We start from the raw sequence: 123,115 nt of genomic DNA, 5'->3' as shown, positions 1-123,115 counted from the left end.
ATCTGTATTGAATTGAGGTGTATACATATATGTGCTGTGCTGAAGTAGTTATTATATTTTAACACGGAACAACATCCATTTTGTCTTTTTTCTCTTTATTAACAAGTAACCGTTTGACATGTTAAACACGTTTAGCTTCAAAAGGAATCAACCTTGGGTAAACAAACATCATATCTAACTCAATGAAATTTTCGGTTAATATCAAATTTACTTATTTATGAAATTAATATTTGTGTTGTAAATAGAAAATCGACTTGTCAATACCAAACTTTATTTGCTTTATGTTCTCCTTTGAAGTTTTTAAAGAAATTAAAAGCACGTATTCTCTTCAAAAAGCTCCGTTTATGTTTTATGCACATACCTTATGCTATAAACAATTGTCCCGTTCGGGAAAATCCAATAAACCTGTCTGACCACGTGGTAGGCATGTGAATCATTAGATATATCAGGATATGCTAGTCTCTCGTCTGTCCATATTTGATATGTATAAAATGTGAAATCCGCCTTTTTCTGAAATAAATCCATATATATTATTTGTCCTTTGTAATACGCATAAAAAATCGATTTTTTTTCGATATATTTCATTATTCAATCTTCTTTCCCTAAATGCATACTTCCGTAATTTCATCCATCGTCTTTATTAGATTTAGTCGATTAACACAATGCATCATATACAGTAACGCAGTTCACCTGAAGGTTCTAGATTTAAATTATCTCTCGTAATTATACCCGAGTTTGATGTGCGCCGTGTTGATATTTTCTTATTATATTTGTACAATTCGATCCTATTACTTTCATCACGTGATTAGACAATTTACCATCATGGTCATATCCCAGAATTTTCAGTTTTCTTTCAGAACATTTTCCAAATGATCATAATGGAGACGTCGTGGTGATTTAATGGTAAGGCAGTTTTGGAATTTCTTGACTAGGAAATTTGGTGCCGTAGACCGTGAGTTCGAGGCCAGGCCAGGATAGAGCACGAATCGAAAATTGTGTTCCTTTATCAATTGTGTTACGATGGCCAAATATATATATATTGTTGAAACTTATATACTTTGAAATCAATAAAATTCGCGAGGTTTCTTTTGATGTTCGTTCATTTTGTGGGTATTGTCAATCCACATATTTATATCTTCACTGTTGAACTTGGTACAATAAGATTTATTGTGCTATTGTTATCTACGAAATAATGTTGCCACGAAAAAAGTTTTTGTAAGACCACAAAAATGTATGATTTTATGGTGCAGTAATTTACATACATTTTAACGGTGGTATATGTAGTGCTTTACGATTGTTGTATATAAATAAGAGTGGGCCATTTTGCAATTTTCTTCCATACCTCATCTGTAAACTGTACATTTGTCATTATTATGTGCATCTGGACTTCTGTCAAATTTCCTGAAAGAAAAAAGAAGAAACGTTTTGTATGAAAATGATCATTTGAAGTTTTTTCGTGAATTACCTAAGCTCATGAAACAATCAATGACGTCATTGTTCGTCAACAGGCATGCTTGTTACATTGCAATCAGGATCAATTCAATTTACATACATTGGGTTTTGGAATAACTTTCTTAATTTTACAATTTATTCCTTATTGAGTAAAAGAAATAATGACAGAATGGTCTATATTAAACATTACGAACATGTCAAGAGAACATAAACACCAACACGAAACAGTTGAGAAGAGTGAAATACCATGAACACGAGAAACCATGATCGATTGTGATCATTAATGTTATGTGCCTTGTCGTCTTCGGTATTTACCTGTATGATAAAAAGGAGGCGTTGACATATCACGCGACAGTCTAGCATCTATGTCTTTTCTCCTGATTGAAAATGAAAATAGGAAACGTGCATATATATATCATTTCTTTATCCTTCTTTAAAATATATATTCATCTAAGGCTGGTATATGCGTATAAGAAATCAGCACTTCATTCCACATGAAGTAACTTTATAGAATATATAACAGCATTTACACTTTTCAGAAGTTATTTCGAATAGAAAAGATAATTATCATAAATCGATTATGCTACTTATTCTGTTTTTAAAAACAACAACTGCATTAGGTCATATAGGGCATTTATTATATGATATTCTTTGAGCGAAATTTATTTTCTACCAGCATCTATACACTTTATTATATTACCCTATCTTGGTCTGCCACTAATTTGGAGCTAAGGATGAACAGTGTTTGGAGAGTTGCGTAGCAAAAATATATAGCTGGTCAACTCTCAATGAACTAATATTACTGACATTATTTTTCTTTCTTATTGTTTTTTCTTTTTTTTTACATCCTACTAACAGTCAGAGTCAGTAAAGTTTAGTTGGTGGAGGAAAGCGGAAGTTCCTGGAGAAAAACCACCGACCTGTGGCCAGTATTTGGCGGTTGCCCCACGTAGGTCTTAAACCCGCGTACCTGAGGTGGGGACTAATGATACAGACGATCAGAGGCCTTAACCTATTGGACACTGCTTGTTATAAGAGCTTTCTTTTCTCATAAAGGGCTCACGGCGTTATAGATAGATTGTTGTAAATTATACTGAAGCATATATCATAGAAAAAAACTTCAGAATCAAAGAAGAAATATAAGGAGTACGACTCATTTTCCATTGTCACAATTTTCCTTAATAACCTTCCTCTCGGGTTGAGATTCCGCTAAATTACCCCCAAATAGGCGAAATGTTCTTCTTATGTTAGACATGTCCATTGAAAGTACTTTGTATGATATTTGATATCAACCAAACATCAATATTCAAATCAACACATATGGGTGATTACACTTACACTCAATCTTAAATTATAATAAATATTCTACATTGGTAACTTACTGTTGTGGGGAAAGGATGCACAGCCCAAACTCAGTAGCAAGGAACATGACTAATGCAGCTATACAAGTTCCTGTACAAGTGAGTGTCATATTGACTGTAAAACATGAAAAAAACAAATCATGTGTTTACATGACACACATAGCATATCATTACATATTTCAAATTACAAATAAATCATGTGTTGTTCTTTGGTAAACTTTTGGCCACATGTATCGTAATGATAGACCATTATAGAATATATTTTCATGTTGTTTTTACTTGTCTTCATTGAAATAATTTCATATACAAAAAAGGTTAACTTATAACTTACCGTCCCCTGCATGTACGAGTTATTTACGTGTCTGAGGATATGGTCTCCGGTCTACTGACTGACCATTGGCCACTACCACACCGTACATTTGTTTGTTCAACAATAACAAAGGACTTTGAGCTGTCGACTCAGTGAAGCTCCACCTGATTTTACCTTTGAACTCTGTATTCTGTATGCAAACTTTCAGAGCTATTGTCAAGTATTTTTCATAACAATGGCCATGACCCTGAGAGCGATGACCGGGACTTCATGGCTTTAAAGAGGCTTCTGACGTCAATAAAATCCTGTTTTATCAATATTTATCGCATTTTGATTTCTTATTAACATTTTGAAAAATAACACAAAGTAGATCATGCAGATATAGAATTAGCTGATTTTCAACCAATTTATCACAATTACAATATTTAGAATTTTAAAAAATGCATTTAGTGGCATATCAAGTCATTATTAAGATTTCTATTTCTCACAGCGACATTTGTTCACGTACTCAATGTATTTGTTTATCACACAACTGTCGTGTTATTCTGTAAATATAGCAATGTATAACATTTGCGCATGAGCCTATATTATAAAAATCATTATGACGCCATTAGATCATGAAATGTTATCACACGCACGCACGCACACGCACGCACGCACGCACGCACGCACGCACACACACACACACAGACAGACACACACACACAAACACGCACACATACACCTTATGTAGACATATGGAACCAAAACGAATTTACTTTGAAATGAAGAAAAGAAAAAACTATTTTCGTTTCATGATTTTATATCATATTCTATATATGGTATAGCATAAAAATTAACTGACAATTCAACCTTGAACTCGCGATTTTTAAGCTGCTAATGTGACATTTCTAAAAACTTTGCTCTACAAATTAAAGTTGAATTAGTCTTGTCTTCTATACTGTAGAAGCCATTGTATGGATTCTGTTGTAAAATAATTCACAGTTCTATTCAATTACTTCTGGACAACATTCGGCGGTCCTCCTGCCAGGTGAGATTAGCAACAACCAATAAAGAGACATTGCTCAGCTTAATCGTGATTATTTACAATGCGATAAACAATCATTTGAAACTACAGTTTTCCAATTCTAAATTGGATCACGATGATATAACAATTGAACTACTCTTTTCAATACAAATAGTGGGGCAGCTCGATACTGACCTTATACACATCGTTATAGCAGCGACAGAATCGTACCGGAAGCGATAGATGGCGCCATTTAGACAGCATAGTCAAAGAGAACAGCAACAAGCAGATGATAAAAAAATATGTTTTATTTACTTTTAGCAAACATACAAATCATGCAACATTACATCAAGATATTTCAATAGTCTTTTCATATTTTTCTTTTATATTTAAACTAAGAAAACCTTGCGCACTTTCAACCGGATCCATGCATAAGAAGACCGTATGCTCTAGCACGTGCACCATTGCAATACGGTAACAGGTACTGGGGATGATGATGCTTTTACAATTTAGGTCTGGATGCAGAAATTTGGATACTTCATGATTACCGCAGAGTTCTCAAGGCTAAACCTTCAGCATATATCAGGATAAATTTCCTTGCCAAGCGCTTTCAAAATGAAGTGACTGGTTTTAATAAAAACCACACTTTAAGCTTGTGTATATATATCTAAGTATGAAAAATTATCACTTCTCTTACCTGCACTGTCATGCGCGGCACAGACAGTGAATCGCCACTGCTTTGTGTCGACTGAAATCTCCTGAGCACTCCTGGTGAACACCACTGGCCTTTCAGAACACCATTTCAGCACAACAAGATCTTGTGAATAGGAATCTATCAAATACCGACAAATACTAAATATGTTCAGATTTTCTCTGCGTCTGATTGGATAAGAGATCGCCTCTTCCAGTTAGATATATAAGATATGGACTTCCTTATCCTAAATGTAGAAGAGCTGGACCATATTGGCATCAATCTATTGTAATTTGTTTTAGAGGATAATTTGTGATAATGTGAATTCATTAGTTATCGTTATTAGTGGTTACTCTAAATCCACGAATTTAAATATCCTTGTGACGGTAACCAAATAAAAATCGACATGTATGATAGAACTAGTGGATTTATTAAGTCAGATCTATACCCGAAATAAAGTGCCAACGAATATATTTTGAAGAACAACGAAATTCGAGAGCACCATGAAAATATATTGTAGTATTGTAGATAAAGTAATTAGTAAGCGTCTTCTGCTTCATCAGTGAACTACAACTGTCGAATCTAACCATCAGTGCAACATTAAGCTGGGAAAAATAATGAATCAACGTAACTATTGTTTTCAACATCCATTACCAGAATTTAAAATAAATTGTTTGTCTATATCTGCCCGTTCGAGTGACTTTATATATTGATATGAGACAAATTTTCTCTTTTTCTTTCATTTCTACGTCATGCTCTTATCTTTATGACGTCACAGAATAATTACTGTTCGTGTTCTTTGTTATTTTACATCGAATAAGGTAACTGACAAAAGACAGAATTTTGACACGAGTCAACAAGAATTGTAATATCCGATCTACGATATGTCAAGAACGCGATACCAGGCATCATTTAATCAAGTCTCTGTTGTTATTGTAAACTCTTACTATCCTGTTTGTGCTGTGTTAGTATGACTTACATGTAAGTGAGTAATCCAGAGTTCTATAAACTACAAGAGAACCATTGGATAGTGTTGATCTGAGGTGTGAAAAAAACAACATAAAATTTGAAATTGCAAATTTTGCATAAAAGGTATAAAATGAGTTAAAATATGCCATTAAGAAATGAAACCTTTTTACAGACGGACAGTGCTCCGTTTTAATCAGAACTCTTTGATCAACTAATTGCTAATGGCTTATATCTCTCAATATATTTGTTTGCTAAACAAAGGCGAAAAATGTTAAGTTGTGGACGAAATAGATTCCAGCAAAATTTGCACTTGACCATTATGTACTGAATACGCATCGTAAGAAACACTAATACGGGTATAACAATATCCGTGGTCACGAGGACAGAAGCTAAGACAAGAAACCGTTTAATACTACTGTTTAAATTGGTAACTGTGAAGGCATTTTGATGAAATGATTTAACGACACTATGATTGTATTTGGTTACTTACATATAAGCAGGATGACAAAATAAAAAAGACAAATACAATTATTTTTAAGAAACTGTTAGGCAGGGCACTACGGAATTGACAAAAAAGAATAGCTTACGTAACACTGACTGCCTCGTACGCACGATTTAGTACATATGTCTCAAACGTTAGACTTGCTATCTCTTACGTACCACTAAGTATCTCGAAAGTAAAGCCTACTTTCTCGTACGCAACACTTAGTATCTCGAACGTTAGGCCTACTATCTCGTACGTACCACTAAGTATCTCGAACGTAAAGCCTACTGTCTCGTACACAGCCCTTATTATCTCGAGGGTTTCGCCTTTGTCTCGTACGCAACACTTAGTATCTCGAACGTTAGGCCTACTGTCACGTACGCAACACTTAGTATCTCGAACGTTAGGCCTACTGGCCCGTACGCAACACTTAGCATCTCGAACGTTAGGCCTACTGTCACGTACGCAACACTTAGTATTTCGAACACATTTTATCTCGAACGTTTATCTAAATATCTGGTCCGCACCACATAGTATATGAAACGTTAGGGCTACTATCTCGGACATACCACATAGTAGTATATTAATCAATAGACCTACTATCTCGTATACATTACGTATAATCTCGAACGTTAGTGCTACTGTCTCATGCAAATCACTGAGTATCTTGAACGTTAGTCCTACTGTATGTACGCACTCCTTAGTTTATCGAACGTTTATCCTATAATTATTCTCTCGTAAATACCCCATTTTATCTCTAACGCTAGGTCTATTGTCTCTTACGCAACATATAGAATTTCGAACGGTAGTCCTACTATCTTTCTCACTACATAATATCTCGATCGTGATGCCTACTGTCTCGTACGTATCCCATAGTTTCTCGAACGTTAGGTCTACAGTCTCGTCCGCACTACATAATATCTCGATCGTTAGGCCTACTGTCTCGTATGCACCTCTTAGTATCTCGAGCGTTAATCCTATTATCTCGTGCGCACCTCAACGTATTTCGAACGTTAGGTCTACTGTCTCGTACCCACCACTTAGTATCTCGACCGTTAGTCCTATTAAAATTAATCGGTGTTGAAAAATAACAGGGAAGATTCCAAATCTAATTGAAATTTCTGTCTTGTGATTAATGTGGCCTCGGATGGTGATGACTGCTACTAATGTATTCCGAGGTGTTTCTAAGTTAAGGGCAAAGTAAACAGGAAAGTGGGGTCATATTTACAAACATTAATGGACGATATAGATATGATAATGAGAGTGTAGTATGTGTTTAAACTCATTTGAATTATCGTACGACAAGGTACAAGAAATAATTCAATGTCCAATATATATCTACCATAAATATTACAGGTTTATGTATTTCAGTGACAGATGTTACTAAGCTTGGGACATTGCTTATGACTACTTGTAAAATATTTTGATCATGGACAGTTATTTGTGTTCAGTTTCATTCAAACAAAATTGCCTCGAAAAACAACAAGAAAATACCAACATGTCAACATAATCAGAAACCAAACCCCGACACCCCCCTACCCCATATAACGAATTGTATCAGTTCGGCTAGACGCCGGATACGCTGCTAAGTAACGACTTTTCTAAAAACACAAAATTTGTTCGTCATATTGAACGAATGCTTCATGATACATAATAATTTCAGTAAAATTTGATATTACGCAAGACGTTTATCAGTTTTCTTAATCTTTATTTGAATCCTGTAAAGAAAATGATTTTTCTTATATTGAATAAGTGATTTTACACGAGTTAAACTATTAACCATTTGATCAATATATAAATAATAACACGCGATATAATGTTGTTTCGGTTTTCATTTTGTTTGTTATCTAAGATTTATCCAAAATCGATGTTAAGAGACATGTTTGTATCTGTACGAAAACGTGGACGAATTACGAGAGTACTATGTGTATACACATGAAGACGGTAGCCTTGTACACGTGTCCCGTTTCACCGATATCAGCGTTACAGTTTGTGACCCCGTAATGTTTTAATGTTACTGGTATGCGGACAGCCGAACGATAGATCAGATCGATTGGTTGGAATACTGTTGTGGACCGTTTCTCAAATAAGATTTCAAAAATGTAAGTATACTTCCTACTAACCCACTTGTAATGGAGTAGACACAGCGATCGTATTTACATATCTGTATATATATATACTGTTGAATTGGTCACTCGTAATCAGCTATTTATAGCCATTCTTTATGATGTTTACAAATACCGGTTATATCGACATTACCATAAAATTACTATAATTACCGTAGATTTGGCTTATATATATTGGTATATACCTTAAACTCTTTAGATATATGACAATTTTTTTAATTTAGGATGTAGTGTATGTGTTTATCGGAAGATTAAAGGAAATGACCTATTTGTACTCTGAGGATAGGTCACTACACTAAGCCAATACACTAATCATGTGGTATTCGACGTACAGCTGACCGCGAGGTGAAAGATAGGATTACCCTTAGAAAGGGGAGATGGAACTAATAAAAAAACCCACATACACACAGATATAAATAACCTTTAATGTGTCAACAAAGATTCAGTGTTTAAATACATAATGGATAAACAAAATGTTATCGTTCTCAAGCTGACCCAGTTATGATACAGATCGATGGTCATATATCCGTTTGTGTATAAGTTAAATATCCATGCAGATGTTTTTATCCGATGTATTTACTATATAAAGATTTTATGTTTATGTATAACGTATGCCTTTAGTATTTTAGCATTTTTAGAATTATTTACATTGCAAGAACATATCCCCATGTTTATCTGACCCAAGCTCACATTCTTCGTTTGATCAATTAAGCCAAGTATGCGTTTCGTTGACTACATGAATATCTTACTATCCCAGATCCTCGTTTTCGCTATAACACAGAAAAGTTCTGTAGTTGAGACCTTTACTGAGGTAAAGGTGTACTCTGGTTCCCAGAAATAAAACATCACTATTTTACTTAGAAATTGTAGACATGAAAGCTACATAAATATATGATTCAGCATTAAGTTTGCACCACGCCAAACAGGTGTTCGTGTATTGACAACTGGTTTGATAACTGTTTATCCAATTTGATAACAGCTATTTTTTATTTGCAGAATTTTCTTATCGTAATGAAATTAAGTCACATTTTTAAACTAGATAAAAGTACTGTGTTGGGATTTTTGCGGAACCGGCTGATTATTTTCAGTTATTATTGTTAAAATAATGCTTTACTGATATTAGCAGAGTTGAAGAATGACTGAGAATTTTGAGGAAAAAGTCAAGCGGTACAAGGATATGAGAAAGACAGCTTTTGTCATCGGCTACACTGGGGAGTGTGGGGAAGACATTTTGTCATGTCTTTGTGGCGGTTTTTTTTTGTTAACCCCACATTGGCTGTTTATTATAATTACTAACAAATAATCTTTTGTTCGTTTTACGGTTTTTGTAACTGTAAGATATGTTTTTAATTTCATAAATAAATACAAAGTCACCCTCTCTGTAAGGATGGCCTTTTTCATTCATACTCATTGTTGTGTCGTTTCTTGTCGTAGTGTGCAGATACATAAAAGGCAGCAAAGGCATTAGCTTAATTTATGTATCGGAAACACTATACAAGATATTTTTATTGTCAAATTTTTTGTTCAATAGATATACGAGTTATTTCCCTTGATTTTTTTTCAAAAAAATAACTAAGAGTTATGTCCCTTGAATTAGAGGGTCATCGGCCATCTGATTGGTCAGTTACTTTCGCGCGGATGCTGAGACCCCTCTCATAACGCAGCCATCTTTAATTGTATCAATACGTAGTTCAATTAGTGGAGTGGACTTGCATTTTTTTATGCAAAATTTACCCACCCACTTCCACCCTATCATCTGTTCTATAGTAACGTTATTTATTATCAGCAATTGTGGCGGTTTTTTTTGTTAACCCCACATTGGCTGTTTATTATAATTACTAAAAAATAATCTTTTGTTCGTTTTACGGTTTATGTAACTGTAAGATATGTTTTTTAATTTCATAAATAAATACAAAGTCACCCTCTCTGTAAGGGTGGCCTTTTTCATTCATACTCATTGTTGTGTCGTTTCTTGTCGTAGTGTGCAGATACATAAAATAATGCTTTACTGATATTAGCAGAGTAGAAGAATGACTGAGAATTTTGAGGAAAAAGTCAAGCGGTACAAGGATATGGGAAAGACGGCTTTTGTCATCGGCTACACTGGGGAGTGTGGGAAGGAGCTCGTCAAAGCCTTGTCAAAGAATAAGATATTCAGCAAAGTGGTCCTCGTCGGTCGCAGGAAAGTGGACCTCAGTCCTGATCCTGGACCAGAGTTTGTATGTTTTTTTAAACTGTTCGTTTTTATATCATTGAATTAATTTCTTAAAATCACTCTCCTTTTCCTGAAATTCGAATAAATAATCTAATTTTAATATTGGTGTGTAATTCATTTCTATAACATGTTGACAGACTTGTTTACATTTAAACAGCACGCAGGAAATTATGACGTCATATACCTAAACTGCATCGTACACACTTTATACGTCGTGATTGACCTTAAGTACCAAAACTTCCTATGTTACTCATTTCTTTAATAAGCTATATCGATATTTACCATAGTCACTGATCATTATATTTATATATGATAACTGTGGGGCTCGACTACCGTGGTTCCTTTATGTCATTTCGTGGACATGTGATTTCTTGGATGCAATACAGTTCTATAAATTTATTTATACCAATTTCAACAGTTCTTGAATATGTGTGAATGCGTGGATTAAAAGTACCAAGGAAATCAATGAAAAACACACGAAAGTTAATGAATTTACTGTACAACACAGTTATCGGAATAAGAATCGGGTCCTATCCCTTGTTATTACCCATTGGATCCAACAGAAATAAAATAAATACTTTATAATCTTTCTCAGCAAGAACTAGATAAGCATGGCTAAATAAATATATAAGTATTTTGAATATATAAGTATATGTCCCTTTGTTGAATCGTTAAAAGGGCAAGACAAACGCACAAATACATCGTTTACGAAAAGTCAAAATATTATTTCATAATAATCATAAAATCAAATAATTAAATTATATGAATTACGAAATTAATTTTTCATATTCTTATTCTGGTAGATTTTTTTCTGATATTCTAACTGTTCGGAGGGAGAGTGATGGGAAAGGTTTGTGATTTTAGATATTTATATTTCGCTATCATTTTGATGCTTGTAACGAATAACAATTTAATGTTTACCAACAGGAACAAAGAATTGTTGATTATGATAAGCTGGAGGACCACACAGAAGCTTTCCAAGGAGCCCATGTAGGCTACTGTTGTTTGGGTACAACAAAAGGAAAAGCAGGAAAGGTAATGCCGTAGTGCTAAGAAAGTGGAATTCATGTGTCCATGAACGACATCTGTTTATATGTTTTTCATAAAAATGCGGTCATTGTGAGCGAATATGGAATCGTATTTATGTTTATCACATAGGGAACCTGCAGTAATATGATTCTTTTACTGATAGCGTATTACACTTGTAATAATACTATTGTTATGTCACCTGTATATGACGTCACACGATTGTTTCGATGTTGACAAACATATAAAATGTGTTTAAACTGAAGTTTACGCTGGTCGTTGGTCAGGATTTAGAAACACCTTTTGTAAAATACGCAAAAATAAATATATCAGAAATGTGTTTATCTGATATTTGACAGACATGAAAAAATAAATCTATGATGATAAATTGGAACTAAGCGAATAATCTCTTTATTCGTCAATTTTGACAAAAAATAAATAATAAAAAAAAAACCATGCAATTGAGTCACTGTCAATAGCAAAAAGCAAAAGGAAAGAATGAATGGGAAGCGAAAAACTACGGGTTAACAGATATCATTGACGTGAGCTTCAGATTATGTTCAATAATTGAATATTATTGGCCGATGTCAAATTGTACATATCCATTGAAGTTAGCTCTATTCCTAGTTTATGGGTTCCATGCAGGATGTTGGTACTTCAGAGAGATTAAGTTAACATCATTTTCACTGGGAAATCGTTTTACCCTTTTCAGAGCCTGCCCTTTTTTTCCCTCGCGAAGCCATAAGTGACCACTACAGACATTTCTGCATATCAAATATTGTACAAAATTGAACTTAGATTATGATGATGTTGATATGTATTTTCATTTTCCATTCTGTTTACCTTTGTTATAAGTGACCATTACATGATAGCCACTGGGCACTAACAGCTCTACCGTTGTATCACGAGGTTAAAATCTATACTTATTTTGAACTGTTTTTTTTTTTTTTTTTTTTTAAATATTTCGGTATTTTCTTTATTTCTATCACTGACAACAACACGGAAGTCTTCGCCAAAATATTTTGCTAACTTTAAATGTTTGTTTTACTTTTTACAGGAAGGTTTTATAAAGGTAGATAGGGATTACGTAATTAAAAGTGCAGAAATAGCAAAGTCAAATGGCTGTCAACATTTTAGCGTGATAACAGCTTCAACCGCAAATAAGAACAGTATGTTTCTCTACGTAAAGACCAAGGTTTGTAAATAAATAAAAGTATACAAAAGACACACATGCTAAAGACCTAAATTTTGAAGCATAGCAGGCGACTGAGGAAAACTGAAAGTGTAGGACAGAAAAGTCAAATATAGACATACAATGAATTTTCCATGTAATATATTCATGTATTTTTTCCTTTTTAAATGAAAAAAAAAATCCTCAGAAATTAAAATAGATACAGAAATTGTCCACTTCTAATAACTGTTTTTCGTATCTGAAGATCATATATCTAATGTCATACATTGTGCATTAATTAGGTATTATTTTGCTCTGTGTTACAGGGAGAAGTAGAAGATGCACTGAAAAATATGGCGTTTGACAAATTAACTATCTTTAAACCAGCGTAAGTATTAATCGCATTCGAACAAATACATATTTGATGTCTTCTGTTTGTTTGTATGTATGTACGTTTATGTTTAGAGAATACGACTAGCTTATCCCGAAATGCTTTCGACAAGGTTTGGATTCGGCGCATTTCACATTTGATATCACGGAATTATCATTAAAAAATCGTTTGATTTCCACAAATTCCGTATACTTCGTTAAGGTTTGAACACTCTCCCTATTTGCAATGCTTTCATTACTTTTCTGCTCTCTTAGTATTTTTAGTTCGCTTTTGACCATGCCATGGTCTGCCCTAAGATTTTACATGGTATTTTCCTTTTTTAAATTTTAACAATATTATGAGACAAGGACACGACCACACCTGGTTACGACTTTTTAATATACTTGTCCACCTTCTACTCGGTAACCCTGTAATTTTATGATTTGTCCACTGTGACGTGGACATTTCCCTGGAAATTTAACCCTGTGTCAAATTTCCTCGTGAAATAAAGCCACTTATCCAACCCTCCCCAGCTTTCTTAAGTACAAATGTATTTCATTCTATATATTCAGAGTCCTGTTATGTGATCGTGCAGAAACACGCATAGGAGAACGAATTGCAACGACTATTATGAAACCCTGGACAATGATGTTTCCCACCACTGGGTCAGTACCTACAGCGTATGTGGGTAGAGCGATGGTTATAGACACAGTGACACCGGGTGATGAAAAACTCAGGATCTACAACAATGGCGAGATACATGGATTGGTCAAACAAGACGGAAAGAAATGACGAGGCCTTGAAAAGCAAAAAGTGCATATCTATTCTCAAAATCATTGGCTGATTTTCGCTATCCTCTGTCGATGTTTGGGAAAATTATAAATTTTTGCACAGCAGGGAAATTCGGAATCTCGACATCGTCATTAGTATCGCTTCCATATTTTACACTTAATTTGCTTATTGTGAAGTAGCAGTTACTATTGATGCTGATTTCGGGGTTTCACCCGATCTAAATATATTTATCAAACAACCATGAGCTGATGAAAAGTTTAATATTTTCTAATAAGAATAAAAATAAATCGGGTTTTAGAGCCTTCCGAAGGTATGAAGTTTTAAACATAACGTTAGATATACATTGTATATGAATTATATAGACGTACGACGTATTGTGATAGAACTGGACCTTTCTGTGAATGGTTCAGTTGAACACATTTCCATTCGTTAAGCACATGAACTAGTTATTTTTATCAAATACATCCATTTTTCAAAGAACAAAACACACTGTATAAGTCAAAAATGTGTGCTTATGCACGACAACCATGTCAAGGATTTGAAATCGATGTAATGAGAAAAACATTTATATGAATTATGTTGGTCAAGATATTTTTAATCCAATAATCGGGTCGGCTGTTCTCATTACATGCTGTGATAAGTGTATTGTGGGTAATGAAGTTCGAACGACACTTCCTGGTAAGGCAGATTATATGTGCAGCATGAGAGCTTTTATTTACCATGAGACACTCGCTGAGTTAGCCTTTAAAGCATAAGATATAATATTTGATTCAGCAATTTTGTTGTTTTTGCTGCTGCTTTCGGGCATGCAATATTGCAGTTCTAGTCTTAATATACTTAGATCTGCAATGTGATCTACCTTATATTTACAAACACATAGAACTATATGAAACATTTTTCATTTTTGTCTCAAGACATCTATATATGTTTTTCATTAAAATGATTAACTCTTTTCAGTTCCCAAATGACAGATTGGATTACTGATAAGCCTTGGTCGTTTGCATTAGTCATTGTTATCAGTGGTGTAGTACCTATCGCAACACCGGGTCTTTTTTGTTTTTATACTTTCCTAAGTGTCTTCTTGCATATTCTTTTATATTTTGCCTTCGTCAAATAAATTTTGTTTTCCGGTTCTGTTGACATGTCTATATTTCCATTTCCCCCTCTTTTTATTGTTTTTGTTATTAATGCTTTTGTTTAAATTAAATACCTTTGGTTGTCAGAACACATCAACTACTAGACTTTTGAGTGCTAAAACCAGCAGTGTAATAAAGAATTATGGATAAATTGATCCACGCCGTATGTGTATTTGGTGACATCTTGATAGTAATTAACTTTTCTATCGTTTTTATTATGACGCTGTATACCGGTGTACATAGTACAAGGTTATTTTCGCTCTTGTACCATTAATCACGAATTTACCTCATGTTTATTCCGCCCTGTGCGAAATATATAAAAAGATTATATGAGTAAAACAAATTTTCGACCCCATCTTAAAATCGATCTTCTTGTTCATGGCAGAAAGGTGCAAAATTAAACATAAACGAACATTTCCCTGTATGCATTATTCAATTAATATTGATAGTCTAGATATGTAGACATGTATTTTTAGTAAGTTATTATTTCATAATGCTAATGATCAATGGAATATCATACTTCGTATTGTCTTTACAGCTCACATATTAAATAAATAATGTTTTTAATAAAATTCGGACGCAATCTTGTCTTTTCCTATCATGGATGATTTTTCATGAAACTAGACACACAGACGCTGAGGAATAAATTTAATAGGCCGTCAGCAGCAGAAAGATATTTTAAGTAATGAATGAAAATCCATGTACAGTAAGTAATAATAAAAAGGGCCGTTTAAATCGATTAAATCTTTGAATACAATTCCTAATGTGAGCAAATTGTCTTATCGGCATTCGAAAGTTTCAAATTCTCCTTGTTATTCGCTGTGACCGTTTGCTCAAAAGGTTAACAAAAGCTACTTTGTTTTCAAGTATATTTTACGGATTAATTTTGTCAATCGTCTATTTCGTATTTATATTCGTAAACACAATGTCACTGTTAATAAAGAATACAGGGAGTTTGATGTAAATAAACAATTTAATTATGACGAAATTAGTGTTAAATGAAAGCATGTGACTGTCTTGTCATGGGATTTATAGTCGTTATAAATGCCATTTAAAATAAATCCAGCTGCTGAGAAGCACTTTCTGAGGGAAAAATACTGATTTTGTAAAACAAAAGTCGGGTCAATGCAGCAAAAGGTATATCCGATTTATATTACAATTCCTGATGCGCTAAGTTTAGCCCACCCAAATGTACAACCTCATAACATGTTTCATAATATATACATATCTATGTATATTAAGTTTTATTATTTTTGCTATTTTATGAACCATTTTCGCTCATATAGATAATTTTATTGGTAGATAGCCAAATAGACTTCTACAAGGGGACACCGCCTTACATTAAGCATGACTATTCATTGAGTGATAAACTTAACAAACAAAAATTGCCTAAAATAATCCATCTCTTATCCATAATAAATAATCATATTGATATCAATTTAGTCTATAACTACTTGTAGCCGGAGTAGTCGTGCAGGCGTTGTTTTTACTATTATTAGCACTCTTTACGGAATGCCTATACATAGGGCTCCGGGTAGTGTACTAGCCTTCCTGATAAGACGGTGAAGTATTTATGCTACCTAACGATTTTACATAAAGTGACGAACAGGTTGGTCAACGAGTAGCATATGTTGTTCAGATAGCTTTAAGTGGAATCTAATCATAAACCGATCATGTAAGTATATATCATATTCTGTACAATTTTACAACACAGTATGCTAATACGATTATTCATTTAAGCATACTTGCTAACGACGCAGGAAATACTGGTAATTTGGCTATTCATGACAACTCAGCATAGATTTACTAATCCGCCATATTTGTGTTACTTAAGATCCTGGTAGTTTAATTATATAGCTGTAGTACTGTAGTACACAACATATTAAAATTTTCAGTAGCGTGATCGTGTGCTCATTCATGAAGATTAAACACATATTCGATTACATATGTATGTGTACAGTAACCTTTAAACTCGGTGAGTGACCTGTGGTATACCCGTTGATAATAAGGACTTACAAACGAACCGTATTCTTATGTCAAATATTTACGCTATCTTGTGTCGAAATCGATTGTTACAAACAGGTAAGCAGCAAATTCATCGACAAGTTTAAAATGATGATTTTTTATGATAATAATAACAAATAATAACAAAGGGATCAAACATGGTGAACTGGGTTTTTTTTTATATAAAAACTTGACAATATTACCTGTGTCCAGACCGATTGGTACAATAAGAAAACGTAAGCAGCACATTCATTGATAAATTAAAAATCATGAAATGTTTACGTTTGTATATCATTGATAAATCAAAAATCATGAAATGTTTACGTTTGTATATCCATTGATAAATTAAAAATCATGAAATGTTTACGTTTGTATATCCATTGATAAATTAAAAATCATGAAATGTTTACGTTTGTATATCAGAATACAGAACAAGTGACTCTCAGCTGAGCATCACTAATGAGTTCCAATGCGACGAAACAGCTGCATGATACAGATTAATTTATTATTTGTTTATTCTATGTTCAATTCTGAATTTCTATTGCAAGTTCTACTAACATGTATCTTGTTTGTGCAATAATGAATGAATCCGATTCTCTTAAGTAAGGAAAAGTAATTCATTAAATTATTCTTTCAATAAAACGTACAACTAAAAATCATAAAAAATACCAACATAACCACACTCGACTTCAATACAATTAGGGCAAAATATAAACAACGAAAAGATTTACACGGAGAATCCTGATAAAGTACAAGGAGAAAAAAGCCAAGGTGTTCCGGAAGAGCAATTGGTTTCTTCTACATCGATGGAACCCGCCATGTCTCTCAAAATTGTTGTTTAACTTAAATAGTTTGGAAAATGCCATCTTTACATTAACAGCAAAATCATATGACAAAGTCATAAAAGGTTCTAAAAATAATTTTACTTACAATATTTTTTTCTCTGTTGTTATCAAATTTCCCTTAATTTACACACTTGTTCGGAATGGAAGTTTTAGAAATTACTTAAAGCGATATTGAAAATGTATTGTGTTTTTTCATGGTCTTTGATTTGAATAGGGCTTTTTTATTTGCATAATTAGTTGGCGGATGTTTAAAATGTCAGAAGATTTCGAAGAAAAAGTTAAGCTGTATAAGGATATGGGAAAGACAGCTTTTGTCATCGGCTACACTGGGGAGTGTGGGAAGGAGCTCGTCAAAGCCTTGTCGAAGAATAAGATATTCAACAAAGTAGTCCTCATCGGTCGCAGGAAAGTGGACCTCAGTCCTGATCCTGGACCAGAGTTTGTAAATATAACCATACTCCCTTAATTACAGCATAACTCTTTTTTACTTAAATTACAACATTGTTTTAATAGCTGAAATGTATATTTACCTACTACTGAATCCTTTCTGTATCTTTGTATGATATATGCACGTTTTTATCTGGAAAATTGTCTGTTGTTTTATTATCATTATCATCATCATTTTAACTTCAACGCACAATATTTGATAATATTCTCTGCACGATCGAATATTTTTATCACTTGATTTAGGGTATTAATATAACAGCAATGGTTACGAAACACATCAGAAGAAGTGTTGTCACACAGCATTCAAGATAAAAAGTGCTCTTCGACACATCTTTTTTTCAATACCAGAAATGACCATTAACTGTTGTATTTAAACACTTTGTCATTCCGTCATTTTTTTTACAAATTAATTTATTGGAATCATATATTTCATAAACGCTTATTCTCAAAATACAAATGTACATCATTGATCGCGATACGTGTAACATTCTTACATTCTTCATGGTTTTATTAAATGTTACTTACTATAAGGTTTTCATTTCCTCTTAAATACATGTGTGTAAGATCTTACAAATTGCTTTAACAGGAACAAAAAGTTGTCGATTATGATAAGCTGGACGAACACACAGAGACGTTCCAAGGAGCACATGTTGGCTACTGTTGTTTAGGTACTACCAAAGGCAAGGCAGGAAAGGTAATGACTTAGTATGTGTAAGCTGAATATTCTGCATATAGCCATAACATCGAGCATTGTGTGGTCAGGTGTCGCACTATTAACAAATTCGTCTTTCACTTCGGCGTTCGGGATTCGATTCACTGAACCGACATGAGACTGTATGGGGGCCCCTGGATACACTGAATTTCCTCTCAGAGTAAGACCAGACCCCTCGCCTGCTTCCATTCGGGCCAGCAGGAGCGATCGATATATTTTGAATTAGTTTGTTTTGGAATTGTTGTAAAATAAGTTTAGTTTTGTTTTAATGTCTGAGTAGATACAGTCATAAAGTTATGTTTCCTTTGAAAAAGATTTAGTGATTTTAAAGCGAAATGTTTTATCGCAGTCTACATGGCGGTTTAACACCAAAATTCGCAAAATATGTTGTCAAACCATTACCATGGATACTGTAACCGCTGCTATGTGTCCTAAAACAACAAAAATATACCAACATGTCAATATAAACAGTGCAAAATAAGTATTATCAAAAGAATACTTAACGCGGAGACCATAGGTTCTGAAAAAGTAAATGTCTCGTGCTCATCGACAACAACCGCCATGTAACAAAGTAATGCCAGGACACAAATATGAACAAGGTAAACAACAACGTAAACAAAAGGTATACTAACGAGCATCGATCGAAAACAATGTCATATCGCACAAGGATATCGAAATTTCCCAATAAAATCATTATAACGACCGTAAATTTTCCCCACCATTTTTTCTTCAAAATGCTTCTATCGAAACCCTCTGTTGTAACTGTTTATACAGGATTGACAATATTTTAAAGAACTTAATTGATCATAACTGTTTATTTGTTGATTTGTTTACTTGTTTATTAATTTGTTTCGATTTAATATCATCGATCATTACTTTTATTTGAAGATATTTATTTCAATATCTTATTGATTTCGTTTGTTGTTTTCCATTTACAGGAAGGATTTATCAAGGTTGATCGGGATTATGTGCTAAAAAGTGCCGAGATTGCCAAATCTAACGGCTGTCAACATTTTAGTGTCGTGACGGCTTCATCAGCGAATAAAAACAGCACATTTCTTTACATAAAGACCAAAGTATGTGAGAATGGGTTGGATTGTTCATAACGTCTCTCCGTTTCGCTCTCCTATTCAATGTATTGAATGCTTTATATTTTCGAGAGCGATTCGTTTTCATTAATTCCGCGGGTACTTTTAATCAACGATTCCATATATCAGCAACCGTTAAAAACATTAATTGTCTTTTTCGTCGTTTCTTTCTTTTCATAAATCCACCAAAATTGAGCTCCACAAAAAGAAATGATTTTACTGTGAGTCAAATACCTTTTATAAATCTCTTATTCAGGGAGAAGTGGAAGATGCTCTTACAAAAATGGCGTTTGATAAGTTGTCTATCTTTAAGCCAGGGTAAGTGTTGTGTTACAATGATGGTCGTGCAAAATGTTGTTACTTTATCATGCTAACCGCCGGACACGAAACTAGTGGCAAACATTTGACTGATTTCAAGTATTAGTCTTGGTTTTTGTAAACATGTAGCGAGATAATAACGACATAATAAATACAGATATGTCAGATCCTGAAAGATTACCTTGAAAATACGACCAGGTGTTCTGAAAGAGTGTGCATCTTCATCGACAACATTCGCCGTTTACGTCTTGCTCATATATCATTGATTATAGCAGGATTTTACTTGAGACACACAAATGAAAATATGTTTTCCAAAACACGGTGTTCTTAACTACATGTGTGTGCCATCATCTCAATTCAGATTGCTGTTGTGTGATCGCGTAGAGAGTCGCATAGGAGAACGAATTGCCATGATTTGTATGAAACCCTGGACAATGATGTTTCCCACAATTGGGTCAGTACCTACAGCGTTCGTGGGTAGAGCGATGGTTATAGACACAGTGACACCGGGTGATGAAAAACTCAGGATCTACAACAATGGCGAAATACATAGATTGGTCAAACAAGATGAGAAGCAGTAATGATTGTTGCGGAATTGTTGGAGAAATGTTTGACATGGTCAAGCAAGATGAGAAACTGAAATATCTCCAGGATGTTCAGAAATTGTGAGGTATTTGACATATAACATTGGATGAGAAATAGAAATGAGACAGTGAACGAACGCGAAAATTTTCCGTATATCTGTTATCAAAGTGTTTGAATGAACCCATCTCATCTATATATATGATATGTATAAAACAAGCATTTAAACAAAATATGTACCATTATCCATGAATTTCTAATGTATAATACCGATATTTAATTAGTATATATTAAGAATATATGCTATCTTTTCTTGATAACTCTTCAACTAATTATTATTATGTATCGATATTGACGTCAAGTGAGTGAAACGTATTTCTCCTTAATACATATATATTTTTTCATAAATTATCCTGAAACTCTCACTGTCATTGTCGAAATATACCTGCAACATATATTTTCGCGGTATTTGTATTGACGGAAAACAGCTGTATTTTAGCATTCATAAGTTGGAAATACTTTCACCACTAACACCCCGCCAAAATAATGATGAAGTCTTCGAAGGCACGAAATGTATTTGATGACAAACTGCATCTCATGATTTCATAGACGCAGACAAAACGAAAGCGTCCGATGGATTTTTATTCTTAGGCATATAATGTCATATTTATGTAATTCATCGACATATCCATGAACATATATTGATATAAACAAATACATTTACAATGTAAACAGTGGTTTGAAATTTTCATAATCAGTTAAATGTGATGTTTGGTTTAAAAGTAATTTCATATGGTTTTACTTTTACCTAGATATTTTGATTTCTTTCTGTTTGTTTTTTTTATTAATAAATATTGGCTTATATACTTCCCATAAATCTTTATGTTGTTACTTCCGATAGTGACGAAATAAAATTCAAAATACTATTGAAAATGTCTTACTTTTTAGTATACAATATTTAAAAGACAGAGATGTCTTATTTATTGTTTGATAATATTGATGTAAATATAAACTCTTTGTGATCATCGAGAAATTCGCATTAACAACTGATCATCAAGATAAAAGGGGTTTACAACACACCGAGACTCCGCCAACACACATTTGCTACATATATCACATGATCAACACAAAATACAAAAGGATACCATCAGAATTTAAATCTTGATGTAGATGGAAGCATATGATGTCTTGCGAAATAGATGTGTTTATGACTATATGAGACCCTGATATAACAAATCTCGACAAATCAAAGAGAGTGCATCGCTAGCCGTCTGATTTTATAAACAATGCATTTTCATTCGATGTAAACCACCGATATAGACTTGGAATGTATTGCCAACTTTATAACAATGCTTTGCGAAGCATACATATGTGGAATAGCGCGACCGTGTGTCTTAAACAAACAGGTTGTGCTTCTTTATCTTGGTTGATATACTAGTGTCGGTGATTCGGGTTCGATTCCTGTGAGGGTACTCGGCTCGGATGAGTATTTTTGCCTGTTCTAAACATCGGCGCCCAACAAAATCCAATGGTATATAGTATTAAGCGTCTCGGGTGATATTTCTAAAATCTCACACCACCAAGCTGTATGATAAGCGTAATGATTTCAATTTTCTTATTGTGAATTTTCCATTTCTGAATAGCAACAACCCTGAATCCCCATTCTACGTTTACATGTAGCAGTTGATTCTCTATTCAAGGGCATGTTCCCTTCATTACGATTTCCGAGCAAGATGTCGTCAACTGATTGGCAAACTCAGAACATAGGGTTTCAAAATACGTAGGTTGATAAAAATTATAGGGCAGTTTAACGGTCGTCTTAGTGATATTATAGAAAAATATTCTATTTCTTTGTGTGATATGAAGCTGAATGTGTTTGATTGTCATAAGCTTGCTTGTTGGTTCCGTTGTTGTATATGTTGGTCTCATTTTCGAACGTGACATTACTGACTTGGATTGACAAAGATTTACATGGTGAATGCCGTCGATGAATCAGAGCATGTTCACGCTTCCGGAAGACTTCAAGTCTCATTCTCCTTGTACTTATTTCAGAAGTGTCCGTGTTAAACTTTCTTTTCTTCATGTTATGACCTAGTTTCATTGAATTTGAGTTAGGATTGTTATTATTTGATACTTTGGCATTTTCTTCTTGTTTTGTACTAAATACGTCCCTATTTTTCAATCGACCAACCATGCATCTTTGGCCCAGATGGCGGAGTTGTGAGTTATCAATAACATCCAAAGAAATATTAATCTTTTTAAGTCTAAGATTTTGTCACTCATCATACGTTACTGCGACTGTCTAAAAAGATAATTTATTTTACTTCTAATGTTGTGTAATCGAGGACTGCACACACGGCTTCGCTTAGTACACGTGCAATGGTTAGCTGAAGCTGGTGAACGAATTGGTAACCCAATTGTTATGCAGTGAGTATGATGTTTTAGTAGGAATTTTCGAAAACCAGATAACGTAACGTTAGTGTACATTCTATACATCTTTTTTCATTCAGCACGTTGGCATTTTCTTTGTTTTTTTGTTTTTTATGTGTTTTTTTTTCATACAAACAGAACCCGCTGTGACTCATGTACATGAAATAAGTCACATTTCAATGTACTATTCACTACCTTTTATATGAGCTGAATACCTGAAGATGATCCCAGCACCAAAGGTAAAATTTAAGTATATCTGTAAATTGATTATCAATGTCATACGTTTAAACTGCTAATAAATCAGTAAATAGTGTTATTAAACCCCATCATAAAATACAATGATATACAAAACACCGCTGATATGTAATTAACTATTTCATAGTGTATATTTCGACTCAGATGCTTCGTTTTCCATGTAAAAAAATCAGGCAAAATTAGATTTTGAAGTCATTATCTTGTCATTACATCTTATTTAACGTTTTGAAACTTTTAAACGAGAAAAACCTAATAAATTTTGATACTTATTAACTACAGGGATTTGTGGAGTGTTTTGTTGATTTTCGTTGTAATATGTTATACATTTACCTTTATCATATTTTCTCAGTTCTTAAAGTTATTATCATTTTGCGTTTTGATTCGATATTAATTTCAAATAAAAAAATTATATCTAATAATTGATTAATTGAAACAATTAAGTGACGAAAACTGAATGTGATCGAACGAAAAGTGTAAATCTTAATGGGGAGGTACACAAGTCTCAAGTACATTTAAGAAAAGAGAGAAAAGGCGATTATACGTAATACTGTAATTACAGAAAACATTTATTTATATGATTCATTTTATTTCGTTTGCACTTTATCTTTCCCTACATATTTCATAACACACACACTATTTGACGTTCCAAACCTTCGGCCAGCTATCACTATCATTTTCACTATTATGCTTTTACATCAAAATATTCAATCATATCTTTTCCAAAAACACATCCTATACCCCGTCTCACAGCAATGCTAGTTGTTATGTAATATTAACTATTGATGTTTCATACTCATCGTGAAGTATTAACAGTTTCGCACAAACAATACAATGGTTAATATGGTTCATGAAGTGTTCTAAATAAAAGCGTGAGTGTTTGGGTTCCTGGGATGTGGGGAAAGCAACAGAATTGTCGCCTGCTTGGTAAATGAAGTTTGACAATATAATTACATCCAATTTCAAAACGATTGATATAAACCTGTAACATTGATATTGAATTAATTTCAACGACAAAAATACATAAAAAAGGTAAAATATATATTTTGTATTATTTTAATGAAGGACTTTTCTTTACTGATTATATATATAATAAAATATTCATTCAATATTGCACAGTATCATTTATATAAGACATTAAATACTGATGTGTCTTTATTTGCTTAATTGCACTTATAGTGTCACACTCGCATACACCAAACTACAACAGTCATATTTCAAGGGTCAATACTAATGTCACGAAAATTCGTTAATAAAAACATTCTCGTTGTCATGAAAATTAATTAATAAAACATGCTCGTTGATGGGCTTCAGTTTCAAATATTTAAACAGAGACAGAATGAGTACAGATATTATTAAAAGATAATGTTACTAAAGTACTGTAAAGATATTTGGCGAAAAAATAGAGCTGCTATCAAAGGTTTTTAAATATCTGCATAAATTATGATTTTAATTCACATACTCATAAACATAAGATATCGAGGTCTGTCTGTCTGCCTGTCTGTCTTGGAACAAACGATCGTGTAGTAAGATATTAAATGTTCTGGTTCTTGTCTGCCACACACTCTGAGAGGTACCGTAGTAGGGGTTTTGGAAGTGGAAGTTTCTCAATATCCTCGGCTAAAACGGAGTCAACAATCACGTCCCTACAAATGCGCTTCAAAGATTTCGTCCCTAGGAAATATGGATGCATGTCTTCTAAATTGTATATTTTACCACCACAACATGCATATCTTCCACTAGTGGATATCATTGGCATATACTGAATGAATAAAGTTGGAGAAATGTACCAAAATGATCCTAACTTGTCGTAACAGTCAGGGTTGAACCAGTATGCTGTCACTATCTGCATACGACAGATGGAAGCAACGGATTGAGGATGTACGGCTGTACCAATGACACTAAGAACTAAAGCCGAACCATCATTCATGAACTGCAGATTCTGAAATTTTCCTGGAAGTGCTGGACAGTCTGTTCTGAATTGTATAATTTTAAATAAAACGTAATCTTTATAGGGTTTATATAGACTGATGACTCCACGATCTGACGAGTTGCTTGTGAACACAACCAAATCGTTGTTGGTCCTTGGATCAAATACCACAGATACCTTGTGACACGCAAGTTTCAGCTGCTCGTTCAGATTGTCACATGTCCTTTCCGTACATTCTGATCGTTCCCAGTTTATATTAACCATGGACACGTGTTCCACGCTACTTCCGGGAGCATACATAGTAGCGTACATCTGGTTCTGAATTATCAATAAAAAGTTTTCATCTGGACTAATATGGCATTCGTAAAGCTGGGGTTTGTTTTCTGGGCAGTACTTGCGATCATACACAACCTTACACGATGCATCATTTAAACTACATATAAAAAACTTGATGGTGTCTTGACAAAGCACCTGGACAACTACGAGATCCTTTCGAATTCCTGCGACATTACATAGTTGTAGACCCGTGTTTTGTAACAAACGTGAAGATAGAACATTAAGCTCCCTGTCCTCATAAAGAATAATCTTTACCGTCTTGTCATGAGTTATATCAATAAGACATAAAGATGATACGCGTCCGAATTTCTGAACCTGAGCGTGGATGTGGCGGTTATCTGTGGTATAGGGTTGTAAGTTATACGACAAACAACACATATAGTCGCCTGTTTGACCTGCCGCTCCACCGGGAGATGACACCAAGAACGGCAAACATGCACTAGTATTTGTAACCAGGCTACCGTTCGATAGGTGCCGTTGTCGGTGAGTGCTGTTAGCTGAGGCGCCCATGCCTACTTGTTAGATATCTAGAATCCACAAGACTTTACAAGTTCACGTATTTCTCATTTAGAATGTCCATGCTTTCTTGCGTATGAGAACCTGTTAGATATGGACAGGTATAAAAAGCAGTACACATAGAACACCTCATGCATATCACACGTACATACCCACATTTAAAAGCCATTAGATCAATACGTCACATCCTATAGCAAACTTTCAACACGAGGACATACTGAGCGTGTCTTTACTCATTATTACTTTGTAGAATAATGGCATTCTCTTCACATTTCACACACTAGGTCTACAGCTCTCCGCCATTATTGTTTATATACCGCCTGTTGTCAGGCCTCTACTTGTTCCGGTTCAAATGTCAGTTGTCGATCAATATCTTCCACAGGTAAACACACGCAACCCATTGCGTTAAACGCCACACACATATACATGTGTTACGCCTAGTGGTTTCAGATTACCCGGTATTTAAAACCAAGCTGGCGTTTCTGTTAAAACATACGTGTATACTGATTCTATTATCCTTCCAAAGTCATTCAGCCTTGGTAGTTTTTATTTGTGGCCATGATCGTACGAAAAACTAAGCTTTCAAACATCCTTTTCTTGTTTACAGTTCTTTGTGTCTCTTACAGAGTTGAGCTTTCAATGCAGTCACCTCCACGACGCTTTGTATTTACATTTAATTTGTACATGTTAATACTGCAGTTCTGCATTCAAATATTCCAACAAGCATGACTTGACATTTCTAAACAACTGCAAATGGAAATTCCGCTTATATTATTTGTACAATTTTATCAAGCTTGATATAACGGGATTCAAAGCAAATAGATCTGACAATACTTTCTGAAGTAGACATTTGTTAAATTGTCTTTATAATACTTTACATGTATTTAATAATGTTGCTTGTATCAACAGTTCCACAAAACAATTTAACACAAGGAGGGATATTCATTGTATCTAGATGGTAATTTTGGGAACTTATTATATAGCCAAGTCTGTAGAGTTGATCGTTTAATACAGTATTAAACGTCCCTGAGCTGGTTGACTACAGGTTATCATTATTTCAATTCAGCTTACCTTACTAGTGTTAGAAACTATTTTAAGTAGTATGCTAACTACCGATTTATATTACACGAATTTTACAAAAATGAAAACAAAGCACAATGTACATTTAACGAAATAATACCCTTATTTACCATTTATTGCAAAGAACAGTTTATCATCTCAATAATACATACTGCAACATCGTTCAATACATACATGTAGAGTGAGTGTCCTTGTATATGTCCTTAGTTAAAGTAAAGTGCTCAGATGTAGATGAGGATGTCACCTTTAAAGCATTACCCTCAATGTCAGATATTTGGTTCTTGTGTTCAAACCTTTTTAATTCTGGTGTTATGTTGTCATGCTAACCCAATGTTTATCAACTAATATCCAATGTTTTTTTCAGAGAAGAAATGGCATCAAATGCAATTTTATTTCAAAACGTTCAATTAGCGGCGCTTCAAGGATAAAACAAGAATCAAATAAATGATCTTAAAAATACATATAAATCTTCGAGTATTTGATTTTTATCTCATACCCTGTCCTTTTATTGCAAAAACTACTATACCAATATATGTAACTTTTTTTTAAATAAAAAAGGAAAAATGTATTTTAATCCAATCAATGCATGCTCATCTGTCATCTCCAGAAATAAAACATACATTTAAAAATAAAAATAATATATCTTTGTTCATGGATGAAAATACCTTCGTCGTAAATAAGTTGTGAGACATTAAGGTGACATGTCTGTTTAATACACAAAATTTATGTCAAAGCATTTTTCGAGTAAACAAAGCCGCAATCTCTAATTGATGACATTTAATTTCCTTCCAATATCTACGAAAGAGTCCACTGCCCTGTCTATTTCTTGTTCTGTGTGTGCAGCCGATAGTTGAACACGGATACGGGCCTTTCCTGTATAAAAAAAACCGTCAAATTTGTTACTTCAATGATGATAACATCAACACTAAAATAGATTTAAGCAATTTCGATTTCTTTCACATATTCATTTGCGAATGCATGTTTAATTTACAGTGTTTTTCAGCTGTATTTTCATTGCAATGGACACATAATCACTTGTGCTTGACAGAAGGCTACCAAAGAATCTGGTACAAGTACTAAAGATTGTAAAACTCTTCACAGACATTCAAAAATTGTTCTTACAAGACAATCTGCTTGAATAATCAACATGAAAGTGTATTAAACTTCATCATAAAACTGTTTTCCTTCTAAGACTTGTAAGTGAGAGATGCTAATGGACTAAATTTTGAAACATAGAAGGCAAATGAGAAAAAATTAAGTTGATCGAAAGACTATTTTAGGAACATAACATCATTTTAAAGTTGAAACCAACCTTACAAAACAAAATAAAGCTATTTAGCAATAAAAGCAAGAAAAACAGAGATCAAGTACAGTAACATAACCATTCAGGTATAGACAATATCTTGATAAATATATCGATAAGTCATTGGACTTGGAAAAGAAATTCTAAATACATTATTGAAACAATGATACATGTCAAATTACTTTAAATATGTATTAGTCTAAGTATGTATAGCTGAAACATGCTTGAAAATTGTAATTTACCTTTTGGCACCACAGGAAAACTGAATCCTATAACATATATTCCTCTCGCTGGAAACAAAGTTGTTGAAATAGCATTAGCAACGGAATGAGAGTTCCATTTGTTTCATACTAAGCTTTAAAAGTTTGTTCTTCATCTATTTTTATTATTATAATGTCTGCTTGGACACAAAAATTCGTGGATAAAGAGTGTACGATCACATCGAAAAAAAAACTAAATATATATATAGTATTAGCAGAACTCAAATGTAGACCTAGAAATAAAAACGTTTCCCTGTGCCAATATTTCAAATTTAATATTTTAGGACGAAATACACATTTTAAGTGTTCAAATATTTAAAACTTTATCATGCGTTAATGACAGGTAATGTTCATCTGTTTATAAAGTACAATGAAATTATTATCCTGAATATATATTTGTCTCATAGTAACATGATTTGCTGAATTGGATCATGATGATGAACACAATATTAAATTAGCGAAATGTTTGTATTTACAAAATATTTGTTTATCCATATTATTTTGTCCGTGTTAGACCTCAGTATTCAAGTACCATTTACGTACCCAACATCTGATCAGCGAAGGCACTAGCTAATCTGGCGTCACCAAGCATGACAGGGCAGATAGGATGTACTGGGTCTCCCTGAAAAGATGAATGTTAAAAATGCATTAAGTAAGAGTGATAAAGCAGAAAAAGATTTCTCTTCCCATGCATTTTGTCTAAATCTCCCAATGTAGACAGCTTCTTGGGGTGTTGTCTGCCTCATGTTATAGTTTTTCGAATTAGAACTACGCCTTTTGTTGAACTATTATTGAATATTTATTAATCAATGGTATTACACACTGTTTACCAATGGTTTTATACACTGTATATCAAAAATAATAAAACTAAAATATTCGGAACATGTGCAGATGTTCATACATGTTCATAATGTACATCAAAATAAAGATGAAATGATGAAGTAATCTATATAGCGAATTCAAACGAACGTGAATGGTGGTAGATACAGTGCATTCTGGGTGATATTTACATTTTACATATATCAACAGTGATTAAAGCGCACTACTTACCCCGACAGTGAAACCAGCGTCCTGCATCCTTGTTCTAAATCGTTTGGTGTTTGATTGTACCCTCTTGTTAAGGTCCTCGTTTGCCATTATCAGATCAAGAGCCTAATTATAATGAAAGACGAACAAATATTTTAGGAACGTATATTGTATATATGTGATTTGAATCAGGTATGACTATCGAAATGATTTTACAAGAATTTGTTTTAATGCAGGGTCAAAGCGCCATATTTGGTGTAATGTAGACTTAATGATGTTTTCCACATGAGTGTGGATGTAATTTTTACATATATCAACAGTAAAAAAAATCAATTAAAAAATTAAATGTCGACATCAATTTTTTCTTAATTGCACAATATTGTAAAATATTTGTTTTCGTTGGGATTTCGTTTTCGTCGATTTCTTGTATACCCTTTATTCGCGTATTGTTCAAATCAGATTAAGTAGTAAAACACGGATAAGTCGAAGTCGACGGAACCAAATGAAATATTCGACTTATCCGATTGTTCGACTTAGCCGTGTTTCTATGAACAGGGTTATTGTGCATCGAGGATTGATCCTATTTCAATCGGTTGTTTTCCAGATACTTGTCTCATAGCATGGCGTGACAGTAATGAATAAGTTGTACATAAATAAAAACATTTTGTTATTGTATACACTAACGATATCTTTTACTTCAATAACGGATATAGGTATGAATACATTAAACAAAAAATGTAATGTGAAACGCGTGGATACGCACACACTCTCATACACGTAACGTAAATCGATACCTAAAAGTAATACAAATATTGTATGCACATTTACATCTTTAAGAGTAACAAGTATCATCAGCAATATCTTAAAATAAAACTCCATAATACGTAATACGTAACATCGATACCACTGAGGTGGATTGAGAAAAGGTGAAGGCCGCAGCAACATCATTTAAGTATAACATACAGCACCGTAAGAACGTAACCGCAAAATAGAAATAAAAAATAGAACAAAATAAGACTTTGTATATGTACATATATATCCAGAAAATGTATTTCAATTCATAAACTATGTCAATGACAAACTAGTATTTTATTAATGTGCATCGGTGCTGTAGTTATCACTTGTTTTTTCCTTTTGACTTCGGCAGCCATGCGCATAAGAAAGTAAACAAAACAGTGTATTTTGTTTTAAATTTCGTCGTCTAATTCTGTTTAAATTCTAACCATCACCTATACACCTGCAGTGGACCTCTTTAACATGTTCTTCATTTTATTGCCATCCTGCTTATACCAACATATATAGTAACGTGACATTACCTACTTGGATTGACCAAGATTTATATGGCAGTTGTCGTCGATGAGGCAGAAGTTGTTTACTCTTCCTGAACACCTAGTCTTATTCTTCCTTTTTAGTGTTCCCTGTGTAAATCTATTATGCTATAGTTTCGTTGAATTTGAATTTAGATTAAGATTTTGTTGGCATGTCGGTATTTTCGTTGTTGTTTTCTTATGCACTCATTTATAAATGTCATCAACAATGAACAATTTTCAATCGCTCAATAACTAATGAAAATGTTCGAGTCATCCGAGAAAAAATTAACAGAATCATCCTTTCATGTTTACATTTTGATTAAAATAATACATTTGTTTATTGAAACCTAAAATAAGGACTACATTTTTTATTTCTCATATTTACTAGTATTTGTTTCTCATCCATAACTCTCTCTAAACACCCAATTTGTGGAGATTTGCATTAGATCTTGTCTATATGCATTGTGGCTATTATTCTCTACTTTCAACCTTTATTCTTATATCTAGTGATCAAAACCTTTACACAAATCTATAAAATCTCTTTGCTTACCTTACTTGCACATGCAACAACAGCCGGCGGCAAAGCATTGGAAAATAGGTATGGTCTTGACCGTTGACGAAGCAATTTAACCAACTGGCTAGGTCCTGTCGTGTATCCTCCTGAAAAGGTAAGGAAACGACATTGGATGTACCAATAACAATAGGGATGTACCGGGTGATATAACACATCTGGAGAAAGGTTCAAAGTTAATCATCTACCTCCACCAGATGGCACCAACAGAACGATGCATTAATACCAGTTGTCAACATTGAACTGTGAACGTTTCTTTGTAAAGTTTTATTTTTCTACATTATAATTCTCCAGAATATCAGCGTAAAAACATACTTTGAAAAATGATTTAACGCCATTTTCATTATACAAATAGGAGTAACATCTAATCTTAAAATCGTCCGTGTGGTTCAGATGATAAATCAATTTTTTGCTAAAGAAAATTTAAAAGAAATCAATATCACATACAAATTGTTTGAGTAAACATTTCACTATTGTAGATTTTATGTATCAGTCCATAAATACTAAGTTCATAACGAAGGATCATTGCATTTCCTAAGATTGTACATGAGACACACAAGTGGATAGAACATTCCAGCACAACAATTTGATAGAGTAGAGCCAGACTACGAAGTAAACGTCACCATACAGCTGTTTTGTCCTTCTAGGACTCGTCAGCGATACAAATGGTTTGAATTTTGAAACGTAGGAGGCGACCGAGGAATTAAAATATTGATGGATAAAATGTACACATGTAGATGGCGAGATGCAATAACCTATTAATTAAATAAATTTAATAACTTTCATATTTCGTAAGACTTTTTGAAGGGCGTCAAGAACATGTGTATTCTGAACAGGTCTAACATATGTCTAAATATTGCTTACTATAAAGTTTGTAATTTTCAAGGTTTGAATATAACCGATAACAACATAGTAATGCAAAATTAAATGAAGAAAGAAAGCCATTACCATTCCATGCATAACAAGTGAAAATTATTTTCTATATGCTTCAAGCTTTTGAAAAAACCGCGAAATTATTAATCATCGAAAAATAAAGTTTTGACAGTATAACTCACCTGCAGCTCCTCCTAACGCTTTCCCTAACGTAGAGTTTATGATATCCGTGCTTCCTTCCATTCCGAAGTGTTCTTCTGTTCCCCTATACAAAAGAATATGACCGTTTTCAATCAAACAGAGTTAATCTGAAGTATGTAACTCTTTTCGCGCACTGCTTTTTTCCCAAATGTTCTTCGAAAAATCCTGTTCTATTCTAAACAAATCAAAATTTTGAGAATTTGGCTTAAATATGAATAATTTTAAATCAGGAATTGGGCCCGTTATCGGCCTAAAAAAGTCTGTTCTAGTCTACAAAAAGATGGTGCAAAATTTGAAGAAGTCGTCGACACATTTGCATCTTTCTATACAAATAGGTATAATTATGTCTGATAATGAACGACATTGTTGCACTCACGTGTCACTTTCTCAAACCGTTCTTGGAAATATTTTTTACAAATAGAAAAAAAACATGTATAGAGTATGCATACTTTGGAATGGTATGGTTTCCGAAAGAACGCTTGTTATCTCCAGATATAAATGGTTCAAAACTTACCTTCCTGTGCGGCCAAAGAATCCTGTACCATGACACTCATCGATGAAAACCAAAGCGTTATATTTAGTTGCTAAATCACAGATTTCTCTGAAATAAGAGAAATACAAGAAGATGTATTGAACAGGTGTTTCATAATGCGATTTACAAGAATAGATATTCCTCCTTTGCTTTTGAACTCAATTATGCGTTTAATATTCATATTCCTGACCTCTTTCAGTGGAAACATCATGTTTACTCAATTAACACTTATATTCACCGTCATGACAAGGAAGGTCGGAAAATTATGACTAACAAATCGATGAACGTCATCATATGAATTTATTCCCAAAATTCGAATTTAATTTGCATGTACAGCATGTGGGTTTTTTTTCCACAGTGAGTTAGATACAGTGTCGAGAAAGTAGCCTATCGGAAATTTTAAAAAAGTTGTATTTGTAGGTAAATTTCTTTAAACATTTAAACATTTTAGCACAAATTTAGCACACTTACGGTAAAGGTGTCACGTTTCCATCCATGCTGAACACACCGTCCGTTACAACTAGCTTCATCCGACAAGATTTGGCGTCCTGGAGCTGTGCTTCTAGGTCTGAAAAGGAAAATGCATATCAAAATATACGCTAATGAAATATTTCTTCATGACGGTAAATTGCTGAGTGATTTTAGCAACGAGTATTGAATACAAACGATATATGTAATTAAATCATGCAGGCGAACGGCGCCTGGTTGTCTCTTGCCAGCATGCTCTTGTTCATTGTCCAATCTTGATACTTACGACAATATTTTTTTTCAAAAAACTAGAGTGCCGTCTTATGCGTTGAATTACGAAACTGTATAAAACTGATAAATAAAGGGGGAGTTTCCAGGCTTCACATTACCGTGAAAAACCGTTAGCACACTTAAAATTAGAAAAATTGTTTTGAAAAGTCCATGATCCGAAATAACAGCTCTCAAATTCATATTCAGCAAAAGGTAAGAAAACATATTATTTATCTATATATAAAACAATGGCAACAGACCTGCCATATCTCTGTGTTTGTACCTCATCCTCTTCGCCTTACACAAACGAATTCCGTCAATTATGGAGGCATGGTTCAATTCGTCCGATATCACAGCATCGTCTGGGCCCAACAAAACCTCAAATATGCCAGCGTTTGCATCAAAGCAACTGGCATACAAAATGGCGTCCTCTCGCCCGTGAAAACGGGCGATTTTCTGTTCTAACTCTACATGAAGGTCCTGTAGAATGAAAATGCCTTAAGTTGGTGTTAAAGGGACACTATTTTTCTTTTTTGAATAGAGTTTTATGACCTTTCAAAATTTAAATATTGCTTTTGCTTCGATGCTTTCGACCCCAAACTATTTTTCCCACCTTCCTTTCGAAAACTTACGATGGTTCCACAAATGAAACGCGATGAGCTGACCCCTGAACCGTGCGTCTCTAAAGCTCTCTTTCCGGCCTCAATCACTTCCGGGTGACTCTGTACACAAAAAATTGCAGAAAAAAATATATATAAAAAGTGGGATTTATTTTATATTCGTTTTGTGAATTCCTAAGATGGAATGCAAATCTTAAGTCCATATCTTAAACATTACTCAAGTGTTCGCTTGAATTCAATAATCGATGACAAAATATGTTCGTCAACTTTTAGCGCTTCTTATGATTTCGACTTACGTATGCTTGGCCTAACATTATAAGTCGACTCTCCAACATGTTTAAAGCCATTCTTTCATACCAGTTTGTTTGTTTCATAAATATTTCATTTTGTTTTATTATCACTTCAACTTACCGACAACCCGAGATAATTATTGGCACAGAAGTTGAGAATATTTGAACTTTGACCTTCGACCCTGATTGATGGTGCTTGTCTAGTTACGATGACTCTTTCCGACTTCCATGTCCCGGCTTCCCGGATTCCGTCTAGTTCTTTGTCCAGAATCTGTCGGGCTTCCGACACGGCGACTGAACCTGCACCACGAGCATGGCGGAAACCACTCAGAGCAGCTGATAATTAAGAAACACGTAACCATCAGCGGATGAATGTGTTCAGTCTCTGGCGAATAATTGGGTAAGTGATATGCAGAAGTGTTGTAAAAAAAGAAATGTGTTACATCAGGGTACGAATCTTAATAATCGTTTTCAATAAGGAAATTATCACAATATCGTCCTCATATGACCCTGGCCAAATAAAAAAAAATGAATGAGGAACGAAACGTGTTATATCCAAACCAGAGAATAGATTGGAGCGACATCCAACTTCAGAACCAGTACAACATACTGTTGTGCGAACTCGAGATTCGTTTCATGTACATCAAAGATTCAAACTAGTCTTTTAATTTTATTCACAATTTGACGCACATGGAACTTTCAATTTTGCCGTGAAATGTCCCAAGGGTGTAGAAAGTTATTGTTGGCGAAACCCATAGAGTATCGAGGATTAGAGTGTTTCACTTTCACTGTAAATGAATATATTAATTTTCGTTTATAGGGTTTTGACCACGATTTCAGATTTTGTTAAATTCTGTTAGATTATAATCTAAACAGCACTAGCGCTGTTACGGTATCACTTAGATATGCCCCGATACCTACTTTCGACTGTCGGAAGTACTCGTCACGCATGAGTGAAAAGTATGATGAAGTAACCCGACACTTAATACATGTGACACTAATGTTACTTTGTGTCTGATATGTTAACAGTAGTGAAGATGGCTAACACTTCTTTCATGATTCCGTTTTATCCTTTCTAACCTGTTATCTTGTTATGAGAGCTCTCTTTTCCAAGAAAGTTGAACGAACATATGGTTGTGACCTGTAACCTATAGACAAATAAGATCCCACGGGTTTAAATGTAGAATAATGAATTTGTCTGAGGCGATCATTGTCACGTTGATAGGAAGATGCAACTTGTAAAAATGAGATACCAGGTGTAAGTCATGCTCGGTACCCATCGACTGTCAACCTTGTCGCTGTACTAACAGAGTGAAACGAAGGGAAGTAACTCTGGGAAATCAGAATGGGTATAACTGAATGTCATCTCGCTTCAGTTCCAGAAGACCGGCACATTAGGGAACAAAATTAACTAGTTGTAAAGAAACCTAAAACGTCCAAACAAACGCTTAAGGATATCATTTCTTTATCATTTTAAAATGCCAAGAAGACTATTTTCCCGTAACATCTGGGATAAATCTACATAAGTATCAGAGTTTATCTAAGATCTGTGACATGGAGAACTATCGTCAATATTTTTTTCATCTAAATACCGTTATTCATTTATCTATTCCTCTTTTGCACAATCATAATTAATGAGTCTTGTATAATTCAATCCATCTCATCTATATTGATATCTAATTCAAAGTGTACATCGTCTATTTGTGGAAAGAAGTGGGTCATTGTAGCTTGTAAATATGTGTTAAATAGGACCTCTGTCACTCAACGGATGTAGCATACTCCTTTAACCGAGTTGGTTGGGCCGTGGACTTATCACGTTGGGGACCCAGGTTCGATTTCTGTCGGGGCACTCAGCAGGAGTGTGTATTTTCCTGTTCTCTTACTTTAACGCCCAGCAAAGTCCCACGGGTTGTGGTATTTGGAGAATCGGGTCGACATTAAGAAAAAACATGAGGAGTGGTGTTAAGAGTGCGAGTCGGTTTGTCTTGTAATTATACAATGTTAAGTACAGTTCTTTGGCACAGTTGCTTCAAGCCATAGATTATCACGCCAAAGACCCTTGTTCGATTCCTTTCGGAGCACTCGACAGGATATTTCTTTGTCCTGTCCTTAAATTAATGTTATTTATCAAATTTCTTTATGCATAGCAATCGGAAAAAAACATGCTGTACAAACTGTTGAGGAAGTTTTTATGTGAACCGCGTGACAGAGAGACATATAGACAGTGAAAACACAAACAATAACATGCCCTCACGTCTGGGTTTGACTATGAAAACAATATCAATACATTTAGTAACATTAAAAAGTCTACACATTGCTCAGACATTATGGAACAGACAGGCTGTTTATAATAGGCATATCGTATCACAATTACAAAACTGTACACCGCGACACTCCATATATTGTGAAAATATAAACCAGCATTTGGCCTTGATCTGTTTATATCCATGCATAGCTATAACACATATGAATACAAAGTAACAATAATGCAGATTCACATGTGAAGTATCGACTTTATACATGTAATGGTAGACAACCATGTGAAAATGACACATTGTTGATACGCTGTCTATGAAATAACAACATATTGTACGTATGTCCCAGTGGGTCTAGGCCATGCTTAGAGCCTCTCAGTCAAACATAATGGATCGCTGTTCAACCAACCGTGAATTGATCTGTAAGCGACAAGCAAATCTTACAGTAAACAGCTTTTTTCGTGTGTGTGCATATGCAACGTTTTGTTGGATATGACGTGTCTCCATATCCTAAATTTCGACCTGTGAAATCTGTATGAATCATGTTTAATTGTCTATAAGTATATGTTATCAACTATGTTTAAAATCATTAAATGAACATAGTGTTGTGAATATGAGTTAACACATACACATGTATCGATCGCTTGAGTGAGCTGCACATTAACAGGATTGTGTCTATATTTAAGAGAACATGACATTCCACGGTTTCTGTAATTATAGCCATGTATCGTCCAATATTTTCACATACAATATCTACTTACGTATATCAAGGTCAGTCTAAAATCGGAAACACCTACCTTTTTTTGACAGAAGAGGACGAAATCGCATTAACTTCCCAATGCTGTCCATCGTGCGTCTTGTAGTTTGATCAAATATCACAACACGGGACCCTGTACTTAGTCATCCGCTTAAAATTTAAACGGCCCATATCGTTCATTCGATACTATGTACTTAAACTTGTGATTATGGTGGCTAATTCGGGACATCGTAATATCGCTTCATTTAATGGGAAGCGAGACTGCGATATCACGATACCACGATGCGATACCACGATATCGCATCATGCTATCGTAGTATCAGACACTATATGTGATGAAGTTTCACTTTCGATTCGACTAACGTTTTGAAGTGGCCTACGATACAGTTAAGTACTTGTAAAATACAGATATTAATTTCACTTTGTTAAAGTAACGATACACGTCAGCTTTAAACATACATGTACGTCAGCTCTATTTAAAGTTTCGGAAAAAAAAACATATTTTAATTTTTATTCAAGAAGGGCTGCTATAATATTGATATAATGTAAAAGCAAAAATGATGTCCCAAACACTGAAAACACGCTTCATATGCATATATATATTATATATGTATTTGAGAAAAAAATCTAGCGCTGATCTGTATTTTGAAATAGCATGTTTCTGTCTCGCGTGTAATTGACATAGATATTGATTCGGGGTAAAAAAAATGGATATCATCTTATGGTATAAAGTAAGATGCTAGATAACTTTTCAGTGAAATCATAATCATTCGCCTACTTTTGTGTTATAAAAGCCGTTACTGTCATTTACCACATTCTTTACCACTATCTGTGTATTGTCTCCTCCTCCGTAAATGTATGCCTATCCTTCAATATAGCATCATATTCCTAGCAACGATAACTGGTAGTAGTATGACGATGGTTGACTATAGCACGCTAGTTAATTGTTTTCTTTCTGAAAACTTCTAATTTTGTTTATGAACAACGCCGCAGTTTATAAAAAAAAAGTCCAATAACCGCGACGCTGCAAGATAGAACTAGAAGTATGAACAACCTTCTCCTTAACGTCATATGATATTTCATGACAAAAATCATGACGTGGAGTGTGGGCATAAGGTAGTTTGTGGATTCTCAGGAAGCCGATATCACTAACCTCTTGGTTCTGTTGTAGTTGCTATTGAGCAATGGGACATGCGACGGGCCTCCCGCATGACGTTTGGAGAGGACGTCATCAGCTTTTTCAAGGTTCCTTAAATGAACCTGGCTGTTCATGGGGACGCAAACACTGCAAACAGTCAAATTTGCTCGATTTTGTTGACATTAGTCAGTAAAGGAGCTGTTTGTATTTCATGCAATCCCGCAGAGCGTATTGTACTCCGCGATTTAGTTTATCATATTTTTCAGAAACCTTTCAGACTAATTGTATTCAGTGATGAATAAGTTAGAAATTGGTAAATCTCAAGTGAAAAACACCACATACCATTCACAATTTTTTTCTTAATTTAGTCTAAACTGCGTTGTTAAATGTCCCATCACTTTCAATAAAATATGATCTGCTTACTCAACCAATTTATCACAAAAAAATGAACGCTGTGGAATTTATCACACCATTTCTTAGTATTGTGGTACCAGGACCTCATGAAAATAAATTCATATTACTTTTCCTGTTTTACTTTGAAGTTATCTTTAGTAAGACGTTCACATGTCAATATCTTTTAATTGCATGTAAGCACAACATGTTAGTCGTTCAAAGAATACATAGTAGTTAAAAATGGTAAGTTGAATGCCGTTTATATTAGTATATATTAATGTCTGTATTATGTGACGTAACTTTTTTTGTCCTTGTTGTCATTATACCTACACAAACATGGTTAATGAAAGCTGTATCGTCCATGATATGTTTTCATAAAATAACAAGACGGTAAAGTATCAGGGAAAACTTTCTTATCTTCAAATCGCAATCATTTCCGAACGTAAAAAAGAACTATCTAAATGAATATAAAAGCAAACGGTGTAAGTCTTCCTGTATAAAAGAAAGTAAATCCATACACTGAGCTTATTGTGTCATACAAGTTCCTCGGCTGTTGTGTTACGATCGATTGGTTTCGTTTCGTTTCTTATGCAAATTTGGCTTTAAACCGGAAGTCGATTATATTTGGCGGCTAACTTGAAAATGGCGGATGTGGAAAAGACAGTCGGGGTGCTAGACAAATTTGAACTTCAGCGTCTGCAAGAAGGTTTGGCAACATATGAGGGTTAAGGTCCAAAATGGTTTCATACTTGATTGATATCCGTCTGGTTGATATGGCAACATTATGCCTTACAGCCACTGATTTAATGTAAAGTCGATCAGCTGTTTCAGACAGCAGAAACTAGACGAAAAATCGGCAATAACAACAACGATTATTCTAATCATTTAAACTAAATATCAGCAAATTTATCTGGAAAGATGTGATACTTGTCAGTTTTTTTTGTTTTATGTGTCCGTCAATTGAAATGAAAGTCTTCTAGTCAATGAAATTGAGATAAAAAAAGCTTTGAAGTCAAAGCCGATTTCTTAGATTTCAGTGCAAGTAGTAAGGGGAGTAATTCAATGTAAATGACAAAATACAAGTAATTTCTATTTAGATGTTCAACTGACAAGCATACTCGCAAACGACGAGGACTTTTTTTCTGAAAATTTTACATTTTGAATAGTTCCCCCGTTGGTCTCAGCTTCTCAACCACCGTCGAACGTACAGACAGGGGATGTTAGCAATAGAAACTTGTTGTGGTTAATCCGTTTCCCCCAAAGTAGAGTTGGATGTTTGAGTTCAAGGTACTGGAGCACTGGCAAATATAGCTATGTAGTCAAAGCTGTGTCTATACGTATATAGCGCAAATGTAAACATACAGGTGAGGTCTGGTCACATTTCTTTAGTGCAGATAAAAAAATGGATGACGACTCATGTAAGTCGGTAAAATGTAAAATTAATGGGTTTTTTTTTGCCTATTTGCTCAATTTCAGGGGACTTTTTTCTAATTTCATCCTAAGATATTTTCAGTATCCACGCACACTTGCTATTTAGTAACAAGCTCTATAGCTAGTCCAAATATGGTGTCATTCACTATTAGTGTCATCTCTTCAGACAAGCGTCCCTTTGATGCAGATTCAGGCTACAGATGTGTTTCAGCATGATGTTTCTGAGCAAAAAATTATTACCTGCAATGAATGATGATAATGTAGTGGAAGCAAGTGAAATATGAGGTGTTTTGATATTGAATTATGAAATATCAAGTCTTACCATCAGATATAGGGATGCTACTACCAAAAATTGCAACGGCGATATTCAACCAACTCAACGGAAATGGTGTCTTATGACAAAAAAACATTTGATTTATCAACTCACTAGATTTGTCAATTAGTGAATTATGCAACATGCTTCATTGGTTGAAATAAAATTGGACTGTTGTTGGGCAAGGTGTCTTAAGCAGGATGGCAATGTCCTCACTAACTCCTGAGGTATACATAGACTTTTTGTGAGATATCTTTAGATTTTATATTTTAGTGAGCCCTTTATAAAACTCTAGTAATGTTACTCTTTAGTAGAAAACTTGTTAATGTAAAATATGTCATTATTCAATTGTGGATTCAAACCTGGAGGCCCTGGCTTATTAGTGTTATGCTCAACCAATCAAGCTAAAAAGGTTTCTTGAATTGATTGGTATATTGCAGTTAGTACATTGTATTTCAACCAGGTTACATTGATAAATTTTATTCAAATTTGTTTATATTTGTTTTACTTGATTTCTTAACGTATTTCATAAAGATCTTTTGGCATTATAAGTTATCTTTTTTGATGAATGATTTTCAGACTGGGTGAAGGCTGTTTGGGACAGTGATTTCACAGAAATAGACCCTATTGACATTGACCTACAGAATGAATTCCAAGACAATGACTTCCATTGTCAGTCATTACGTCTACTACAGGAAAGTTTGGTGGACTGGATCACACACAAGGAAGGAGATCAGGGAGAAGGTAAACACAGTCATATATTGTAAACTTTCAAACTTTTCCCTGAAATTCTTTTTTATATGTCAAAGGAAATGGGTAGTACTCAGTTCAGTTACAAATACTATCATATGAATCCCATGGCAGCTACACATGTGAGACATTTGACATTTTGACATCAGACATTTGTCAGAGTGTTTAATGTCTGATGAAGGTGCCAGAGCATTATGCAAAATCATGCTTTTTAGCAGTGTAAATGTTGAAATTTTTGTCAGTTTCTGTCATGGACAATCGTAGAAATATATAACCACATTGGATACATTATTGGATGCATCCTGTGTGACAGATCATGAAATTGGTAAAGATTATCAGTAAAATTCAAATTGCATCAAAATTCTGTTACAGGTGGTATTGTTGATTTCCATAAAAATGTCTTATTTTTTGTATTTGTATGAGTAATGATTACATCAATTGTTCAAGAAGACTGTGAATTCAATAAAGACAAGAATATTTGTTGTGAAACTGGATTAAGAAGACTTGTTTCCATTTCTGAAAAGTTGAATTAATTGTCTTCAAGATCGGGTTTACAGAATTAATAATCACATGAATTTGATTTTTTCCTCTTTCATTTTGATGAATTAATGTTACTGGGATTGTAATACATTGATTAAACACTGATGTATGTTGGTGATTCTGGCATTTTTCAGGATTCTGGACCGTCCTGGTGGAAAATGATATTCAACATAAACACCTGATTGCTCTGTTTGCATACCTTATCGATATAGGACAGTCGGTAAGATAATTTGATACTTTCACCAACAATGTTTGGATGCAGGACTGAAAAAATTCACAAGTGCCTAAAATTTATGCAAGAGTTATTTCCCTTCTCTCTCCACATGTTATTTGTTTTAAGACATATTAATATGATGGTGATATACTTTTAAGGTTATTTCTGTATCAAACCAATTTGAAAACTACATATTTGTCTAACAGGAATCTCTGAAAAGTGATAAAATTAAATCAGACAGTTCCATGAGTTTTCTCTAATACCTACCATAACTGACGTCTTCCAGTGGGATGTACTTTTTACTGGAATAGCTTTAGTTCTAGGGTGCATAGTTTTCGACAGGTTTCATTGTACCTCTCAACACTAAGAAGGGTCTGAAATTATTATATAGGTATTAGATATCCTTCCATAATCCTAGAACTTCAAATCTCTTGTTTATTTTTTTTTTTAGCTTTTTTTTTTTATAAATATAAATCCTTCATTAGATTACCATTGTGTGTTGGTTACAATCCAATGTTTGTATGTGGTCTGTCATTCTGTGCATGTATAAAATGAATGTATTTCCTAAGAAGTAAACATCAACAGGGGAAATAACTCTTTAGCTCATAAAACTTATTGTTGCTTCACTGTCTCTTTGCATTAGAACAGAGGCATTTTTCATTTATGATTATTTTTTTTCTCAGAAAACTGCAGACATTGTGAAAAAAGAGTCCGCCATTTTATCTTGTTCTGGGTACCTTAAGTTACTAACGGTGCCAGGTAAGACTGGTTTAATTAACTTTTGAATTTAATATTTCTTGTTTAAAGTAAGTGTTCAACATCCATTTTTATTTATCTATATATTACAACTATGCTTCATTCTTGTCATACTTCTGTTGACTTGCAATCTTCACAGAAAACCTCTTTGTGTTTTACAACACTTTATACATGTATTCTATAGTGTTTTCACCAATTTGATTACAGGGAGCAGTGCCTTCCATGTTTTCCACCCAGTCCTGTATGAAAAGGCCATAGACACATTGAAACAATGGATGTCTGTCGGTATGGAATAAATCGCAAACCATTGTGGTCAAGTTAGGCACAATCTGAATGCTTATCATACAATGTTTTTTTTTTTTTTTTTTAACATTTTCTTCAGGTTGTTAATGTCAACGAATAGAAGTTCTTATACCACAACCAATCAGTAGAAAGTGTGACGTTTCGATGACTACAAGGTTATCATAAACAATTTTAGCAAAAAGGACTCTTGAGAAACAGTACAGAATGCAAAATTTAATTCTACCAAATGATGTAGGCTTGCTTCATGTAAACACTTAATATAAATGGTCTTAGTTGGAAAATAGCAAAGCAGACTCACATTTTGGAAACTGAAAATTTTCTGTAAAAAAAATCTAGGAATCGAAAAACAATATATGGACATCTGGTTTAAGATATTAACATTTCTATGCAACAAAATTATTGTAACATATCATTATATTATGTTTAAATCATTTCCTATTTATGAAATTATTTTATAACTCTTGTGTTCTATTCAAACTGTCTTTTAGACATGATCATAGTGTATTGGTGAAGCACTGAGTTGAATTTCCATGTGATCCTTAACTTTCAAGATTCAGATACCCTTTCTAAATGGGGATGGTCAAAACAAATATTATACAGACACCCTCTCTTAAAGATTAGGAGTCAGAAATAATTTTAGAAAATCAGTTGAAAACTAAACAAATAGGCCATATTAAAGATAAGATAAAAATGATGCTGATTCTGATTTCTTTGGTATCAGGTTCCAGTAAAAGAAAAAAAAGTATTACCACTACAAGGAAACCCAAAGGAAAGAAGAGTCGGGACAACAGACAGACTGATCCCACAGTTGACATTAATGTGGTAAGGCTTTGTTGTTAAGCTGATCAAATATACATGAAAAGATAGATATTCTAGCATATACAATAAAGATCTTTATGACTTTGAAAAATACTGAAAATATCTCTTTTAAGTTCTTGAAATGTTAAATACCATAGCTTTTGTAGAAAATTTTGAAAAAAATTTTAACTGAACAAGAAAATATAGAAGTTTCAACAAGTAAATGGACAAAATAGTATACACATATACCTACATCTATTAGTGGCCACACCCACCTGACCTTTTGATGTTCAGTGGGCACTTAAAAGACAGACTGGTAAGTCAAATAGATATGTACGTCATGCATTCAAGATTAAGCCAGCCAAATTCTGCTTTTGCAACACAATACTTTTTCATGTTTCTGTATTTTGTTTTAAATGATGAAATTACTGTTAGTAATTAATTAAATTTTTCCATATTTAAATGCATTAAGTAGTTTGAAGTATTTAGCAAATTTTTAGTAAAGTAAACCCTTTATCAAAACAAAATTTCTTGATCTTTTGAGATACACTGCTGCTGAAGCTGAGAATTAAAAGATGTTATGTTAATGTTTCTTTTGTACACAGGACTTCAGTGATGATGAGGAGGAAGATGGAGAGGAAATGGCTCCACAGGAAGTGAATGCTATTAAGAAGCTCCTAATGGGGCTATTAAGGGTATTTACTTACTATATAAGTAATCAAAATCATAGATATTACAGATTTTGCTAGCACTACTAGACATGAAAGTATCAAAGAGCTCCTGTGATTAATGTCTGATATATATATATATGTAACAGATGTCACTATTTATTTCAATGCCTCTGCTAAGATTTGAACTGGGGATCTGGTTTGCTAGTCATATGCTCAACCAATAAAACTAAAGAGAAGATATCTCTAACAAACCGTTATATTGCAGCTAGTTTTTACTTTACTCGCCCTCCAGGATAGAACTCTTCCTCAAGTTTTCAGGGGTTACAGTGATGCTAGTAAGGCATGGATAAGTATTATTTCTGAGTCCTTACATGGGCCTCAATGTCACAGAGGTCAATACCCCTTTTGTTGATATCTTTGTATGATATTTTTGTGTTATATCATATTAAACTTTGCTGGTGTACCTAATCCTAAAATTAAGTTCTCTGAAATGAGTTGGTCACGTTGATACTTGAATCTGATTGGCTGTAAGTTTTGTTGGATCTGTTACAGGATCTTGTATTTCTACTGGAGACGACACCTTTACGTCAGTCTGAGGCATCTCTGTATCACACTGTACAGATCCTGGCTGATCTCACACGCCACGATACAGAAGCTTTCAATGGAAACTTCAATGAGAGATGGTTGGTTAATTATCAGTTCATGCATACTTTATCAAAGAATCTTTTAAAAGATAATAACAAAATATTAATATAAGTTTCAAACATCTGTAGGGGCTATTTCAATAGATATTTAGATGCAAAATGGATCATAGAAGTAAGAAAATTCTTTTACTGATCAGATAATTCTGCAGAAACTCTTAGTGTAATTTGAATTTCTCTTTTTCAGTCCCAACTCAAGATTGCCCATTGCCGGTCTTGCTTACAAGGTAGGTATTATGAATCACCAGTGTCCTAATAGATTGTATACTTACAACAAAAGAGGAAAAGGTCATTGCATTTGATCATTTAGTCATGTACACTTTTCACCAATAAAAACACATACTTGCTTCATAGAATCAACTATTATGCATTTGAGTAACCCAAAGTACCATCCAGACTTAAATTATCTATGCAAGAAGGGATTGTGATAGTTTAGTGGATAAAGTGAAGAACCAAGGTTGGTGGTTCAATAAACCCTACCCATGGTGATTTGTGATTTTCAGGAAGCTGACAAGAAATGGACTGGTCTGCACTAGGCAAGCTACAGGCCTCCTGTATGTTGTTCAGTTAGGTAGTCACCAGCTACTATTAAGAGACCCCTCCTCAAAATGACCCCTTATGTTTATGGGGTGATAAAGCCAGCAAACAAACTAACAAATCACGCCAAATTGAAAGTGAAATGTAATAAACTTTGATAAAAATACTGTCCGTTTTTTGCTTCAGGGTCTCAGTTTCTTGTGCCTTCCACTACATAATCATGTTGTGTCCTCCTTCCATGCAGTAAGTATAGTCAAAATAACAGCTGTCTTCTGATAATATGAAAACACAAAATATTTTACCATAATATAGATGTTACGAGGGAGCTAGAAAGTTTCTGGAAGCTAGTCATGAACCTTAGCTATTTCAAAGTGTAATGATTCAAAGGTTAATAATGACTGATGTACAATCGTATTTATGTAAGGACAGATTATAACGACAAATTCATTGCATCAAATCGGAAGAAAAAGTATAATGTAAAAAAAATAAAGCTGATTCTTACATATGTTACTACCTTGCACATTCATGCATTTAAAATGATCATTGGAAGACAAAAGTTAAAAATAAAAAATGCAGAATAATTGAAAGTGTTTCATTTAAGCATTTCCTGCTCACTGAGTTATTTATTTCATCCACTTCAGCTTTGTAAGAACCTTATGCCTAATCTACTGATGTTGATTGGGGAAAATAAGGCAGTGGCTGCTACCACAATTCCTAAGCCTGTCCAGATCGCCGCAGAACATGCAGCAGAGTTTATGTGGTGAGACTTGTGGTTATAGAATTGTTGTTACAGTTTAGCACTGCAGGACAGTGATTTATCAAAAGACCATGTCTCTATGGAAATACATAGCTGAAATGTTGCAAGTCAAAAGTTGTTTTTCAAATAGATAATCCAGCATATTACTCAGAAGTAAATAATGTTTTGGTAAAGATACAAACATCTTTTGAATATATTTAAAAAGAAAGGCAATCTCCTTATTATGAGAGTCTTAATTTGAGTGAAAGCAGTTTATTTTTACAATCGATAATTATACAATTCTTGCACTTTGTCTACATAAGAAAATCACTAAATGTGCTTTCTTTATTTGTTGACAGTCATATGATGAAGCAGTGTGGGGAGTGTGTCCACACAAGTGTACGGACCCTTCTACAGCACATGTGTACCAAGGTCCCAGATAAGACTGAGTACAGGTCAAGGGTCACACAGGTTAGTATGTTGCACAAATAAGGTGTCATTGAGGTCAAAGTAGAATGCAAGTCAGAGGTCAGTATGAAGGACAACTCAGGGTCATATAGATCATACCACAGGAAACTCAGAGGTCCTAGATATTAACGTCACTGGAAAGTCAGGAATTATAGCAGGAACGTAAGATCAGATGATAGTGATGTTTCAGATGTTTTCATTTCTCATTTTTTCATGAATTTGTAGTGCAACACTGTAAAATGAAATGAAAGCTGGGTCGGAAATCAATTTTTTTGTCTTTTTAATAGATTTGTATGAAAGATTAGGCAAACTTCACTTTATAAGGTCACAAAATAATTTTTTTTGTATTTTCCTTTCAGTCTGTGATAAAGATTCTGAATGAGCTACCGAATGAAGCTTATGGAAAAATGGTGGAATGGTTTTATCGTCTATCAAAGCATTCAAAGGTATACATTCTTAAGAAGGCTAGAAAAATGAATAACATACTTTTTATAAACCATTGAAATGGGAACTGTTTATTAAAATTTTCTCTTGTAGAATTGTTTGGTATCACACATAGTAAGTAGTTTTTTTGTGGATGCTGAAATACCGTACTTTAGCACAAAATTAAAAAGCTATTTAATTTAGGGATTCTGTTTTTCCTTGTTTTCAGGAATGCAATGAAATTGCGAAAACAAAATTTCCTTGAAATCAAATCAGTACAGAAAACGAGTCTGCTTCAAGACTTTCGTGAAAAATGCACACTTTCTCTTTAAGTTACTACTATTTGCAAACTATGTGTATCCAATGTCGTATCATATGATTTTCAAACCATGTATATTATTTGCAAAGTGTGAAAATTTAACAAATTCTGTTTTAATTCTCGCTTGATGCTAATCAGTCCCCATTGTTAGTACAGCTTGTAGCAAAACCTATTGATAATTGTTGGTCCACATCACAGCATCATAATTATCAACCATGTTCTTTTCTCATGGCAACAAATGAGCAAACTTGTATTTATACCATTCCCTATAAAAATGTAAGTGAGACTACGCCTAAATTTGTAATATCGTGAATGTAAAATCACATGTTTTTGCAAGCCTGAAAATTTGTAAAATCAGGACACGAAGTCTTAGGAATTATGATGTTTACATATTCTGTGGAAAAAAATAAGAAAGAAAAATTTTGAGAATTGGCAAGACCTTCAAAATTTCAAAAATGTCTTACACCGTTGGAAAAACCTTCAATAGGCAATATACTTCCAATATGTAAAACAGATTTTTGGCTGAAATGGCTGGGTTTTTTTTTTTTTCACATGTTTTTGGAACTCTCATATTAGTGAGTCAAAGCAGGAAAGGCAAGCCATATCCCTTTATGAAAATTTTGCTGCATTAATGAGCTTGATTTGTAAATACATTCAGAAAGCTATCATTATTCATGATAAGTTGAATTTGAAAATACTCTTTATTCTTTTAATGTGTCTTTTAAATTTTTTCCAGATCAATAATCGTGCTTTTACTATTGAGATAGCTTCACTGTTACTGGTGACCCCAGAAAGAGATGTGGATGGTAAGAGAGACAAACTTTATAAGAAACTGTCAGTATTTCTTTGTGTGTGTTTTTTGTTTTTTATTTGCTAATTAAATGCTACATAAAGATATAACTATTTTCATAAATCTTTAAAATTATTGTTTTCAATAGTGAACTTTTAAGAAAAAACAATGTTTATGAAGCATATCAATTTTTCTGATCAATTTTAGTTATTTTGTCACTGAGTCTGTTTTACTTATCTCACACAAAGAAAATTTTGACCCAATCATGCCAATTCATTAGTGAAATATGTAGACATGGAGTTCTATATGTAAAAAAGGTCTTAACTGATGTGCTTTGTTTTCATCATCTTACCTTAAAAAGTACTAAGATGTAGTAAATATCTTGATATTACATCAGATTTGAATCATTATCAGTGTGCCAATGGGAATGGTATTATTGGTATAGTTTCCTTTAAAAGTATAAACAAAGCAAAAAACCAAAAAAAACAAGATGTAGAAAAATAACAAGAAAAAAAAGAAACAAACATTCTCATCTGTAGTCTTGAAGCAATTTGTGATGTTGTTGCAGAAACCTTTGGTGAAGGACTAGCAGACTATGTGAAACACCGATCGTTAATGGGGCTCCTTTTAGCTAGATGTTCTGACAGTGCTCCTACGTGAGTAATTCTTAGTGATATAAGCCAATTTCAGATGACTATTCGTCTTTTTTTTGTCCCCAACATGTTATGGGGAGAGTGGGAGCATAATATCATGTAACCCATGTTCATCTTTCATGTCATGTCCCTGTACTATCTCCAGTCAATTCTGTGTTCTGAGAGGACCTTTGTTAAGATTTCATTCATATTTACCCATAGTGTCATAGCATGAAGTTTTATAAATTTTTTTATTAAGGTTGTCAGTGGTCAAGGTCTAAAGGTCAAAAATCACGTTTTGTAACTTTTGCAAATTATCATATAGTAATACCTTTGTATATTTTGAAGGCATTCATATCATACCAACATTTTTTTAATTTTCCATCTAATCTTTCCTTATCTCCGAAACTAGATATCATCCAATACTCTAGTCAGAAAGTTCAAAACCTTTGTCTTGTGGTGATGACAAATAAGTAATTGCAAAACTAAGGTATTAGTCAGTTTTTACTGTTGTTGCTGATAAAATCAGGCTGACATCCGCATCTTGTGGAATTCTTTGTTTTAAGAAATGAAACATTCATTTAATGGACATGTGTATCTTCATCTTTTACAGTGTTCGAGCCCGAGCAATAACAGCATTTGCACAGTGTTTTGTGTCATCTGACAACAATATCAGAGGAGCCCTTCGAGAGATTGTTACCCCGATGGTCGGGCCCCGTCCTGCACATGCTCCCCATATCATCCCTACACCAGCAATGGACAACCGTGCTCAGCAGCTCACAGCTGATGGTATTACCAAATTCCTTGCACATATATACCCTGTTTTTTCAGCAATGGTCCTGTTTTCTGGGAAAAAGGTCACCCCGATGTATTGTAAAAAAAAAACCTAACTACATGTATATACCTATGGTAGGTCACTGATCTATTTATGTATGCTTTATTGGAACCAATACCAATTGTCCTTTGTGTAAAGTTCTGTTTTCATCAAGCCATTATGGGGGACATGTTTCTTAAAACAAAAAATAGAATGATTAATGAATTAAGAAAGAGAATAATTATTGATAATTAGATATAAAAAAATCCCTTTTTGCCCCAGAAATTTTGTTGGTGCTGCGATGGCTATTTAGACAGTTATCCTCGATAACCTCAGATAAAGATCTGAGGTGCATGGTTCAATGTTCCCTTCCCTACCCATAATGGTGCGCGTTTCACAGAAAGTCTATGTAATTGTATTGATTGATCGACCTTTCTTATGTTGTTCAGGGTGGTAGCCACTGGCTACTACAATGAGACCCATTTCAAAATGACTACCATTATGTATTGGCAATAAGCTCAGTTAACAAACAAAACTCACCAACAAGTTTGCATGTTTGCTTGCATGCAAGGGCTGAAGGATCTGTAATGCAGTTTAATGTATGACATTGCTGTCCTTGTAGAATCTGATCAGGAAGCAGGGGAGAAAACTCCTGATAATACAGTCTCCAATACTCGATCCAGACTTAACCCTAAAACGCCTTTTGGTGGAGTTTTGCTGACTCCTTTCAATCCAAGTAAGTGGTTTGTTTTACTTTCCTAGTTAAGGTTAACGCACAGCTGTTCTTTATTATTTCCTTGTCTCAAAACTGCTCAATTCCTGCTGGAATATTCAATTGGAGCATGGCATTAAAAAATACAGGTCATTGTTAAAGTATTAGCAATCTTAAAAAAGTATGAGAAAATTGAGCCCCACAGAAATATATGATTTTATGATAATTTTTTTCATAATTAATGATTTAAACAAAATCTCTCATGAGAAATAGTAACTACAGTATTATATTATAACACAGGAAATGTGAAGTGTGTTGTAATTTCTTTCGTGTTTTAAACCAGAGACATTATTAATGGAGAAAAAACTTTCTTACATATGATTCTTTCCTCTAAAGTCTTCAAGTTATAATTTGTTGCAGTTCCTTTTCTCAAAAGCTGACTTTTTTAAACCTGTATATTTTAGACTTTCTTGTACTTACCTGTTGATTTCAGATATACTTCTATATAAGTCCCAACTGAGAACAAGAGGAGACTTTTTTGCACTGTCCGTCTGTCCTTCCGTATGTTCTTCAACTACCTTGTCCAGACCCACTCTTCTACACTTCAAATCTCAGAAATTTGCTACTTGATAGGTAGATTCACTGGTGTTAGATGTGTGTTGGGTAATTCACCAAATTTTTCTCTTTCAGACTTATATTTATATTACAGATATACCTGTATAATGACAACTTAACTTCTATTTTCAGATTTACCCGATGAGGATGGTGTAATTTCTATGTTAAGGAGGAGGTCTCGAGACGAGAAGGTGAATGTGAGAAAGTCAGCACTTTTGGCCGTGGAGAATATCATCCGGTTTGAGGCCCCAGACTACAGGAGACAGGTATGTATGTAGTGTTGAGAATCGTTATACAGAAACTAATCTGCAACACCCCTCCTCAATCGATTAGTAATTGATAATTAGTCAGTCATAAACTTGAAGGATTTCACCATGTAAATAATCTACCAAAATGGAAAAAAGACAGTTGATATCTTTTTAGATAACAAGTTATGCTGTTGCTCAGAAATACCATTTTGAGGCAGTTTATGGTAAAATGTATTATTGAGATTATTCTGAAGTCAGTTTTTATTTCTGCATTAAATTTAAAACACTAGTAGAAAGTTTTCAGATTATGGTTTGGCTGTAATTGCATATAATCATTATCCATTGGTATAAAATTTTAACTGAAAATAACCAAGATACAGAAAAGTGAAATATAAAGGAAATAAGATATTTTTTAGAAACCTCTTTGTAAGTTTTAAAAGGTTTACTGTTATGAGCTTTATGACTGACATCAATGGAACATTGTGTTGTTTCAAACATTTCAAGGTCAGAATACATTTATGATCAACTTATTGTATCATTAAGTTGTGTTAGCTGTTTTGTAATTGATTTTTTTTTTTAATTTCCTGTCTTTCAAAAAACAAAAATTACAAAAGCATGTATTCATAAATCGATAGTTTCATTTGACTGGTGTTTTTTTCAGAATCTAGAATTGTTAGTGGAGAGATGTCGAGATCCTGCCTTATCTGCACGGAAACAGGCGATGCAGTCCCTTACTTCTCTTCTACTTGAGATGCCTACAGAGAAAACATTACAACAGTAAGTCCTTGTAAAATTTGTCACCAGTAAGCAAGATTAAAACAAGATTTTTGGGTAAGGAGATATTGACAAAAATGGTCATTGTAAAGAGGTTTTGGTGTTTAAAATTGAAAATGGGCATTTCAAAGAGGTTTTAATGTTCATACACAAGTTGTTTTCAGAATAGATATTACTGAAGTTTTAAAGGCACTGTACCTAGAAGTAGAATCAAAACTACATGGTGCTTAGTAGTGCTTTGTCAAAATCAGATTGGCCTTTCTGATATAGTAAATAATTTGCTTAATTGGCTGACTGTGTTCAGTATTCATAGAAAGTGAAAGCATTTTCTGTGGCGGTGATATCATATATTTTGTAACTTTTAAGAAAATACCTCACTTACCTAGAATTTACATGAGAATGGATATTATTAGCAATTGGCATCTTTATAATGCATAATATGAATTCTGCTTTTGCTAAAACAGAAAATATTAAATGATCAATGATTGATTATGAAAATTACAATTGATCATGACATCAGATGAAGTTAAACAATTGGATAATTACTTTGGATTTCACTTCTGGCAACCAAAAAGCATAGCAACAATTTAAGCTGCAGATGGGGATAGCAGGTGATGGTGATGTGAATGGGGGTGATATAGTTCTCTTGGGAAAGGGACAGGTATCATTGCAAATTCTTCCCCTCATTTTCAATGTCCTGGCAGTCAAGACAAATGTAGCAAACAAGATACAAATATGAAGGGTTTCCTGTATAATTAGCAATGGAAAATAGGATATAGGTGGTAATTTTTGGAATTTTCTTTCAAATCAACTGAATGATATTTTAACAATTTTAAAAAAATTATCAGAATGTTAAAAAACACGTAATTCATTTCATGAATTAAATTCTCATATTATGTCAATGTACCTTGATATAGTGAAAATATCCCTATCAGATTAACTGCCTACATGGTACAATGTCATTATACTGTAGAATATAGCTGAATGTAGCTACTTATGTATGGTGTATAATGGACAATGTGAACAAGGTACACTATTTTGAGGTGGTGCTGCAGGATTGATTTAGTTACTGTAAAATCAATTGTGGATTAATTTTTGTTTAATTAGCGGGTACTCTAGACTAACAAATTTATATGTCAATGAAGTGGTAAAAGTTGATTTGGATTTAGTCATTGTTTTGTGTGCAAGGTTTATATGTGAATTCGAATATTTTATGAAAACCATTAAATTGAAGTCCGGCAAAAATGTATATTACAATAACTCAATTGTTGATATGATTGGCAGGGCTTGGCTAGAGGGCGTAATGCCGCTAACAATCGACCGCGAGTCAACACTCCAGGATAAGTGCATGGAGACCCTGGAGGACATGTTACTACACAGTATTGTTCCTGTTTCCAAGTCAAGGAGCTCCGCTCATATTCTTGCCTGGGACCTTCTCAGCATCATGGAGCAGTCAGAAAATGTTGAGCTGAGGTAATAATGAAAGTGAGGCTTGAGATATGGTGCGGTTTTATTGAATCTTTCCAACATTTTGAGGACAGAGCAAGAAAATGCTGTCAGCTCTAAAAGTAAAATGTTTTCAAAACTTCCAGACGACTTACGAAGAATGCGGGCACATCTTTCTTATTAAGGGATGAGTTATGACTCAACTTATTGCTGATCTTACGGAGAGCATTCTCTATAGTGGCTCACATCAGGTAGCACTGCTACATCATTCAAAGGACGCAAAAGTCTATGGTAAATGGGGATAGATTGTATGTCCTACCGTTCTTGTCAGGATGTTGTGGTGGAGCCTAATGTGAATAGCCTCCTTTTTCCATGATACATCCAGTCCTTGTCATTGTCAGTGAGGTAAACTTTTGGCCAGACAGGTTTATGGCATGCTCAGCTACAGAAAGAGGTCTTGGATTTAGTGATCCTTTTTTCTGTTTCCCTGAAAAATTTCTTTAATGTGAGTGCCTCATGATCTCTCAGGTTCACTGGTGTAGAAAGCAGGCCAGATTACAGTCTTGTATATCACTCCACACCTTTCCTTTTTCCTACCTTTGCCCTTGGTAGAAATTAAGAGTTCACATTTTCACAGACTTGCATTTCTGTCACATTTTAATCTTTGAGGAGTCCACACAATGAAATAACTATTTCCTGTAGCTATTTATATAAATACAATCATGATATTCCTTGAAGAAATTTACATTTCATTGAGTAGATTTTAAACTTTGACATTTAAAAAAGAATTATCAAAATTTCCACTCCAGGAGTTGAAATGAAAATGAAATGAATTGCCACTGTCTGTTTGCATGCTGGTCAATTATCACTCTGCTAGATCATATGGTTCACATCTTTAAATAATTTACGTGTAGTATAAAGTAAACGCTACGTAAATTTAATCCAGAATAGCTTTGAAAAATAAATTTCTAAAAAGTGAGTTTCCTCCCTTCCATCAAAGATTATAGTTTCTCTGCAAATACTGTGATCTGATTGGTTGTAAAATATGATATTTATTTTCACCTTTATATTCTATACAAAAAATATTAATTAATGATAATTATTTAATTATTGAAAAGAATTTTCATTATTTTTGACCTACTAACACATTTTCCTATTTGTTGTTTGTCAGTATTAGAATCTGGAGGTAAGTTTATAAAGAGTGATAATATTTGCCATTTGTTTCAGGCGTTACCTCCAGAAGGCGTGTATACAGTGGAATAGACAAGGAAAGATAAAACCAAGCTTGATTTCTGCCTTGGAGACACACATAAACACTGACAACAATCAGGTATTTACCAACACTCAGAGATTTATTGTCATATCAGTCTGGTGCAGAAAGTATTTCCAAATCTGACGATAGTCAGAAAAGAAAAAGAAAGGGAGAAAAATTCACTATACTATCAAAAATATATGATTTTAAGAAAAAAAAGAATCAAATAAATGTTTTTTTATTATTTCATTGACATATAGGGTCTAATGTTTTTCTCTTAATGTTGAATTAACAGCTCATTTGAGTGATTTTTGAGAATGAAAAAAAATCAGTTGTTAGTATGAAATCATACAAAGGCTTGTTTGGTCATTGGAAAGGGTTGATTTTTATATTCAAAGAATATTACTTAATTGTCTGTATGTAATTTCACGAAATAAGTCAATGTAAAATTGATTTGGTGTTTATGATGGTAGAATGCTTGGATGCTGCTCTCGGAAATAGCCCCAGCTGCCCCAAAACTTGGCCATAAGTTTGTTCTGGAATACTGGCAGAAACAACCAGCAGCTTCAGACGGTAGGTGGTGCCATTCTGGGTAAATACAGGCCACAGTGAATTAAGCCTGCTATTATAGCTATATGCCACTAAATCATGCCATATCACCAAGGATAGTTATTAATTATCAAGCTATTTAGAAGAACTATAATGTGCCAACAAGGGTCGGTATAGTCTACCAGTCGAAAGATTTATTTTGCATTCAAAACTAATTTTTTTGAATTTTGAAAGTAATACTCAATATAATGCAAAAATTTATTATTGGTTTTTAATAATTGCTGAAAATTTTACAAAGATTAAAACAGTTAATTTTGATTATATTCATTTATATATTTCTTAATTATTAACTGCATTTTTTTTTTTCAAAAGCACTTTGAGTTAGAAATTGTTTTTGAGTATCACCAATGATCGAAGTTTAATATGTTTATGGTCAACACTCTGTTTAATAATTTTGATGTTAACTGTAAAATGGCCTCTTACTTTATCATAGATTTATGATATATAAGAGGGTTTCATTGTATTTGTAAATCCTGCTTAGGTTAAATATTGTTTAGACATAAATATGAAATTGTTTGTTTAATCTTACTTGATGTAAACAATTCACACAATTCAAGTAAGTGCTATATTAATGTGACAAAATTGCTGTTCATATTTCGGGTTTGATAAATCCCTTTTTTCACACAGATTTGAGGTCAGTAATTGTATACCATTAACTGATAGAATCCCTGATTTGTTACAGAGGCTGACTATGTGACTCTGCAGAGAGTTCTCACTGTTATGAGCTGTACAGCTAAGAACATCCCAACTGTGGACCGTACCACTCTCATAGGTAAGTCACATTACTGATCTCCACGGACCGTTGCACTCTTATAGAGTCGAAAGGTCAATATCACTCCAGTGACCTCATTTGTAAGAGATTTTGACCAAAGTGGATACATGATTATGATATACTTTTTTTTATTGAGGATAGATAAAACACATGGCTAGCTAACGGCTTCTAAATAGTCTTCAAAGTTCAGTTCTGACAATGACTTTACTTTAGGTTTCAATGTCAAGATCGCTACTACTTATATTCAGAATTTTGCCAAACAAGAATACTTTTTCCCATGGAAGAGAGAGCATCTATGTCACCTTTTGTTAATTGTGATGGTTTCATCTGCCTATTTCTGTATATCAACTATTGTTGACAGGAAAAATTAATTTCTGTTTCTAGGTGATTTGAAAGCACGTCTGCTGCGGTTTGATTCTCCCACAGAACTCATAGCCATTACCATTAAAACATTGTCTAAGGTAAACTTTGTATAATTGAACAGCCATCATTTAAATTTCAGGGTATTAAGAAAAATTAATTTTTTTCTTCTGATATGTGAAAAGTAATTTCTTAAATCTGCTTTAGTTGCCAAAAATGGTCTATCATTTCCTTTTAAAAATTTTTTGAAAATTCGTTGAGAAAGAAGATTATTTCAGAATGTTTAATTCATATCATTGCTCAATTGTTCTCGGTGATCTGACTGTCCTGTAAAAATGGCAGAAAATGAATTTTGTGAAAATAATTATGATAGATACTGTCAAGGTTGTTATTCTCAAATGGCTCTAATTTTAGCTATTTTTGAAGAGGGAATAAAACTTCAAATTATATATATGTTTGAAATAGATATATTAAGTAAAGAAAGCAGCTTATCACATCAATTACATTGCATTAGTTTGGCTTTGTATTTTTTTGTAAAATTGCCAGACTTAAATCAGATAATTATAACATCTTTATTCTTGACTAATCTTGTATATAAATTAAAACCCACAGCTATGCAAGGCAGAGTCAGAGGATGCCAGTGACAAGAAGGGACAAGATGCATGGTGTGAAGAACTGCTGAACGTCTGTGACAAGTACCTTTCTCATGTCATACTAGAAGACAGCTGTGAGTTCTCTTCTTTTCTCATGTCACTCAAAATCTGAGTTCTCTTGCTTTCTTTTATCATAGCTGAAAAATCATGAGTTATCTACCTTTCTCATGTCCTAGTAGAAAACCCTTATTAGTTCTCTACCTTTCTTGCGTCATATTAGAAAACGTTTGTGAGGTTTTGACCTTTCTTATGTCATATTAAAAAAACACTTGTGAGTACTCTACCTTCCTCCTGTCATACTGGAAATCTCTAGTGAGTACTCAAACTAACTTATGTCGTTCTAGAAAATAATTAACTACAAGTTATGTAGGTAATAACTATCCATTTTTGGAAATTTTCTCCAGATTTCAAATCATTGGTATTGATATTTTTCGAAGATGTAAAGCTAAAACAAATATGGAATGGGATTTTCAAATGTACTTCCACAATTTTAGATGTTTAGAATAAAATCTCGTCTCTCTCGCTGAAAGGTAATATTTCCTTTTAATTGTGCTGATTGTCATTGCTCCAATATCCACAGTGCTAACTTCATGTTGGAAGAAAAGCTTTTTCCATTAATTTTGTACCCACTATTGGTCATTGTCTAGTTTATTAGCTCTAGATATGTGGTGTACAGATTTTCTCCTCCTAGATACTCCAGGGGTTATGATCACTTGCATGCTGTGCATGCCTTGGAACATTTCATTAAAAGAAATGTAGGTTAGGTGTACAACACCTTGTGGATAAGACCAGAAGGCTAGTTTGATCCTTTGATGTACATCAAACAAACCTTATGGTTGCATAAAAGTATTTTGTACTAGCTTTGAATATGTGTGTTGCTTTTTTGTAATCTTTAGTAATTTGTCAGGTTTTTTCTCCTGATACAGGTTCTAGACCAATCAAATTACTTTGCTTGTACCTTCAATTTTTTCATGACAACGTTCCAGGTTGCAAAGAGCAAAAGTGATTGTAACTCATGGAGTATCGAGGATGAGATTCTCTAAAGCTAAATACTTAGCGAGATTTTGCATTTTTTCTGCAACTACTAATGCAAAGCAAAAGCTATACAACACAGCACAGGGTTTAATTGTATCGGTATGTGTTGTGTTGTCAAAAAAATACTCCTGTGTTCATTACATTTTACATAATTCCATACCTGTGCTTTATTCTTCAGGCGGCATAGAAGATGAGGACTTGGTTGTGCGACACTTGTTTACGTTGGGAGAGGTTGTACAGATCTGTCCTGCCCGAGTCTCCAAACGCATCTCGCTCATCATAGAAAGCTTTATTGCAGCACCATGTTTATCGTCAATGCCGACCTCGTCACAGAATACAAATGCCCACACAGGTAAATCAAACACTAAATTATACATTATAAGATAATTGATCACTCATAATGCTGGATAATAGTTATCTCCTTTTAAACTGAGTCACTATAATTCACAATTTTTATTTCATATTCACAGCTTATTCATTGTATTTAATTCTTCTCAGTTTGACATAAAGTGACCTGTAACATTTCATTTCATATCGTACAACACCAAAAAAACAGTAAAATTTTGATTGAAAATTGATAGTAAATACTCTGTTTTTGATGTGGTTGTCCTATTTCATTTGTTTATGTTGGAAATGAGGCAGAAGAATAAGTAATAGTGATGTCACAAATTTCTAGGAAATGATAGTATTTCTGATAAAGATGTGTCAACAATTCCAGACACAGTCGTTAAATTTGACAGACAGCGACATTCAGAGTTAAAGCATAACAGAGATGATGCTTATCTCTGATTACCAAGGTTTATTTCCCTTATATGACCACCAATAAAACTAACAAGTCCATGTAGCAACCACCGGGGTGAATAGAACGGGGAAAATCCTGGATAAATTTGATATGTATTTATAAGAAAATTTTGTTTTTTCACTGAGCAAGTGACCTCTGTTAAGGTATGTTTGTAAACTCCCCCTCAGATCTCTGGCAGAGCAAAGAATCAGAAAACAGTGGTAGCTCAAATCCTGACTCTGATGGTCTCCTGGCTACACAACTTACACAGGCCCCATCATCCCAGCAAGAGCTCAACACTCAAGCTTTTACCCAGGGTACACAGATCTTCACCCAGTTCCGTGGCTCAAAGATGTCAAACAGGATCCGTGCCTTCGCCTTCATTACATTAGGTATGTTACATGTACTGTTGTAGAAATGGTGTGGTTGAGTCAGTTCAGTAACTTTACAGTGCACCAAGCTCAGATTCATGGATGCATTTCTGTCCTTGCTTGGGAAAAGTAAAATCTTTTGTTACTATGTACCAAGAAAAAGATGATATGACACCTGTAAAAAGGAACCTGATCACACAGATGTTCTTGTAGCCTTGTAGTCAAATACTGGATCAACTAATGACAAAGAAAATAAAAAAAGCCAAGCTGCTGTTGATGATGATTGAAAAGATTAACGATGAAATGTACTCCAATATGCTTTGTGTTTTGTTTTTTCCCCAATATAGTTGTGACCATTATACAGGTAAACCCTCACTCTTGTTGCAGTCTGTTGACAGAAGAATGATCTGGAAACATACATTTTGGCTTTAATTGAAGATATTTACATACTAGTTTCTCTGAATTTGCTGACTAAATCAAATGATTGACTATAATCAGCCTACAGCTTGTCAGTGCCCCTGTCCTTAAAACCTCTTATTATTGTTGTTATTGCAATATCTTCATCTCTCTTGTTATAGGGAAGATCTGCCTGCAGAACCCAAACCTTGCTAAGAAGTGTGTGGCAGCTTTGGCTCGTGAACTGGAAACCTCAACAGATACAGCCATTCGTAACAATGTCGTTATCATCATGTGTGACCTGTGTGTAAGGTACAAATGATTCCTCAGTCACAGCCATCTATAACTGTCATCATTTGATATGAATGATTGCAAGGTCACACCCTCTGTTTTCGGTCATATCATATTGTATGATATTATGGTCATCCCTATCTAATATCATTATCATCTTCTATGATTTTGTGTAGATAGAAATAGTCACTATCTCACATGATGCTGTATGGCCGTGCAAAACAATATCTTAATCAAAATGGTTTTGTTACTTATTGGGTTATGGTAAGCAGGAAAGCTATTTTACAAGTTTCATTTATGTCATGTTACCAGGTTTCCTGTTCCTCACATGTGCTTTTGTATTTAGGAAGACAAATGTTATCACAGATGTGAGATCATATAATACACTGAAATGTTTGTGTGCACATCGTGCATACATCATCCATATATGCGATAAGTATCCAAGTCAAAACTGTGTAATAGGATAACATTTTGTGTGGTGTGGTAAAAATGGTCGATTAATTTTTTTTGAAAGGAAATTAATAAGAAAAGGAAAACTTGTGCAGTGATGAATAAATAGTAACCATATGTATATCAAATGTATATCTGTAATTATAAAGGCCATTGTTAATTTAACATTTATCAAAATGCAAACACCTCAGAGAGTGGCAAGTGGTGTCACAGGCAACAAAAATTACTTTTATACGGGTATGTATTTGGCGTGTCCATACCGGCTATGTCTCCAGTGTAACAAACACAATACTCCGAATTTACTCAAGTGTATATTGATTCTCTACAAAATGATAGAAAAATTAAGAGTAATACAGAAGTAATAAGATTCTAGATGATTCATTGTTGAGACAAAAAAAAGAGATGTCAATTTATTGTTTCCATAATGTATATATGAGTGTCTGTGAACTAAGACTGGTTACGTGTGGCATTTTGTAAATGAAACACTTTAAATTATGAGTGTGTATCTGTTAGATCTACATTTGCCTGAACCATAAACTTATGGCTTAATAAGGAATTATATTTTAGAGTAGCAGCACTCTTATATATTGGAAAATTAAATTAACCTTATCCCACACATATTCCTATGTCATGTCTAAATTTATATGAACCAAGATAGAATTGTACATCTGTGTGATAAAACTGCACATTTTATGTACAGAAGCTGGAAAGCAAGTTTCACACGATGTACCTCTGTTGAAGAAATTGTGTACACATCTTGTAATGCTGTAAAATCCCATAGCTGTAAGATCCTGGTGTTTGACCCAAAGTACTATCAAATTTACTGATGGTTTCTGATTGAGTGTACTAGTGTTTACTGATATATTGTTAAAATTACTTTTATTTCCTGCAGATACACAACAACTGCTGATCGTTATATATCAAATATTGCTTCATGTCTAAAAGACGATTCGCCATTGGTTAGAAAACAAACTCTGACCCTCATTACTCGCCTCCTTCAGGTATGTATAAATGGTCTGGTTAAACTTAATTTCCTTAGATCTAGAGTTAGATTAACATTAGGGAATATTTATTAAGTAATTTTGACTGGACCTCAAAAATACAATCAACATATCGGAATTTACCTGGTGTAGAAACCCCTTCTTCTCTCTCTCAGTCCTGTCAACGTTCTTCTTGCTGGGTCGTGCTGAATATTAGGCTAGGTGTACAATTAAGAACGGGGCTCGCCTTCTAAATTATAGTTTTAGATCAGGTCAAGTAGCATAGATGGCCTCTCTCTACCTCATCTCTATATCCCTCTCTCTCCTATCAATCTTACTTTTCACCTCCTACTCTTTTTCCTATTTTTTCTCGTCCGCTAAAAGACTGAAAGGTCGTAATAGTGTATGTAAAAACCTGTTAAAATAGATGAAATAAAAATGAAATTAATTTCCTGTGTAACATCTAGCACTGACAATATATCTGAAATATTGACCAATTTCGCTACCTTCCATTAACTTTCTCATCTGGTTAGTTTACAAACTTTGAACACAGACTACTGTGAAATCAGATATACATTTAGAGCTCAATTTTCTTGATGTTTGAAAATTGACAATGACTTTGTGGATAAAATAGCTCCAGATGTCTGCTGACATCGATTTCAACAGTTCATGGACGTATGAATTCATGGATAATAAGTAAACACAAAGTCATTGGAAATAAATCTCTATGAAAATTAGTGGTTTTAGAATAACTCGTAGGCAGAGAAATTTTCTTTCATGTATTCTATCATCTTGGACAACAATTGGGACTTGTACGCGATGTAATAGAATGCATATGTCTTGTTTTTGTATATACAATTTATCTTGTTAATGTGAAATTATTTAATGTCCACATTCAATTATGCATTCACTGATTACCTATTTGTATAAAAGAAAACTTCTGTAAAAGAGAAAAAAGAAAATGTCAAAATTTATCTGTGAGGACTATTTTAGTAAATCATGTACACTTTGTACTTAATCCCAGGACTTCAAAATAAATCACTTCTGTCCAAGGTTTGGTTTTCTACCTATTACATATAGGGAAATCATCAACAGAATCCATGGATTGTCCCCCCAAATAAAATCTGCAGTCCTGGGGTTGGATTGATTTTTTACTGGAATTGCCTGGAGTTACAAAAATTAAGTTTTCAGAACATTTTAATGTTGGAGTGCAGATTTTTTCTTGGTCATCATTAATGCATCTTGAAAAGAAAAAAAAAATATCTGAAATAATTCTTGTCGAAGTTGAGTTTATATCATGATTGTGGAACATTGGTAGAGTATTGAATAACTTCAATTGAATTTGTTTCCAGGAAGACTTCATGAAATGGAAGGGGATTTTATTTTTTCGCTTTATCACCACTTTGCTGGACGAGTGTGATAAAATCACAGAGTTTGGTAAGAACAGAACTAGTCCATTCCATTGTAGAAAACAATTCTGCTTCAAATCCTTTTGTCGGCATGAGAAGAGTTTTTTAGGTCATCTGAAAATGACATAGTCATCATGCTTCAAATTTTCATTCAAACGACTTCTTCTCAAATACTTGGCACAAGAGGATACTGGCATGGAGCTCTACCAAGTTTGTTCAAATGAATGACCTTGACCCACTTTAAAGGTCACAGGGGTCAAATATGTTAAAATCTTTAAACAACTTCTTCTCATTAACCAAAAGGCTCAGAGTGCTGATATTGGGCCTGTGACATGCTGGGATGAAGGACTACCAAGTTTGTTCAAATGAATGACCTTGACCCACTTTCAAGGTCACAGGGGTCAAATATGTTAAAATATACAAAGGACTTCATCTCAATAAGCAAAAGTCTATGAGTGCCGATATTGGGTCTGTAGCATGCTGGGAGGAAAGGCTACCAAGTTTATTTAAATGAATGACCTAAAAAAAAGAACTTTCAAGGTCACAGGGGTCAAATATGTTAAAATATACAAATTCTGCAAAAGTCCATGAGTGCTGATATTGGGCTGTAAGATGCCAAGTTTGTTCAAATGAATTTTTTTCCTTTTATCATTTCATCACGATAACACTATATAATCATATATTTTGGTGGGACTCAGATGTCACTGTTTTCCAAAAAAGACACATTATCGGTGGCACTTGATTTCGAGGATAAATCCTGATCTGCTTGTACTCTAATCCATTTCAACTTTTTTTCCTTTTATCATTTCATAGTCCTATAAATACCTGAATTTGGAGTACCCACAAGTTAAATGAAAATAACTCCTCTCAAGAAAATGAATGATTTTATAGTGTACATTTCACTTCCACAAGCAAGTTTCATCCATGAGGTTTCTTATCAAAAATCCTTACTGTAAAATTATAAATTTTTTGGGGGGGGGCTCTAATTTTGAGAAATTTTTTTTTTTCTTCCAAAATTACATTTTTGTAGGTACTTTATTTTTTTTCATGGATAAATAGGACTGCTTCATAATTGTCAAAAAATTTATTGACATAAACCCCATGAAGAGTCATGATTTTTAGTGACTCAGAAAATTTCTTATTTCATTACTGAATGTTTTGTATGGTACAGGTTATAGTGAAATGATCAATGTTCATAGTTTAGTTTATATCCTTATTCTTCTGGCGGCTATGTACAGTATAGTCAGTTATTGTCGCAGGTCAGGATTTGAATTATTTTCATTTAAAACAATAGAATTTAATTTTTAAGAATGAAAGTTTCATTTTCTGAATATGAGAGGAGTTTCATGTATGTGATTAGTGATTTATTAATCAAGCATGTGTTGACCCCATGAACTTATTTTGGTATTTTTATGTTTTGTATTACAGCTGAGTTCTGCCTTATCCATATGCTGTTCCAGAGGTACCCATCCATGTTCTTCCACCATTTCATGGAATGCATTTTTCACTTCAATGCCTACCAGGGCCATGGAGGTTTGTGGTTGGATTGTATAGTAAATAACATCCTTTTAAAGAAATGAAGACTTAACTTGAACATGTCTTAATAATTCTTTAAATGTAACGTTCATCTTTTAAAAAAATATATATACAGAAAAGGAATATTCACTCAAAATATTGCTGTTCACCTAATTATTTCTGAAAGGCAACACTAATTGCTTCATGCAAATGTTGAATATAGTTTTCGTTGTTGACCAGATTTTTTTTTTAATCTAGCATTCCTCTTTAAAAAAATCACAATTGAAAAAAAAAAAATAAAAAAAAAATTGGTTGTTGACGTGTTAAGTCCTAAAACCTTTCACATCTTTACAAACCACGTCACACAAAAAGGATGACTTCATGTGGACCAAAGCCTACTATGACTCATTGTATGACACCAATTAGACAAGTGCATTGGCAAATTAAAAGCCAAAACAGCTGCTCATAAAGAAATTTGTAAAATCTCAATTGAATCCAAAAATAAGTGACCCATGAATAGTTGAAGTTAAACAGCTCTAATTTTCCTCCAAGGAATAAAATGTTTCTTGCTTTCCTGAGGAAGACTCTCATCAAAATTATTTCAAAATATCCCAGTGTTCAAGTATATGAAAATTCATTTATAGTGCTACTTGATGAGATGAGCATAAAATAGGTCTGAAGCCTGTGTTTCCAAAAACTATATACAAAATAGGAATTAAATCTAAAATTGTAGAAACAATACTGTACTTTCATTTATTTTCAAGTTCTCTGCCACAGTTTTTAGATTTCTTTAATGGCCATTGAAATGTTCTGTAGTGTTTTTAATAAGCATATACACCCTTAAATTTTACACTTTAATGAACAGGAATTCCTTTTTCATATCATCAGAATTCGATCAGTCACAAAATGGGCTTTATCCATGTGTGAATAACCTGTTATACTGTGCAATTTATGAAGGAGTTTAAAATTTGGTCATTAGGTTGATAATGGTAATGATAACTCTAGATATTAACAGAAATTTTACAATCATGTAGAACTGTCCAGAATTTATGAAAAAAAAAGTAAAAGACAACTACTTGTAGATTTTTTTAGACTCATGTTGTAACTTTTTAAAATTATAATTTTATTGTATATCTGTTTGAGAATAAATTCAAATTAAGAGATTCTGTGTATTGATGTTTCATAGCTTACAACAAATTTCATCAAAGTGAGAGAGACAAAGTAAAGTTTTCACTTTCTGGCAAGGACAACTTCAGGTATGTAATTATATTCTTATGGTTTGGATTGCATGCATACTAGGGAGTCAGTAAAACAGTGAAATAATGCTTTTATTATGTTTTAAAATGTGTTTCTATTAGTTTCCATTAGTTATCTTTAGTAACCACTACTAACCATCACTTACCACCATTTATAATCAGTTACTTGTAGATGCCATTAATTACAGTAAGTTGTTTTTAGTTACCAATGATTATCATCAAATACCACTAATTAACATCAATTATAATTAGTTAACTCTAGTTACCTTTGATTACCATCAAATACCACTAATTACAATCAATTATAATTAATTACCACTAATTACAATTTGTTACTCTTAGTTACCAATTGTTACTGTTATTTACCACTAGTGGTACCAGCAATTACCTTAAATTACCTCCAGTTACCTTTAGTTACTATCTGTTACCTTTAGTTACCATCTGATATCTTTTGTTATCACTAGTTACCATCAAATACTTTAAATAACCATCAAATAAAACTGTCTTACAGGAAACGACAGAAGCTGTACCTCTTTATGTTAGAGCACATGACTGACCCTCACAGGTTCCAGCTGACGGCAAAGATTGTACAAGAGGTTAGATATTGATAATATAATTGAGGGTTTCTACTCAACACAATGTCATGACTAGCAAATGTTTGCCTATAGCAGTTATGTTGCAGGTGATATATCTAGGCATCAGAGCTGTGATAGTATTACATGACAGACTGGAATATCTTACTCGGTAGAGAGCATGGTCATCAGACTGCACAGCATCATGTATGGTTCCATCCCTTATTGGACAGTTTGTGTTTCTCAGAAAGATGGAATACTGAAATGTCTTGTGCTGTTATGGTTGTCTTTGTGCATGACTATCTAAGTCGTTCCAGATAGCATGTGACGGCCTTGACGGGTCTCTGGTATGATGTTCTCTGAGGTAGCCATCTCACCTCAGAATGATCCTCATTGTTCATGGGGCCATAAACACTGATAAACAAACAAGCAAATTAACCTGACAATATACCTCTACTTTGGAGGTCAATAAGGTGAAATTTCAATGTACCTGAATGTATAAAGTGTTGCATATCATGCAGTTATCAGAGCAATGCAATTTGTTCTGTTGTGGTATCTATATATAGTATATGGAATTTGTATATGATCTTTAAAGGATACTTTTGATGAATTGTTTTGTTTGTAGATACTAGGAGGAGTAGTGGACGGGATAATTCCGTTGAATGAAGAGAGTGCCTGTTTGCTTCAAGATTCACTGGCGATCCTGGCCAGTAAGGTAAGGAACATTAACATTTGGTCAGTTGGTTTACTGTCACGAGGTTTCAGCTTTAGTCTCTTTTATTCATGAGAATGCAGTGTTATTATAACTTCTGGGATAGTCTGTATGGCTAGGTGTTTGACTTTATAATAATTATTTTGATTCCAATCATGCTTGCTATGCTATAGTTCTCATTATTTAATTCATTCATCAGAGTTTAAATTTCAGTTGTAAATGTTTGAACTTGTAAGAGAAACGCTAGATATAGATTGACACCCAGGCTAGACTTTGGAATATTTGGCTTAATTTTGTTTCAGAATTTCTGCATAAAACAGGGTCATTGCACACACATATTTCTTGGGATGTTATGACTCTCATTATGGGTTAAAATGGATTTTTTAAAAGAATTATTGGTCCATTGACTTGTATTTGACAGAAAATTCACAAACTGCATTTTCAGCTTTACATGTAACATTTCAAACATACGGCACAGGTGTGGTCGTTTCCCAATGAATAATTCTGTAACCCCTGAACTGTTTGAAGCAGGTTACACAAAAGTGTCCCATCATTATAATGATGATGAACTATGGTCATTTTCACATAACCTTGGGTGAAATAGTCAAGGTAGCACCACTTCCACTGCTTATTGGGGGTTGTGGATATTAGTTAGTCATCCTCAGAATGTTTCTAGTTCTTTCAGGGTTCAACCATTTCTACTGCTTATTGGAAAGCGATCTTCGTATATTGGATGTGCAATATCCTAGGTCCATCTATACCATAACCCGTAAACATTTCGACTTCTCAACAATACCTGATGCCAATTTTAAGGAAATTTGCATTGGAGCAAGAATATTCTTATCACAAGAACATTTGAGTTGTCCTATTTGTGTTTTTGTTTCAGGAAATCAAACTATCCTCGCTGAAGGTTAAGAATTCTGAAGATGTTGTTGCTGATGAACAAGAAATGGCTGCTGTTGTTATGGCGACTGCTAAGAAGACCTTAATAACCCAGGTAAATAAGAAGAAAAAGTAATGCTTCAACTTATGACAGAGTTAGCAAAGCGGAGATGAAGGTGATAATTTGCCATAGTTGCTGGCATCTATGTTAAATTTCTCAGAGAGTACAACAGCTGTAGTAAACTTTGTAATAGACTTTAACATTTGAGTGAGTTGGAACTGGGACGATGACATATCAAATTTTTCAGACTTTGTCATTTTACTTTATTTTAAAACCATTTAACACCTCTTTTTCTTTTCACAAGAGCTTAATACATAAATATAAACTTAATTAATTATTAAACAATTGTGAAACAAGCTATCAGCTTATATTAATCACTTGTGTTGGCTGAGGTAGAAGAGTGAGAGGGGTCTTATTGTGTAAGGAATTAAAATAACGTACTTTAAAAAATCAGTTAATTATCTTTGTAAATATGTTTTCTTTGTAGGTGTTGAAGAAGAATGTTATTGAGAATATTGTTCCTGTAGTTGTATCCCTCAAACACATGGTAAGTGACACAGTTCGTGATATGGTAATTCATTGTAAACACAACATTTGCTTCCTTCCTGTTTCTTATATTGTAAAATCATCAATTTTCATGAGACTCATTTTTTTGTGGTTTTTCATTAAAAATACTTTTTATATGAAAACTTGATTTCATGGGCAGACATATTTCATTAAATCTGCTTATACTAACTTGAAGAATTAATGGATCCACAAAATCAATAAAAATAAATTTCCCACAAAAGTTACCATTTGGACCCCTGCAGGTGACATGGGAAGAATATACCTGTTGACTCTCACAGCATATTATAAGAGGTGACATAATGGGGGGCTCTCCTTGTAGATCAAAATGTGGTTTCTCCGAAGTCTTCTCTGTATAGGGGACATCAGAGAGTCCAAGAATAGGACCTGCTGTAAATTTGGACACCCTGCAGAATCAAGTGTTTTCTTCCATGTCTTTTATTAAGGGTATGCTGAAGAGACCAAAATAGATCTGCTGCCACATAGCAGCACTCTGAATCTTGATATTTTCCTTCATTCCTCATTTCTCTCTGTGCTTTATTTTCCATGATTGGTGTCCCTCATGACATTCCCTCTGATATGACTGGCTATTGTGAAAATATTGAACTTTGACAAGCAATACAGATAGTTTGTTACCTCCCTTGTTTTTTATTAATCATTTACAATCTCCCCTGTTTTTCAGCTGGAGCAGCAAAGATCACCGCTTCAGAAGGATCTACTTTCCTACCTGATGGAACTCATGAAGGACTACAAAAATGAAGTGAAAGGTCAGTATGGCATACTTGGAATGTTTCAAATTTTTTGTTTATGAAGGTTTGTTTGAAAGTTGTGTTTTTAATGAAGCTCGGTTTGGCACATTATCATTAATTGTTATTAGTCAATTTGATTGTTGTGTCTCCTGCAGAGCTGGCGGACACTTAGGGATCACTTTGTCCGTTGTCACGCGTCATCGTCCGCATCGTTTGGCAGAGTTATGCCCCTTTCAACTTAGAAAATTTCCTGGGAATATTATAACACTTCAGGTGTTCATATGCGTATTGAAATGACAAAAGTTCAACAACCCAGGTTCCAAAGGTTCGCAGTTTTATTTAACATAATTCACCAGGTATGGCTCCACGAGAATAACAACAGGATACGTTACAACTAGAGTAAAACAGTGGACCGACGACCCGTCACACTGGTGTATAACTAAGTAATCTTCTTGGCGAAAAGTTCGAAAGTTCCTATAACATTTTAGGTTTCATATGGCCGAATGTGAGTAGCCGGAGACCGCAGGTTGGCGTCAGTAAAGGTTCTCCGAGCTGACTGCCCCCGCAAGTCTCCAGGGCTGCTTTTATAATACCTGTGACATATGAATGTCAGCGATTGGTCAACTCCCCTGCCCACAACATCCCAGCGGGAGTCAACACACCTGTTTTGCCCCAGGTCGGCTGACCTGTATCCATACAATCAAATTGTGTAAATTGAACTTAATGGATTTGTATTAATTGATATTTTGACCATCTTAGCATACCTGTTCTACCCCAGGTCGGCTGACCTGTATCCATACAATCAAATTGTGTAAATTGAACTTAATGGATTTGTATTAATTGATACTTTGACCATCTTGAAATGGTACTCTATTTGGCTCTTGACCAACGGCCACGTACGTTCATTCTTCCTACCCATTTATTTTATCAGCCTGTGTCATCTCCATGGTCCATTATCGTCCAGTTAACCCATTACCCTTAATGTACGATACACACAGTATTAACATTGTTTACGCTACTACAGGAAAACATGCTACCACAGGAAAACATGATTATGTCGCACTAATATATATAATATAAAATTCATATCTTGAAATAGTAATGAAACGGGATCATGTAATGATCATGTAATCATTACGTAATAAGGCCATTGTGTTACAATATACTTTTCTGGACTTTTTTGGCTTAGGCTTTGAGTTATCAAAATGAAATTTGGTATATGGCTTCTTGTTGCAAGGGTACAGATTAAGTTTAATTCCTGGCTGTCTGTGACCCTTTTTTGGCAGAGTTATGCCCCTTTGAACTCAGAAAATTCTCTGGGAATATTGTTTTTTTGACTTTCTTTGGTTATGCTTCAAGTTATAGAAATGAAATTTGGTATTACAACTTTATGGTTGAACGTTGCACATCCAGTTCAATTTCTGGGTGACCGTGACACTTTATGCAAGCGACACATACAGTTCCGAGGAACTCTTGTTTTGACTATATCATCTGTTGTTTTGTCCTCTATATCCACATTCCTGTAAAAAATTGAACATTTATATTGCTGTGATAATTTTCTGTTCTTTTTAATTCCCTCAAGCATTCAATGTTCCCCTAATAATGAATTTGTATATAACTACTTCGCAAGAGGAACAGTTTACCTGTTTATCACCAGAGTAAGAAACATATGTACAAAGAAAGGCACAAGGAACATAAAACAAAGCAATAAAAAATATGTAAAAAATTCGGCATGTCTGGGGCTATTCATTCGATAAACACCAGTAAAAATCTAACATGATTACTTAATATATATGCTAGACTCCGAGATGTCAGAGAAGTTAAATAACATTACATAATGAAGTATGATGCCCAAATGGAAGCTGTACCACAATTGAAATACCCCCAAATCTTCATTATGTAATTTGTAAGTCCCCCAAGAATTCTTTAATCAAATTTGTTCCCTTCAGTTACATGGACTCAGACAACATTTTCTCCTGCTAAGCTTACTTAGGGCAACTAGGTCTAACTGAAGTCTTGTCAATTACCACAGCTGTTATAGCCTCATAGCCCAGTTATGTTGATGTTCAATAACTGTGTAGCTGAAACTTATATTTACTCTTGTGTTTTTTGTTCATAAATGAGTGTTTATGGCATTGGTGAAATATATTTTCATGACAAATGTATATTTACAGAAATTTTGTCAGCTGACAAGCAGTTGGCCAGTGAAATTGAGTTTGATCTTCGGAAATTTGAGGAACATCAGGAGGATCAGGCACAGAAGAAACTAAATGCTGCTCCTAGTGTACAGGTATTGATTTAATATCTACATGTTACAGGTCAGGATCACATAGTTAGAAACATATGAGGAGCAGAGATAGTGACAGTTTCTTTATGTACAAAAAGAATTACACTCACCATAAAAAAGTATCTCGTATAAAGCAGTTTTAGCTCATTCAGAGAAATGGTCTAGAGGGACTCGGGCTGGAATTTCATTTTGTTTGTTTTTTGTTTTATTTCAGCTAAGTATTAGTACTATATTAACAAATATAATATCTAGATGAACATCTCAAATCGGGAAAAAATAGAAATTTGAGTTTATTCCCTTTATTATTTCTAAGGTTGGAAAACATAGGATTCTGATGATTTGGAGAACTTTTCCGTATTTATAATTTGATACACTCCTTCAATAAACCATATAACAACTTAATTAATCATTTATACTTGTATACATGAGAGTAGGTGTAATTATGTTTTGCAGACATTTTCTAGTTTCTGACTTTTTTAGAGGCAAATTGTTTAAGTAATCATTAAAGTTTGTACAGTGAGGAATATCTCTTTAATTTAGATTTATTTGGCAATACAAACTTTTATGAATGGTCACAGGGTACTCCAGTTGCACGACTTGGTTCGCCGTCTAAAGGAGCCACTCCTGCCAGGACTGCACAAGGCTCTACCCCAGTCACACCTCAGCAAGTGGCTGCTTCTCCTCACCCCAAGACCCCAGGCACAGCTAATCCTTCCACCCCCAGGGTAGGACCCCCTCCTAAGCAGACTACACCAAGGTTGTCACCCACTACAACACCTCCAGGACCTGTCCAGAGGCCTACTACAAACAGGTTAGCATACACTGCATTTGGTAATTTTCTGTTTGCCTATTCAAAAAATACACATATTTTTTCTCTGAGACAGTCTCGGTACAGTATTCCTCTTACAATACATATAATATAGGTCAGAAGTCCTCATATTGCTATTCCAGTAAAACATCTACCGTACTCCAGGACAGGACTCATATAGGAGTACCACCCATAAAATTTGATTGCCAATTTGCTTTAAAATGATAAGCAAGAAACCAAATCATGGATGGAAGTTATTCATTGTTAGGTACAATGTACTGGGTTTAGATAGATGTTTTATTGGAATAGTGCTTACACTTCAATAGCATTTTTAGTTGAGTACCAACAGATGCAAGTCAGTGTCCTGTAATAAGCCCACCCCTTGACTTTTAGCCAGGAGTTCTGTGATGGCTTACTGGGCTTATTGCAAAATCAATACATTATAAACTTCGCTATGAGTTCTACCGCACAACTTCAAATCACGGCACTTTTGTTTTTTTCCTAGAAAAGAAACCTCTCTATCAACCATTGCTATCATGAATTCTGCTAGGAAAATGGCTCAGGTTATGAACCAACATAGGAAGAGTCTATCTGCGTCTCCAGACCATGGCAGAAAATCCTTAACCCTCAACACAAAGTCCCCAACTGGCAACAACACTAAAGACCAGGAAGCTGGCCAGTCTGACAGCAGAATTCGACGAGTTCAAATCATATGTCATCCACCGGAAGAGGATGAAGACGAGAGCCCAGAGGTCAGAAACTGAGTGTCCTGTGCGTATGTGCACACCCCTTTAAACAGTAAATATCCAGAGTTTAGTTGTTTGATAACTTGCTTGAATGCAATAGCCAGGGGAAAATTATTAGTCTGGATGTTTTGCTGGAATAACCCTACCTTATGTAAGTAAGAAAAATCTGCAAGAAAACATATTGGCTATTTCATATCTCAGATTATCTAAAATTGACATTGGTAATAGAAATATTGAACATTTTTTGTTTAACAGGTGATGGGAGAGAGAAACACAAGGCTGACGCCACGCTACCCTAATCGCACAAACAGAGCTATTAGTACGCCATCTGGTGGGTACAAATTTAAAGTTATATTCAGTAAAATTGTATATTTATGTGGGACTTATTTTTCATGGTTTTCAAAAAAAGTACTTCTTCGTGATATCATGGATAGATATAGATCGGTAAATCTACTTATTTTTGAAATTCATTGCCGTATGAATATGTGGATGTGTAGAGTACCCATGAAACGAACAAAAATAAAATCCCACAAAAATTAAAGATTTCCCCTTCAGGTATATAGACATTAGGTTACAAGTTACCTGTAAATTTTATCTTCTTTTAAGGTCAAGAAAAGGCTATTTTTAACAGTATTGTGATAAAATGACTTAACCTCTTCAGTGGTTGACCAGTAAGCTCATATCTTTATTTCACAATATTAGTAAATACATGTTTACTTTGATCCAAATACACCATGCTATTTAGCATGATTTATCATCATAATTAAATTGTACAATTTTGTAAATTTAAATGCTTTTTCTGATGGATAACCATCTTCATTTTTGTCTAACATTTATCAAATTCAGACAATTCTCCTAAAGGTAAGACATTCATGTTATACATATGTAAAGCTTTAAACACTTTATAACCTACAGATTGTTGTGCAGAGATCTTCAAAAAGTTTTTATAATATATCACAAGCTTTTATATGGAGGCATTAAGTTTTAAAGCTAACTATTCTTTCTCTCTGTTTTTGTCCATTTCTCCTCTTACTTTGTGCCCTTGCTATTTTAAATTTTTTTTATATATTCTTTTTTGTTTGGAGAAAATGACTAAATCTGATTTGTAGCTTCAAACTATGGGGTTACCGATCAAATTTCGATCTTGGTAAAAAAATCCAAATTTTATTTTATTGCCTTTTGCACTTTGATTATTGTGTAAGTTGCTGTTTTCCAGTTTTTTCCATTATTTGGAGATAAAGGCTGTATATCTTGCTGGTAGCTTCAAAATACAGGTTACAGATTAAATTCAAATCAGAGTAGAAAAAAAATAAAGTTAAGTGCAGTTATTGCCCTTTGCAAATTTATAATTTGTGCTTCAGCTTTATGGACACCTTTCTGTTATATTCAGAATAATGACTAACACATACGATTCAATTTCTGTGATATTTCACATTGAAGTATTGTATTACAGGATCTGCTGGACTTTCATGTTACATTTTTTCAGCATCCCTTGAATTTACATTGGTGTAAATAAGTTCTCATTTACTTGAGGCATTTGTACCGTGTCCTACAATGATGAGACAGTACTGTCAGTAATTTACCTGTGGAACCAAATATAGAATATTTATTAATTTATTTGTTTATGTGTTTATGCTCTACATCATTACTCAACAAACATTATTTTTTGCCAAATATGTTTGGGAAAACAGGACTGTTTAGTTTGGTAATATACCATGAACAATTTTGCCATTTCATCCCATAATCATTATGCTATTGGTTATTCGCTTTTAAAATTGTTGGCGTACCTCCTGCTGCAATTTCTGTCAAATATTAAATTGGAGGGAGGAGTCACTTTTTTTATTATTTTGTTTTTGTTTTGTTTTTTTTTTCACAATTTTTGTTTCACAGTAGATTAGTCTGCTCACTGATGTAGTGGATTTTCTTTTTTTTATATAACATTGCACTTAGACCTGCAAACTTGCTGTTTATTAGTGCTGTTGATGGTTACACCATTATCACTTCCCCTAAACAAATATTATAGTTTATGCCTCTCCTCTTCCTGGTTGCTACAAGTAATACCCTGGAACTGAAGTGTATTTGTTTGTTGTTAAAACTTTTAATGAATAATTTGAAATGCTTCATCGAAGGTATATTTATGATTCATCTATGTATTTCACTTTTTTTTGTTTGGTTTTTTTAATGTTGCATTGCATATATACAACAGTTATGCCCCTTTTCCTTGATATATATTTTCAGTTTCAAATATTTTAGTTTAGTTTAGTTTATTACCAGTGCAGGATCGTTACGATCCTCTATACCGGTCTCAGTGATACAATAATAATGTTTATAATTATTGTCATTTGAGACGTCAGATGCAGGAACTACAGAATTTCTGATTTATAATTATATACCAGTTCTTGATTTGCCCAGTGTTCATCTAATCTATTTTTGAAAGAGTTAACAGTTGGTGCCGATACAATATACTCCGGAAGACTGTCCATATTCTGACCACACGCAAAGCTAAAGAATGTTTCCTGATGTCAAATTTACAGTGCTGCATTTTCATATGAGTTGTGCCTTTTTTATTTATTAGAGATATTTTCCTATCCTAGGCATCTTTGTTACAAAGAAAAAAAAAAGAAGTTAGTTCTGCCTCTTCAGAGTAAGATTTTTTATCTGGATGTTTACAGGTGTGCTGAACAACATTACTTTCCATAATATGGACCAAAACATGACGATGGTACCCCCATCTCCTATACCAACCTCCTTACCGATACGAGTATACAGTGATGATGATACAGGTAAGTCTTCACACCTCCATCCCTTCACCTTAACTGATACACGTATACAATACTGAGACATGTAAGTCTTCAATACTCCATTCCAACATATTTACCTATACAAGTATACATTGATGGGACAAGTAAAGTCTTCACACTCTTATCCCTTCATCTTTATCCATAGACGTATACAGTGATGACAATGCAAGTTTACACCTCCTGTCCTACATCCCTAGTAAGATTTATTAGAATGTCATAATTGCAGTTTGATTTGACAATTATATGGATGGTTATTGTTCTATTTCCATAGTTTCCATACAGTTATATCTTTGAATTTGGTTTTTCATGTGAAAAGTTTATAAATATTTTTTCAATTTTTTTTTATTTTAGTCACTCCTCTAACTCCTACCAAAGGTCGTAACAAAGAAAAAATACCCGAGGACATCATTTTTATGTTTTCACCGGACAAGCCGTAAGTTATTTGAATACCTATAACTGTGTTGGATCAGTTTTGCACAACACAAATATTTAATCTACCTGAATCAATCTAGATATCATAAATCACTTTTTATATGAGAGTTTTACTGTGTTTTTATGCAGCAATTTACACAAGTTAAGTAAAGTGCCAACAGAAACAATAGGATAATCATCTTTTGATTCAAACTGTATCTTGTTTTTTTTCAGACTCCCAAAACCAAGAAAGTGGAATGTACACTCACCGGTAAGGACTTAAACCAAAAGACACTTATCATATCTTAATGATCTCCTCCTCCTCCTCCTCCTCTATCTCCTCTATCTCCTCTATGCAATAGTTTCTGTTCTTATTTGATGATATGACATATCAGTTAAGCCGGTCTCTTGTTTGATGGAGTTGGTACTAACTATAGTATTTTAATGTTGCTTTAGTTTCCATGTACTTGTAAATAAAGTTCTTTAAGCGGCTTCTGATTCTGATTGGTTGAGAGGAGCGGGGAGTGCCAGGGGGGTTTCCTGTGATTGCTGGCTATCAATCACAACATCAAATTTCAACATTTTTTTTCTATTTAAAGTTTTACAATTTATTTTGTATTGTCAATCTTGTAGATTGAATTCCTAATATGTGAATATATTTTATGTTCTACCAGGCTCCAGTGGTTTCACAGAAAAGTAGGTTGTCGCATGTTGAGGAAGGAAACCAGGAAAACCCTCCTGAAGACAGCATCATCAATCTAACAAAAGAAAAACCTTCGTCTAGAGGGAATAAAAAGCCGGCTATACGGAAAAGTGGACGCCATAAAAAGTCTGTTGCGTCATAAACTGTTACAGATATATTTTCTAAATGTGATATTAAGATTGTAAATCTATTAGATTTACATCTGCATGTTAAAGAAGTGTTTTTAAAAGAAATGTGTACCATCCTGGAAGTATACTTTTTTTTTAAGGGATGATATTTTCACTATTTCGTAAGGCATTAACTGGATTAGATAAGTTTGATCTGTGAAATAATAAGACATGTGAATATTATCCATGATAGAATTAAACTACAACTGGAGACTGTTGGCCATGTAACAAGCCAACTTGGCCAAGCTTCTCTAATTGTCCAAGGTTATTTTGACAAGTACAATTGTTTTTGAACAGTACATATGGATTATTTGTTACATAGTACGGAATCGTTGCATTTCAATGCTTAAATTATGTCATTAGTATGAATTTCACAGATGTTTTATCTAGAGTCAACAATCGTGTATTTAAAACTTGACATGGAGAGCAATACTCAGGAAAATTAAATATCCTCTTATTAACAAATTTCTAAATTTTAATTTTAATTTTCTGGATATACAAGTGAAAAGCACGAAAAGTTTGACTTGTGAAACAATTTAAAATGATTGCAACCACAAATATGTGCAGTATAACATTTACATTCAATAATGTGACAAAATTTGATGAAACAAGGATGAAGAAAAGCCAACACGACAGTCACTGAAATCTTCATATATTGATTTTCAAAAGTGAAATATTGTGTGAAAGAGGGAGAAATTTATGAAAGACATTAAAGTTTGTATGAGGATTGATATATGATAGTAATCAGCATGAGATGTACTCAGTGATGCCAGCCAAAGCTTCATTGTAGTAACTATCATCTTTCCTTCAACTTGTTAAAAAATTGAAAATTAAATTTTTAATCTTATACTATCAAAATAATGTTCAAACATCCTTATCTAAATATATGTAAATGTGATAAGTATATACTTGAATTGATTATAAGGTCTTTATAACCCTCATAAAAACTGTGTTTGTTTTGATTTAAAAGACCAATGACCAGGTATTAGATGACTTCAGGTCGGCAACAATGCATATGAGACTTTAATTTAGGAATTACTTGTAACATGTAACATTTTAGAGAGGACAGATTTTTTTTTTTTTTTATTTATTGACTTGATGTTGTGTCTAACGTTATTAGTTCTGACATCATAGAAAACATTATAAGAGCTTGAGGTATACTCTTTATATAGGGAAACGGGTTATAAAACTTTTCCTTTTCATCTAGTGTTAAATTAGTCCATAAGGAATCAATCTTCCCCCAAGCGTAAAGTAATCTTGATGTCTTTATTAATTATTATCCCACACTGTAGTCATCTGATTTGAAAAATTATATTGTACTATGAAACCTGTTTCTTTAAATCAGATAACACAGTGTCAGTAAATCCGTTAGGATTCATCTGTGAGGAACCTGGACCGACTTTGTGTAACAGAAAAATACCTGGGTATATATGTCATCAAGCATTGTATATGTCATGCTCATTGTCCGTTTCTCAATATATGGGTACTAATGCTTTAACTATGATAACCTAATCATATTCCTCTATTGTTTACCTACTGTCACATAGATGTGTCGGCCTATAGGTCGATCTGGAAGGCCACAGTATACGTATACATCCTTCACTTACTTGTCAAGTCTATTCTGCTGTATTCAAATTTACAACAACCAGTTACCGAATTTTTCCTGAAAAAAGCCCTTGTCTGGTAATAAGTCCACCTAGTTATTTTGTTCTACAATAATCACACCCCCTGACTTTGAGTCAGACTTTGTATGTAATAGTCCTCAGGACTTTTTGCAAGATAAACAAGGGACAAGTCAGTCTGGAAACTCTTTAAAGTTTCCAGTCACTTTTAACAGAACAATCTCACCATTTCTATCAATCTGTGATAACCTTAGCATAAATATAACTTCTGCAAGCAAAAGTATTGGTGGTACCTATTAGCAATGAATTGAGACTGATTTGAATGAAGTTTCTACAGACCGACGCTGTTTTTTAAAGATATGCTGGAAGACCATGTTTCTCAACACATTTTGAATACTGCATAAAAAGCATGTGAATTTGCAAAATGCATTACTCTTTAACTTTTTTTCTGTTTTTTTTTAAGTAGTAATGATGAACCAATAATTTAAGGAAGAAATATATCTTTATAAAAATAAATATGTGTGTTTTTTTTTGTTGTCATTCAAAATCTGGCTTCAGATATTATCCTGAAACAGACCAACATCATCATGTTTATTGTATACATATTTTTGATAAGGGGACAGGCTCCCAGTGACAGGTGCACGGATAACTTCTGCTGGGCCTGATTTAACTGTCCATAGAGACCAATCTTTCACTCATTTACTGATATGGCTGAAAAGAAATGGACATGGTAATTGCTACTTGCATTTTCAGTCATTGCCTGTGGTCCATGATCCATAAAGTTCCACCAGTGTGATAATGGTGGCGTTTCTTCTTGAAATGTTTTTTCAAGCACTACTGGATGACCTATGACAAGAGATTGTGGATTATTAAATACAATTTGTAATTAAAGGATCAATTTTTATCAATTTGTCCATAAGTTTTGGACCAAAAGGAGTTAGTATCACTGTTATAAATTGTGTTATAAAATGTTTTAATGCACAATGTTGGAATTGCCTTTATCCTGTTGGCATTGATTTGCCCATGAGTACCAACTTGAAGCAGTTCAATGCATTTATTTTTGTTTTGTCATAAGGGAAGGAAACTTCAAGCTGTTTGCATCATTTGCAATATTCCTAGGTCACAGGGGAAGGCTGGCGTCCTCGAACCTGTCTATCCAGCTGGTCCCACAAGTGTTCAATAGAAGATAGATCGGGACTGCATGGCGGCCTGTCCAGTGGATGGATATTGTTCGTGAGAAAGTCGCGACAGATCCTCTACATGGGGCCGAGCATTATCCTGCTGGAATGTGAGGTTGTTTTGCTGCAATAACGGGGCAACATGGGGTCGGAGGATCTCATCTCTATACCAAACATCAGTTTAATTACACGCTACCACAACCAGTGGTGATTTTAACTCCATGTGAGTTTCTTTCCCACACCATAACCGTTGCACCCCCAAACCTTTTCGTCTTTACTACGCAGCAGCAGGCAAAACGTTCTCCGCAACGTCGAACGTCTGCTCGAAAAAAAGTGAACTGGGACTCATCAGTAAACAAGACCCGCCTACACCGCCTCAATGGGATTATTCTGGGGGCATGTGCCGCCACTCAAGACAAACGACGCTGGCGACGAGCAGCGGTAAGGGGCAGACCTACAAACGGATGACGTGCCCGCAGACCAACATCCAATACTCGTTTCCTTACAGTTTTTTCATGGATTGGACGGTTATGACTACCTATGCTATGAAGGGCAATAAGGTGCTGATTGCGCAAGACGAGTAAACCTGTCCTGACGTTGTGACGTCACGCGCGGTCGCCCAGACCTAGGTCCGTCAGCAACCCACCCAGTTTCCCTTAGACGTCTAACAAGGTATCTGTTGTGGTGATATGGACACAGAAATGTCTGGCAATCTGTATTTGCCTTTGACCTTCCATAATCATCGCAATGGCCTGACCCCTCGGAACTTCCGTTAGCCGTGCCATTATTTAATGCTATGAGAAATTAATCGAAATATCGGAAAATAATGTGTTTCTAAGAAGACTACCTAATAGTATGACGAGCAGTGTAACTCAATGTCACAACACTGCTGTGCTCGAGATGTTCCCGTTTCGTGCTTTCTCCGTAAGTCATCGTCACACAATACAATACAAGTTGCTTGACCGATTTTTATCGTTTTTGAACAACGCGTTCACATGATAGTGTAGATAATGTCACCCTGCTTTTTTATCCCTGGAGTATACAAAGTCTTAATTTGAACACTGCCGCTTGTGTTCTGCAGACTGATTATCATATACGTATAGCGTTCTCGTACACTTCGGTCTTTTCATCTGCTTTTATCATTCTTGGAGATTGTAAACAGTTATGAATGAAACAAACACGCACACGGAATAACAAAAAATATTTATTATTTTGTTAAAACAATAAAGATTATAAAGTTTGTAGATTTGTTCTTGTTTAGTAGTCACGCGTTTCTGAAAAAAGAACATGCATATAAATACCATAGCATATTAAAAACTGATTCATTTATAATTTTATAAAGTTTAAATTAGATTTTATCATATTACAAATTCCTTCATAAAATCTAGTCTATTACTCTCATTGACTAAATCATCGTGGAGTGATAACGAAGGATTTTCACTGCCTGTTTAGTTTTACTATTACGCCATGTTTGCAAACAGTAGCTAGACATTGTAACCCACAGACAATGACGCAAGATGGAATTTCACGAATATTTTTTATGCTACGCAAGCTGTTTATTCTGAATGAGTGAAAACATTGATATGTCTGAATCAGTTTTCAGAATTTTGCAACATGCACCTAGGAGATATCTCCATTCGACGAATTATTAACATGTCCCTGTAACCTATAGTGGAGGCATTCATTCGTATATGGTCTACCTTCATTCAAGTCAAACCATGTTTTAGTTACAATGAAATCAATGAATCATGAGCAAGACGATTTTTCAAACGAGGTTCAAATTAAGACATACGTTTTCTTTTTCTCGAGATAGAAATTTTGTCGCAACATGTGTATCATAGATACGGGCCTGGCTATGCTAATTAGGTCGGAATTTAATCATAAAAAAATCCACGAAAAAGGAACTGACAATAGCCAAACAACGCAAACCTGTCGTTAATTATATTATCAATTTTAGAAATAGTCCATTTAAATCAGTTCTATATAAAATTTGTGAAAAATTCTCTTCCAGAATCATGACTTACTTTTTCAAAATACACTCAAAAATGAGGACTGTCATTGATAGTTATTGAATTACACAAAATTTGTTTTTCTCTAATGGTCATAACGTCGATTATCGTTAACTTTGTTCTAATAAGGATTAAGACTCGATCGCGTGAAGAACATAGCAAATAAATAATAATTTTCTACATTAATCTAGTTGAATGATGATAGTTGTGCACAAAACAGTTCCAATGAAAAATAAAACTTATACATTTGTCTTCCCGGAGAAAGGATTACTATCTAAGATTGATATATATATATATATATATATATATATATATATATATATATATATATATATATATACTTAATTTGATTAAAGGATTTCGTGTATTGTGATTAAAATCATAGTTGTTAATTAAATTTTGCTCGGTGCTATCTGTACATACAAGAAGACAATGAAAAAATAACTTGCAAATCCTCTGAAATATAGGTGATGATCAAAATAAAGCTTTACCTCTCCTTCCGAATGTTCCCTGTATCCCTCCTGTAGTGTGTCCGTTGTGGTCCACATCTAGTGTGGCTGTCTCCTTAAACCCTCCGAGGTCCACTCCTGCGTTCACTCCTCCACTAAAGTCGAGGTTGTGATCAATGTCCACATGTCCTTGAGCATGTGCAATGCCTCCAAGATCAACCCCGACATCGCCCCCTCCACTAAAGTGTCCATTGTCGTAGTTGGCATGGACACCAGCTGTTCCGAACTTTCCCACATTGCCAGATACACCAACATCACCTCCAGACAGATCACCATGAGAAAAGTGGGCGTGGCCGGACACACTTCCTACTGGTGTATGTACACTTCCACCAACGCTCGAACTACCATCGCCTTTAGCTCCGCTATCGATACTGCCACCGAAGGAGTCGGTGAAATATCGTCTCTGTCGCTCGTTTACTTCTGAAATGTTGTTCATATGGAAGGTATTTTAATAAGAGTTAAGACTCATTCGCTTGCCTATTAATTTGTACAAAATCGTCTTTTCGGATATTCTCAGAGCAATGTACAAAAGACAGGAAGTGAATAGCACCTTATAATAGAACTTTCAATAAGATAAGTAGTTTTTATATTTTAAAAATGCCAAAATCTAGATGGAAAGGTGCAGTAGTACCATATTTCAATATATATTGTACATTTGAATATTTTTGAAAATTTTAGAAGAACGTGTAGTTCTCTGAACCATGCCATTATTCGAATAAATAAAAACGTGTCATGCAATTGACGGCAAACCTCGGAAGCTAATAGTCACTTCTAATTGTTATAGACGAATAGTCGTTTTCGTAAAAATTATCATTTAAAATGTTTGAAGGATTAAATTGAAAGGTTTGGTTGTAGTTTTCAAGAGATCATATTACAACAGAAATTTTGGACGTATACCAATCCTCATAAAGGTTGTTTTATTTGCTAATTTTCGGTGATTTACCAAAAGATTCATTTGTGAACGGTGGGCTCTGTTTGAAGAAGATAGGAAAGAGATATGTTTTTGCATTAATCTAGTTATGTTTGGTACTAGCTTTAAATAAAACAGGACAATGAAAAAACAACATAAACATTTGTTCTGTTGGCGAAAGGATAATTATCGACGTTTGACATGTTTTGAATTTGATTAAAGGATTTCGTGTACTGTAATTAAAATCATAGTTGTTTACACAAATCCTCTGAAATATAGATGTTGATCAAAATAAATCTTTACCTCTCCTTCCGAATGTTCCCTGTATCCCTCCTGTAGTGTGTCCGTTGTGGTCCACATCTAGTGTGGCTGTCTCCTTAAACCCTCCGAGGTCCACTCCTGCGTTCACTCCTCCACTAACGTCGAGGTTGTGATCAATGTCCACATGTCCTTGAGCATGTGCAATGCCTCCAAAATCAACTCCGGCATCGACCCCTCCACTTAGGTGTCCATTGTCGTAGTTGGCATGGACACCAGCTGTTCCGAACTTTCCCACATTGCCAGATACACCAAAATCACCTCCGGACAGATCACCATGAGAAAAGTGGGCGTGGCCGGACACACTTCCTACTGGTGTATGTACACTTCCACCAACGCTCGAACTACCATCGCCTTTAGCTCCGCTATCGATACTGCCACCGAAGGAGTCGGTGAAAAATCGTCTCTGTTGCTCGTTTACTTCTGAAATGTTCATATGGACGATTATCATCAACGGTAATTTAGTAAGAGTTAAGACTCATTCGCTTGCCTATTACTTTGTACAAAATCGTCTTTTCGGATATTCTCAGAGCATTGTACAAAAGACAGGAAGTGAATAGCACCTTCTGATAGAACTTTCGATAAGATCAGTAGTTTTTATATTTTAAAAATGCCAAAATCTAGATGGAAAGGTGCAGAAGTGCCATATTTCAATATATATTGTACATTTGAATATTTTTTAAAAAGATAGAAGAACATGTGTAGTTCTCTGACCCATGCCATTATTCGAATAAATAAAACGTGTCATGCAATTTACGGCAAACCTCGGAAGCTAATAGTCACTTCTAATTGTTGTTAGTCTAATAGTCGTTTTCAGTAAAATCATCATTTCTAAATGTTTGAACGATTGAAGTGAAAGTTTGGTTGTAGTTTTCAAGACAACATATTACAACAGAAATTTTGGACGTATATCAATCCTCATGAAGGTTGTTTTATTGGTTAATTTTCGGTGATTTACCAAAAGATTCATTTGCGAACGGTGAGTTCTGTTTGAATAAGATAGGAAAGAGATATCATTATTTATTTGTGCATTAATCTACTTATGCTTGATACTAGCTTTACATTAAACAGGACAATGAAAAAATCAACATAAACATTTGTTCTGTTGGAGAAAGGATTACTTTCCCGATGTTTGACATGTTTTGAAATTGATTAAAGGGTTTCGTGTACAGTGATTGAAACCATAGTTGTTTACACAAATTCTCTGAAATATAGGTGATGATCAAAATTAAACTTTACCTCTCCTTCCGAATGTTCCCTGTATCCCTCCTGTAGTGTGTCCGTTGTGGTCCACATCTAGTGTGGCTGTCTCCTTAAACCCTCCGAGGTCCACTCCTGCGTTTACTCCTCCACTAAAGTCGAGGTTGTGATCAATGTCCACATGTCCTTGAGCATGTGCAATGCCTCCAAAATCAACTCCGGCATCGACCCCTCCACTTAGGTGTCCATTGTCGTAGTTGGCATGGACACCAGCTGTTCCGAACTTTCCCACATTGCCAGATACACCAACATCACCTCCAGATAGATCACCATGAGAAAAGTGGGCGTGGCCGGACACACTTCCTACTGGTGTATGTACACTTCCACCCAGACTCGAACTACCATCGCCTTTAGCTCCGCTATCGATACTGCCACCGAAGGAGTCGGTGAAAAATCGTCTCTGTTGCTCGTTTACTTCTGAAATGTTCATATGGACGATTATCATCAACGGTAATTTAGTAAGAGTTAAGACTCATTCGCTTGCCTATTACTTTGTACAAAATCGTCTTTTCGGATATTCTCAGAGCAATGTTCAAAAGTCAGGAAGTGAATAACACATTATAATAGAACTTTCAATAAGATAAGTAGTCTTTATATTTTAAAAATGCTAAAACCTAGATGGAAAGGTGCAGTAGTGTCATATTTCAATATATATTGTACATTTGAATATTTTTGAAAATATGGAAGAACCTGTGTAGTTCTCTGAACCGTGCCATTATTCGAATAAATAAAAACGTGTCATGCAGTTGACGGTAAACCTCGGAAGCTAATAGTCACTTCTGATTGTTGTTAGACTAATGGCCGTTTTCGTTAAAATGATCATTTCAAAATGTTTGAACGATTGAATAGAAAGGTTTGGTTGTAGTTTTCAAGACAACATATTACAACAGAAATTTTGGACGTATATTAATTATCATGAAGATTGTTTTATTGGCTAATATTCGGTGATTTACCAAAATATCCATTTGCGAACAGCAGGTTCTGTTTGCAGGAAGATAGGAAAGAGATGTAATTTCTTTGTATTAATCTAGTTATGCCTGGTACTAGCTTTACATAAAACAGGACAATGAAACAACAACTTGAAGAATTGTTCTGTTGGCGAAAGGATGACTATCGAAGTTTGACACGTTTTGAATTTGATTTAAGGATTTCGTCTACTCTGATTCAAATCATAGTTGTTTACACAAATCCTCTGAAATATAGGTGATGATCAAAATAAAGCTTTACCTCTCCTTCCGAATGTTCCCTGTATCCCTCCTGTAGTGTGTCCGTTGTGGTCCACATCTAGTGTGGCTGTCTCCTTAAACCCTCCGAGGTCCACTCCTGCGTTTACTCCTCCACTAACGTCGAGGTTGTGATCAATGTCCACATGTCCTTGAGCATGTGCAATGCCTCCAAAATCAACTCCGGCATCGACCCCTCCGCTTAGGTGTCCATTGTCGTAGTTGGCATGGACACCAGCTGTTCCGAACTTTCCCACATTGCCAGATACACCAACATCACCTCCGGACAGATCACCATGAGAAAAGTGGGCGTGGCCGGACACACTTCCTACTGGTGTATGTACACTTCCACCCACGCTCGAACTACCATCGCCTTTAGCTCCGCTATCGATACTGCCACCGAAGGAGTCGGTGAAAAATCGTCTCTGTTGCTCGTTTACTTCTGAAATGTTCATATGGACGATTATCATCAACGGTTTTAGTAAGAGTTAAGACTCATTCGCTTGCCTATTACTTTGTACAAAATCGTCTTTTCGGATATTCTCAGAGCATTGTACAAAAGACAGGAAGTGAATAGCACCTTTGATAGAACTTTCAATAAGAAAATTAGTTTTTATATTTTAAAAATGCCAAAATCTAGATGGAAAGGTGCACTAGTACCATATTTCAATATATATATAGTAAATTTGAATATTTTTGAAAATTTATAAGAACATGTGTAGTTCTCTGACCCATGCCATTATTCGAATAAATAAAACGTGTCATGCAATTTACGGCAAACCTCGGAAGCTAATAGTCACTTCTAATTGTTGTTAGTCTAATAGTCGTTTTCAGTAAAATCATCATTTCTAAATGTTTGAACGATTGAAGTGAAAGTTTGGTTGTAGTTTTCAAGACAACATATTACAACAGAAATTTTGGACGTATATCAATCCTCATGAAGGTTGTTTTATTGGTTAATTTTCGGTGATTTACCAAAAGATTCATTTGCGAACGGTGAGTTCTGTTTGAATAAGATAGGAAAGAGATATCATTATTTATTTGTGCATTAATCTACTTATGCTTGATACTAGCTTTACATTAAACAGGACAATGAAAAAATCAACATAAACATTTGTTCTGTTGGAGAAAGGATTACTTTCCCGATGTTTGACATGTTTTGAAATTGATTAAAGGGTTTCGTGTACAGTGATTGAAACCATAGTTGTTTACACAAATTCTCTGAAATATAGGTGATGATCAAAATTAAACTTTACCTCTCCTTCCGAATGTTCCCTGTATCCCTCCTGTAGTGTGTCCGTTGTGGTCCACATCTAGTGTGGCTGTCTCCTTAAACCCTCCGAGGTCCACTCCTGCGTTTACTCCTCCACTAACGTCGAGGTTGTGATCAATGTCCACATGTCCTTGAGCATGTGCAATGCCTCCAAAATCAACTCCGGCATCGACCCCTCCACTTAGGTGTCCATTGTCGTAGTTGGCATGGACACCAGCTGTTCCGAACTTTCCCACATTGCCAGATACACCAACATCACCTCCAGATAGATCACCATGAGAAAAGTGGGCGTGGCCGGACACACTTCCTACTGGTGTATGTACACTTCCACCCAGACTCGAACTACCATCGCCTTTAGCTCCGCTATCGATACTGCCACCGAAGGAGTCGGTGAAAAATCGTCTCTGTTGCTCGTTTACTTCTGAAATGTTCATATGGACGATTATCATCAACGGTAATTTAGTAAGAGTTAAGACTCATTCGCTTGCCTATTACTTTGTACAAAATCGTCTTTTCGGATATTCTCAGAGCAATGTTCAAAAGTCAGGAAGTGAATAACACATTATAATAGAACTTTCAATAAGATAAGTAGTCTTTATATTTTAAAAATGCTAAAACCTAGATGGAAAGGTGCAGTAGTGTCATATTTCAATATATATTGTACATTTGAATATTTTTGAAAATATGGAAGAACCTGTGTAGTTCTCTGAACCGTGCCATTATTCGAATAAATAAAAACGTGTCATGCAGTTGACGGTAAACCTCGGAAGCTAATAGTCACTTCTGATTGTTGTTAGACTAATGGCCGTTTTCGTTAAAATGATCATTTCAAAATGTTTGAACGATTGAATAGAAAGGTTTGGTTGTAGTTTTCAAGACAACATATTACAACAGAAATTTTGGACGTATATTAATTATCATGAAGATTGTTTTATTGGCTAATTTTCGGTGATTTACCAAAATATCCATTTGCGAACAGCAGGTTCTGTTTGCAGGAAGATAGGAAAGAGATGTAATTTCTTTGTATTAATCTAGTTATGCCTGGTACTAGCTTTACATTAAACAGGACAATGAAAAAATCAACATAAACATTTGTTCTGTTGGAGAAAGGATTACTTTCCCGATGTTTGACATGTTTTGAAATTGATTAAAGGGTTTCGTGTACAGTGATTGAAACCATAGTTGTTTACACAAATTCTCTGAAATATAGGTGATGATCAAAATTAAACTTTACCTCTCCTTCCGAATGTTCCCTGTATCCCTCCTGTAGTGTGTCCGTTGTGGTCCACATCTAGTGTGGCTGTCTCCTTAAACCCTCCGAGGTCCACTCCTGCGTTTACTCCTCCACTAAAGTCGAGGTTGTGATCAATGTCCACATGTCCTTGAGCATGTGCAATGCCTCCAAAATCAACTCCGGCATCGACCCCTCCGCTTAGGTGTCCATTGTCGTAGTTGGCATGGACACCAGCTGTTCCGAACTTTCCCACATTGCCAGATACACCAACATCACCTCCAGATAGATCACCATGAGAAAAGTGGGCGTGGCCGGACACACTTCCTACTGGTGTATGTACACTTCCACCCAGACTCGAACTACCATCGCCTTTAGCTCCGCTATCGATACTGCCACCGAAGGAGTTGAAAAATCGTCTCTGTTGCTCGTTTACTTCTGAAATGTTCATATGGACGATTATCATCAACGGTAATTTAGTAAGAGTTAAGACTCATGCTTGCCTATTACTTTGTACAAAATCGTCTTTTCGGATATTCTCAGAGCAATGTTCAAAAGTCAGGAAGTGAATAACACATTATAATAGAACTTTCAATAAGATAAGTAGTCTTTATATTTTAAAAATGCTAAAACCTAGATGGAAAGGTGCAGTAGTGTCATATTTCAATATATATTGTACATTTGAATATTTTTGAAAATATGGAAGAACCTGTGTAGTTCTCTGAACCGTGCCATTATTCGAATGGCTGTTGCAGTTGACGGTAAACCTCGGAAGCTAATAGTCACTTCTGATTGTTGTTAGACTAATGGCCGTTTTCGTGATCATTTCAAAATGTTTGAACGATTGAATAGAAAGGTTTGGTTGTAGTTTTCAAGACAACATATTACAACAGAAATTTTGGACGTATATTAATTATCATGAAGATTGTTTTATTGGCTAATTTTCGGTGATTTACCAAAATATCCATTTGCGAACAGCAGGTTCTGTTTGCAGGAAGATCTGTATTTCTTTGTATTAATCTATTATGCCTGAGGTTTACATTAAACAGGACAATGAAAAAATCAACATAAACATTTGTTCTGTTGGAGAATATGTTTTGAAATTGATTAAAGGGTTTCGTGTACAGTGATTGAAACCATAGTTGTTTACACAAATTCTCTGAAATATAGGTGATGATCAAAATTATTACCTCTCCTTCCGAATGTTCCCTGTATCCCTCCTGTAGTGTGTCCGTTGTGGTCCACATCTAGTGTGGCTGTCTCCTTAAACCCTCCGAGGTCCACTCCTGCGTTTACTCCTCCACTAAAGTCGAGGTTGTGATCAATGTCCACATGTCCTTGAGCATGTGCAATGCCTCCAAAATCAACTCCGGCATCGACCCCTCCACTTAGGTGTCCATTGTCGTAGTTGGCATGGACACCAGCTGTTCCGAACTTTCCCACATTGCCAGATACACCAACATCACCTCCAGATAGATCACCATGAGAAAAGTGGGCGTGGCCGGACACACTTCCTACTGGTGTATGTACACTTCCACCCAGACTCGAACTACCATCGCCTTTAGCTCCGCTATCGATACTGCCACCGAAGGAGTCGGTGAAAAATCGTCTCTGTTGCTCGTTTACTTCTGAAATGTTCATATGGACGATTATCATCAACGGTAATTTAGTAAGAGTTAAGACTCATTCGCTTGCCTATTACTTTGTACAAAATCGTCTTTTCGGATATTCTCAGAGCAATGTTCAAAAGTCAGGAAGTGAATAACACATTATAATAGAACTTTCAATAAGATAAGTAGTCTTTATATTTTAAAAATGCTAAAACCTAGATGGAAAGGTGCAGTAGTGTCATATTTCAATATATATTGTACATTTGAATATTTTTGAAAATATGGAAGAACCTGTGTAGTTCTCTGAACCGTGCCATTATTCGAATAAATAAAAACGTGTCATGCAGTTGACGGTAAACCTCGGAAGCTAATAGTCACTTCTGATTGTTGTTAGACTAATGGCCGTTTTCGTTAAAATGATCATTTCAAAATGTTTGAACGATTGAATAGAAAGGTTTGGTTGTAGTTTTCAAGACAACATATTACAACAGAAATTTTGGACGTATATTAATTATCATGAAGATTGTTTTATTGGCTAATATTCGGTGATTTACCAAAATATCCATTTGCGAACAGCAGGTTCTGTTTGCAGGAAGATAGGAAAGAGATGTAATTTCTTTGTATTAATCTAGTTATGCCTGGTACTAGCTTTACATAAAACAGGACAATGAAACAACAACTTGAAGAATTGTTCTGTTGGCGAAAGGATGACTATCGAAGTTTGACACGTTTTGAATTTGATTTAAGGATTTCGTCTACTCTGATTCAAATCATAGTTGTTTACACAAATCCTCTGAAATATAGGTGATGATCAAAATAAAGCTTTACCTCTCCTTCCGAATGTTCCCTGTATCCCTCCTGTAGTGTGTCCGTTGTGGTCCACATCTAGTGTGGCTGTCTCCTTAAACCCTCCGAGGTCCACTCCTGCGTTTACTCCTCCACTAACGTCGAGGTTGTGATCAATGTCCACATGTCCTTGAGCATGTGCAATGCCTCCAAGATCAACTCCGGCATCGACCCCTCCACTTAGGTGTCCATTGTCGTAGTTGGCATGGACACCAGCTGTTCCGAACTTTCCCACATTGCCAGATACACCAACATCACCTCCGGACAGATCACCATGAGAAAAGTGGGCGTGACCGGACACACTTCCTACTGGTGTATGTACACTTCCACCCACGCTCGAACTACCATCGCCTTTAGCTCCGCTATCGATACTGCCACCGAAGGAGTCGGTGAAAAATCGTCTCTGTTGCTCGTTTACTTCTGAAATGTTCATATGGACGATTATCATCAACGGTAATTTAGTAAGAGTTAAGACTCATTCGCTTGCCTATTACTTTGTACAAAATCGTCTTTTCGGATATTCTCAGAGCATTGTACAAAAGACAGGAAGTGAATAGCACCTTCTGATAGAACTTTCAATAAGATAAGTAGTTTTTATATTTTAAAAATGCCAAAATCTAGATGGAAAGGTGCACTAGTACCATATTTCAATATATATATATATAGTAAATTTGAATATTTTTGAAAATTTATAAGAACATGTGTAGTTCTCTGACCCATGCCATTATTCGAATAAATAAAAACGTGTCATGCAGTTGACGGTAAACCTCGGAAGCTAATAGTCACTTCTGATTGTTGTTAGACTAATAGTCGTTTTCAGTAAAATCATCATTTCAAAATGTTTGAACGATTGAATAGAAAGGTTCAGTTGTAGTTTTCAAGACAACATTTTACAACAGAAAATTTGGACGTATATCAATCCTCATGAAGGTTGTTTTATTGGTTAATTTTCGGTGATTTACCAAAAGATTCATTTGCGAACGGTGAGTTCTGTTTGAATAAGATAGGAAAGAGATATCATTATTTATTTGTGCATTAATCTACTTATGCTTGATACTAGCTTTACATTAAACAGGACAATGAAAAAATCAACATAAACATTTGTTCTGTTGGAGAAAGGATTACTTTCCCGATGTTTGACATGTTTTGAAATTGATTAAAGGGTTTCGTGTACAGTGATTGAAACCATAGTTGTTTACACAAATTCTCTGAAATATAGGTGATGATCAAAATTAAACTTTACCTCTCCTTCCGAATGTTCCCTGTATCCCTCCTGTAGTGTGTCCGTTGTGGTCCACATCTAGTGTGGCTGTCTCCTTAAACCCTCCGAGGTCCACTCCTGCGTTTACTCCTCCACTAAAGTCGAGGTTGTGATCAATGTCCACATGTCCTTGAGCATGTGCAATGCCTCCAAAATCAACTCCGGCATCGACCCCTCCACTTAGGTGTCCATTGTCGTAGTTGGCATGGACACCAGCTGTTCCGAACTTTCCCACATTGCCAGATACACCAACATCACCTCCAGATAGATCACCATGAGAAAAGTGGGCGTGGCCGGACACACTTCCTACTGGTGTATGTACACTTCCACCCAGACTCGAACTACCATCGCCTTTAGCTCCGCTATCGATACTGCCACCGAAGGAGTCGGTGAAAAATCGTCTCTGTTGCTCGTTTACTTCTGAAATGTTCATATGGACGATTATCATCAACGGTAATTTAGTAAGAGTTAAGACTCATTCGCTTGCCTATTACTTTGTACAAAATCGTCTTTTCGGATATTCTCAGAGCAATGTTCAAAAGTCAGGAAGTGAATAACACATTATAATAGAACTTTCAATAAGATAAGTAGTCTTTATATTTTAAAAATGCTAAAACCTAGATGGAAAGGTGCAGTAGTGTCATATTTCAATATATATTGTACATTTGAATATTTTTGAAAATATGGAAGAACCTGTGTAGTTCTCTGAACCGTGCCATTATTCGAATAAATAAAAACGTGTCATGCAGTTGACGGTAAACCTCGGAAGCTAATAGTCACTTCTGATTGTTGTTAGACTAATAGCCGTTTTCGTTAAAATGATCATTTCAAAATGTTTGAACGATTGAATAGAAAGGTTTGGTTGTAGTTTTCAAGACAACATATTACAACAGAAATTTTGGACGTATATTAATTATCATGAAGATTGTTTTATTGGCTAATATTCGGTGATTTACCAAAATATCCATTTGCGAACAGCAGGTTCTGTTTGCAGGAAGATAGGAAAGAGATGTAATTTCTTTGTATTAATCTAGTTATGCCTGGTACTAGCTTTACATAAAACAGGACAATGAAACAACAACTTGAAGAATTGTTCTGTTGGCGAAAGGATGACTATCGAAGTTTGACACGTTTTGAATTTGATTTAAGGATTTCGTCTACTCTGATTCAAATCATAGTTGTTTACACAAATCCTCTGAAATATAGGTGATGATCAAAATAAAGCTTTACCTCTCCTTCCGAATGTTCCCTGTATCCCTCCTGTAGTGTGTCCGTTGTGGTCCACATCTAGTGTGGCTGTCTCCTTAAACCCTCCGAGGTCCACTCCTGCGTTTACTCCTCCACTAAAGTCGAGGTTGTGATCAATGTCCACATGTCCTTGAGCATGTGCAATGCCTCCAAAATCAACTCCGGCATCGACCCCTCCACTTAGGTGTCCATTGTCGTAGTTGGCATGGACACCAGCTGTTCCGAACTTTCCCACATTGCCAGATACACCAACATCACCTCCGGACAGATCACCATGAGAAAAGTGGGCGTGGCCGGACACACTTCCTACTGGTGTATGTACACTTCCACCCACGCTCGAACTACCATCGCCTTTAGCTCCGCTATCGATACTGCCACCGAAGGAGTCGGTGAAAAATCGTCTCTGTTGCTCGTTTACTTCTGAAATTGTTCATATGGACGATTATCATCAACAGGTTTTAATAAGAGTTAAGACTCATTCGCTTGCCTATTACTTTGTACAAAATCGTCTTTTCGGATATTCTCAGAGCATTGTACAAAAGACAGGAAGTGAATAGCACCTTTGATAGAACTTTCAATAAGAAAATTAGTTTTTATATTTTAAAAAATGCCAAAATCTAGATGGAAAGGTGCACTAGTACCATATTTCAATATATATATATATAGTAAATTTGAATATTTTTGAAAATTTATAAGAACATGTGTAGTTCTCTGACCCATGCCATTATTCGAATAAATAAAACGTGTCATGCAATTTACGGCAAACCTCGGAAGCTAATAGTCACTTCTAATTGTTGTTAGTCTAATAGTCGTTTTCAGTAAAATCATCATTTCTAAATGTTTGAACGATTGAAGTGAAAGTTTGGTTGTAGTTTTCAAGACAACATATTACAACAGAAATTTTGGACGTATATCAATCCTCATGAAGGTTGTTTTATTGGTTAATTTTCGGTGATTTACCAAAAGATTCATTTGCGAACGGTGAGTTCTGTTTGAATAAGATAGGAAAGAGATATCATTATTTATTTGTGCATTAATCTACTTATGCTTGATACTAGCTTTACATTAAACAGGACAATGAAAAAATCAACATAAACATTTGTTCTGTTGGAGAAAGGATTACTTTCCCGATGTTTGACATGTTTTGAAATTGATTAAAGGGTTTCGTGTACAGTGATTGAAACCATAGTTGTTTACACAAATTCTCTGAAATATAGGTGATGATCAAAATTAAACTTTACCTCTCCTTCCGAATGTTCCCTGTATCCCTCCTGTAGTGTGTCCGTTGTGGTCCACATCTAGTGTGGCTGTCTCCTTAAACCCTCCGAGGTCCACTCCTGCGTTTACTCCTCCACTAAAGTCGAGGTTGTGATCAATGTCCACATGTCCTTGAGCATGTGCAATGCCTCCAAAATCAACTCCGGCATCGACCCCTCCACTTAGGTGTCCATTGTCGTAGTTGGCATGGACACCAGCTGTTCCGAACTTTCCCACATTGCCAGATACACCAACATCACCTCCAGATAGATCACCATGAGAAAAGTGGGCGTGGCCGGACACACTTCCTACTGGTGTATGTACACTTCCACCCAGACTCGAACTACCATCGCCTTTAGCTCCGCTATCGATACTGCCACCGAAGGAGTCGGTGAAAAATCGTCTCTGTTGCTCGTTTACTTCTGAAATGTTCATATGGACGATTATCATCAACGGTAATTTAGTAAGAGTTAAGACTCATTCGCTTGCCTATTACTTTGTACAAAATCGTCTTTTCGGATATTCTCAGAGCAATGTTCAAAAGTCAGGAAGTGAATAACACATTATAATAGAACTTTCAATAAGATAAGTAGTCTTTATATTTTAAAAATGCTAAAACCTAGATGGAAAGGTGCAGTAGTGTCATATTTCAATATATATTGTACATTTGAATATTTTTGAAAATATGGAAGAACCTGTGTAGTTCTCTGAACCGTGCCATTATTCGAATAAATAAAAACGTGTCATGCAGTTGACGGTAAACCTCGGAAGCTAATAGTCACTTCTGATTGTTGTTAGACTAATAGCCGTTTTCGTTAAAATGATCATTTCAAAATGTTTGAACGATTGAATAGAAAGGTTTGGTTGTAGTTTTCAAGACAACATATTACAACAGAAATTTTGGACGTATATTAATTATCATGAAGATTGTTTTATTGGCTAATATTCGGTGATTTACCAAAATATCCATTTGCGAACAGCAGGTTCTGTTTGCAGGAAGATAGGAAAGAGATGTAATTTCTTTGTATTAATCTAGTTATGCCTGGTACTAGCTTTACATAAAACAGGACAATGAAACAACAACTTGAAGAATTGTTCTGTTGGCGAAAGGATGACTATCGAAGTTTGACACGTTTTGAATTTGATTTAAGGATTTCGTCTACTCTGATTCAAATCATAGTTGTTTACACAAATCCTCTGAAATATAGGTGATGATCAAAATAAAGCTTTACCTCTCCTTCCGAATGTTCCCTGTATCCCTCCTGTAGTGTGTCCGTTGTGGTCCACATCTAGTGTGGCTGTCTCCTTAAACCCTCCGAGGTCCACTCCTGCGTTTACTCCTCCACTAAAGTCGAGGTTGTGATCAATGTCCACATGTCCTTGAGCATGTGCAATGCCTCCAAAATCAACTCCGGCATCGACCCCTCCACTTAGGTGTCCATTGTCGTAGTTGGCATGGACACCAGCTGTTCCGAACTTTCCCACATTGCCAGATACACCAACATCACCTCCGGACAGATCACCATGAGAAAAGTGGGCGTGACCGGACACACTTCCTACTGGTGTATGTACACTTCCACCCACGCTCGAACTACCATCGCCTTTAGCTCCGCTATCGATACTGCCACCGAAGGAGTCGGTGAAAAATCGTCTCTGTTGCTCGTTTACTTCTGAAATGTTCATATGGACGATTATCATCAACGGTAATTTAGTAAGAGTTAAGACTCATTCGCTTGCCTATTACTTTGTACAAAATCGTCTTTTCGGATATTCTCAGAGCATTGTACAAAAGACAGGAAGTGAATAGCACCTTCTGATAGAACTTTCAATAAGATAAGTAGTTTTTATATTTTAAAAATGCCAAAATCTAGATGGAAAGGTGCACTAGTACCATATTTCAATATATATATATATAGTAAATTTGAATATTTTTGAAAATTTATAAGAACATGTGTAGTTCTCTGACCCATGCCATTATTCGAATAAATAAAACGTGTCATGCAATTTACGGCAAACCTCGGAAGCTAATAGTCACTTCTAATTGTTGTTAGTCTAATAGTCGTTTTCAGTAAAATCATCATTTCTAAATGTTTGAACGATTGAAGTGAAAGTTTGGTTGTAGTTTTCAAGACAACATATTACAACAGAAATTTTGGACGTATATCAATCCTCATGAAGGTTGTTTTATTGGTTAATTTTCGGTGATTTACCAAAAGATTCATTTGCGAACGGTGAGTTCTGTTTGAATAAGATAGGAAAGAGATATCATTATTTATTTGTGCATTAATCTACTTATGCTTGATACTAGCTTTACATTAAACAGGACAATGAAAAAATCAACATAAACATTTGTTCTGTTGGAGAAAGGATTACTTTCCCGATGTTTGACATGTTTTGAAATTGATTAAAGGGTTTCGTGTACAGTGATTGAAACCATAGTTGTTTACACAAATTCTCTGAAATATAGGTGATGATCAAAATTAAACTTTACCTCTCCTTCCGAATGTTCCCTGTATCCCTCCTGTAGTGTGTCCGTTGTGGTCCACATCTAGTGTGGCTGTCTCCTTAAACCCTCCGAGGTCCACTCCTGCGTTTACTCCTCCACTAAAGTCGAGGTTGTGATCAATGTCCACATGTCCTTGAGCATGTGCAATGCCTCCAAAATCAACTCCGGCATCGACCCCTCCACTTAGGTGTCCATTGTCGTAGTTGGCATGGACACCAGCTGTTCCGAACTTTCCCACATTGCCAGATACACCAACATCACCTCCAGATAGATCACCATGAGAAAAGTGGGCGTGGCCGGACACACTTCCTACTGGTGTATGTACACTTCCACCCAGACTCGAACTACCATCGCCTTTAGCTCCGCTATCGATACTGCCACCGAAGGAGTCGGTGAAAAATCGTCTCTGTTGCTCGTTTACTTCTGAAATGTTCATATGGACGATTATCATCAACGGTAATTTAGTAAGAGTTAAGACTCATTCGCTTGCCTATTACTTTGTACAAAATCGTCTTTTCGGATATTCTCAGAGCAATGTTCAAAAGTCAGGAAGTGAATAACACATTATAATAGAACTTTCAATAAGATAAGTAGTCTTTATATTTTAAAAATGCTAAAACCTAGATGGAAAGGTGCAGTAGTGTCATATTTCAATATATATTGTACATTTGAATATTTTTGAAAATATGGAAGAACCTGTGTAGTTCTCTGAACCGTGCCATTATTCGAATAAATAAAAACGTGTCATGCAGTTGACGGTAAACCTCGGAAGCTAATAGTCACTTCTGATTGTTGTTAGACTAATGGCCGTTTTCGTTAAAATGATCATTTCAAAATGTTTGAACGATTGAATAGAAAGGTTTGGTTGTAGTTTTCAAGACAACATATTACAACAGAAATTTTGGACGTATATTAATTATCATGAAGATTGTTTTATTGGCTAATATTCGGTGATTTACCAAAATATCCATTTGCGAACAGCAGGTTCTGTTTGCAGGAAGATAGGAAAGAGATGTAATTTCTTTGTATTAATCTAGTTATGCCTGGTACTAGCTTTACATAAAACAGGACAATGAAACAACAACTTGAAGAATTGTTCTGTTGGCGAAAGGATGACTATCGAAGTTTGACACGTTTTGAATTTGATTTAAGGATTTCGTCTACTCTGATTCAAATCATAGTTGTTTACACAAATCCTCTGAAATATAGGTGATGATCAAAATAAAGCTTTACCTCTCCTTCCGAATGTTCCCTGTATCCCTCCTGTAGTGTGTCCGTTGTGGTCCACATCTAGTGTGGCTGTCTCCTTAAACCCTCCGAGGTCCACTCCTGCGTTTACTCCTCCACTAACGTCGAGGTTGTGATCAATGTCCACATGTCCTTGAGCATGTGCAATGCCTCCAAGATCAACTCCGGCATCGACCCCTCCACTTAGGTGTCCATTGTCGTAGTTGGCATGGACACCAGCTGTTCCGAACTTTCCCACATTGCCAGATACACCAACATCACCTCCGGACAGATCACCATGAGAAAAGTGGGCGTGACCGGACACACTTCCTACTGGTGTATGTACACTTCCACCCACGCTCGAACTACCATCGCCTTTAGCTCCGCTATCGATACTGCCACCGAAGGAGTCGGTGAAAAATCGTCTCTGTTGCTCGTTTACTTCTGAAATGTTCATATGGACGATTATCATCAACGGTAATTTAATAAGAGTTAAGACTCATTCGCTTGCCTATTACTTTGTACAAAATCGTCTTTTCGGATATTCTCAGAGCATTGTACAAAAGACAGGAAGTGAATAGCACCTTCTGATAGAACTTTCAATAAGATAAGTAGTTTTTATATTTTAAAAATGCCAAAATCTAGATGGAAAGGTGCACTAGTACCATATTTCAATATATATATATATAGTAAATTTGAATATTTTTGAAAATTTATAAGAACATGTGTAGTTCTCTGACCCATGCCATTATTCGAATAAATAAAACGTGTCATGCAATTTACGGCAAACCTCGGAAGCTAATAGTCACTTCTAATTGTTGTTAGTCTAATAGTCGTTTTCAGTAAAATCATCATTTCTAAATGTTTGAACGATTGAAGTGAAAGTTTGGTTGTAGTTTTCAAGACAACATATTACAACAGAAATTTTGGACGTATATCAATCCTCATGAAGGTTGTTTTATTGGTTAATTTTCGGTGATTTACCAAAAGATTCATTTGCGAACGGTGAGTTCTGTTTGAATAAGATAGAAAGAGATATCATTATTTATTTGTGCATTAATCTACTTATGCTTGATACTAGCTTTACATTAAACAGGACAATGAAAAAATCAACATCAACATTTGTTCTGTTGGAGAAAGGATTACTTTCCCGATGTTTGACATGTTTTGAAATTGATTAAAGGGTTTCGTGTACAAGTGATTGAAACCATAGTTGTTTACACAAATTCTCTGAAATATAGGTGATGATCAAAATTAAACTTTACCTCTCCTTCCGAATGTTCCCTGTATCCCTCCTGTAGTGTGTCCGTTGTGGTCCACATCTAGTGTGGCTGTCTCCTTAAACCCTCCGAGGTCCACTCCTGCGTTTACTCCTCCACTAACGTCGTGGTTGTGATCAATGTCCACATGTCCTTGAGCATGTGCAATGCCTCCAAAATCAACTCCGGCATCGACCCCTCCACTTAGGTGTCCATTGTCGTAGTTGGCATGGACACCAGCTGTTCCGAACTTTCCCACATTGCCAGATACACCAACATCACCTCCAGATAGATCACCATGAGAAAAGTGGGCGTGGCCGGACACACTTCCTACTGGTGTATGTACACTTCCACCCAGACTCGAACTACCATCGCCTTTAGCTCCGCTATCGATACTGCCACCGAAGGAGTCGGTGAAAAATCGTCTCTGTTGCTCGTTTACTTCTGAAATGTTCATATGGACGATTATCATCAACGGTAATTTAGTAAGAGTTAAGACTCATTCGCTTGCCTATTACTTTGTACAAAATCGTCTTTTCGGATATTCTCAGAGCAATGTTCAAAAGTCAGGAAGTGAATAACACATTATAATAGAACTTTCAATAAGATAAGTAGTCTTTATATTTTAAAAATGCTAAAACCTAGATGGAAAGGTGCAGTAGTGTCATATTTCAATATATATTGTACATTTGAATATTTTTGAAAATATGGAAGAACCTGTGTAGTTCTCTGAACCGTGCCATTATTCGAATAAATAAAAACGTGTCATGCAGTTGACGGTAAACCTCGGAAGCTAATAGTCACTTCTGATTGTTGTTAGACTAATAGCCGTCTTCGTTAAAATGATCATTTCAAAATGTTTGAACGATTGAATAGAAAGGTTTGGTTGTAGTTTTCAAGACAACATATTACAACAGAAATTTTGGACGTATATTAATTATCATGAAGATTGTTTTATTGACTAATATTCGGTGATTTACCAAAATATCCATTTGCGAACAGCAGGTTCTGTTTGCAGGAAGATAGGAAAGAGATGTAATTTCTTTGTATTAATCTAGTTATGCCTGGTACTAGCTTTACATAAAACAGGACAATGAAACAACAACTTGAAGAATTGTTCTGTTGGCGAAAGGATGACTATCGAAGTTTGACACGTTTTGAATTTGATTTAAGGATTTCGTCTACTCTGATTCAAATCATAGTTGTTTACACAAATCCTCTGAAATATAGGTGATGATCAAAATAAAGCTTTACCTCTCCTTCCGAATGTTCCCTGTATCCCTCCTGTAGTGTGTCCGTTGTGGTCCACATCTAGTGTGGCTGTCTCCTTAAACCCTCCGAGGTCCACTCCTGCGTTTACTCCTCCACTAAAGTCGAGGTTGTGATCAATGTCCACATGTCCTTGAGCATGTGCAATGCCTCCAAAATCAACTCCGGCATCGACCCCTCCACTTAGGTGTCCATTGTCGTAGTTGGCATGGACACCAGCTGTTCCGAACTTTCCCACATTGCCAGATACACCAACATCACCTCCGGACAGATCACCATGAGAAAAGTGGGCGTGGCCGGACACACTTCCTACTGGTGTATGTACACTTCCACCCACGCTCGAACTACCATCGCCTTTAGCTCCGCTATCGATACTGCCACCGAAGGAGTCGGTGAAAAATCGTCTCTGTTGCTCGTTTACTTCTGAAAAATTGTTCATATGGACGATTATCATTAACAGTGTTTTAATCAGAGTTCAGACTCATTCGCTTGCCTATTAATTTGTACAAAATCGTCTTTTCGGATATTCTCAGAGCATTGTACAAAAGACAGGACTTGAATAGCACCTTTAAACAGAACTTTCAATAAGAAAATTAGTTTTTATATTTGAAAAAATGCCAAAATCTAGATGGAAAGGTGCACTAGTACCATATTTCAATATATATATAGTAAATTTGAATGTTTTTGAAAATTTATAAGAACATGTGTAGTTCTCTGACCCATGCCATTATTCGAATAAATAAAACGTGTCATGCAATTTACGGCAAACCTCGGAAGCTAATAGTCACTTCTAATTGTTGTTAGTCTAATAGTCGTTTTCAGTAAAATCATCATTTCTAAATGTTTGAACGATTGAAGTGAAAGTTTGGTTGTAGTTTTCAAGACAACATATTACAACAGAAATTTTGGACGTATATCAATCCTCATGAAGGTTGTTTTATTGGTTAATTTTCGGTGATTTACCAAAAGATTCATTTGCGAACGGTGAGTTCTGTTTGAATAAGATAAGAAAGAGATATCATTATTTATTTGTGCATTAATCTACTTATGCTTGATACTAGCTTTACATTAAACAGGACAATGAAAAAATCAACATCAACATTTGTTCTGTTGGAGAAAGGATTACTTTCCCGATGTTTGACATGTTTTGAAATTGATTAAAGGGTTTCGTGTACAGTGATTGAAACCATAGTTGTTTACACAAATTCTCTGAAATATAGGTGATGATCAAAATTAAACTTTACCTCTCCTTCCGAATGTTCCCTGTATCCCTCCTGTAGTGTGTCCGTTGTGGTCCACATCTAGTGTGGCTGTCTCCTTAAACCCTCCGAGGTCCACTCCTGCGTTTACTCCTCCACTAACGTCGTGGTTGTGATCAATGTCCACATGTCCTTGAGCATGTGCAATGCCTCCAAAATCAACTCCGGCATCGACCCCTCCACTTAGGTGTCCATTGTCGTAGTTGGCATGGACACCAGCTGTTCCGAACTTTCCCACATTGCCAGATACACCAACATCACCTCCAGATAGATCACCATGAGAAAAGTGGGCGTGGCCGGACACACTTCCTACTGGTGTATGTACACTTCCACCAACGCTCGAACTACCATCGCCTTTAGCTCCGCTATCGAAACTTCCACCGAAGGAGTCGGTGAAAAATCGTCTCTGTTGCGCATTTGTCTCTGAAATATTAGTCAAAATGGGTATGACATTGTCTATCACACATCACACTTTTGATGCATAAAACTACAACAGTCAGTTGCTAAAACCAATCTGCAGGTTTTTATTTTCTAAAAAATAGAATATATTCCAGCTGTCTTTGGTAGGAATGTTTTTTGAAAAAAAGAAAATTTTCTTAAACGGAAATATTTAATTGTGGTGAATGATGTTCGATATTTCTCTGTGATCTCATGAATTGTATAAATTAATTACACTTTATGAATTATTTGATAGAAATTGACGTTAAATGCATTGTCATTTTCAAAGCAGATTTTACCTTCCAGTAATTCCAAGCATTCTGACCCGAACAAGACTTTGACTTCACCTATCTTGATATTCTGTTGAAGAAAGCACGTGTGGTAAGGATTATATCGCTGAGATTACGCAAAACCTAATTATAGTTGTTAAAACATGGTAATTGTGAGAAAATCTGTTGTACGACATTTTATCATATGCATGTACTAATTTAACATTTTCGAGACTAAATAAAGAAATGGATAATTATTTTTGTAGTTTTGTTGAACCACTTTGTTTACTGTTAGTTATCTTTTTTATTTGCCCCGACAACATAAAATCCAGATAGTTCTCTGGCAAAGATGTAGCTGTTCTAACTCGGTAGTCTTACGGCTATTGTTTATGGTTAAACAAACTTTTATTAAAAAAACAATTTGATTGTAGAATGTAAATAAAAATATGGACTGGTTATCAGCTGTTTTACAACTGATGGTGTGTAAGATATCAATAAATGTCAAATATCTTATTTTCAACTATGTTTCTAAATGACAGTGTATCTATTCCCCCTTTAGGACTTATCTTTCTCATTGTGTGCTCATGGTCTTAACTGCCATGAATACCGACTGTTTCAAATTTCCCCCATTACTGGACGCATCAATATCAAATGTACTAATTTATTTCATTTAGAATGCCTAAAATATACTTCAAAATATTTTTCAAAATAGAACAAATTATTATGGAAACTTATGTATCGTAATATACTCCAGACTCAGTACACATTGTATAAAAGATTGATATGTTCGATATGAATAATGTATGAATACTCGTTCTGTTATTTTTTTTTTCTTAAATGGAATATTATCCTCCCGAATATGTATTAGATTTATTGTAACAAAACGTGTTAATTTGCTTTTAAAATTTGAATGTTTTTTGTTTTATTGTTTTTATGATAATTGTATTGTGTTTTCTACATACCAATTTCCGGTATAATCTATATACCAACTTCCGGTGTAATAAACGCCCGCTTGAGTGAAGACATTGCATGTTAGCTAACAGAGAAGCTGTAAACAAAGCGAAAACAGTCTTTATGCTTATAAAAATAATAACATACACCTTATATACTATATAGCATTTCTCTATCAAAGTTGGGATGGAAAGTCAAGAATGAATTTTTTAACTTCGTAAATTATTTTGAATGTTGGAAATGGACGAAATCTGGTCTGGGAAAATGAAATTTAAGTTAAAGAATGATTTATTACTTACACTTTCCTGTTGGATTACTGACATAGCAGATACAGGTTGGATCATAGCTGAAACTCGTTACTATGGAAACTAGTATCAACGCTACTATACCGCGTACAATTCCTCGCATCGTATTGCTGTTTTCTTCTTCTTGACTTTATGATATCACCTGAACACAAGCAAAGCTTTTATAGGAATTTGAAACCGACGAATTTCAGAAATGTATATGACAAATGATGTCATTTCGGATCAAAACAACTGATGTCGGCGTTCTCACGGATCTGGAATGCCCATTGTCTACGTAATCTTCGATCCCAATTCTGCAGGAATGGTGTCACAGAGTAAAATGTCCAGTCATTGTCTATACGTACATAAACAGGACACAAGAAAAACGCAATAGAGAGAGAGATAAGATTGCCCCTGTTCAGTGGAACGGTGGGACGTACACATATGTGTTTAAATAAATGTAGTTCCCAAATAAGAGCACTATCTAAAGTAATACACAATAAATAGCAGTATATATTGATATTTGTGTATCAACATTAAGAAAAAACATTGATATGAATTTACTTATATTCCGAAAAGCTATGCTCTTCGGCAGCAGAATTCTTAATATAATAAGATATATATAGAATAAGGATGTAAATGTATGTAGGAATCATATAGGAAGTTTTTCAACTAGTAATTAAATGTTTATCATTTTGTTAATTCATGAACGTATTTACTTATTTTGTGATTATAGAAAATATTAATATTTTTAAAGTAGATAGCTATTTCTGATACTCTTAACAGGATTCAAAATATGACCACCCCAATGCTTATCAATCTGTGACTGATCACCTCATTAAATATCCCACTCATGGGTAACGAGCACATAATCATGTCTAAAAAAGGTATATGGACATAGGTGAATGGTGCCTTATCAGCGATAGTGCTCCTTAGTTTATGATGTAACAGAATTGAATGAAAATCAAAATTGTTGTCAAAACAGTTTAAAGGAATAAAATTTAAGGAATAAAATAAATTTTGATACTGAGGTTATATTCCATGTTTTATTTATATGCAAATACCACTTTATCTATCCCATCAGATTCGGTGGGTTGGTAGGACAAGCCTGCGAAGTCCGCATTAATCAGGATCAATTCTTAATTCGGAAAACATTTAATATCATTTCATCAACATCATTGTGTTATGGAATTTTCCACAACGAATCTTTTGATTTTCAAATTATTGTAGTAAGTTGACATTTGAGGGAACATTGTTTCGATTTTTAAAATTTTGATCGGCAACGAAGCTGGATCTCTGGTATATTCTGATATTGTGTGTCATTCATGGAGCTATGATTGTTATTCTGAGAGAAATGAGTTTAAAATGAGTCTTGTTTCTTGCCTATCGTCAATTATCTCAAACTGAAGCCACTACAGTTGATTGAATCAGCAAATGTTTTATCAATTGATTGGCCAGAGAAAGAAAACATTTCTTCATCCAAACTAAAGAAAATGGGATTTCAGATATAGAAAATTTGTTCACCATCTCCAAGGATGCTTCTGACCAAATTCGAATGAAATCAATTCAATCGTTTCTAGAAAACAAAATAGTAGTAGGACGTCGGACGACGGACGCCTTGCCATGGCATAAGTACAGCGGTTCTTTGGACCATGTGAGCTAAAAACATGGTGATCAAGTGCTACAAGATTAATGAAAGTGTCTATCCACAACGTCCGGCCTTATAATCTTTCTTCATTATAATCCGTAACATAGCATTTTACACATGACCAACAAATAAGGATAGAAGACTTTACAATGATCAATCAGCATTAAAACACAATATAAGCGGAAAAATTCTGGTCAAATAGAAGCAAATGTAAAGTGTTTTTATCCAATTTGTAATAAAATTACATGCAGTTAGATTAATGATAACAGATATGATGATAATTTTCGTCCGATATGTTTTCAAAACAGATGAGTGGAAATGCGCCGAACGCCCAATTAAGATATTTACGCATATATCTGACCAGACATCAGATCTTTGTCCGACACAAAATACATCAACAGACAGTAGATCTCTTTCTAACACATACTACCTAAACAGACAGTTGGTCTTTGTCTTACACATATTAACTAAACAGACAGTATGTCTCTGTCTAACACATACTACTTAAACAGACAGTGGGTCTTTGTTTAACAAAGACTACCTAAACAGACAGTAGGTCTCTGTCTAACACATACTTCTTAAACAGACAGTAGGTCTCTGTCTAACACACACTACCTAAACAGACAGTAGGTCTCTGTCTAACACACACTACCTAAACAGACAGTAGGTCTTTGTCTAACACATACTAACTAAATAGACAGTGCGTTCCTGTCGAACATATACTACCTAAACAGACATAGGTCTCTGTTAAACACATACCAAATAACCAGACAGTAGATGTCTGTCTAATACATACTAACTAACCAGTCGCACTAGCTAACACAATGTACCTGACTGGAGATTGTACTATACCACATGATACATCTGTTTGTAACCCATGTGATGTAACTCTACGTCTGTTCACATGAAATATTTTATGATGATGTATTATTTGGTCTGGTTCATTATTCTTTGTATCTGTATTAGCGCCTTTTCTGAAATATGTCATGAATCATTTTAAAAATGATTCAGACTGTAATTGAAGGCAATGTTTTCAATTTTAGACACGTCTCTGGAAGAGTGTACTAAGGACACACAAGTGGATAACACCTCTCAAAACACATGTAGAATTAGATACAGTAGAGCTAAGTATTTAATTCAACTGCATCATACAGTTGTTTCGTCCTTCTGAGACTCGTCAGTGGTGTTTAGGACCTTTTCAAAGTAATTAGTGCCTGGGGAAAATTCAGTTTGTTCGAAATATAATGTAAAAATCCAGATGGGGTGATTCGCATGCCCTATATTTCAGTAGATTTCAAGTTGAATTTTAAGCACACTGCAGTTTTTAAACCCCGTGCTCAAAGTTGTTCGTCAGTTGATGACTTTTTGCACGAAACTCTTGATATTGGGAACAGGCCTTTGAATATCGAAACAGTTGCATGTAAATACCACAGGTCTGTCGTGTCTTTGATTTCCTATTCTTGTGGGTATATTAGACGGACGTGGTCAGTAGATTTCTTGTGATTTAAAGACAAAACGTCATAAATATATCGGAAAGCTAAATTAATCGATTTTGCAAGGTCTATGTGACCAGTTCTGATAAGCTCTTCGTTAGATTCAGCCTAAATTCAGCATGAAAATTAAAACAGGTCAGCAAACCCATAAAAAGAAAAAAAATTAAAAATCTTATAGAGAGTGCAGATGGGTCAAAAGCTCTTTTGAGTTCTTTAACAACCACATACTATTAATTCAACTCCTTGAGTAAACAGTATCACAATAAGAGTGTAACTCATATTTGTGAGTATTTAGCATGTTGGTTATCTAGACGAACTAGCAATAAAACGTTGTTGATATGAATTCCTGTAAAGTTTGGGTATCCAATATAAACGGAGGAGGTCCGTATCCTTATCATTAATAGGCAATCTAAATGATTGTAAAACTGAAGCATGATTAGCTATTATTTCGTCTTTTTAAAGATTTCGTAATGTATAGGCTAGGTTTCCATCGTTATAAAGCAAGTCCAGTTCTTATATTTGTTAGAAGTTATTGTACGTGCATTATCTGCAGGCACAACACCATACCTGTCATAGAATAACAAATCACTTACAAACAAAAATGTTTCCTGGCACACAGGTTTGATTTTTTTGTTTCTTTCCTCACGCCTACAGTATAATGTGTCACAGGATCAAGTATTCGGACATACTGATATGATGATAATTAAAACAACAAAAATAATGAGAAATGAATAATTAAGTAAATAAATATATAAGAATTATGATAAATTGAATTTTGTTTTTATAAGAAGTTCATAGTCATTACTCGTATAATGATATTACTTTACCAGGAATTCGATGGAAAATATTAAAATATACTGGAAATTTTCCAACAGGTGGTTTATAGTAGTATATCGCACGAGTGAACAAAACTGGCAAAAACAAAATTGTCTGGAGTAATTTCTTCCAAAAAAAAATTGTGCTTTCTCTATGAATTAGGTAACACCCATTTCACTATACACTTTTACACCGCTTCCAGAATTCTAGCATCGATGATCAAAAGCAATTAGAATGTATATTGCACGCAGTATAAAGAATGAAAGAACACTTTGTCATTTTTGTGGTGTCAGCTTGTGTGTAAACTATAAAAAGTCTGAGGTTAGATCGACTGATTCGAGACGTCTAAAGAAATTGATGACCTCGTGTTTAATTATTATGTGTTACGTGTAACCATACTGTCGTCAATTTATGTAAGAGCATATCACGATAAAAAGCAGCGCGTGACAACGGGAAAAAAGTATATTCCAAGACAACGTCACACGAGGATTTGGAATGACCAATAAAGCGTTAACACGTAGTAATACATATGTCTTTTGAATAAAAAAAAGTAAACACGTTTGGTATGTTTTAATTTAGAGAATATTCAAGTGACACATATTACATATGAAATATATCTATAAAGTGAATAAGATTATAACATTTATGAATCAAGAAAGAAAATTATAAAGAAGAAAATTATAATGTTAGATTTTCAAGGAAACTACAAAACCACACGAATGAAAAAGACACGCATGTAGCCTGCATAAGGACGGGAAACCATTTTGAATTTACCGTGCAGATACGCTGACGGTAAAATTCATGATGGATTTACATAATGACAAATCAGCCCGCAAAAACAAAACTGTAATATCAAAGCATATGCACATTTATATACATCAATGCTACCTTGTCAGGGATAGCTTGGCTTGTTTATGACGACATTTGTTATGAATGGAAGAATGAATGTCGCCTTCTATAAATTTTAGAAAAGTAGAACATCAGCCTTACAGATTCAGTGAACAATTAAATCAATTATGTAAAGGCGTCGGTGTAATTTTTGTCCTGTTTTCTTTTCAAAGCATTCATTTTTACACAGCGCAAATATCTTTCTTATGAAATCATGGTCCATGTTTGCTTGACATTACAAATTAATTCTATAGTATTATGTTTAGTACTGGAATACTGAAGTTAAACTGATTTGAATTTTTGTTTTCTTTATCCTGTCATCGGAATTTTAGTCCATTCATTTCCATATTTAATATTTGTTTAATTATTTTCTGTAGAACATCACAGTATGTTCTCTACAAGGAGCAAGTTAGTACTGTATAATGAAGCATTCACCGCTATCGGATCTAAGCTACCAGACATTCCGGAACATACCTTACCGGAACTTAGCTTTACCCTTAATTTTGATTTTGTAATCGCTTCTAATGACGCAATGCCTCGCGTGATCTATTTTTACTGTTTACCTGTAATAAAGTTCGTACAAATTCATTGTGTATGCACTAATTGATCCTTGAGAATTCATATATAGAAGGTAACTATATTCCCTATTCCCTACATTTTTTTAAAAAGAGGCTCAATCAAAAAATGACAGAATGGCGGTTGTCAATAGAACGTAAACATTTGAAGGAAGTAAACAACATGTAAACAACCTTCCTGCTCGCAGATAATCGCTACATACTTGTGTATAATCTTATTTGGGGGTGAAAGAGTACTTTGTACTGATGTCTAATTCTAATTAAGTATTGATGGTGTATGTCTCGTGACCAATTTTTATTTTACTCATTCGCCTCGTAGGTTTTAAATTTCATGGCCCTTAACATCGCTGACGAGTCCTAGACCGACGAAAGGAATGTACTGCACAGCCTAATTTATTGTTTTGGTCCAATTTTACCGTGGTACCTTCTTATATGTATTGAGATTCCTGTGTTTTCTGTTATCGTTACCGTCATTTCCTTGTTCATACTTCAACTTCATAAAGCTACTTGAGGCAGACTGTTTTTTGCATTCGTTTAGAAATATTTCTACTTAATCGAACATTATAGAAAATAGTCAACAGACTAAGCTTTATGTGAAAAACAAACATTTCACACATTTTGATTAGTTGATTGCGGGCTTTTTGTCTCCGTGACACTTTTGTTGATGGATATCCTCTTCTAAATCATTTATAGTATAAGAACATTTGTTTTGTCCATTCTGTACACCACCATGCTCCATTCTAAACATTCTCTTGTTTTGACAGTTTTCTTTTCCAAGAAATGTGAACGACAGTCATTCTCTTCGTCGGATATGGTGGTAAGAAATTCAGACAAACAAATGGCTGACCTATGGCAACTAATTGTGCCTCTCTGTTGGCTGACTTGTTCTCGTTGTCATAGGAAGAGCCTATGAAAACTGGTGACAAAGACCTAGTTTCACATTCAGATATAATGATTACGTCTTGTTCCTTGTGAATTTCCATCTCGGGATACTCTTATCTCCGCATTCCCAACCTATGATGTTCACCTGTCGCAGCTGATTCGATATTCAATGGCCTGTTCCCATTATTACTGATGAACAAACTCGTAGCACAGGGTTTCAAAAGAAGTAGGTTGATGAAAATAATTGGGAAGTTTTACTTTCGTCATGGAGATCTCATTGAGAAATTTTCTGTTTCTGTGCGATATGAAGGTGGACATGTTTGATGCTTGTTAGTTTGCCTGTTGGTTCCTTTGTTGAATACTTTGTTCTCATTTGAGAACGTGACATTACTTAGTTGGATTGACCAAGGTTTACATAGCGGATGTCGTCGATGACGCAGAAGACGCTTACTCTTTAGGAACACCTGATCTTCTTTTTCTTGTACTTTTTCAGGAGTCTCTGTGTAAATCTTTCTCTTGTTCATATTTTGTCCTTGTTTTATTGAGCATTTTTATTAGGACAAAGGTAATGTTGACATGTAGGTATTTTTGTCTTGTTGTTTTGTTTCGACCGACGAACGGCGAAAATATCAACCCTATATCGAGCTTGAATTGTTAAAAAATTATAAAATTCATAATGATGAATTTTCAAGCTTGAATAAGTTCAGAATGATATCAATTTTTCGATTTTGAAGAAAAGGCGGTAAATTCTACTGCTTTCGAAAATCTTCTAGATAGAAAATAGCCATTTCTTTCATTGAATGTCGCATAAATTTTGATTTTGTTTTTACGTGATGCTTAATATCAAAATAAATCTGGCTTACTTTAAATTTATCAAACAAATTAAGCAAAAAGGCATTGTTTTATGTATACATATCTTTTCAAAACGATGTTTTTTATATTCCATGCCAAAATATGTTGACTAAACCGCAGTTCAACGGTTTGCTTAAAATGTTTTATTTCATTCAATATGGATCTTTCTCTATGCAATGTATGCTGCATATTTTTATATTTATTATACGTATTTAAGCAATCTTTTAAATTAAAACAACTTTCACTCGGTGAATTGTCTACATTAGGATTGTAAAAAAAAAAAAAAAACACGCGAAAAAAAAAAAAAAAAACAAACAAAATCAAAAACAAAAAAGGTGAATAACACCTTCATATAGAATTTCACAATTACTTACAGTAGACCAAAATAATAAATAAGATTGCATCATACAGCTTTTCAGTCTTCATAAAGATCCACATCTGTTGAAATAAATCTTTACCACCTGGATGTGAAGGTGCACTATTTTCAAAATATAATAGTCATCATTTTCAAACCAACATGAAGATTAGTATATACCCTGTAGCACAGCGCGGCAACCAAACATGCACCAGCAGTGTCTTCCACCTGTAATCTTGAAGAATGTACAAAAGATACACAAAAAAATAAACAGTTGTTGATACAAATCTAAAATTTAATTGTCGTGGTTTCTAGTTTTCATGGATTTATGTCGATCCTTACAAAAAGCAAAGAATACAATTCCTGGGAAATTACAACTCAAATACATATTATGACGAAATAGCGAACATCATGTTATAAACATCAGTTTGTGAGTGCAGTTTCAAAATGTTTGTCTGAGTATGAATTCAGTAAGACATAACATTGTACAAATGTTTATGTAGGTTAGTAAGTACTTATCGATAACGTAAGTCGAGGGAAAGCGGGGGTTCGGTGATCATGAACGATGAATTAGAACCAATGGAGATTGATAGTAAATGTTCTTGGTCACATTCTCAAAATTTTCTCCTTTCTCATCTATAACAGAAACGTAATGTTTTACTACAATTTTGTTCTCATTACATGCATTTTTTAAAGCAATTTAAATATTGCACATATCAACGTAACTTCCGAACACATGACGGATGTGAGTCTGCATGCCGTTTGCGTGTGGTCAAATCATGTTGATGTTGATATCCTTATCCAGGAGTTACGTCAATGACATAAGCCAATAAAACGCATCTGAATTAGTCCGTATTCAATTTCCAAAAAAAATGTTTACCTTACAGTAATGAAATCTATCTTCATCAGGAACTCTCACGCAGTATCTAATACTACTTCCTGAAATGAATCACACAGAGATCATGATAAGACCTAACTTTCTATTCAGTTTTTAAAACAAAAATGTATTGGATGGAATGATGTCAGGGGAAAACAAAGTATGTCAAAGACGTTTTTATGGCAACATGTATTATTATTATACTTATAATTATAGAAATTCCCAGATTCAAAAATAAAGAATCTGTCTATGTGGTCAGGACCAGTAGCCATTATCATCGACATCTGGCATGTAAATTCAGGGCGATCAGAAACCTTTCACGTTCTCAAGATGAGAACAGGTTGATAACAAACGAGAACTACCAGGCATATTAACTGACTTGAACACGTCGAACTTCATGTTGCATAAAGAAAATAAATGAATCATTGATTGGATCATAATAGTAATGACGAAATTGTTCCTTGGTGATTTTAAACGTTCGTCTTCAAAATCTTGTGCTGTATGCGTTACTGTTATTTGCAGATTTCATCACGATAACGTTTAAAAGGGAAAAAAGAAAACAAGAATATCGAGTCTATTGCAAAATTTGAACACCATAGTTCAACATGTGAACGTATTAATGTTTTAACTCGCCGAAGGTTGAACAAAGGTGCTGATGAAAATGACCGTTAAATACCTTTTTATGTATGGTGTATCCGATGTGTATGACCAAAAAGGTTTTATCATCACATTATATTCTCTACATGGCTGGTTTCGTTGATGGGACAGGGGACGCTTACTCTTGTGGAACAACTGGTCATTTTCCTTTATTCATGTTTTGCTTTTGAGTTTGGATTATGATTATGTTGGTATCTTGTAGTTTTTCCTGTCACGTGGTTCATAAATCAATATCAAATGCACAAGCATTCACAATTCTGCTCACAGACTGACATTCATTCTCTGTCCTTTATCTCAGAAAAAATAATAAAACCATCTTTACGACTTTACAAATGATTTAAAATATCGTTTTATTACTTTTTATGTGGATTGTACATAAATGTTACATATTTCACTTCCTATGAAGATATTTAGCTGATATGTTACACCATCGTCATCATGTCAACATTTTCTTCCAAAATAAAGAGGGAAAAAATAAGGAACTTGTCACTTTCGATACAACCTAGATGTCAATTAAGTATTGTACAAAATAAGTATGACATCTAAAAATTTAATTTAAAATAATATAAAGATCTGCAGAATTACTGAAACGTGAGTGTATTTAAATCGGTAACGCGCTAAAGCTTCATATAATTTGCGTCGGCTATGTTTATTGATTGTTTCAGTGGTAATGAGGCATAGAAAAGTGTCAATCATTTCCACGCTTTCTTTTCTGACGTGTTGTGTCAGTCTCGCTTGGCCTGGCTGGGGGATTTATTAAGCCATCCTGTCTTATGTCAAGCACAGCTCTCAGCCTGAGATAAAGTGATAGTTTAGAAGAAGTAGTGTTCAGGAGAGAAGAGTGTGTTTACTGGTTCACGTCTACAATAGCTATCTCTAAGATAGTGACTTCTAGCTGGACTAAGACCTGATCCAAAATGGTGATCGAAACTTTCTTAAATATATTCCTGTGTTATTCCTCACTACAGTGCAACAGAATTCCTTATTTTTCGCCGAAGCACTACATTGAGAGTACACTTGTTGGGAACAATAGACAGTATGCGTTCAAACGTTGTAATGACACCGCAATTTTGCCAAAGGTTTATCTCAATGACGTGTGCCGATGTGTTCCTGAAAAATTTTGTAAGTATCAAATTGGCATTTTAACGTTTTATTAAGATTTAATTTGCTTCACTTTTTTGTCCCATTCTAAGTCATGTTCTCAAAACATTCTTTTTGAAAAACTCTTGTTATTAGATAATCCTAAATGAAATGGCAGATTTTCTGCTTTATGTTATAACAAATGTTACTTATAGACTCATAGAAAGACCATTCCACCCTATAATGCAGTTATATCCATTATTGAATTATATTGTATCAGCTCTGATTTGACGATTAGATAACAGGCTATAATTTACATTCAACTGTAAGGAAAAAAGAAGTATACGGGGAATTCAGTTACGTCTAATGACCATTGCTTTTTGTAAATGACATTATTCTATATGATGTTGGAAAATATAAATCAAGATCCTTTTGATGTTACACACTGATATCATGATTTACAAATTAATTGAGAAAGACAATCCTGATTTTGTAATTCAGACGAATAATGGTTATCTAGGCGAGAATGATAGTTGGTATTCAAATAGCTGATAAAAAAATACATAAAAAATTCTTTCATAAAAAGATTATGTTACTATATTTATATATATATAAAAGACCAAATAATTCATGAAAGGTAAATTGATATAGATATTTGAATATCTCAATTCACAATAACATTAATATTTGAATTAAGACATACATTCGGAAATATGAATGTGAAGATTTGATAACAAAACGTTTAAATTAAATGTAATAAAGATAGATGGGTGTTTAAATATGACATGCGGCAATAAAAAATCGGAGCTATGTCTAAGACATAATTTGATTTTTTAAACGAGGTCAGTTACTTTATATATCATATAAAAGAATTAAGAAGAGTGCCATATCAAATGTTATGGCGAATGCATTAAATTTGCACATACACTATTGCATGATTTTTTTAATTCATGTCATTCATATTCATAAGAAATAAGACAACGATTAAACTTGTGTAGCTATAGACCTAACAAATTTCGGACCTCCATTTTTTTTTTTTTTTAAATTTCCGAACAATTATATGACGTCTTTTTCCTGTGACGTTATATAATAGTACTTTTCTAGGGAGTAATCACTATGTAAACGAGTAAAATTAAAACCATATATTTATGTACACATATATGTATGTATAAATTGATCCTGCTTGCAACTGGCACTGTTATTGTCGGAATACCAGACACATATATTTTTACTTCATTCCAACGTGACGAAGAATAAATGTATATGTTAAAAGTATTACGCCGGAGTAGCTTTCTGAATTACTGTAATATTTCATTTAAGATCTAAAATAAGCGATTTTGTTTTTGAAAAGTCAATATTAATCATGATACTTGTTCAAGTTTGAAACTGTGTCCACGCGGAGCAATTATTTTGACCTATTTCATTAGACCTAAGTTTGCTTAACATCAACTTCAGATAAACATAGTTGTTTTAACAACATACTTGTGAACTTTCGAAAGGTCTGCCTTGCATTTTCAATGAATATTGCAAAATGTAACAAAATGAATGTATTTGACGGGAGCACAAAGATAAAAGTGGCTTGCTAAAGATTTGCCTGCCTTTAATTCACCAATCTGATATGTTATAGCAATGACCGTAAATATACAAACATGTTTATGTGTTAACTAACAATTAAAGGAATCTTTGGCAGGTTATGAGCCAGTAATTTGTACTAATTATATCCAAATATTTGCAAATAAATTACATCCTTACATATCAGTATCTCATACTCTTGACGAGCTATCAATGTCAGCGTTAATTTGTTACAATGCATAATTGATTTGTGGTGAATGACACTCCATTTGAAACATTGACAAGTATAAATCTGTCAAACTATGTGTAAATATCATATCCATAGATTGGCAATTGACCTCGTTACATGATTGATTGATCATCATTTCTTCTTTAGATTCGTACAAAGATAACAACAGGGGCATTTTATATATAATATCTAGCAATATTTTGAATGAACTCGAAAAGTAAAATTTTTCTTTTGGAGAAAACACATGTGATTTCATCTTGATGGCATTTAATCACTCATCATGTAAACATCTATATTACGTCACCTCAAATGTCATCGAAAGTTAATTACTGGTGTATTAAGCTTACCGATTATATAATGGTATGAATGTTTTACCTTCTGAATTAATAGAGAAGTAAATAAGTACATATATACATTTACGACGGAAACAACTCAGTGTCAATGTTTTAGTTGGCACTGAGATAGCATTTTCCAATAATCCGCTCCACGCTTATGCTAATAAATTATGTCGTTTGCGTGGTATACGTTAGTTTAAAAAAGCAACCGTGTTGAATTTTTTAACGATATATATTTTTTTTATATTATTTTCTTATTTTTCAATTGCTACTATAATTTTTGTTGTTAAATTGTTTTGAAACACTAACAACTGGTGAAGCATATAATTTAAGGTATCATACGATGAACTCAAAACTATGACCTTGAATTTCGTATTAAAATGTGATTCTATTATGTCCGTGCATTTCTTTACAACTATTATCACACAGTCGATTGTAAGAATTGTAATGATTGAACAAATTTACCTGTTTTTACTAATTACTTTAAATATCACAAATTGTGACGTCAAAACGATAAAAAAAGACGCACAAGTAAATAACACCTTGTGATAAAAATTTAGAATTAGACACAGTAGAGCCAAATAATGAATTAAACTTCATCATAAAGCTGTTTCGTCCTTTTAGGACTTGTCAGTGATAATAAAGCGTAAAAGTTTGCGGCTTAGAAGGCGACTGAGGAAAATCGAAACTAATCTAAAGAAAAGTCAAAATCTAAACATGGAAGTGCAATAGCCCTATAAAAAAACAAATTTCATACATCAGTGTCACAATTCACATTAATGGTTAAACTAATTTCGAGATTTCATTCAAGTCGCTTCACTGACTTTTCAAATGACAGATTATAACTTTTTTTTCAGATTCGAATTTCATGTTTATCAAAGATGGCATTCGAAGAGGACAATTCAATGGATTTAAAATGAACTGCACGCAGGTTTTTAATAGCACAGCGGAAATGTCAGGTGGTACCGTACCCCAAACGGCTGCACCTAGCCGGATATCTACGGCTTTGGCAGACCTACTGAGAAGAAGAGGGGTTAGTCCTTTAGAAATAGCTCGGATACAGGCAACTGGTTTATCAGAAGCCGAACTCGAGCAATTACAGGCTAGAAGGAAGCTTACACTGACAGAAGCTGCATATATGAGATCAAGAGGAGTTCCCATTCAGCAGATTAATGCATTTCAAATCAGAGGCCTTTTACCTTCTGAGATAAGGGCGTTACGCGTAAGTGGACGACTGCCTCCTGCGTTACCTAGCCGGCCTTTTCGACGGGTATTGTCGAGTCCCGTGAGTGGAAATCTTCCGCAAGTCACTCCCATTCGTCCCGTTAGAGGAGTCATTGCCAATAGAATTGGTAGACCTCTCCTTCCCCCAGCCATTCCAGGCCGTCTGCCAGTTGTTACACCTATAAGGCCAGTTACAATGAGGAGCGTACCAAATGTCCCACCTACTGCTAATAGGCGTATCACAAAGTTTCAAGAACTACAGCTTCTCTCTCGTCAAGCGAACCCATTACAGCTTATTCAAAGTGTGAGGTCCCTGAATATAGCTGACCTACTAAGTGTCTCACGAGAGATGACTGCAGATCAGTTTGTTGCAATGTGGAAGATTTTAACAGATGCTCAAAAGCAACAGCTACGTCCTCAATTGACTGCGCAGATGAGGGACCGTTTAACTTCCACTCAAACATCCCAGGAAAGTCTTCAAGCTTTCCAGAATTTGCTTACTCCTCGCCAGATGATGCAGTTATCGCCTGAACAACTTCGCCGCCTGGGAGCAGTTCTTGCAGCCATGGATGGTGACAAGTCACAATTGCCAGATGGTCTTTTACCAACATCTAATGGTGACAAAACAACAGAGACAGGTCTTCCCTTCAGACAACCGGATACTACTGCAGTAATTGGGACAAGTCCAGGCTCCACTGGTATTACAGTTGTCGGAAGTGACAGTTCCAATGCTGCTGAAATCGGAACGATTGACATCACTGGAGACAATAGCATTGGCGGGGAGGGTTCAGCGCCCGCTACCGGTACAGGTATGTTAACACCTGTTAACAAAGATAGTGGGGCGGAGAAGATGATCCTATATGATGTTGTCGCTACAGAACCGGGTGATTCGCAGTTAAATAAAGGCAACATTGTCGAAGGTAACAACATTGATGTTGAAAACCAACATTAGCCTTAAACAAAAGAACGTCTTCTTTTGGGAAGAATGATTTTGGAACATAAATTACAGTCTACTGTAACATTACTTATTCTAGTGGGGCTCAAATTTCGGGATTTTCACTACAAAATCTTATTTCTCGGGCTCTGAATTTCAAAGATGAATAGTTATCACGAAATTCATCAACAGGTAATAGTTATTCAAAATGAATTCTCGTGCATATGAACTGAATATGACAACGATTATTAACGAATTCATCGACTATCAATTTCCACGAAAATGAACGATTTTACAGTAATCTTCAAGCTTAAAATCTAGTAACAGAGATCTAAAAAATAACATTTTCGATTAATTTTTTGATTAATTAGTATACCGTTAGCATCTATGTTTTTATGTCATTCCAGTTGGAATCTCTCCTATTGACACTTCGGGAAACGTAGTTGACACCGGCAACCAGAATGTGCCTGATCCGCCATCACCCGATTTACAGCTCACTTCCGGAAGCCTCGTTATCGACAACACAGTAGTCAATGCACCTCCTCCGTCTTCTGGTGGTGCTATAACAGGAACATCTGGATCTTCTTCCACCAATACTGTTACCACTATAGAAACCGAAAATACTGTCATTAAGAGTACCTCTACCAACACCCAAAGTCAGACTGATGTTATAATTCCAAATTATAATATTATACAAGACACAGAAGATCTACAGCAAGGTATGATTCTTATACAATCATGCCTTTTCACTTGAAAAAAAAATCTTGTCTGTTGGTCGTTCTCTGTGGTAGATTTTGACTTTTATCTTTTAATTCCAAATCAGAGCATTATTCAGGTACAGAAGAAAACATAGTGTCTGTAAGTATCTCTCTGTGATAGATTTAAATGTTTTACTTTTATTTAAAGTCGGATTATTCTGTCATAACTCTTACACTTTTAACCGATTTGAAGTATCCAATTATCTTTTGTGTTCCATTCTCAGCGATATCAAACAGAGTACGTGGTCAGTTATTTGGAATATTGGTTCTGGTCAATGTTTTCTGTAAACTTGTTAACAAGGGATCTTGTTCATGTTTTGATAGATATTTGTAAGGTGTGTGAGGCACGGGATCGGACAGTGGCTTGCTATCTTGAACACCCGAAGATGTGTAACAAGTTCATTCAGTGTGTCACCGACTATGGCGAAAAGCTCCGACCACAGGTTATGAAGTGCTACCCTTTCATGTTCTGGAATCCAACGTTCAACAGCTGCGTCCGAAACTCCACACATTGTAAAACATGTAAGTTTGTAGGCACTCCTTTATACAAACCGAGGGTATAGTTTGTAAGTAAATTGTTATTATTATTCCTTAATTTGAGTACAAATTCTACTGGACCTTCTTTGCATCCTTTCTTCCTGTTACAGATGTTATAGTGTTGATTGAATCTTAATTATGGATAAGTTTATCACAATAATAATTAACCATTGAAAAATAAATATTAATACGACATTGTGCTGTTAACAGCGACAGGATTGGAGGACTTACCAAGAGAACCGACTGTGGAAGCTCCAGTCGTATATGACAACAATCCTGCAGAAGTGGTTATTGAGACTACCCCACAACCAAGCACTGAAGCCACTACAGAATCTCCACCAGATTATGCACCTTTCGAAAGAGTTCATGCTACAGTAGAAATGAGTCTATTACCGGCACCTCCTTCAGAATCTGGACTTACATTCCCGGATGCTGCACCTTCCGGTCTCGATTTCCCGGATATACATACAGGTCTACAACCCTAAACACAGAGCAATGCTTTTTATTCACATGTATAAAACACATTATTCACATATTGTATGGTTTCATATTTTCGTCACGCCATGAATTGTACACAATTTGCATTTAGTGTTCGTTCTGCCTTCTGTAATTAAATACTTAATGCCTTAAGGGAAAAATACTATACACAGTTTAACTTACATATATATCTTCACATTTTTATACTTATATTATTCATTCAGAAATTATCATAGAACAAAACTAACTTGAAGTGGACAACAGCCATATGTTGCTATATATGTTGCATTTATTAATTAAATTGTGACTCAAATTGTATTGCTTTGCTCTGTTTTTACTGATAATTGCTTTCGCCGCTTTTGAAATGGCGCTCATATGATAGCCACGCAAAAAATGCACCACTATAAAGCATAACTGATCACGTGCCGCAAAAACACCGGAGACACTTCTAATATCTTATGTATATAAAATATGACGATAATGGAAACATTTCACAAAAATTCATCATTATACGTTTGAATTAAGCTTATATCGTATAACCAAAGAAGGATTATCATGAAAAATCAATTCTGCTGCTACGTTTAAAAGACAAGGAAATTATTTATTTTTGCAAATATTATTTTCCGCAATAGTTTGATTCATAAAGAGTAATTATAGATGAAACATTGATTAAAAATGACTTTCGTTTATAATATATGGCATGCTCGATTTGATTTTAGCAAGACGAGGCTTCATTCTACATGGGGACGGTAAATATTTTATCAAAATGTCATGTATCAGTATTACACACTAAATCAATAGTTTTCTCATGAATAAAAAATGCTTAAATTATAATAACACAGTGTCAAACTCAAACAAAAAAGAAAATGCACAATTTAATATACAAATAGATAAATGTTAATGGTTAGGGTAAAAGTATGCTAAATCACCAACGTCCGGTTTCTATTCTCTTGTAAAGTCCAGATGATGTCACGTTATCAAAAAGAGAGCAAGAAAAGTCCAGACAAGTAAAATTACATGTATCATAATGTTACAAGTTTTATTTTTAAACCAAAACATTTCATTCGTAAAAGAAAGTAACAAGGAGCACATTGAAGTCGATGAAGCAAGGTTAATAATAAAATGAGGAGGTCGGTCTCGGAGGTTACACATTATTTGACTATCACGGGAATGTAACTCCATAACTTGATTTGAAAATATATGTTGTCA

General features: G+C 34.7%; 9 protein-coding genes across 9 annotated transcripts; 4 read left to right on the top strand and 5 right to left on the bottom strand.

The window, feature by feature from the left end:
- Positions 1 to 8,326: 8,326 nt before the first annotated feature.
- Positions 8,327 to 14,881, top strand: LOC132563819 (oxidoreductase HTATIP2-like). The gene is made up of 6 exons (XM_060228574.1): positions 8,327 to 8,375; positions 10,418 to 10,618; positions 11,542 to 11,649; positions 12,698 to 12,835; positions 13,138 to 13,199; positions 13,754 to 14,881. The coding sequence occupies exons 2-6, from the start codon at positions 10,430 to 10,432 to the stop codon at positions 13,971 to 13,973; spliced, it is 717 nt and encodes a 238-aa protein (XP_060084557.1). The 5' UTR covers positions 8,327 to 8,375; positions 10,418 to 10,429; the 3' UTR covers positions 13,974 to 14,881.
- On the top strand, positions 13,837 to 21,104 carry LOC132563812 (oxidoreductase HTATIP2-like). The gene is made up of 6 exons (XM_060228563.1): positions 13,837 to 13,846; positions 18,196 to 18,400; positions 18,992 to 19,099; positions 20,056 to 20,193; positions 20,462 to 20,523; positions 20,885 to 21,104. Exons 2-6 carry the CDS (start codon positions 18,203 to 18,205, stop codon positions 21,102 to 21,104), a joined length of 726 nt encoding a protein of 241 aa, XP_060084546.1. The 5' UTR covers positions 13,837 to 13,846; positions 18,196 to 18,202.
- A 4,217-nt stretch (positions 21,105 to 25,321) lies between these two features.
- Positions 25,322 to 26,563, bottom strand: LOC132563811 (uncharacterized). Its single transcript, XM_060228562.1, has one exon. The coding sequence runs from the start codon at positions 26,561 to 26,563 to the stop codon at positions 25,322 to 25,324; it is 1,242 nt and encodes a 413-aa protein (XP_060084545.1).
- Positions 26,564 to 28,412: 1,849 nt separating this feature from the next.
- LOC132563817 (2-amino-3-ketobutyrate coenzyme A ligase, mitochondrial-like) lies at positions 28,413 to 38,477 on the bottom strand. Its single transcript, XM_060228571.1, has 12 exons — positions 38,426 to 38,477; positions 35,495 to 35,709; positions 35,096 to 35,185; positions 34,724 to 34,943; positions 34,197 to 34,293; positions 33,708 to 33,794; positions 33,175 to 33,257; positions 32,099 to 32,208; positions 30,263 to 30,364; positions 29,756 to 29,834; positions 29,195 to 29,242; positions 28,413 to 28,522 (listed from the first exon to the last, which is right to left on the bottom strand). Exons 1-12 carry the CDS (start codon positions 38,475 to 38,477, stop codon positions 28,413 to 28,415), a joined length of 1,293 nt encoding a protein of 430 aa, XP_060084554.1.
- Positions 38,478 to 40,558: 2,081 nt separating this feature from the next.
- On the top strand, positions 40,559 to 78,545 carry LOC132563810 (condensin-2 complex subunit D3-L-like). Its single transcript, XM_060228561.1, is given in 45 exon segments — positions 40,559 to 40,622; positions 42,240 to 42,404; positions 43,085 to 43,170; positions 43,848 to 43,923; positions 44,128 to 44,205; positions 44,945 to 45,045; positions 45,627 to 45,716; positions 46,245 to 46,375; positions 46,581 to 46,620; positions 47,117 to 47,173; positions 47,572 to 47,690; positions 48,026 to 48,137; positions 48,494 to 48,580; positions 49,613 to 49,682; positions 50,235 to 50,322; positions 50,912 to 51,087; positions 51,735 to 51,848; positions 52,572 to 52,705; positions 53,349 to 53,464; positions 54,746 to 54,934; positions 56,135 to 56,237; positions 56,633 to 56,732; positions 57,451 to 57,540; positions 57,925 to 58,001; positions 58,513 to 58,627; positions 59,767 to 59,914; positions 60,520 to 60,761; positions 61,319 to 61,448; positions 62,770 to 62,878; positions 64,210 to 64,294; positions 65,695 to 65,799; positions 66,968 to 67,041; positions 67,559 to 67,633; positions 68,235 to 68,324; positions 69,208 to 69,318; positions 69,752 to 69,811; positions 70,511 to 70,595; positions 72,752 to 72,867; positions 73,443 to 73,675; positions 74,178 to 74,424; positions 74,674 to 74,749; positions 77,091 to 77,201; positions 77,571 to 77,652; positions 77,865 to 77,901; positions 78,305 to 78,545. Coding segments are annotated over 45 exon segments (4,965 nt in total). The 3' UTR covers positions 78,476 to 78,545.
- Positions 78,546 to 83,783: 5,238 nt separating this feature from the next.
- On the bottom strand, positions 83,784 to 89,236 carry LOC132563809 (PE-PGRS family protein PE_PGRS47-like). The gene is made up of 5 exons (XM_060228559.1): positions 88,786 to 89,236; positions 87,534 to 87,971; positions 86,286 to 86,723; positions 85,032 to 85,469; positions 83,784 to 84,238 (listed from the first exon to the last, which is right to left on the bottom strand). The coding sequence occupies exons 1-5, from the start codon at positions 89,234 to 89,236 to the stop codon at positions 83,784 to 83,786; spliced, it is 2,220 nt and encodes a 739-aa protein (XP_060084542.1).
- A 789-nt stretch (positions 89,237 to 90,025) lies between these two features.
- Positions 90,026 to 96,690, bottom strand: LOC132563808 (PE-PGRS family protein PE_PGRS5-like). The gene is made up of 6 exons (XM_060228558.1): positions 96,240 to 96,690; positions 94,981 to 95,418; positions 93,733 to 94,170; positions 92,472 to 92,909; positions 91,224 to 91,661; positions 90,026 to 90,471 (listed from the first exon to the last, which is right to left on the bottom strand). The coding sequence occupies exons 1-6, from the start codon at positions 96,688 to 96,690 to the stop codon at positions 90,026 to 90,028; spliced, it is 2,649 nt and encodes an 882-aa protein (XP_060084541.1).
- A 780-nt stretch (positions 96,691 to 97,470) lies between these two features.
- Positions 97,471 to 105,841, bottom strand: LOC132563807 (WAG22 antigen-like). The gene is made up of 9 exons (XM_060228557.1): positions 105,733 to 105,841; positions 105,445 to 105,530; positions 104,513 to 104,573; positions 103,761 to 104,198; positions 102,502 to 102,939; positions 101,254 to 101,691; positions 99,995 to 100,432; positions 98,747 to 99,184; positions 97,471 to 97,925 (listed from the first exon to the last, which is right to left on the bottom strand). Exons 1-9 carry the CDS (start codon positions 105,839 to 105,841, stop codon positions 97,471 to 97,473), a joined length of 2,901 nt encoding a protein of 966 aa, XP_060084540.1.
- A 9,836-nt stretch (positions 105,842 to 115,677) lies between these two features.
- LOC132563805 (uncharacterized) lies at positions 115,678 to 121,914 on the top strand. Its single transcript, XM_060228556.1, has 5 exons — positions 115,678 to 115,882; positions 118,834 to 120,120; positions 120,542 to 120,853; positions 121,217 to 121,414; positions 121,640 to 121,914. The coding sequence occupies exons 1-5, from the start codon at positions 115,678 to 115,680 to the stop codon at positions 121,912 to 121,914; spliced, it is 2,277 nt and encodes a 758-aa protein (XP_060084539.1).
- Positions 121,915 to 123,115: the final 1,201 nt, after the last annotated feature.

This window comes from Ylistrum balloti, unplaced genomic scaffold, assembly GCF_031769215.1.
Source record: "Ylistrum balloti isolate Yb309-2 unplaced genomic scaffold, AGI_CSIRO_Ybal_v1 Utg371872, whole genome shotgun sequence".
NCBI classification, from domain to species: Eukaryota; Metazoa; Mollusca; class Bivalvia; order Pectinida; family Pectinidae; genus Ylistrum; species Ylistrum balloti.
This window is presented reverse-complemented; position numbering and strand designations above follow the sequence as displayed.

Coding starts and splice junctions, on each gene's coding strand:
- LOC132563819 (XM_060228574.1), top strand. CDS start 10,430: ATGACTGAGAATTTTGAGGAAAAAGTCAAGCGGTACAAGGATATGGGA. Junction 11,650..12,697: donor CAAAAGGAAAAGCAGGAAAG/GTAATGCCGTAG, acceptor TACTTTTTACAG/GAAGGTTTTATAAAGGTAGA. Junction 13,200..13,753: donor TTAACTATCTTTAAACCAGC/GTAAGTATTAAT, acceptor CTATATATTCAG/AGTCCTGTTATGTGATCGTG.
- LOC132563812 (XM_060228563.1), top strand. CDS start 18,203: ATGTTTAAAATGTCAGAAGATTTCGAAGAAAAAGTTAAGCTGTATAAG. Junction 19,100..20,055: donor CCAAAGGCAAGGCAGGAAAG/GTAATGACTTAG, acceptor TTCCATTTACAG/GAAGGATTTATCAAGGTTGA. Junction 20,194..20,461: donor TTCTTTACATAAAGACCAAA/GTATGTGAGAAT, acceptor TCTCTTATTCAG/GGAGAAGTGGAAGATGCTCT.
- LOC132563811 (XM_060228562.1), bottom strand. CDS start 26,563: ATGGGCGCCTCAGCTAACAGCACTCACCGACAACGGCACCTATCGAAC.
- LOC132563817 (XM_060228571.1), bottom strand. CDS start 38,477: ATGGACAGCATTGGGAAGTTAATGCGATTTCGTCCTCTTCTGTCAAAA. Junction 35,710..38,425: donor TCCTCTTCTGTCAAAAAAAG/GTAGGTGTTTCC, acceptor CTTAATTATCAG/CTGCTCTGAGTGGTTTCCGC. Junction 29,835..30,262: donor ACGCTGGTTTCACTGTCGGG/GTAAGTAGTGCG, acceptor TCATCTTTTCAG/GGAGACCCAGTACATCCTAT.
- LOC132563809 (XM_060228559.1), bottom strand. CDS start 89,236: ATGAACATTTCAGAAGTAAACGAGCAACAGAGACGATTTTTCACCGAC. Junction 87,972..88,785: donor GGGAACATTCGGAAGGAGAG/GTAAAGTTTAAT, acceptor TGAACATTTCAG/AAGTAAACGAGCAACAGAGA. Junction 86,724..87,533: donor GGGAACATTCGGAAGGAGAG/GTAAAGCTTTAT, acceptor TGAACATTTCAG/AAGTAAACGAGCAACAGAGA.
- LOC132563808 (XM_060228558.1), bottom strand. CDS start 96,690: ATGAACATTTCAGAAGTAAACGAGCAACAGAGACGATTTTTCACCGAC. Junction 95,419..96,239: donor GGGAACATTCGGAAGGAGAG/GTAAAGTTTAAT, acceptor GAACAATTTCAG/AAGTAAACGAGCAACAGAGA. Junction 92,910..93,732: donor GGGAACATTCGGAAGGAGAG/GTAAAGTTTAAT, acceptor TGAACATTTCAG/AAGTAAACGAGCAACAGAGA.
- LOC132563807 (XM_060228557.1), bottom strand. CDS start 105,841: ATGCGAGGAATTGTACGCGGTATAGTAGCGTTGATACTAGTTTCCATA. Junction 104,199..104,512: donor ATGCTTGGAATTACTGGAAG/GTAAAATCTGCT, acceptor CTAATATTTCAG/AGACAAATGCGCAACAGAGA. Junction 99,185..99,994: donor GGGAACATTCGGAAGGAGAG/GTAAAGCTTTAT, acceptor TGAACATTTCAG/AAGTAAACGAGCAACAGAGA.
- LOC132563805 (XM_060228556.1), top strand. CDS start 115,678: ATGGTGATCGAAACTTTCTTAAATATATTCCTGTGTTATTCCTCACTA. Junction 115,883..118,833: donor ATGTGTTCCTGAAAAATTTT/GTAAGTATCAAA, acceptor CTTTTTTTTCAG/ATTCGAATTTCATGTTTATC. Junction 120,121..120,541: donor TAAAGGCAACATTGTCGAAG/GTAACAACATTG, acceptor ATGTCATTCCAG/TTGGAATCTCTCCTATTGAC.